This window comes from Amphiura filiformis, chromosome 6 (assembly GCF_039555335.1).
Source record: "Amphiura filiformis chromosome 6, Afil_fr2py, whole genome shotgun sequence".
Classification (NCBI taxonomy): domain Eukaryota; kingdom Metazoa; phylum Echinodermata; class Ophiuroidea; order Amphilepidida; family Amphiuridae; genus Amphiura; species Amphiura filiformis.
Window position 1 is genome coordinate 75752650 of NC_092633.1, and position 107180 is coordinate 75859829.

The window sequence follows — 107180 nt, forward strand, 5'->3', positions numbered from 1 at the left end:
TCTGCCATTATTAAGGGACATAAATTTTGATGGATCAGAGGTCTACATTACAAAAGTGGCATTTGTAATTTGTGGATTTTCTTTAAAAAAATCAGTATGAAGAGATACATCATGTTTCACCGTTACCAGGTGGGCAGGATCATGCTACTTTGTCCTGAACCACAATAAAACAATAATCTGCCATAGTAATACATTCCAGTTGTAGAGTGTCCAATAACCATGGAATTACATAATACTTTGATAGCCAGAGACTTTCATCAAGATATATAAGATTCATTTGAAATTATGCCGAGTGTCATTGATATCCACTGTCAGTGTAACAAAAACTTACGGTATAAAGAGGAATTTGTTTCCCAAATCACTGGCAATGATAAGTGTGATAGGCTTGTAGTAGCCCAAATTGCTGATATAAACAATGTAATATTTCTTTTTGTGAGATAGTGTTGCCAATTCATCAAAGAACTCATACAATCACTTGTACTCAGAAATGAATATATGGCATCCCACAGCTCAACCATGCCAACACACCCACAGGAAGTTGATGCGACTCAGCAAATGCGACTCGGCATATGTATGGAATTTTGTGTGCATCCAAACATTGTGTTCATTCAAGTTAATTTCTGAGTATAGCTGATATTGTATTTGCATATTCTACCTTATATTTTTGTAGGCATATTCAAAATAATAAATATTCAAATTAAGTGGCTGAAATTTGGATTTTGTAGGCATATTTTAAATAATGAATATTCAAATTAAGTGGCTGATGTTTGGCTTCAGTGATCAGGTTATAAACATTGTAGTCAAATAGTATAAATATTTTAATGAGTGTAGCCTCAAGTGTTTGAAATATGGTGGGCCAAAATTGATGAGTATAATAATTATATGCTATGTGAAGTGTTACCAAACATGGATTAATTAAAAAATGTGAGTTTGAGCCCGTAAATTTTCAGACCCAAGAGCTTGATTGGCCCTTGCAACTTTTGACTTATTTCTAACTGTGTCATACACGACTGACTACAAACAATTGGTACCATGTATGTGTATCAACAATTGTTATTAAAACAGACAAAGAAGTATATTGATAATATTTCTGATAAAATAGTGTCTTTATTCTCAATTCTTTGGTTAATATAATCTTTTATACTTATTTAACAAAAATACACATCACAATGAGTTATGGTTTAGTACTGTAAATCACTATGTTTATCCATTGAAAGTTTGTGTGATATGTTCAAATCATGTTGGATGTTGTGGTCAACTTGCCCAAGGTGTCGGACACTTTGGCTACATTTTCTCAATTGTGAGGAGGTAGCATTACAATTAGGCATAATAAGTACTGGCAAGAAATTTTAAAACTGTTACAGCTGTATAGAGATAAATAGCAATTTCTAAGATCAAGAGTTAACAGTTAGTATCTTGCCTTGAACGTGTTCAGTCGCAAATCAGGTTGCTGAAGATAATTGAAATTGAACTTTGGATGATCAATCCAACAAGAATAAACTTAAAAATGTGATGCCATCAATCTTAATGGTTTTTTTTCCTAAAATTAAGATTAAGTTTTGAGATGCAGCCAAATGTATACTGTTACTTTTCAGCAACATGAAACATTATTTTTAGCACAGAAAGTAACAAGAATATTAGTATTAAGATGAAATTCAATTTGCTTTAATTATTGTGTCACATTTTTGAGTTGTAAGTAAATATCTTAGCTGCTCTGAAGCACCATATACAACAATGGATTTTTGAGGTATACAATATTATTTGAGAAGGTAGATTTAATGATAACTCAATCATATAAATATATAGATTTTGTTCATTCCAACTATCAACTCGTAGATTACAATTGTTTCCAAATTTGTTTGCACAAATACCCTTTTCATCAGTATTGAAATCTTCAAAAAAGTTTGATGAGGGCAAAAATTATGGTTACAAATATAATGAATATTTGGTTCCAACCAACCAAAGCAAAAAAAAACTGTTTTATTACTTTCTTTTGTTTTAAGTATCAAGTAGCAGTATATAACACAATCTGATTCAGATGCAGCAAATGTGATGAGGTCAAAGGCAAAAATGGGCTATTCCATTTGAAATCCATACACCCCCTAAATTGCAAATCAGGTCTACTAAAAAGGTCAATAGACTCTCAACACCTACAATTCTAATGTAGCATCTGTCTAAAATGACGGGCAGGTGGCTAGCTAAGATACTGCATAAGGGGTGTATGGATTTCAACTAGAATAGCCCATTAGGAAGCAATCAACAATATTATGGGCAAGTTCCTAAATGGTAACTCAATTTTTAAAATGACCTTACCTCTGACCTGACTGGATCAGATTGTGTCATTATGTAAGCAGAAATATCATTGAGAGTGACAGAGAGCCAAATCCAGATTTGTCTTTTGTAAAAATTATTTTTGAATTAGCGAACAAGGGATCAATGCTTCAGTGCCAGAGGGCAGCATATATGATCAGCTTCTGTAACATAGCCCTCTATGCTGCGCATTTTGCTTACTTATCACGCTGATCACTGTGGAAAAAAAATGATATGCTGCCCTCTGGAGCCAAAGTGTTGATCCCCTGTTCCCTAAATTGTATGCGTCACATGAATTTAACCCAGATTTGGCTGGCTGTCGTACTCACAACAATGTGTTTCAGTTATAAAATGAATAAACCAGCAGCATCTTATGCATGCCTGGTATTTGGTTTACATGCTGCTACTTGCCATATCATACATTTGCATTAATTGTGCATTGTACTGTTTTGATACAATAAATACATTTCCTATATATGTGATAAAGTCACTTTGGTTTTATGTGTCTCTTATTTCATGTCTATTTCTTTAAGGTGTAACTTGGAAGAACATATTTTTTGTTGGCCCTGAAATATCAACAACTTGGTCACTCCTGTCCTCATCTTTGCTCTCCTTCTTGAACCCATCTTGGCAAGACATTTGGTATACCAGCTTGTGTTTGTCAATTATTGTGAACCATGCAATGCCTTCTCCTGGCCCATCAGCGTTAACAATTGAACTTTGACATGACCTAGTTGTATGTCATTTTCAGGAAGGCAAAAAATGTTTTGATCAAATGTAGATGCTGGTTGGTAGTGTTGCTGTAGAAACTTCAGGAAGTCCAAAGCACTGTAAAAAAAGAACCACAAGCGGAGAGTGAACGTCAGACGCAACATTCATGCAGAAATTGTTTATGGAGCTACTGCTTCCTGACAACTATATACTATATAAGTGTGAGAGGCAATATTGCACAGAAACAAAAAGCTATATAGATGAATCCAATTTCATGCATTCCTACATTGATGGCACCCATCCCACCTGAAATGATGTAGCCTTGATGGGATTTTAAAACTGCTGTCCATCACCAACACAATACAATCAATTTTTAAGTGGCTTTTAATCCACCCAATTGGGCAGTCACAACACTAGTTTGGTACGGATGGAATCCAGTAATGGCCAAATGAATTCTGACCATCACTTGGCTTATTGGATTTGTCTATACCATACTGTTCCTAATGAAAAAGTGACCAGAATTGTCCATGCAATCCCATTATGAGCAAGTTTAAACTGGCATTTGCTGCATGTCCGATATCACAAACTGCATGGACAAAAGCTAATGGATGGATAATTCCATCCAGTTCATTGCCAAATTATAGCAGACTTATTTCATTAAAAATTTGCTCCTAATAAACTCCTCTCTTTCTTAGCATTTCTGACCTTAATAATATAAATAAACAAGACCCAACCATAAATACCGCATATGCATTTCTAAAGCCAAAAGAACCCACCAACAAAAAAACACCACTACGTCCATCTGAATAAATTCAAAATAAAGGTATTATTTACCTCATTGAATTAGGAGTGCAGGTCCAAATTCTTGTATTGTACTGCTGGAACACTTTTCTTTCCTGAAAATAATAAAATAAAGAGAAACAAGTTTTTCATTGTGGCTAACATAAATGACAAAAACTTGAATAAAAATAACTGGAAGCGGGAAAAAGGAATAAATACTAAATTATGCAATATCACACCTTGATGATGTTCATTAGTACTTCATTCATGGCCACAAACAAAAAAACATCTCTTTAGCATATTACATTGTGAACATAGTAATGGTATGCAATTATTTTAATGTTAGGGTTAATCCTAGATTATGTTGGGAGATCAATGTAGAGTTGTTGATGTGCAAAAAAAAGAGTCCCTAGAAACACAGATTGCAGTTCCTCCTGCTAATTGGGTATCTGGAGCAGGGATTTCCAACCAGTATAGGTGGGCGCAGACATCCAGGTGCTTAGCAACAAATTGAACTAAATTCCCTTGCAACAAGTGAGTCAAAATAAAAACATTACATGCACACACTCATCGTAGGCGTCACATACACGATGCGCTGTAGGCGCAATGTCCACGCTTGGCTATATCACAATTTGGAGTTGTGAGCTAAAAACATTGTAAGGCTATCCAGGACTAGATAGGGTGGGATATGTGGTTGAAAACACATAATTTAGAGGATCAATTTAGCCCTTTCCCCATCTTAGGAAAATGACACAAATTAACTCATTTATACTTGGAGAATGCAGAAAAATTGGTATCTGGTGCCCGGGATCTGGTGATCTTGACTTCAAGCTCATGATTTAAGCTTGATGTAATTTAAAATCACATGATCTGTTCATCACAATTTCAGGTAGACATGGTGGCCAGAGTTCAAGGGCCCAAGGGTTCAGGGTCCTGAGCAAAAGCAAACATCAATGCTGAAAATGTAGCTGCTGACGTGAACAAGGTAGATAACAGTCAGGACTATCCAACAGACAAGGGACACTTTCCACATACAATAATTTTCTCTGCATTAAAGGAAGCCATCCTTATGCACAGGCCTTGTCAACCATGTGGACCTTTTGATCACAACCAAGATGATGAAAACCGTCCCATATTCAGCAATGGACATTATTATTTCAGAAGTAAAGGAATCTTAAGATTAAACCAAAATGGCTCTGTTTTTCCACCACACTGAAACAACCATATATTGAAAACAGGGATTGTGAAATGTGCTAGCTGTTTGGAGATTATATGGATAAAAACTTCAAATGGGCATGGATTAATGGTGTAAAGGGAAGTTCAAAGCATTACGCAGAGAAAATAACTAAATACAACAACTCTTTTTGTCACAATACTTACTGGCATCAGAAAAAAGAACAATGCATCAACAAAGAAGAGCAGAAACAAATTTCTGAACAAGCAAGCTTTTGGCAAAAAGTTTTGCATAGACTATTGCCATTATACTGACACTTGCAACATTGAACTTGGCTTTCAGAGGCCACATTGAAGTTGTTGCTGGTCAATGTTAAGGTGGCAACTTCCTTGCAATGGTGGCACTGATAGCTCAGTATGAGAACTAATTGATATGCCATGCAAAACCGTTAAATACCTCATTGCGAATATCCAAAATGAAATTATAAACCACTTAGTAAATACCATAAAGAAACATTTGACTTCTCAAAGGAAGAATTCTCCATTCTTTTCAGTTATATTATATAGATACAAGAAGTGACATTGCTCAAGATGACCATGCAATTAAGTGTAATTATCAGGCAGGTAAGACTATCCACTGACAAGGATACATTTGACATAGAAGAAAGCTTCTTGTGCTTCATGCATGTAACTGATACCGCAGTACTGCCTAAGGCCTTACGGAAACTGTAATTAGTTATCTCAGAAACCTTGGGCTGGATCTGTAAAAACATCTGTGGTCAAGGATACGACCGGGCATCTGTGATGAGTGGCGTCAAAAATGGAGTTCAGAAACTGATTAAAGAAATAGTCACTGAAGCCCTGTGCCATCCATTCACTGCACATCTCATAATCTTAATTTAGTAACAAATAACAGTAAAGTTCAATGCCCAGGCATCGTCATTTTTTGGAGACCTGAGTGAGCTTTTTGCATTCTTTGGTTATAGCTTAAAGTGATGGTTAGAATTGGGACTCAAAAAACGGCTAGTTTAACTTTAACGAGGAATGAATCTTGTGTGATGGTATTATTTACTTTGAAACAATATCTGTAGTAATACATGCCTTCTTTGAATGTAGAGAGAATGAGAGATGGACGTATAGGACTATATGGGTTAGGGATAGGGCTGATAAAGGAGACATTAAGAAGACCCTGTACTGCTCCTTTGTCATGGGCTCCTGAGGCTCTTGTCAGCTATGCCCATGAGCCATTCTATATACTGGCTGCTGCTGCAAGATCTTATATATCCCTTGTTGATCTGATGGACTGCATCATTCCTCCCCTCATCACTCAATCACAATTGAGATTTGGGCATCTGAAGAAAGCTTAATGCCCTCATAACCCTGGTTTATTTTAAGACCCAAGGTACATTTCCTTTGGCCCCATCCCCCATTGTAGTATATCACCCATACTGTTTTATGGGTTATTGTAATACATATTTTGCTTCTAATATCTAAACTACTTCAGCAATTAAACTTAAAACTTGGATCAGATTGTGTCTGTGATGGCTTCAATGTAAGACCTAAAAACCCCACAGTATTGCCATTAATTTTCCACCTGAAATCTAAAAAAAATAGGGTCTCATTTTTTGGGTTTATTTTTACAAAAACAACTGCCCCGTGTCACTAAACCAAGGTAGATAGATACCTGGTGCCATAACTCCATCCTCAAACATACTTTGTTGGCTCTTAAAGCGATAACTGGTCACGAAAATAACAATATCCTCATCTTCAGCAATATTTCGGGCTTCACCACAACAGGGGTACCCTACCAGTAAATGTAATTGTTTCTAAACTCAAGCCTGATATTGACATCCAAAATAAGCAGGAAAATTCCATCCATCTTGTTGACTTAACTGTGCCATTTAAAACCCAACATATCAAAAGCCCATGAGCAAAAACAAAGTACCTTGACATTGTATCCGACATTTCAGATAATGGGTTTACTTGTGATTTGACGTGTTTTGAAGTCGGATCACATGGGCTCATTACCCAGGAAAATGTTGAACACATTGGCAAGATAATCTCTTTTGTAGGCAGATCTACACCATTTAAGAAATTCATGAAAGAACTCAGCAAAATGGCCCTGTATAGTTACACGATCTGGAATGCTAGGCAGGAGCCGGCCTGAGGCTCCGAAGATCAGCCCCACATCAGTTTGTGAACGCACATACCCCCCTGCCATTTTCCTGGTGTGTTCTGCTTGTTTGTATATTCTTGTGTAGTTTTGCTAATGTATAGTATGTCACCCTGCATTAATTTGAGCATCTTGTCCAGATTTTGTCCTGGGCTTTTGTTACTCCTTGTAATCTTGCATTGTTTGTATTTTGCATTTGATGAATAAAGGTTGATACAATATATATTTTAGTATAAAATTCGTAAACAAACTGTTTTGTCTGTTTGTATATCAACCAACCTATCCTGATTTTGTAGCTATGGGGCAATATAAACTTATTTTAGACCTAAGGCTTAAGCTTGAGTACTTACCTGTATTATTGATGAAAGCAAGATATGAAATAACTGACTATGCTCCCTGCTATGGTCTGCATGGATCTTCACCAGTCTAATGGCATCATCCCACATGTGATGACTCAAGTACAATCGTAATGCTTCTTGAATGTAGTTAGTTTTACCGCTAGCAAATAAAATCAAAATGAAAAACATATATTTGATTCTCACATTATAAAAATAAATGAATAAAAAATAAATGTAGATATTTTTATAGCGCTTTATGCCGTAAACACCCTCAAAGTGCATTACATTTATTCTGCTGGCATTAGAATATGTCAAGAACCACTTTTGCAGCCTCCAAATGGTGCAGGGTTCATCAGTACAACAACTGTGACTACCCCTAACAGCTTCCCATTGAACTTGGGTGGTGTGAGGCAAGCGAGGCAAAGCGCCTTGCCCAAGGGCACAACACGGTGACTTGAGCCCACGCATGTCAAGCAAGCTCTCAGATTCTGAGTCCAAGACCGTAACCACTGTGGAAATTAATGGGACCATAACAAGATGATGTTACTGATCTAAGTTTAATTTCACTTTTTTGATATTTGTTTTTATTTGTGACTTCTCCCTGTATTCTTTTTGCACTGTAATCTCCTCCATTAATAACACAGAACATAGCTGAGATCCAACTCTGAGTCATCTGGTTTAAATCAATGCAGCCCCTCCCCATACTAAAATTGACAAAATCATGCATAACTGGGGGCTAACAACTTCTCAGCCCATCAGTAACATTGTCAATACGCCCTGTAAATAATATCAACATTCCAGTGCAACTAGAAATTGAGACACCATTAAATATTTGCTTACCTCATATTAAGAAGCTGTGCTTTCATTTTGACTCCTTCATCTGTGTCTCCTTGTAGTTTGCTTGGTAAGCTTTGAATGGCTAGGTTACACAACTGAAGCTGAAAAGTTACAGTTAAAAAATATGACTATCTGCACTTCATTACTTGGAGCCATCTAAAAAAACATTTTGTCAACTTAAAACTCTACCAATAAACTTTACTATATTATTTTGATCTGTTTGGGCCCCCCTTTGAATAGTATTGATCAGCTTTAATTATTGGAGAAGTATAATTGTCCCAATGTTTTGAGATTTGCATGAAATACTGAAGATTATAATCTGACTTTTTAATAACAATTTATGCCGTTAGGCATTAACAGCTGTTATCACTATGATAAAGCTGACGGGTTGGCGCCTAGATAGCTGTTAACCTCCTTATTGAAGCTGGTCTGTTTCACAATTCCTGGAATGCGAGGCGGGAGTGCATTCCATGTGTGGGCTGTAAATGGAACGAAGGACTGTTCATAGGGACCGAAGGACTCTAATTTTGCATCTGATGAAGCATGGAGTTCAGATGGCATCCTCCAGAAATTATCACTGTGTTGGTCTTCCTGCATTTTTCTGGGTTTTCTGACAGGAAATGTCCAATACAGTTCACCGGGTGACAAAATATAATGATTTGGCAATTTGATGACCTGAGTGCATAAAATAACCTTTAAAAAAAGTGCATGAATTAGAGTAAATCATTCTATGTTATCTGACAGAGAAATCGACCATGCCAGTCAAACACACTGTTTATCCTTCGTTCCTAAAATATGTTAAGCAAAATATTACAGAAAACACCAATATTTTATTTCTAATTCACAATACACTGTTATTGACTTATTTTTCTTAGTACAGTAACCAAGCACACAGACTTGTCAAGATACAATTCAAATTAGAATTGATCAGAATTTGCAAGAAAAATGAAGGAAAATTTCTTGTTGCTTACTCAACATTACATAGTCCTAAAGATTATGTGAAAGCTTTTTCACATCTGAATATGAAATCAATAAGTTAGATACTTACTGCATGCTTTTTTCTTGTAAAGGCCGATATATCCTTGAACTTTTCTCGCAATACTTGACAACCCTCAACAAATGCAACCTACAAATACAAAGAAAAAGTAATAATTACAACTGTAACATTTCCTTTGTGCACTCCTCAGTCAGGCCGGCAATTTTAACAATTACAGTTAAAGTATAGACAAGGTATTACTGGTCGGATGAGCAAGTACTTTTGAAATATGTCCCGCCGACAGTAAACTCACCCATTACTTGTGTGTAGTTATTAAAGTACTACCTTGATAATAATCATGTAATCAATAAAGTAGTCAAAATATTGTGTGCATTGTCTGTAGACTTTACACGTTGCTGCTGTTATTCGATGGTGTAGTGCATGTCTAGAATATGACCATTGCTCACACTTTCTTTGTTACGAACCACTGATCGAAATGATCACATCACAAAGCCTATGGCATATCATAATTTGGAACAGGTGCATGTGTATGAGCCCAGACTTGAAACAGTAACAATGTGCACTATGGCAGCGAATAATGCAAAATTTCTGAACAACAAAATATGTTAGTATTAGTGATGTGGTCGGCACCGTTTTTTATTGTCGACATGTCGATATAATTCGTATACCGACGTCGACAGTGTGTCGACATAAAAAAAAATTCTAAAAAAAAAAAAAAAATATTTTTTTTTTTTTTTTTATTCAAGTTATAGGCCCAAACTGACTTGTTATTCAAGGTTGGAAACCAGAGAAATACTGCTACTCAAAAAAAAAAAAAAATGCCAATTTTTTTTTTTTGGAAAAAGTTGTACATTTTAATTACTTTTGTTTCTATTGAACAGCTAGCAATGCATACTAATTCAATGTGTCCCTGACTGTTCAATAGAAGCAAAGGTAATCAAAATGTACAAGTTCATCAACTTTGTAAAAAATTGGCATTTTTTTTTTAGTAGCAGTATTTCTCTGGTTTCAACCTTGAATAACAAGTCAGTTTGGGCCTATAACTTGCTTTTCTGGCCAAAAAAATATTTTTTAAAAAAAAAAAAAAAAAAAAAAAAAATTTTTTTTGTCGACATGATTTTTTGATGTCGACATGTCGGCATACGTGCCGACGTCGACATTATGTCGACATAAGGCATGTCGACCACATCACTAGTTAGTATCAAGGTCCACCTTGAATGTTTAGCAAAATATTAGTGTATTTGTTTAGGTACAAAGACTTGGGTGGATTTGGGGAATGATTTCCAATTCAACTTACTAAATATCTTGGGTACTGCATGTAAAGCAGCCTACACATGATGTCAAAGAGTGGTAGACCTGCTGCAGATTCAGGGGCCTCAACAGCTAACCGTGTCAATGGATGGAAAGAATCAACATTGGGATCACTGGGCCCTGGAATGTGGATATGTATGTCACCTGAAATGAATAAGCACAAATTGTACATATTAGTTGTTGCACGTTAATAGATGGACAAACATATATTACAGTTGGACATACTCTGCACCACTTCCACTAAACAAGATATTATTTTCTAAGATCTACATTTAGTACCCGCATGACTGGATAGACTGCACATACTCCATACCCAAACCCCCACAACCACTCACCCACCCACCGATACAACCGACAACCGTGGACCCGTATTGCGTGTGTGGTTGTTAACAGTGAAACCGTGGACCCACACACACAGACATATCATAATCCAAACATGGACTTCTGTGATATTTCACTGCTAACCGTACTACACCTATGATAGAGGACCCTACCCCATATGCAAAGTTATACTGTATAGCACCCTCTGCCACTGTCTTACGACTGTGGATGTCCTCGTTTCGCAGTGTGTGGTTTTTCACTACATAAGTATGGACTCAAATTCCATGTTTGGAATTAAGAAGTTTCCAACTATGTTTACTTCCCTTAAAAGCATACAGAAATATTTCAGATCTAAAAATTGAAATTCATTATCCAATTTTATATGTATAATGATTTTTGGTATTACTGGGTTTTGTCTCAAATCAAAATGTTTAACTATGTACGTGCCAGGACAGAACAATTCATTAACTTACAATAACTTGGTTATTGTGTATCAATATACATATTAAATGTATCAAGACATGCATTCATTTGAAATGATTTAAATATTCCCATATTATTATACCTTTGCTGTTCATATCCCCTAGCTTATAATGTCGAACAAAAGTCTTCAAAGATTCTTTTGGCCACTTCGATAACAGATACGCTAACTGGGATCTTTTTAAATCTGTAAAGAAATGTGTGAAATCAAATGTTATATAATTATTATACAGTTTATACAAAATTAGAGGATACACTTTGCATACACTAATAGATCTCACACAACAAAATAGAAATCTGGTCAAGTCTTCCCTAGTCCTTGGAGACATGTTTGTTTTGTGGAAAAATAGGCCAAGCTAAGATAAAGATTAAAATGAATAGAGTTTGGCTAAACTTTGGCTCAGTATTCATCCTGCAAGTCAACCTGGATTTTGTAAGGTGGAAATGATTGCCAAGTATTGAGTGCTTACCAACTGATAAGATCGAATCCTGTGACAGGATGTCCAACAAGTCTGCCTCTATGCTAGTTATCAGCTCCGTACTTCTACCATCAATCCTCTGTGAAAATAATATATATAGTACATTACTTATTTTGAAATTCAAACTAAATACTGGTAGTTTTCCATCAGACAACTGACTGATGATGATGTACTAATAGACAAACAGTGTGATCAAACCTTCCCTAAAATTTTTCAGTTTTCTTCTAAAATTGTTCAACAGCCATAAAATACATAGGATTTCAAGTTATGCTAATCATTTCTCTGCTTTGCACACAAATTTTCTTTCCTAAATGTAGAAGCCCATCTTGTGACCATGGTGATAGCTTGCACATTTCATGATACAAATCCTCAAACAATTCTCTCAATACAAATGATAAAAATGTTAAGCTGCAGAGTGAATTAATGAAAATGTAGGCAAAATATGCAAATAAGCATATCAAACAATATGACATAAAACTATACAGCACATAAGGACATCATATACAGTCACCATCCCAAGTTTGAAGTTGATCGGTTATGCGTTAATGAATTTGCTTCCGCCCGGACAATCAGGCAGCTTGCCAAACAGACAACTATTTGGACGATAACATAAGCCACACATAATATGTGTGGGGGGGGGGGGCCAAAAAATGTTAAAATGATCTGTACCCAACTTTGTACAACATCAACATTTAATAGATTAGTGTGTGGCTATAATCATACCAGGGAAGGTACACTTAGCCCATGGGGGCGACAATAAGTGTGGTGCGCATCAGTGAACTCAAAATAGCGCAAGAATACACAATAGGAAGTTGTATGTGTGTATGCACTGAAAAGTTGCGCTTTTTGTGTATGCTTAGATGAGCAAAGTCACCAGTCTACCAATGTCAGCCAAATTTAAGCACACTCAAAGGGCACAGGCATAGGAGTTTCCCGTTTAAAGTTTAATAATCTAAGGCTAAAATAAATATTTCCTTATGTATGGCATCAGAAGACTTCTGCTTAAATAGGAAATAGGAAAGATCACCTGAACTTACCTTCCAGTACTCTAATTGACACACACAAATAAACATAAACAAGCCAACAATTAATATACATCTCTTGTAAAAATTTCATCTACCTGGAAACACTGTTTCAGTGTCTTATGAGTTTGCCAATACTGTCTGAGTAACGGCAATACTTGTTGATTGAGAGGTGTTTCTAGCAACTGTTTATCTTCTCCTTCACCAGGGATGCCATACATGTCACACAGTTTATTAACAATGCTTTGTGCTTGAGACTGCAATCCATCAGATGTTTCCTGAAAAGAAAACAAATACAGATTTACATTAACTCAGGATCTGTAGTATATGAGTAATTTTATACATACTCTTTTTGTTCAACTTAATTTTGATTACGGCAACCATTGTTAATTAATTTACATTAAACAGTTACCAAAGATAAGTTGGTAAACTCTTCAATTTATAAATCCTGCCTGTTTGTGTTGTGTGTATAATGCATTGTGACAGATAGCCCGCTAAGCACCTTTGTGTGTAAACCTTTGAAACACTCAAGCCTAAGGTTGCCAATTGCCAGTACATTTTGGGACTCTTAAAATAAATGCCAGAGGTACAGTATTTTGGTTCCTATATATGACAATCCAATATTGGCTGATTTACCACTGCATAATGCACAGGGGTGTTGGTTGTTAACTCACATGTAATGCAGCCACCACCAAGGCAGGACTTTGTAAGCCTTCCTCTCCTACTAAAGCTTCCACTTCAAGACTTTCTTCATTCTCATTGGAAAGTGGTCTGCCCTTGCTGAATTGCTGATATGTATCTTCTAACTGAGAGTGAGCTGCTACTTGTGCATGGCTGTACCTGAAGAATAGCGTCTCACTTGTTTGACGTTTGTATTGCTCTTTGGCATGGATTTTATCCACAGAACTCATCTAATAGGGTATGAAACAGACATATTAGAGACACTACATTTCATATATTATTTGTTGAATATAGATGAAAGCAGAACCCTGAGAATGTTATACCTTTAAAAACCCACCAATGGAAAGAGTGGAGTTGCAAAAAAGCATCAGGCTGCACATAAGGTAGTTTCTCCTGAGTCAATCATTTGGTCCGTCAGAAAATAGATGGGATTCTGTGTATCAAATACACAGCATCATCACATGGTGACATGATGCACAAAGCCCCCACTTTGAGTCTACATTCACTATTGTAACTATAAACACTTTCTTTTGAAAGTTTGTTACCTGAAGACAATATTTTCATTCTAAAATCAATTAAAAACTTAATTTTCTATACATACCTTAGAAAGGCATATTTTTGTGCCAAAAACTTTTGTATTTGTGAGGTGACTTCCAAAGATCCCACTTTTATACCAAAGAAATATAATTTATAAGTAATGAACCTAATTTTATTTATGAAAAGTAACATTTTGATGCCAAAAGACACAAATGTGACTAAATTATAACTTAACTGCAGTATCTTTCAATTAAATCACAATTCTCTTAATTAAAAAACACAATGTCACTCAATCTCAGGAATTATAAATGTAATGGTTCCTTTCTCACCTGTAATATCCAGATGCCGTCTTCACACCATATTCCAACTTTTGGTACACTACCTACAATGCACCAAGAATGGATATCTGGAACTGAGGTATACTGTGACAATTGTATCTGTTGTACAAGCTCACCAGTCTCGAGATTCAGTAAGCTGCATGTATAAAATAAAAATATATTTAATAGAAATGTCACAGGTTTTGAAGCAAGGTGTCGATTGGGTAACTTCCATCATGGGGAGATTTAAATTTGGAAACTTCATTACTACAGCCAAATGTCATTAGTGGTAAACAAATAAAAATATAAAGAAAAAATATGCAAATTTGATCATTATCATAATAATGAATATGTAAATTAGACCCCAACAAGGTAGCCAGAGTTTTTAACCATGGCCTACCTAGAATATCTATAGTCAATCTGCCTATCCATTCAAGAGTTACAGCATCCGAGTGGAAAGAGATGCGGGCATTGCAACAACAGTATGCCTCGCAGTGGAGGCATAAAAAAGCCATTTCTCTCACATTTTGACATTAAGTTATTATGTGTTTCACATAATGTGATTCGGTACAAACTTACAGGATGGAACAATGAGGAGCTTAAGGTTAACTCTGGCCCCTATTCCTCTCTATAATCAGATTATAATGACCCCTTGCTCTTGGACTAAGAAAGCATATTCAATTCCACCCCTTATCACCTAGCAAACAAAGATCTTCCAAAACAGTTCGTAATAATAACCAGCACTGCTAAGCTCTTTTAAGTTTCTTCAATTGTTTAGTACTAAAATTCTAATTACAACATAAAACCTTACAACATTAGTTATAGCCTACCTGAGCATTTGGTCAGCTATTATGCCCAATGTCAGTCTGTGTACAAAGCAGGCTTTAGCCTGTCTGATGTCAACTTGATTGGAAAGTCTACACACATGAAGATATTCTGTGAGAAAAAACCCACCAAAACATTTGTGTAGTTACTTGTTTTCTAATGAAAGAAACAGGAAATAATGTTTTGAGGTTAATAACAGTGCATTGGTTATTTGGAGGGCACTGTGAAAAATCTAAACATTTTGCCTTTGGATTCGAGGAATATCCCGAGGGTCTTCTTTTAACTTTCTATAAATTCACTAGCTTATGTATGATTTACCTTTTGTACCAGATATACTATGGACAGCTCCATTGCTAGATATAAGGTACACACGATTTGTTGACAAACAGCCAACATTGGTGATGATGTCATAATCAGATTGGTCTGCAACCTAAAAGAAATATCAAAATCAAACCATTCATTGAAGCAAGTACACTTATTCATTTTATAGGGTTTTATCAGTTTGGCTGTTGCCACATATTTTAAGGGAGGAAAAGTGACATGGTTTGGAGTCAAACCTGGGACCTTACATGTTTGAGACCCATTAGGCCTACAGTGTTATGCAACTTTTAGCTAGATGCAAAAACCTTATATTTTGCTAGTGACAATATGGCAAATCCGCCAAAACTTACAAATTGGTGGTAAGACAAAAACTGAACCTCAAAACAGTTATTTCTAGAAAAATTGGAGGAGAAATATGAATTATATTAAATTAGTCCTCAGAATATTAAGAAATGCCTTCCTGATTGAGCATGCCAAGTGATGGCTACATGGAATTTGATCCTATGTAGCAGACTTTCTTTTGGGAATGAGTGCAGATGAACAAATACAATTTTTTACAAGATCAAACAAACATTAACACAGACATATAAAGACACACACAAACAATATACATACCTTAACCCAGAGATATCTAAAAGCTGCAGCCACAACTTTCAAATCTAGAGCAGTTTTACAGTCTGTTTTCTGCACACACCCCTGACTTATGACACATGTATTCAGATGCTGATGTACACTGTGAGTCTTACTATGCCATATGAAGTATAGACCAGGAGGACTAGGAGATCTGGAAATTATACAAAGAAATGGACTTATGACACATGTATTCATATGCTGATGTAGGCTGTGAGTCTTACTATGCCATATGAAGTATAGACCAGGAGGACTAGGAGATCTGCACATTATACAAAGAAACGGCCAGGAAATTTACAATACAAAAATATTTATTGGTTCTGATGACACCTCTTTTTGAAAAGAATCTATTGAGCTTGTAAATCTTTTTCTCTTTCTAGAAGGTTTAGACTGAAGAAAGCAAGGCTCAAAATACTTTTTGTTTTGAAGGGCTATTTTGAATAGATTATACGAAAAGTAGCCCTTGTGTGTACATTTTGACATTGTCAAATATTCTTCGATTTTGGATCAAAGACTAATCGCCCTCATCCCCATGTATCTTGAGTCCTGCAGCGAAGTATTTATTACCATTTAGCAACTACGAACCAAAGATCATGTTTTTAGAGACTGTCCCACATGCACCTCAAATGAATCGGATTTGATTAAAACATTGTCTTCAGCCGATCAATTTTTTTCACAAAGATTGATAGTTGCAAGCTGTCCATACTTTTTGGCAAATTTCTACTTTGTTATTGCAGTTTGAAAATAAGCAAGACAATTGAACACCAATATTCTTTTAGAATTTGCAGGCTTCAGTCACTAAAGGACTACTGGTTTCCATCATGTTAATCATCCTTCATTGAAAGGCTCTTGTTTGAGATCGAGAGTGAACAACATTAACATTATTGCTGGACTGTTCAGTTATTTTGTAATTTCTCACACTTTACAAGACATTTTATACGTACCCTGGCCATATACACACAGCACCATTGGCTTGATACAGGCTACATGGTGGACAGTTTACTAGTAGTGTGGTGGCTTTACCAACATGATAAGGTTTTTCCTTAGAACTAAGATCTGAAAAAAAAATAAACAACACATTCTTTTCAAGATTAAACAGGCTGTACTTGTCAAGTTATCATGTAACTCGCAAGGTTTATTTTTAATGTTGGAATAACGTATGTGATGCACAAAGTCAATCAAATAAGCAAAAAGTATGAGCTCAAGTGTTGAACAAAATCGATTGGGACAAAATGAGTGGTTAAATTCAAATACAAATGTCACACCTCAGGAACTGTACCTCTTGATGTTGATGAAATTAGACAATTTTTCAGTCCATTTGTCATGTGTCTCAGGTATAAGTTTCTAACAAGATGAAAAATTTACAAGAATCTGATGAGATACATCATATAGAATATGCACCAGGAAACTGATAATAATTGTAAAGTGTGCTGAGGCTTGTGGATCAACGTCCAGACATTGTGCCTGTGTGTAGCGCAATATTATAAGTCACTGCACTTTTTTTTAAATTTACATTTCTGGATTTCTTATGGTTGATATTTTTGTCAATCAAACTGAACCAAAATGACATTCTACATTCTCACATATATTTTTGTGTTGGAACATATTGGCAAGATGTAATTTTGTGATTCCGCAAAGACACTGATAATATTCTTCATATTTCAGCATTTTTTGTAGCTCTGATTTTCTTGTGAATCAAACTGAACCGAAATGACATTCAACAAAAAAATTGTTCATATTGCATGATGTAATTTTATGATTCCTCAAAGACACTGGTAATTTTATTCACATTTCAACATTAATCCCCTTATTTTATCCCTGAAAATATTGTGTGTTCCTGCTTAAATTCCACTGTTATCCCCTGGTGTAAGTATTGATTGTTCCCTTACCAGGCTTTAATGATAACATTATTAATTACAGCCAGCCTCTAATGATACAAGTCCATTATAACTAATGGATTTAAAACTAATCAATCCATTAGCTTCCATTAATACACCAAATTCATAAATTAAACGTCAGGATTTACTAACCTACTGTTAATGCACGAAACCTCACAAGCAATTTGTTGCTATGTTGGCTATCAGTCAATGATCTCTCCAACCAAAACACTAAATCATGATCTTCATCCAGTAAAACTGATGATATCACTGCCCCACCTGGATCACTGAGGATAAAGAAGCCTGCTTTAGACCACTGTCCCTGGCTGCCTTGATATGAATACGACCATACTTCTACCAATCCATTTTGGTATACCTATAAGAACAAGAAAAATTTGGTACTTAGTGAGCCATTGTTCTCAATTGTGACCAAACATTGCAGGAATGTAAGTTTGTTGTCCTGTACACCTTCCTGCGCAAAACTGATATTCTTGTCTACAGCGTTGATGTGGAGACTTGTTCGCTTTTCTTTAACTTCACAAGAGTATGATCCACTTAACGAAACTAATGTGTTGGTGGTGTGCCATTGTAGGTTTGAAGGGCTAGCCGCTCAAAACGTTCCATATATATAAATTTGCGACAATCTGGGAAACCGGTGAACCCATCGCACAGCAATGTTTCTGTTGGTAAAATTTCCCATCGTACACAAAGTAGGTAGAGTTCAAACAAAGTTCTAAAAGGAAGCAAATTTGTTTGGTGCTACAGCTTAAAGGGGGTCTCCGGCAATGATAACATTATGCCTTATATGTTAGAAAAATAATTTTCAAGCACGAATCACGTGGTTTTATTTAAAACAAACTCATATTGACCATAAAAACGAATAAAAACAGTCGGCTCTCAACACGCGATATTCAAAATTCCTGCGCCGAAATTGTCTAAGCGCAATGACGTAATGGTTATTTGTGCTCAATTGTCGTCCGCCTTCATTGTATTACTGGGACGTCATTGCACTCGGTGCCCGGGAATTTTGAATATCGCGTGTTGAGAGACGGATGTTTTTATTCATTTTTATGGTTACTATGAGTTTGTTTTAAATAAAACCACGTGAATCGTTCTTGATAATTATGTTTCTTACATATAAGGCATAATGTTGTGATTGCCGGAGACTTCCTTTAATACCCCAACAACTCTCCTGTGACGTCATACCATCAACTGTGTCACAGATCAATAGTTCATCATCTGATCAGTCAGCCTGATGATGCGTCTTGGATGAGACGCGATAATGCCACTATCAAAAAAACTAAGTTCAGATGAACAGATTAAATATTCATTTTATTACGTTTATCTACCTGGATGGTTGAGAATATTCACAAAGCTCCTAATATACTCACAACAAAAGCTGGTGAATTTTCTTTTTTGAAGAAGCACACTTGGACAATTGGAGAAGGTGATAGGTCAAAGTGCAACCTGCCTTTTCTTGATGAACCCTGAAAAAAATAAATGATAATTACTGATCAGTATATATAAATTATCGTAGTGATGAAACTTATTGTAGCTAATTTTAAAATCCTATCTTAAATTCATAACATCTATGCAAATACCAAGTATTCTTTTAGCAACCTTTATCTATTGCCAAAGCTAAAATTAGAAATGAATTGTCAGCACCCAGACTTGAGATGAACTTTGAAACTTTGAGGTACAAGATCTTCTTATCATAGCAAAGATAAACGATAAGAATTCACAGTGATAGTATGTAGGGAAGCTGCAATTTATATTTTCTGTTTGAAGGAAGGGGTATGAACGTTTGGACAGTATTTATTGTGGGACATTAGAGCACATCAGACATATCGAATTGCATTCTGAATACGAAGAATGTCCTTCTGATATCAAATAATTTAGATTTTTGAAATTAGCAATGTAATACACATTTTATGGCAAATCATTAAAAAATTTTTTTTTTTTTTTTTGATATTTAACAGTACTTGAAGTAAACTTTAGAAATCTGATGATTTATACTTAAAGTGTAAGTAGGTGGGATGAAAAGCTGATGATCAATTGAAAATTTTGACCTTTCGTATTGAAGATATGGATTTTTTTCCCCAAAACACACACACAAAAAAAGGTCTTTTTGGGTAAAAATCCATATCTTCAATATAAAAGGTCAAAATTTTCAATTGATCGTCTGCTTTTCCTCCCAGCTACATACACTTTAAGAATATATCATTAGATTTATAAAATTTATTTCGAGGACTGTTATATAACAAAAATTTGAAAAATATCAAATTTTAATAATTTGTCATAAAATTTGTATTATATCGTGAATTTCAAAAATGAAAATTATTTGATATCAGAAAGACATGCTTCAGTATTCAGAATGCAATTCGATAGGTCTGAGGTGCTCTCATGTCCCACAAAACAACGCTCATTCTAGATCCCTTAAGTGACACCATTCTTTAGTGCAAAAGATGATTTGACTATAATTACCTTTGCTTGCCTTTGTTAAATTTCACAAAGGAATACATGTGCAGAGCATCCCCACACTAACATTATGTTCTGGACTGGGATTTGAACTCCACACCTCTCTTGCTCTGTTCACTCATCTGTTTTCTTGTGTCTTGGGTTGTTTGCCTTTATTGAGTGTCACAAAGAGATGACCAGGGCAACCCCACACCTAGTGACCCTGCCAACTACACCACATTCTGGGATTTAAACTCCAGACCTCTCTTGTTCTGTTTACTCACCTGTTTTCGTGGTTGTGCAACATCATATGTCTTGAGTTGCTTGCCTTTATTGAGTGTCAAAAAGAGATGACCAGGGCATCCCCACACCCTGTAGATTGCATCATGATCTGCCGAGTCAGATGGTGTAAATAACTCTTTCAACTCCTACATGGAAGAGTGGGTCAAATGCAAACATGAAGATATAACTTAATTATATGTTAATAAATGCATATATCGCTTGTTGAGATAGAAATTGGACTTAATAATGCTAAGATGCAGGGGGAGTGCATTGGATGTACCACCATTCAATGCAAGTGCTTTATTGAGTCCAGTGTCCCTCTCAAAAAGTGATATGCAAATTTATTAACAGATTTCATACATGATAAAAAGAATTTCTGCAATTTTTTATAACAAAGAAAGTACTAACAAATGTCAGAAAACCTTCAAGAAAAATAAATCAATCCTGCAAACACACAGCGCATAGTACGCAAAACAGTGCTCAAGTGCAATTTACACAATATTTATGATTTACCCAATTTCTAATTGGCTATGTGGTTCTAAGAGTGTACTACATGTAGTTGGTTATGCCTAATGCATGACTGGTACGTGCGCACTTCTATAAATTTATGAGTGCGTAACTTTTTTGACATGCAGTATACAAAACCAAATAATTTTAGTCTATTAGGAGTTCAACAAAGATTGGCCTACTCTTTTTCACCTTGGCAATGTTTAGAATTATTTTCACCCCAATTGGACAACCCCTAGATGACTTTTGCCTTCAGATGACAGTGACGTCAGTGTGTCTATCATTACGCAGAACTTCATATTGCGAGTATACCCTGAAGGTTGTAGACATGCACATGTATGTTTTTAAGACACTGCATAGATGCACATGCGATACAGCTGCCTCAACGCATTGGCAGTGTTCCACACGAGTGCTGCTTATTTTGTTTGTCTGTATACATTTATAATATGACATACAGGCTGTATAAAATGATTGGTACCCACTGGTTTTGGTATTTATTGAAAAGCCGACTTCTTCCAAATGCAACATAGCATCCTCTTGGAATGGCCAGAATTTATAGCTTATAACCTTTCATCACATTAATCTAACAAAAACTGGTGGATCCTATGTTGCATTTTAATGCAGTCATGTCCACAATCACTGAAAACAGATGGATACCAATCATTTTGATTCATCCTGTATGCAGGTCCAGGGAAATCAGTTCGGGGGCACTCTTAATTTACGGCCGTCTCTGATATCAAATACTCTTGAAACGTCATGTCACATAACAGTATCATATTTCACAGACGTCTCATAAATCACATACTCCCTTGTTTCAAAACCCAGTCGCAAACGATATTAGTAATTTTGGTGAACGTGCCAGCACACTGGGAATAATTTTGTGAGTACATTTGTAGGCCTTGTCAGGGTTGTAGCTAGCCCAAGTTGAGTGCCTGCTAATTTTACTATCCAATTCATGATTTATAGCGCAGGCTCGGGTACTCTTGGGATTTTTTTACTTCAAAATATTATTTTGCTTTTGGCCATTGAAATCTAAGTGTGTTCTGTGACCATTTGTCAGAATTTGCACTGATAGATATAATTTTGCACAGGTAGATATTTTCTAAACACAGGAAAGCTTATTCTAAAACACTCAGCTTCGTTCCAATGTGCTGCATCGAGTGCCCAGCTGTCAACAAAGCTCGACGTATGTGATATCACAGACCCCCGTATTAAATGCCCGTATATGAAATCACTGACCCGTCTTTGAAATCAGAGACGTCCGTGAATTACAAGTGCCCCCGAACTGAAATTGTTTCTTACAAGGCTTTAGCTGCAACCAGTGTGAATCTCATATTTTTTATCACACTATTAATACATGATACAAGGTGGTATCAAAATGTTTTAGAATCAAACCACCCAGAAGTGAAGGAGCTATATTGATGAAATTTAGTCAGTGTAATCACTGGTCCTTATGTACATTATGGTGCAAAAATGGTCTCGTAAGTACATGTATGTTAACTATGTTTACTTTCTTTACAGGTGGTGCTAAGTTTGTTTTGTTTATATAAGGCGGAAAAAATAAGACTCATAACACCGTGCATTGATATAGAATGGTATGCACGCAGTTGGGCAATGCTTACGCTAGTCACGCATTACGCAACACACAACTACGTGCATACCATTCTATATCAATACACGGTGTTATGAGTCTTATTTTTTCTGCTTATATATGCCGAACAAACTTTAGCACCACCTGTAAAGAAAGTAAACATACTTATGAGACCATTTTGGACCATAATGTACATAAGGACCAGTGATTACACTGACAAAATTTCATCGAAATAGCTTGACTTCTGGGTGATTTCTAAAACTTTTTGATACCCCTTTGTATGCATAGACAAACACACAAGTTCTACTCAGAGATGAAACCAGGCATTTTGAGACCAAAATACTAGATTGGTTTTGTGATCGATCAATTTTTATTCACAGATCAAATGTTTTAAAAGCAAATGACAAACATCCTTCTACAGTTTATATTATAACGAAACCCACAATTTCATAATATACATAATATTTCTCCTTTTTTGATTTGCTGATTTGTTACATCCATTTCAAAATGTATCATCCAAGTGAAAGTCGCAAATCTAGCACCTCACTCACTGAGTGTTAGCAGCCACATTGGCCTCTTTTTTTCAAATTCAATCTCACCCAATGAACCAATTTTTTAAAAATATTGATAATTTCTCAGTACACAACCCTGCTTAATGATTCTTAATCTCTACAAACCTCTTTGTTTTCATATTAAATCAATTTGGTGCACACAATTTTACACTGACTTACATGGTTGTCTAAATTTTTTGCATACAATACGGTGCTGTCTCCGTTTATCATGCTGCTCACTGCCTGATTGGGTATAAAAAGTTTCAAAAGGGGGCCATCAGGTAGAAAATTATAGTGTTTGTTCCAAATTTGCCAAATTTTCAATAAAATTTTTCTGAAATATGACAATAAAATTCTAGAAAAAAGCGGGTAGCTGCAGGGTAACCAAACCTAAAATAATGGGGAATATCGACAGGTACATCCCCGTCACCTGATAAGTAGAGTGCCCTCCAGGGGTGGGAGTACTATGGATAATGGAACTTTATTTTCAATTGTCAGAATGTGTCCGTATTTCTTTTAAATGTAATCCCTTTGATTTCCTGAAGACTAAACTTTCTGCCAAACGGTGTTAAATACAGGGTTTTCAGTCAAATCAATCAAGCTATATATAAAATGTGAAATTTGATTTGAGTTGACATCATTTTGCTTTCACAGTTCAATACCCTTATTGGGGTATTTCAGTTGTAATCCATACACCCGGCCCTTATGGAAGACATGATGTTAATCTTCCATACAGGGTGTAGAATAATTCACCCATTCAGGTAATTCCATTTGAAATTCACACTCCTTGTGTGGAAGCCTAAGGTCATGTCTTCCATAGGGGGTGAATGCATTTCAACTAGAATAGACCATTGCCCTTCACCTTTTTCAGAGAGATTTTCAAGCCCAGTCCCACAAAATATAATGTGCACATGTGACCGTCTCCCACGGAATGAGCGTAAAGATGAAAGTTCATAGTTTTGAGACCTTCTGGCTGCTGAGTTGATGTTTTTTGTTTGATACACACCTGTACAAGCCAGTACTATGTCACGGTGAATGGTGCATTCTGTAAATCAGTAGTACATCCTTTGTGAATGCACAATGGGCATTCACAAAGGACATAATACTGGCTTGCTAGGTAGGGTCACACAAAGAACATAAACTAAACTGCCAATTTCGACTTCACTCTAATTTCGTGGGAGCAGGTCATATTGCCTCTAATGAACCAGAGCCCACCCAACCATCACACATCAGCTCATCTATTGCACACCACTATGAGCAGGCCATATTATGATCTCATATCAAAGGACACAGTTCACTCATCTCCAGTTTTAAACAACTGAAGGTTAAAGAACTGTCTCCCGACAGATGAGATCCTAAAGTTTGTTCAGCTTACAATTGGTGGAAAAGATGAGACTTGTAACTTCTGTGACTAACGTGCACTTGCGTGAATTTTGGATTTATTGACTCGCACAATAACAAAAAACAAATAATTTCTACCTACATGTATTATAAGCCAAACAAACTTGTGCAGTAATAATTTGTAAAATTAGAAAATTAGAAGTTCTTGATGTTTATATTTTACTAGCGGGACACCCGCTAGGTGAGTAAATGGGAGCGTTCACTAAAACAGGAGGAATTACTGAACAGGTAGAATCATTGAAAAGGTAAATTTTATTTTTCTGAACCTGACCCTCCTTAGGGGGCTGGCATTTTCTTCGGAAGGGGGGTCCCAAATATGTCGGTGACCGGAGTCAATTTTTTTATGACCCCCCCCTATCGCGGGCAAAATTTTTTTACGACCCCCCCTATCGCGGGTTGAAAAATTTTATGACCTCCCCCCCCCCCTTCCAACTACACAGACTCAAGAAAAATTATTCATTGCGGAACTAAGGCGCGAGCGCGTCAAAACTTAAAAGTGAAGAAAGTGTGTGGAGCACGGTAAAATTTTTATTGTAAGTGTAAAGAAGGCGTGCGGAGCGTGTAAAAATTTTGCATAGATTGTACGCACATTTCGACTGCGAAGTTAAAGAAAAGTCACCAGCCCTAAATAATTCTATAAACCCCCTATTTTGGGTGTTAAAAAAATTATGACCCCCCCTATTTTTGGTCTGAAAATTCTATGACCCCCCCAGTATTTTTGGGACCCCCCTTCCGAAGAAAATGCCAGCCCCCTTAAGCCTACGTTTCTGTTTTAACTTTTTTCTTTCTTTTTAGTTTCTTCTACATGGGCCGATAACCCACATACTCGTACAGCCTGTTTGTCCTCATTTTGTTTTCTTTTTTTATTTATAGTAGGCCTACCTCTTCATGTTGTTTGTACTTTTTAACACACATCTTTTTCCCGTATTTATTACTCTACGGTCGTTCACCCGTAATATCATTCATTACGTGACTCTGCGTCATTTACGCGTGCCATGGCGTAGTGCTGCGTTACCCGCGCGGTATCGCTGCGCTACGTGAGCGGCTTGGCATTAGATACGCCCGTGCGACGCGCAGGGCTACATTTTTGTAGCTTAGTAACTGACTCCTTTTTTTGTTTACCTAGTATAGCAACGGACCACATTTTCACTGATTTTGAGGCCAATTCTTGACCGTTTTCAACCAAATTTTCAGCATTACCCTCTCGGTATATTCCTCAATCTCCCGTATGAATTTGGTGACATTTGGATCGAAACTGACGGAGCCTTTATACACATAGATAGATAGATAGATAGATAGATACAACATTCCCCTATTAGGTCGCATGTCATAAGTTGGGTATGCTAAAAGGGTGGAGGGATTACACTTTTCTGAAAATTGGGATACAAATTTGATTGGCTTTCCGTAACCCCATATCCTACAGCAGTGGTTGATACCTCATTTTAAGCCTAATATTATACTCTTTCAGTCTACTGAAGCATATAATTATACATTATAATTATTCAGTAAAAAATCACATCTGTTGAAATGAAAAATGCCAGGGGTGGAGGAGCAGGCGGATGTGGAGCAGGCGGTTACTTTTTCAAATCTAGGGAGGCTATGATGTATTGACAGCTTTGAATGTTGAATTTGTACAACTAAAACAATTACTGACTACTTAAGGTGGTACTACACCCCCTGATAAATTGTGTGAATAATTTTGCATTTTTCTCAAAAAGTAACTGCACACTGGTAACAAAAGTTATATGTATATTATAGGGCAAGGAATCCAATTACTTCACTGAAATTTCAGTGATTCAAGACAAGGGTTCATTACATATGTTAAGAAATGAGGTACATTCTAGCGGTACCTCTTTTCTTATCATAAATAATGTACCGCTTGTCTTGAGTCACTGAAATTCCAGTGTAGTAACTGGATTCCTTACCCCTTTAATATATACATAACTTTTTTTTTACCAGTGGGATATTATTTGTTGAGAAAAATGCAAAAATAGTCACAAATTTATCAAGGTGTGTAGTACCACCTTAAAGGGTTATATGTTCCATTTTTTCATTTTTAATGAAATCCTAGTTGAATTTCAGTATTTTTAGCAATATGCTAATGTACATTTCTCTTCTTGATATTCATTTCCTCAATAATAGAATAACCATCTCATTAATTACTCGTAAAAAGGTCATTGACCTTCACAATGTAATTAACATATGTACACTTATTTTAAATAGTTCATTTGAAGCATTAATGTATTGAGAACATATCCTCTAAATCTGATGACATTCTTGCATATAATACAAATTTTACAATCATTTTTGTAATTGAGGTCCGATTTGAGAAAAACACATTTGAAAATTGAGAATTGTGTATTAATTAATTGGTAATTTAGCATTATCTCAAAACTTAAGCATGTGTTAAGGTTAAAAATGGTGTTAATTAATAGAGATTGTCAATATATACAACATATCAAAAAATACATTTTTTGTCATTTTTGACCATGTAATGGAAATTGTACCCAACTTATGACATGCAACCAGTAAGATAATGGGAAATTACACTGATCATGTAATGCTTTGATAAACAAATGATTTACAGCTTTTATTTGAATAATCTGAGATGGAAATAAAAATCTGAATCATGTGAAAATCATTTATGTTCTGTTAGTGTTAGCTATTTGTTCAGTTTCTTGATTGCAAAGCACCAATACAAGTACATGTTTAGTACTCATCAAAGGAATGATTAAATAAATTTAATCTGAATCTGAATCTGAATCTGAATATATATCTGCTGGAGCTTCAAATTTCTCCAAATCTTCTCGACTTCTGTGACACACAACTCCTACCCCACCTAAACATGTCTCCCATGCTTCATATCCACATTTCCTCATCTTTGCATCTATGGCATCTATAGTTTTGATAATGGTATCTGGGCGTATAAGAGTAAATGCACAACCTCCGCCACCTGCACCTGTTAACTTGGAATGCAGACCATACTGAGATGTAGTGAGACAGATTTGTTGCAATGAAGGATGAGAGACACCAAGAATGGAGAGGAAGTGCTGATTCATGTCAACTAACTCTTCAAGTTGCATCATCAGTGTCATCTGGTCTCCAGTCTGAGCTGAAGCCATCTCCTTCAGCACCAACTCACATGTAATAGCCAGATTATCAACAGCTTCTAACACTGGGTTGATAATGGACGGATACCTGTCTAGCTTCTCACGTACACCTGCTACAAGCTCTTTGGTGCTCCTTGGAACTTTGGTATTGATGAGTAGAATACGCAACTGTGGCATCTTGTCAAGAGGAGTGATGCTAACTTGTGGTTTATTTTTGAACCTCAGTGCACCTCCAAAGACACTGACTGAATTGTCAATGCCAGACGGATTACCATGAATGAGGCGTTCTCCTTCAAAAGCCCATTTGTTAATCAATTCCAAGTCGGACGTGGTCAAACCTGAATCACCGCACACTGAAATGGCACCGACTTTGCGTAGAAGAGAAGCAGCGAGACAGACAGAGAAAGCTGCAGAGGAGCCTAATCCTGCTCCTGTTGGAAGTTGGGAAACCACAAGTGCATTGCATCCTTCTAGTTTCTTACTACCAGTGATAGAGAGGTATAGATACACAAATGCAATCAGAGCCATCCCTTTTGTACCATCCTCTTCATGGTATCCATCAACAGTCTTCAACTTTTCGATTTGTTCTTTGGTCGGTGGATTACAATCTTTTACATCTTTTCCAAGCAAATCAGAAAATGTCTCTTGCAAGCTGTTGAGTTCCCAAGTTTGATTCAAATCAATATCAGGAAGCCGCAGAGTCACTTTCCCATCAGCAGTCGGTTTCAATCGAAGAAATGTCCTGAGATTTAAGCTTGTTGCAAGCGCAGTCTTGCCATATACCACTGCATGTTCCCCATGAAGAATAACCTTGCCAGGCGCAGATACAAAGATGACCCCATTCTGACCTTGATGTGACCTTTCATCTTTGCTTGTTGCCATGATGACTAGGTGGTGGAGGTTGAGTTTCAGTAGTGGTTCTGCAGAGGATGGTACAGAAAGAGACAGAAGACAAAATAAACCTACAGACAAGAACCCAATGTTTTTTACAAGAATACAACCTAGCCATACTGAAAAAGGATGGTAAATTGTGCTAAGGATACTAAATATTGTCAAATACACCAATTCAATTAAATTCATGTTCTAATCTACTCTGTACAAATCAAGGTTTTTCTCAAACCAGAAATTTGCATCCCAACTTCTCTGACCCAACTTAAGGACATACAGGGTGTCCCAAAAAAAAGAGGCCCCACATTGCGTCCTCTTTTTCTCCTATTTCTGAAACGTTGATCAAATATATTTTGGTATGTAAAGAAACCCTAAATCGTTAGCTTTAATAAACCAAAACAATTCTTTCAATCGGCTCACAATTTTTGAAGATATGCCCTCTTTAAGAAATGTACCCGTTTTTCACTCTTTCCACGGAGTAGGTTTGGTTACTTCAAAGATTGAAAAGTGCATATACCATGCATGAATATAAAACATTCCTCGCTGATAACTTTATAAAATAACAACTTTATTTAAGGGAATGGGCTTTACCGGTGGGCTTATGGGTTATGGATTTTGTTAAGTGTCATTAATTTGGGCGAAATTGATGTGGGATGGGACTTCTTTTGCTATACTTGCAATTACTTATGTTTTTCTCGTTTCTTGCTTTCCTTTTATTGACAACATAAGTCATTTCTCTTTTTGGAATAAAAGGTAGCCCTGAAAAGGGCTGTTTAGTTTGTGTTTGGTTCTTTTGAAGTGAATTTACTGTGCTGCTCTGCCCTCTACCTGGTTGCCTCCGTGACTAATACAGGTTTCAGAACTAGTTCTCATTGCATTAATTGCGTTGCGTACCATCCTTAAGGCCTTGTGCTTGGATACTTATGAATGCAGCAGTAATACTGGGTTGCGAAGATGTTTGAAGCTAGCTGGTGATCCTCGCTTATAGTGAATGCTTTCCCAAGACTAATGCTATTATCTATCCATGTCATTAACCGTGTGTTTCGTTTAAATCTTTGATGTAGCCAAACCTCATCCGTGGACAGAGTGAAAAACGGGTACATTTCTTAAAGAGGGCATATCTTCAAAAATTGTGAGCCGATTGAAAAAATTGTTTTGGTTTATTAAAGCTAATGATTTAGGGTTTCTTTACATACCAAAATATATTTGATCAACGTTTCAGAAATAGGAGAAAAAGAGGACGCAATGTGGGGCCTCTTTTTTTTGGGACACCCTGTACCTGCCTGTGCAGGGACTTGAACTCAGATGACATTTATGTACACACACAAGCTCACAAAAATCAAGAATATGATTGTTGACAAGAGGCTTACGCATTGTACATTGGAACATCAAAACATTCAAACATGACACAATAGAGTTCACAAGATTAAGTTAATGATGCATACCCACTATTTTTTTAATCAATCACAAATGATTCTTTTTTCATATTCATATTCAAGCTGACTGGAAACCCATCAAGTCATGCAACTCTATAAGATTATCATCCAAGGCATCGACATGGACTCATCTGACCCCTTTAGACCAAAACTTCAAAGAACCAGGTGGGGAAACAACACTCAATATGCCACACTTCACATCTACTGCTTACATCAATTCATTTTTCAACGGACCACAAGGTGGCTCCTATCCACAAGACCTTCAGAGACATCTATCTGGTCTACATGGGGGACAAGTTTTAGGCAATCACTCTAGCGACCTCCTAGCCAAGCTCCCAATAGGAAGATTCAGGAGGAAACCAGCAAAGAACAAAGTAAAGAAAGTAAATTAGTAGCCCATGTTTGGAATGGACTCCCAGACTGTGTAGTTGAAGAGATCACTGATTATGGAGCTCAGTCCTTCAAGAGTCGTGCACATCAACATCTTTCTTGTCAAGCTGCTGTGAACCACTAATTGGCCCATATAACTACCGTGGGGGTGGGCTTATAGCCGAAGGTGGGCTTACACCCGGGTGGGTACAGTATATATAGTGCTATGTTGCCTATATATCTGTGATTGACATTAGTTAATGGGCGAGTATTGTAATGTTTACCTTGCATTTCATAAAAAAAAAAAAAAAAAAAAACATGTGCGGACAGTTTAGTAGCAGGGCAGCCAGGTAAGGCCCCACCCCGGGGGCCCCACCCCAAAAAAAAAATGTGGTGTGCATGAAAATACTCACATTTCACTCACTATTTTAAATGTGCACCAATTACATCCCCCGAAATGGTCTACTTTTTAGACAACTGCAACTCTAAAACATTTAGTGATACAGTACGGTACTTTAAAATGCCATCCCAACCCTTTGGTTACCTTTTGCATAATTTGTAGAAATCACCATGCAGCAAAATCCTGAACATTACAAACACAGAAATTGCCACATTAATTCAGGGCTGGAAATTATTAAAATTTCCCTGGAAGATGATCAAAATTATCCTTCCAAAAAGACAAATTTCCCTCAAAATTCTAAATGTATTTCTTTGTTTAATTAAGGACCTTAATTTCCCTCCAAACCTCCAAATTTCCTGGGAAGGAGCTTTAAAATCTTCCCACTTTCCACATTTTTTCCAGGCCTGACTGTCCAGTGTTTTAAATGAATACTGGACTGAACCAATCCAGTGTTAATGAATGAATACTGCTTACACATTGTGTGCACAATTGCACAATAATGTTGGAACGATAAAGTGGGAACCGGTAATGGTGAATCCAACGGACGAGGACACAAAACACATCAAGACAAGAATCAATAAATGATACAAGAGAATACCTTGAATATATGAAAAACTTGAAAGAAAAAGTCTAGTCTCTATTTTACTTGTTTCCAAGTTGGTGCACCTAATTGCTCTTTGGCACTTGGAACGATAGTTGGATAGGAGACTTAGGCTTAACCGTACTCTGAGATCTGAATTCATTGCATGTGGACTCGTTTTGTACTTGCTTATCACAGAAAAGTTAGTATTTATTTTGCAGTAAACCTTTGATGGCGCATATTTTAAGCGTATATTGCATATTTACTGTGTTGAAATGCACCTGTCTCTGATTGGCTGCTGAGGCGATCTGCTATTGCCATGCCGAGTGGAAATTTATGAATGAACTTTGCGCCGTATACATGTGTTAACTTGTTAACTTAAATACTGCAAAATATTATATAGCACACTAATCACCTTCCTAGCTGGCACGACATCAGAAGGACTATGCCCAGTCAGAAGGACTATGCTGAGTACAGTGCAAATAGATGTAATTTGTAAAAGGAAATCTGCAAAACATTATAGCATTGCCATAGCATGTTACAATGGTTATTGCATGGATTAAAAAGTTATGTTATGTTTTAAGCTTACTTAAAAATTTTGATTGCAAAAAGAGTTTCGCCCTGCTTTTTGTCTCACCTTCTTACTGCCAAGAAATAACGAATCTGGGGCAGACTGCAATGCAAACATGTCTCTCCATCAACTGATAAATAATTATGTAGAAACTTGATGTGTAAAACAGTGCAACAACTTCTACAGGTACGGGTGCACTTTGACCCTGGTACCACGTAAATGGAGGAGCATTTTCCTTATTTTGAGATGGGTGAAAATACTGTATTTCTCCTATGTCACTGTTATGAACAGTATTAAAATATATTAATTGTAATGTTAAATTATTTATATATATAAATTTAGCAATAATTGATTACTTTTGAAAACCAAAATTGCATTTTTATTATTTTTCACTCAGCTTTAGATATTATGTTTACATTTTTACGGGTGATTGCGTAATACACTGCCAAACCCGGAAGTAAATTGTTGCTTGTTGTGTCTTTCTTGACATGACCTGATCATTTGCAAATGACCATGACAAAGTGTCATGATTTATGCTAGAGGCTTTCAATTCTGTAGCATTTGATCACCCACACACTGAATTCCTGAAAACTGTACAGTGTACACTTGCTTCCTGCTGACAGTGTTGTGAGTTCTGTCCTACAAGAAGCTCCTAGAGTGAGGCTAGTGATCGAAGTCCTGTGTTGTGACTGAAATTTAGCTTTAAGCTTACAGAGCTGAGAGGTATGTTCTTGTTCTTGGAACTAGTGAAAAAATATATTAATATACAACTTTGCATAAGTAGTGCATACAAAAACATGTAGGCCCAAATGCAATTTCATGATTTGATTGATTTTTTATTTCCTTCAAGTATCAATTTTTCATTTCATGATCTTTGTAGTTCACTTTCATTCAAGTTAATTTTGATATGCATTTGGCCTTGATTATGTTTACTTGAGAACTCTAGCTTTGAATTTGCACACACGATCATGACGATAGTTACGCATTCGATACTAGAGTACATTACTATCGTTTTTTCGCTCGGTCAGCGTTGGCATTTTTTTGCAACAGATGTTAAATTGTTATTTATTGTGTTAATGTTAAAATTTGGATGAAAGTTATTTTGATGAGTTAACTGTGTCTTCTGAATAAAATTTGAACAGTCCAAAATGTTGTTGAAGTCCAATTTTAGGAACATTTTTGATGGGATCGCCCATCGTAATCAACTGTATTTACTTCTGAACTTCCATTGTTTTTAATACACAGTGTCATGCTCTAGCGAATCCAACTAGATTTTGAATTCAACGGTCTCAAATGTGAAGCTCATCGGTGAGAAAATTTGTGGCTAGACTTCTCAAGCAAGTGTATAGGCTACATTTATGTATATTGTATACTGTGAAGATGCTTTGATTTTACGCACTCGAGGTTCAGAGTCTATAGCTGTTGTTTTTGGTAGATCAGCAATCAATTAACATCTGATGCATGTTAAATATCCTGTTGAGTGTTGATGTATACACTAATCACTGACCTTTGTCTATTGTTATGCATATGTCACAGTCTGGTGGAGTTGATCAATACATTTTAAAATCAACAGATTTAGAAATGTACAACTTTTTATTTTAAAATTAATTTTCTCAGCCAAATGAAAAACATCATTTTTTTCAGTAATGTCAGAATCAGCTCCTAGGATAACCAGGTTAACCTGGTCAATACTGCAGTTAGTTCCCAGGGTTAGTTCCTTGTCTAGGTGAATTTCAAGTTTGCTGAATTATTCCACAAGAACGAAACTGGGACTGCACAGGGGCTGATCGCTAAAAACCAATGCACTAGAGTCTATTGGACACTAATAACAGCTAATTTGTTTGGGAGATCAACAGAGTATATGTGACCCCTAGCACCACCCACACAGTTGACTGATGATGGAATAAGCCAACACTATGACCCTAGGCATCACCCACAATACTGTGACCCTAGCTGTACCACCCACACACTTCATAGGTATATTAAAGCCCACACCTTTTGCTTCAAGCAGTAATCCTGATCCATTATACACCTACATCATAGTATTAGACCCTAAAGATGTGCCTGTGTACATATATTAGTACTCAACCATTTAATGCTTTTTAAGTGTTATGCTGCTTTCAATTTTGTGTAGCTTCATGCATGCTGGCATTATAGACCAAAGGCCCTAAAAAGAACTTGTCAGGGTATGCATCTAGACATTAGAAGGAGGGAATCTTGTTGGGAGCTTTGAAGCATGGCTAGAAAAGAAGAGTACTAAATCTTATCAGTGGTGCTTAAGTTATTTAGATCAAACATCCACAAACAGTGGCACTGCCATTTTGCCAGGCTTTTTTCCCATCCAAGTCCCAAAGTGGACTATTGAAAATTGTAATCATGTATGGGACCAAGCCTCCTGGACCCCCACTGGGCTTTGTATGTGGACTTCATACCCATGACCATATACAATGAGGTGCTTTGTAGTGCATTTTGGTTAGCATTTATTTTGAAGTGGTGCTTCAGCATGAAATCTAAAGAAAGTGCCTGCATGATAGTTGTAAACACATGATAGTTGATACTAATTATACATGTTTTTTTTTAATTTTCAGACCAGATAATCTTCTTCAGAAAGATGTCAAAGCAACCAGCATTCAACCCTAGTTATCCACAACAGGGGAATCCACAACAGCCCCCACCCCCAGGATATGCCCCACCCCCACAAGGGTATGCACCCCCACCTCAAGGATATGCACCTCCTCCTCAAGGACAGGCCCCTCCTCCTTATGCCGCTCCACCACAAGGGTATGCTCCTCCACCCCAGGGTTATGCCCCTCCTCCACAAGGTTATGCCCCTCCACCCCAGGGATATGCACCTCCACCCCAGGGTTATGCACCCCCACCCCAGGGATATGCTCCTCCACCCCAGGGATATGCACCCCCACCCCAGGGATATGCTCCACAGTCAAATGTGACACACGTGCACACAACAACAGTAAGTGTAATTGTCTAACTTGTTTTTGTTACTGCCTTGTCTTATATATCACATTTTATTTTATTTATTTATATTTATATAGAATAGCTATATATATAAAACAGCAAACATTATCACTGAACTTTCAGACGACCCTTACAGAAATTTCTTAGGGTTGCATAGTGCAATAATTTGCTTTTACAACTGATTGGGAAAGCACAAAAGTGCTTAAAATGATGTTGGGAAATAAATTAGGAATTAACAGTTACTGAAGACAGGAGCTTATATTTTTACTGAAGGGCTTTTTTCCCAACCTTGATTTTCAAGATATGTTTATACCTTTCTATGACTTGACATGTCTTTCAATGTGTCAAAGGTTTTTTTTCTTTCATGACTTCCAAAAGTACTTTTTCCAACCCAAAAAGTGCAGAATTTTCCATTTTTGTCTCGCCTGAACTTTGTTCAGGATGGGACTTAGTAATCACTATTTCTGTCTGTCCGTCGTCCGTCCGTCCGTCCGTCCGTGTGTGTGTGTGGATGTGTGTGTGTGTGGATGTATGTGCATGTGTCCGTCCGGAGCTGTATCTGGGGAACCGTAAGACTTACTGGCGACGCTACTTGGTGGGAGGAAGGGTATTCAAGTTTGCTCCGTAACCGTATGTTTTCGGTGAAAAATATGCAAATTAACATAGCTAATTTGCATAATTTATGCAAAAATCAGCGCACATTGATAGCGGAGTTTGTGGACAGACTATCTCAAGATCCGTCGGGCGCATGGTAACGAAACCTGGTGACAGGAATGATACACACCTGCTGATCACCTGATTAGTTTTTCTGCGAAAAGTATGCGCATTTAGTTGTTAATTTGCATAATTTATGCGGAACGATTCTACAAATATGGTTGGAAATCTGAAGAAATCCGCCTTATGGAGCTGTATCTGGGGATCCGTAAGATCCATAAGCCCTAGTCTTTGTCAAAGACCTCGCGATCCTAGGGGGCGAGCGGCGAAGCCGCGAGCTGAGCGCCGAAGGCGCGACAGAGCGCCGAAGGCGCGACAGCGAGCCGTGGCGCTCCCACTACGGTGGTGGTCCAGGCAAAGCCTTGTTGAAAGGCTACATAAGCCCTATGATGATGAAACGTGGTAGGGGGTAGTATGACCAGAGGATCTCAACCCGATTTGATTTTCAGCGCAAAATATGGTAATTAAGTACCTAATTTGCATAATTTATGCATAAAATGCAAAAACCTATTTTCTCGGAGACTAGGGGTCGTACGTTCTTCAAACTTGGTGGGTGGGTGCATCTTCACCTCAGACAGAACAAGTTTGTATTGGTTAGTGCGTGAAGGTCACCCGAGGTCATCCAGGGGTCATCTGAGGTCAAATGACTAAAAACTGTCGTATGGGCACGAAACTTGGTGGGTACGGTCAACATAACGTGGTAGGGGGTAGTATGACCAGAGGATCTCAACCCGATTTGATTTTCAGCGCAAAATATGGTAATTAAGTACCTCGGTTGCATAATTTATGCGTATTTGATGCGTATCAAGCAAAAACCCTTGTGAACAGCTTATCTGGAGATCCGTATGGGGTACAGTGACGTAACTTGGTGAGGAGTAGTGGGGCCAGAGGTTCTTGACCTGATTAGATTTTGAGCGTAAAATATGGTAATTAAGTACCTAATTTGCATAATATAGGGGAAGGTGGGGCATAACGGAACACTTAACTTTGAGGATGCTCTGTGACGTCACCATAAGTAATATGACTGTAAAAAGTATATGTTCAGTTGAAGTTTGTATTTACCTTTAATATACCAGTAACCAATATAACTTGAATCTTACAATTTTTATAAAAATGAAAAATAAAAAAAAAAAAAAAAAAAAATCCGTTTTGCCTCACTATCGGGCAAAACGGAACCCCTATGGGGCAAAGCGGCACCCTGGGTGCAAACTTATATCAGTTGTTCCATCGGTAGGCCCTAGGCCTAGTTATATGTAGGCCTATATTCAGTTACAATATTAAGTGGGCCTACCATCTCTGTGGAGTGAGTGGTTAACTTCTTATAGGCCTAGTAGGCCTATAATATGTATGACCAATATTTGATTAGAAAGAAATATTCAGTAGGCCTACCATCTCTGTGGAGTAAGTGGTTAACTTTTAATCATTAATTCTATCTGTAGGTCTAGTTATATGTCTATGTTTCAATGAAGTGTTTACCATGTTCGAGTAGGCCCCTAGATAACGCCTACATTTCCTTGAGTGAAGACAACTTATGTCCAATTGGGGCAAAACGGAACCCATCTGTGGGACAAAACGCCTGGGGCAAAGCGGAACCCTGTTCCGTTATGCCCCACACCTAGGGTTCCGTTTTGCCCCATACCCGATTTTTTAGAAATAGGTTGCATGCATAATACATCGTAGCATATAGGCCATGCACTTAATACAGCTCATGGCTAGTACCTTCGTGTTTACAATATACACAATTATTTGGGAATCCGATATTAATGAAGTAAAATTTCAGCGCATTAAACATCTACATATCTTACACCAGACGGGTAGTAATTTTTTGACTCGATCTTGCTCGAATGTCAGTGGATTGTTTCAGATAAAATTTTTGTTGTAAATCCTCGTAGCCATACTTGTGTTCCTCAATATAATTTGCATAGGCGGCAGTATTGCCAAGGCCTATTTTTCCAGGTGGTTCCGTTTTGCCCCGGGGGTCCGTTATGCCCCACCTTCCCCTATGCGTAATAAGCAAAATACCTTATGAACAGATTATCTGGAGATCCGTATGGGGTACAGTGACGTTACTTGGTGGGGAGTTGCGTGGCCAGTGGTACTCGACCTGATTAGATTTTCAGCGCAACATACTTTATCCAATTTCGTGAGATCAAAGGTCACATACAAGGTCAAAGGTCAACTGAGGTCACCAAATCTTTTAATAACTAATTTTCAACTGTGCATCACATATCCAACTAACAGCTTGATCGATCATGTAATTAAGGAAATATGACGACTTTAAGATAGTCGCTTTTCATGTAAAGTATAGCAAAGTAGCACTTGCAATGAGTGATAACTCGTAGAGGGAGCATCTGTCTGTTTTGATTTATTTCATGAAATAGTTCTTTGGTATTGCCAAATTTGATTTTTCAGCGCAACATACTTTATCCAATTTCGTGAGGTCAAAGGTCACATACAAGGTCAAAGGTCAACTGAGGTCACCAAATCTTTTAATAATTAACTTTCAACTGTGCATCACATATCCAAATAACAGCTTGATCGGTCATGTAATTAACGAAATATGACGACTTTAAGATAGTCGCTTTCCATGTAAAGTATAGCAAAGTAGCACTTTCAATGAGTGATACAGGCATGAGAATTTTCAGGTTTAAGCCTGAATTCAGGCTTTTTTGTTGTCCAAATTTCCGCACTTTCTTTTAATTTCAGCCCGTTTTTGGCCTTTTTAGCCCAATTTCACGCACTTTTTCAGGCTTTTTCAAACACTTCAGGTTTTTTCATGGATAATCATTCTCATGCCTGGTGATAACTCGTAAAGGAAGCATCTTTCTGTTTTGATTTATTACTTTGATGAAATAGTTGTTTGGTTTTGCCAAATTTTTGGAAGGTCATTACGGGGTCATCCGGGGTCATCTGAGGTCAAGTTATTAAAAACTGTCGTATGGGCATGAAACTTGATGGGTACAGTCAACATTTCAAGCCAAATTTTGGAAGTTCATTTTGGGGTCACCAGGGTCATCTGAGGTCAAATTATTAAAACTGTCTTCTGGGCATGAAACTTGGTGGGTACAGTCAACATTTAAAGCCAAATTTTTGGAAGGTCATTTTGGGGTCACCAGGGGTCATCTGAGGTCAAATTAGTGAAAACTGTCGTATGGGCATGAAACTTGGTGGGTACAGTCAACATTTAAAGCCAAATTTTATTGAAGGTCATTTTGAGATTACCAGGGGTCATCTGAGGTCAAATTAGTAAAAACTGTCGGCTGGGCATTAAACTTAGTGGGTACACAGTCAACATTTAAAGTCAAATTTTGGAAGGTCATTTTGGGGTCACCAGGGTCATCTGAGGTCAAATTAGTAAAACTGTCGTATGGGCATGAAACTTGGTGGGTACAGTCAATATTTAAAACCAAATATTTGGAAGGTAATTTCGGAGTCACCAGGGGTCAACTGAGGTGAAATTAGTGAAAACTGTCGTATGGGCATGAAACTTGGTGGGTACAGTCAACATTTATAGCCACATTTTTGGAAGGTCATTTCGAGGCCACCAGTGGTCATCTGAGGTCAAATTAGTAAAAACTCGTATGGGCATGAAACTTAGCACAAGGGGTACAGTCAACATTTAGAGCCAAAATTTTAGAAGGTCATTTCAGGGCCACCTGGGGTCATCTGAGGTCATATTAGTAAAAACTGTTGCATGGGCATGAAACTTGGTGGGTACAGTACAGTTACCATCAGCCAGATAATCGTGCCCAGCCAATAACCGCCAAATTCATTTACCTCTCTACCAACAGTTATCGCAAAAGCAGGCGGTCACAAAAGCAGGCAGTCACAAGAGCAGGCGAGACTCGTGGTTCGAGAACCGCCTTGTTAATATACCCCTTAATGGAGACCAATTGCAACAACATTTGCAAGTTCAAGGGCAGGATGTAAGTTTAAATCAAGCCAAATTGTGCTTTTTGAGTACACAATAGATTGCTTTTATCCTGAGTCATATTAGAAATTTGACACAACAACTAATTAGTCATGACCACAATGAACTGTCATTCATTGACTTAAGCTGAATTTATACATAGCTGAGCGACGAGCAATTGGTATCTAGCATTGCCAATGAGATGGCAAGCTTAGGAAAAGCGCACTACCTCACTTAAGTCAAATACCAATCGCTCATTGCTCAGCGATGGAGTAAAGTCAGCTTCAGTTTTACAATCATCTAACAATATCATTATATTTTAATTTTGCAGACCGTTCAAGGCCAGCAGTCATCCTCTTTTTCAGTAAGTGTATTTCAGATATTGTAAGCTTTTATTTTTTATTTCTTGCAAAATGAAGTGAATATGAAAGGTATTCTTGTCTGTCATAGTAAAAAAAGAATGTATATCATGTTCAGGCAAACATGGGACATTGGTTCAAATATCCTCTAAATTTTGAGTTGTTATCATTTTTCATAATTGTTTTGTTGTTTATTCAGTTAGGTGGTTTAATGAAGTCTGCAGGCAAACTTGCTACTGGGGCAGCCAACACTGTACAGAAAGAATTTGATTTACATGTATCAAGTCCACTGTTGGTGAGTTTATTAAATCATTAAGGCCAAAAAAGTTTGTCTTTCAAACCTTTTGCAAAATCTAGGTGCTAGCTACTGCTAGTACTAGGTACTAGTGACTGGTTTTGTTTTTAAGAAACAGAAGTGCTGTGCAGGATTTGTGTGTGTGTGTTTTTACTGTTTTATCCCACTTGTACTTGTTTTGTGCCACTATGTTGCCAATACTTTGATTGAAATCAGATTTCTTAAAAATAGTCAAAACTTTGATAAAATAAAATATCATATTGCAGGAGATGTGAGACTGAAATTGATTCTAAAGTAACACAAAATAATCTGTATTTTGCTGATTTTAATGAGGTCTGCTCTTCCCCTGGTGAATGCACAAACACCCCCACACACCAGTGGCGTAGCATCATCGATTTGAAAATTTAGAAAATCTCATAGGAAAATTGCCAAAAAGTGGCCCTCCAATCATGGTTGGTTCCCCCATATGATGACTTATGCTACGCCACTACCACCCCCCCCCCCCACACCCACACACCCACATGTATTAACAGAATCAGAATGTCAATGAACAGTGTTTTCTTCAAACCGTAATGAGTTGTCAATCAAGTACGTTGCAGTATAAAAATAATGAAACACAGGAGACACCAGAGATTGAATTGGGTTGTGAATTTGTGGCATGATGGATGGGTGGAAATGCAACACTGTACAGCTGGATCATAAAGATTTGTATTAATATTTTTGCAGGCAAAATTTGGCAGTGACAACATCTTACAGTTCACCTCATGTGCCAGTAACAGGTTCTTGAGAGTATTACCAAATGGTGGTGTGGATGCTGTTGGTGTGCCTACTGCTGTAGATAGTAAGTACTCAATTGTGCAATTTCATCCAGGGGGAAGTGGATCTTTTTTGACTGGGGTAAAAGCCCAAGATTGGGGCTAAATGCCCCATACCCTCCTGCTGGTGCCGCAACTGATTACAAACATGAGATAGACATCAATATATGTACTTTTCTCCTGGGCTGTGGGGGTTGGACATTGGTCAAGTACCTTCAATGTAGAAGCCAACATACACAATTTGTTCACATAATATGTGGTAATTATTCAATGAATGGCAATTCTTTGGTTGTGATAATGTTTTACAAAATTAATCTTGTGGTTTTTTTATACTATTTTAGCTCAATTTATGATAGTGAATCATGGTAATAACATAGTGAGCATGAGAAATTTGGCAACCCAGAACAAGTTTCTTACCATTGAAAATGGCAGACTGTTGTGCACTGTGAGTATGAACACTTCAAGGAAAAAAAGAAGAAAAAAATAGAAAGGAGAATAAATTGAGAAAGAGAGGGGAAGAGCAAGAAAAGAGATATGAAGAACAAGCAAGAGATTCAACAATAAAAAGGGAAGAGAGAGCAAGAGAATGAGCATTGGCATAGCCCTGTTCGGCCACCAGAGATATACTCTCGTATAGAGGGGGAGGAGAGAGGAAATAGAGAGGGTATATCAAAAGAGGAAGAGAGAAGAAAACATGGAAGATGGAAAAATGAGAGGGAATGGGAAGAAATAGAGAGAGACAAGCTAAATAAAGTTGAAAGTGAACATAGTATATGACAAGAATGAGAAGTAAATGAACAAGTACTTGTCATTTATTTTAAGAAAGAAGAACTATTTTTCCTTCTAGTTTACTAATGATTAATAAGGTCTTTATTTTTTTATAGGGTGCTGGTAATTACCCGTGCAAATTCCGCCTTCATGAGACTTTAAAGGGTTTCGTAACCTTTGAGTCCTTAAAAGAGGCTGGATGCCATATTTCTGTGCTCCCTACTGGTGAAATCAAGAACCCTAAGCTAGCTAAATCAAAGGATGATAGCGCACAGTTCTCTGTCACACTGCTGGTAAGTTTTAGAATTGAATTTGATTGATTTTGTTAATTTATGATTTATGTATCTATTGAAAAAGTACTCACAGCTTTCAGCGTTTGTGCTGATGGTTGACCACATCATCACAAGTGATTTGATCCACTACTTTTCCTGCAAAAGTACTTGTTAAGATTTCCCAGAGGTGACAATGTTATTAAACAGTGGAACGTATATGTGATCGAGAGAAATGAACCCGTCATCACAGTGGATTTGCTTTGGCCCACTTCTTGCGAATTTGCAAAAATGTTAACAGCAAGTTTCGGGGAAAAAGAAGTGGATCAAGCTAGTCACTTGCGATCAAGCTTCCAGCACAGATTGCAGAAGCTAAAGATGTAACTGTGCTTTTTCAATGAAATTTTCAGCAAATTGGAATCAGTTTTAATGGGTAAAAAATAAAATAAAAATTCATTTGATTTTGCTTGACAAAGGATAGATATTGCTTGATCATGTTGTGATGTATTATGTCTTAGCTAGTCACCATTCCAGCTTCTATTTTGGATTAGGAAACAGGAAAAATAAAATACCTTTGACATGCCTTTGAAATACCGAAAAGTGGAAATTCTATATCAATACACAATGTTATGAGTCTAATTTTTTTTTGCCAATTATAAGCCAAACAAACTTATAGAGCTTGATCTCATTTGGATGAGAAAGCTGGTTAATAGAATCAAAACAGTAAGAGATATACACCAAGACTAGCTATTATACAACTAAAAATGCTGCTGTGTTTTATCATTTCATTGTTTTACTTTCTATCAAAATGCTTACTAAAATGTGTAATTCTGTTTTCTTTAATATGCAGTATTCTCGTATAAATACTGGGCCAGCAGTTCAACAGACACATACAGTGTACCAAACTACTGGGCAACCAGCTCAACAGACGCACACAGTGTATAAAACTACCGTCATTCGCAAGTAAGAAATGTGACCTAATCACATTGTGAGCAGCGTGGCTGTTAAAATTTACAACTTATATTAATCAAGAAGGAAGGTGATGAATCGGTGTTATAATTATCTATTTGTTATTAGTTTGTAATCGGATTCAATATAAAATCACTGCCTATTGATATTGTAAATTGCACACACAGAGTATTGTTACACACACAGGAAATTTCTTGCAGAAAATTTGGAAATTTAAAGGAAGCATCCTATGGATGGATAAATTTGTACAAGATTTTTTGATACCACAATTGGCAAAATTACTTCTTTCCCTTCAATTATGCCCCTTTGAATGACAAAGGCAACATTTCAATTGAATTTTCCATCATACATATCAATTATTAAACATAGTGCAGTGCCACTTAAATGCTCATGCTGCAGTGAGCCCATTTGAAAAAAGTTGGGAATGAATTTTGAGGAATAATTGGCTGAATTTTTCATTTTTAAAATGTTCTATTCATTCCTATCAAGGCCCATAATTGAGTCAAATCAAGTTGTATTTAATTGAATATTAAGTGTCAATTTAAGAGAATGACTCTTATTTAAGTATGACTCTTATTTAAGTGTAAGGTGATACCTGTTGTGCTGAGTTAGTAGCCCTGTTAGTAGAGTGTAATATATGGAATCATCACCTATGACGGTAATTTGACAAAATTTGACAATTTGACGCAAGTAGTTAAATTAAAAGTGTATTTTGTGCAAAAACAGAAAGTACTATTTTTCATGTGGTTCTTGCCTCATGAGGTATGCTGCACTGTAATGTTAGGAATAGCCTCCTCTTTTCACCAAAGGAAAAGTGACCTTGTTTTCATTAAGTATTTGCTTTGAGGCAGGCAGACTGTTCGAAGTCATAATATACTATCTTTTGGAATGAATTTGGTTAATTTATTTCAATCCTGATTTGGCATATTTATAATGTTTACACATAATATCCAACTTACAAAATACTTGAAGGCAGCCAAAAGTGTTACAGAGCAAATTTTGAATTGATCAATTTTAAATAAAAAACATAAAACCCCCATAGTGTCACAGTTATGTGGCCAATATAGTAAATGTTTGCCCTCCTCCAATTTACTTCATTATTTAGGCTTTAAATGGACAAACCCCTTCTTGACAGTTGTTAATGATAATTATTTCATCAATTTTGGCAAAAAATTACCAAATTAAAATTTGACTGAAATTGTATATTATGGCTTTAATGTACGCTGAGTGCAGAAAGTTATCTTGGTCCACTAATTCATAATAATTTGGTATACATATTTTATGTGAGCTAGAACAATACATGTAGTATAAAACTTGACTGGGGCCTTATTTGAACACTGTGTGTATATAATTATTTGGTGTTTTGTTTATATCTTAAATATATGGTGTCTTATAATATTCACCTTAAAGTAGAAGGATGTTTAGAATGTATATCGTCAGCCTGCTACGCTAAATGCCTAAGAGATGTATTCCACAAGTTAATGAAGAATGCGGCTGGAAATTTGATGAATTATGGGTTTATTACTCAGAAAATCAAAATTGCAAATGAGAAACATGTAAGAATGACTTGGGCATTTAGCGTAGCATGCTGACGATATAGTACATTAGGTCAATGAAATAAGCTTTCCTATAATGGAAATATAATTATCATTGTTATATACAACTCAAAATATTATACATCTATTATAACTATATTCTTTCATATAGAATTAAAATTGCATTTTTTTACAACTATAAAGCAACTCTTTATTTTTTTAGATATAATTTATTTGAAAAGAATCACATTTCATTTTGAATATTTTGTGAATGTTATAACCTATGAGAAGAATATTCAGGAGCTTGGAACAATGTTGTTGCTTAGTATCTGGGCTTAGTATATTAATGCAACCAAAATTATCTTGTTTTTATTAGGCCAAACCATGTTTGTTTCCTGTAGCAGGTCTAATAAGTCAACGCGAAATGCATTTTTTTTTCCAGTTTTTTTTCCATGCCTTGAAACAAAAAAATAAAACTTTTTTAAAGCAAATTGGAATGGGAATTTACAGTGGGTCTCTCCTACACCCACAAAAAAAATCATATTTCTTAATATTCAAGAATATTTGTGATCCCCTTTCAACCAGCAGATTAAAAAAGGTATTTAAAAAAATGTGTGATGTTTTCTACAGTAGTTTTTCATAACGCTCGTTTCAACAAATAAGGTCTCATATCAGAGCTCAAGAATACAGGCATTGGCTGTTTGTTTTAATTTTGACATATTTTTCCTTATTTAGGATATACAGGGGTGAACACAACTGGTACCTGAATTCTTTGGCTTACTGTATGTTATGACCATACATTTACATACCTTTGTACCGCTCATATTTAAAGACATCGATTATCATTGCTTGCCAGCCTTCACCGCAGTATTATGGAGATAATACTAAATGCCTCAAAAATGCATTATGGCAGAACTCCCTAAGTGTTATGCAAATGGGTGTGATAGTCTGATGTCTATTCACTGCCATAGTGCATGTTAGTAACCATTGGTTACTGGTTCAAGGCTGGGCTCATACACCTGTTCTGAATTATGATATGCCATAGGCTTTGTGTTGTGATCATTTGGATCAGTGGTTCAAAACAAAGAAAGCGTGAGCCAGTTGACCTAGCAACGGTCATATTCTAATGTACACTACACCAGCGAATATATATCCCTATTCTAAAATAATAGTTTTATTTTTCAATAAAAAGCAGAATAATTTTGTAATTACACCAACTCAATTTGTCCTATCCATTAATTAAATTAAAATTTAGTGAATATCTGGAAAAGGGGTGACAATCCCGCTTGTTTTCTGAAACGAGAGCAATTGTAAGTATTATTAGTTTAAAGGCTGCAATATTACTTTTAGGGTGCTTTTTAAAATGTCTTTTGTGTTTGATCAAATTAGTAGCACAAATGCTTATTATATTCTTGCCAGCTGGTGTAAATATTCCTGTTATATTCTTTGACATAGATGAGGAACAATAAAATTCTACTATTAAAGTAAAAAGTAAAAAAAAAAAGTTGCATACTTTTCTGTTAAGTTATTAATGGTGTGTTTGAAGCCTGTAGTGTTGCACTGAGTTAGGGCTTTCAAAACTTACTTCCCAAGGTTTGAGGTCTTGGCATCTTTTGAATAGAGGTTATCCGTGTTCTATAAGCTGCATTTCACAACACCGGTTTATAGCACAAAATACCCCGATGATAACCACTGCTATGACGCAATCACCCCAAGTGAAGTCCTATACCGTAAACGTTCGCCTAATGGCGCACTGGGCTCCTTTACCTTGGGGGTAAATTTCATGTGCAAATAGAGAGCTCCCTCCTCTAAAAAATCCCAACAAGAATTAAGGGTACATGCCCTTATTTGCTGGTGGAATTTTTATGTCAAGGGAGCCCATAGCGCCATTAGACGAACGTTAACAGTATGTGCATCAAAGGTCAGCAAAACCACCATGGCTACCGGTCGGTGATTCTATGCTTGGCATGTGAGGGGTCTACGGTTCGAATCCCGGGGTTACTAAGTGACTTCTTTGTTCATCTTTTCACCTTTTTTGTTTCAATAGCAAAAGGCAGTGTTCAGTGTTAGGGTTAAGGAAAGAGTTGGGAAATCTTTCTTGCCACCTCTGCTATTCTTCATACCAACTTTATTCTTCATATTTAAGAAATAAAGGGTAATGCATGATCCTTTACACGAAAATAATGTGTCCGAGACAGTAAAAACGTAAATAATGGGTGAGGCGCAGCCGATCCCATTATTTAAAGGTTTTTACTGCCGAGGAAACATTATTTTCGTGTAAAGGATAATGATGCACCCTTTATTTCTATTCTATTACCACAAAATAGTGTGATTTAAAGAGAAAATATCACATTGCCCAAATATTTCAAGTTGTTTACATCAAGGTGGAGCGCCTACGCGTAGCCAAAGCATATGCACATTCCAATAACACAACCTAACATTCCATTCTCCCCTATAAGCAGGTATGCACATACAATAACACACTGGCATTCCATTCTCCCCCACATAAGCAGGTGTGCTGTGCGCTTTACTGTGCACTGTGATGATAGAAGAACATAAAGTTCGTTGCCCTGGCCACTTTATCGCTAATTAATGGTCTTTCGCGTGACGCGTTTCAACAAATCACAGTGTGCGATTTTGAATAATGGGTCGTGGGGGTAATAGAATTAAATATAAAAGAATAAAATTGGTGAGAAGACTATAGAGGAAGTATACCCCAAATATTTCTTTCTTCAATAATTACAAATGTTGAATAGATTATAAATAGCAGGAGTGCACAGTGCTTGTTGGCCATATCCCCAATCGTCCCATCTGGCCTGATTGCTTAATCACCTAAAAATTGTATATTCACACACAGAATCTTTGGCTGGGCAACATTCACATTCCTGATCTTTTGCTCTACACTCGAGGGGTTGGTGGTTCAAAACCGTTGCAGAGAAAACAACTTTTCTCTTCATCCTTTTTTTCTTCCATCTTTCTTTCCTTTCGCCAATAAGCATTAGGGAATTTGGGTTAAAAATGATTATGGAAGGGATTCCCTCTGGAACATTTACTTTCAAAAAGGAATGACACATAAAACCCAAAATAAAGACACAGACAACTCTGATTTCATAATATTTCTCTTAATTGCTATATTATTTTCTAGTACTTTGGAATAAAATCTTGCCATCTATAAAGAGAAATACATTATACTTTTTGTAAGCTTCCTTTGATCTAAAACAATGGGAAAATGTGGTCCATACTATCACATTTCTGGTTTTGTTCTCTAAATTTAGTTAGAAATTTACAATGCTCTCATTTTGTTGATATATTTATAAATATACATTTATTATAAAATTAAAAGGAATCATCTAAACATATAAATGTGATCATTGCTTACGACCTTTGAACCTTTAACTTCACTGATCAGTACCAAAGAGGCATTTGAAAATACTTCTCACTCGTCATAGGCAAACCAAACTTGATTCTCCATCACAGCTGCACCATTTGTATGTTATGTACATTGGTAGATTAGAGTTAGATCACAGTTCAGTTTGATTCATGCCAAAGACACAATTTTGGCCAGAACTTCCTGTATATCACAGATGAATAATAAATAGACCATGTTACATATCAAAACAAACCTGTTCATATTCATATGGACAGCTCAAATTTCCACATGACAATCGATACTAACACACCCAAGATTTTGGTTGCACTTTCTTGCAATGTCGTAGAGACACAAATAGCTGTGCATATATAGCCTTTTCTTCATGTTTATTTAAAACAGAAGTGAAGAGAAAAGTTACCAAATATCTTATGACGTCCCTAGAGCCAAAATCCGAGTGACTTGCCTGATTGGGACTGATCAATATGAAATCAACAAGTAATATCAATGTCAATTTATGAAAACAAGATGAAACATGTAAAAATTGCCCTGGTGGTGCTACGGTTAAAATTTGCAAGATACCATCAGACCAAACCCAACATGGACCGTAAATCATGTTTCTTGATAAAAACCACATACAATGCCCTTTTGTCATTGTTGAAAATCCAGAATACATGAAAGCTGGAATTTTCATAATTGCACTCATCCACTATTAACAATCACAACCTCCTATGAAATGTAACAAATCCTCTCTCTCTCTCTCTCATTCAATAAAATAATCTAATGTGAAATCTGTACTGTACTCTCAAAGGGTTATAGTAAAGAACTCATTTCCACCTTGGGGAAAAAATAAAGCACCAATAAAATAAGGGGAAATAGATAGTGGACATAATTGACATTGATATTATCCACTGAACTTGACCCTACTGCTTCTCATCCATCCACAATTAAAACTTATAATACCACTTGCTTCTTCCATTCCCTCAATTTCTGACATATATTAATACGCACACATTGTGTGGTAAACAGTTTTTAGTAACAGAGGTGGATTTCACTAGCATTACCAGTAATCTTGAACTATCGTAACTTGGATGTGTTTTCCGTTACTTAGGCGTATCAATAGACCTTTTCAAATACAAGTTTTCTAAAGCCAACTGCCATTTGTTTATGATGACCTAGCTGTTGGGCACAGCACTTATGCTAGTTGCACTTTGCGTAATGCGTGTCACTGGCAAGCGTTTATGTGAATTTACGCGAGCGTAAGGATGCTTGCGTATGCCTTATTATGCTGCATAAGCACATAGTGACTTTGTTTTCAGGACAGGTCTGATGTTGATTTGAAAAGGTCTATTGCATCTCTTGTGAAATAGAATTTACGATACAAACCAATTTGTAAGCAAATGTCTAAGATGTATTGTAATAATTAGTGAAATCCACTCCTATACATGCACAATTTGAATTGAAACTTTCAGTTAACAGCTTCAATTAGACTGATTTATGTTATCTCTCACAGCCTTTCATCAAAGCATTAGCCAGAGAGGTGTCTTTAGGGTGTCCAAAATGGTCAAAAATACCATATCCTACAAAATCAGGGTTTCCACTTCCTATTCACTTCCAATTTTAGGGTGTCCAAATGCCACCTGGACACCCCTCTGGCTAATGCCTTGCCTATCATACCATATTGGTAGGATGTACACCCCTCTCCTGTTCAATCTATACTATATGCACCTATACACCCCAATGAATGTCAATATTTAGTGTACACACATCTTGCTCCAATCGTGTACATAACTTGGATATCTAATCTTTTTGTACTCGTCGACACCATGCCATACATCCATGCAAATTCTGGAGTGACTTCACAAGTTCTTTTAATTTGCCTAATGTCAACAATGAACATTTTACTTCAGTATCAAAAGATGTCCATCCTAAAGATTGCAGGTATATATTTAATATGAATATTATATCAATACTGAACCCATTATTACTGTTCCAGCATCATGTCTCAATGCCAGCTATATGCTAAACACAGTCCAAATGTTGAGAAAATGCTTTTCTATTACAGTCATTTCCAAAATCCTTCAGAGTTTCTTGTGCCAATGAGAGTGATGTACCTGGGCTGTCTGTTAACCCTGATTGCTGTTCATGTACAACTGTGTTGATTGTACATACAAGTCGTTCATTACACCTTTAAGTCATTTAATCATGAGGATTATCCCAATGTTGATCTCCACAGGATTTTGAAAATGCCTGAAATAATTTTGCTTCTTTTGCAATTTCGTCAACCACTTGCCCGTTCAACCATTATTTTCTGAATATGTCATAGTATTTGACTCAAATAAACAACTTATTTGACATTAACTATGCCTACTATAGATATGTCAAATGACAAAAATTCTCACCGACCTAAGATTTTTCCTAATGGGAGCAAATGTATAAACTCTATGGTAAGTAGGGACTTGATTACGCATTGTGGCAGGCCTAGAGGTTACAATTTCAAAGACACTTCTGATTTTAAGCCCTGATTAGGAAATAATAAAGAAATATATAAAATATGATTTGAAACATTCAAATTGATGTTTATAATGACAATGGTATTGCTTCTAAAACTAAATCACCAAGAAGATTGATTAAAAGTACGTACCCACTTACTGTAATAACAAACCATACAATATGACAAATTTATACCACATATTTAACCAAATGGAGCAAAAACATTAAATTTGATATAACTTTCTATTTGATAGGGACAATAAAGCAATAACTTCAAGACTATTAAATGTTTTTTCTTCTTCAGTTGCATCATTTCATTTAAAAATTGTCATAAGATTTGCATCAAGTCTACCTTTAAGACAATACCTCTCATTCTAATACTCAAATACTTCATGAAGAGACTTATAAATTCAAATTCTTGAGCATTGAAGCTACACATGGACTAGGATTGCTACATGACTGTTTGTCATGTTGCATTTTTGCTTATGCTTCTTACCTCAAAACCACTTTAAAGATATCAAACATGACCAAAAAAGACAAAACAAACCTGAAATTTCTGTCAAAATCGGTTTTTACTTTCATACAGCTGAAAAAAATCCCCAAAATGTGAAATTTGGGTCAGGCCTGTAGAACTTATTTTCTCATTGCCTTACAGCTGTGCATATTTCCTTCCAGGACTTCCCTTAAAGATAAACTTCATACCAATATCTAACTGACACTATAGTGCATATCCATATTTAGAACTAAGAAATATACATGTACAATAAATTGAATCTGCCTAAAATATGTTCTCTCTATACAAGTATTGCTTCACATCAATATTACTACTAGACCGGTGATTTGATGAGGACAGTGTATATGGAAACACTCAATATATGGGAGTATAATAGATTACATGTCAAATGTAAAAGCACACACTCCAAGTAGCTCCCACAAATATATTCCTTCTGTGTATAGGTCAACCTAAGGAAGCTTCAAATTGCCAGTTGCAAAATGGCAAAACACACATAAGATTTGTGAGAAAATGCACGCTTATACATAATATACTATAAGTATTTTGGCTCTTGCCTGTATACCTGGTATATGATGAGTCTTCAAACCACCACTATACCTAATGTCGCTTTGAGTTTGGTGGTGACATTAAAATGTGTCTCTTTATGTAGGAGCACAGGCCCATTGTGCCGCCCTTACATGCGAGGGTATTCGCCATAGAAGTAGTGATGTAATAGCAATGGGTTTATACTATTTTTTAATGTGTTGCCCCGCACTAGACGTTACGTCCATCCTCTGCATTGTATATAGATTATCTAAGAACAGGGATAAAGACCTGATCACAATTCTATAGAATTTTTACATCATGCTGATCACTCGCACCTGTAAGATTAGTGTCTTTGAAAAGAGCGGTATCAGTCAATCTATCATTGCACACATACACAGGTGATAAGTGCATCCTGCTTATATGCTCATAGCGCGGGACAATACATTAAAAAAATAGTGTAAACCCATTGCTATGGTAATTAATCCTGTTGCATCACTACTTCTATGGAAAACTGACAGCCCTGATGTTGGTTATCTTATGAAATATTTACCAAACAAGTTTAAAATCTTTCATTTTAAAGCTTTTTCTTTGGCTTTATACAAGTGTTTCCATCCTCTTCTACACAATCTCCAACAAATCACCTTATAGTATGTCTACTCTAAGCAACTCAGTGATGTCAACATGTTGAAGCAGCCGTTTACCGCATATATCATATATCTATGCGGCGTAATGTGTATACACACATATGCGCTTTAAACAAATGCTAGTGATTTGAAGCTTCGCCCAATGACGTCCCTGACTCGCAGAGAGTGAAAATACTATAGAAAGCTGGATTTATATTTTTATTAATTTAACTGAGCTAATAATTCTCTGAGTTTCTAGTCACTATGACACCGAGAATGGGAAATTCATTTATAATATAATAATAGGTATTTTCAAAATGTTCTTTTCAAGTTCTTGTAACAGTCCGGAAAATATCTATTGCCCACCAGATTTACAATGTGTACTATTTTACACAATGTACCAAAGTCTTATTTTAAATAATATTGACTATTTCATTAATTCCCTAAAAAGCGAGTTCATTTGTATGTTGCTTAGCAGTGCTATGATATTACAACTATAATCATTTCTTATCAATGGATCTTATTGGACTTCAAAATAAACAATTTTTGCAAAATGTGGATAAATATTGTCTTTCAAGATATACCTGTGTAATACGAAGTAATTATAACTTAAAATACATTGTTTATGATTCATAAAGCATTTTTGTTGTGTATTAACACAGCAAATTTAAGCAAATTTGTACATATAAGTGCCATGTTCAAAGAGAGGGCCAGATTAGGCATGGTGTCTTACTACACTGTACTTGCAGACAAGTTGAAACAACTTGGACACTACAAGAATTTAAATAACACAAAATAAGACTGCAACATTAAGGTACGGTTGACTCCTTTTTAACAATTGTTTACATAATATGAAACTTGTATTGTTTCTTTGATGAAAACGGTGCCCAGGAGTTGTATTGTGGTACCGTACTTGAATTATGCTAAAAATGGGACATTTAATTTGGTTTAATTCTTATTTTTATTTCACAAATAACAAAAGTTATTGTGCTGTATGATGGCACACTCATGTGAGACAAGGATCACTTAGTTTGTTGAAACTGCTCTATGCAATGCAATACACTATGCACACAATAGGACTATTCCAGTTGAAATCCATACACCCGTATGGAAGACATGACCTAAAATCTACACAGGGGGCTATATTTCAAATAATAGTCACCCAATCAGATAACCCCATTTGAAATTCACACTCCGTGTGTGGGAGATCAAGGTCATGGATTTCAACTGGAATAGCACAAAGCACTCAACAGATTATGGCTAAATGCAAAATCACATTACACATGTGCAACAGATGATTTTATGCACCTAAAAAATTTGAGTGCACCTGGCTCTTGCAAAACAATCCACACAAGTAATACACAACCATTGTACAGTTTACCCCCCTATTGTCACTATTGGCTGAGTGCAACATATATATATGTGTGTATATTTGACAGCACTTCTGGGAATTACAAGGAGTGAGTTGTACCTTAAACATTATCTGTGTAGATTTCAGTAACACTGATTAAACTAAACCATCCAATTACTGTATTACTTCAACATTGGGCTATACCAGTTGAAAGCCATACACCCCATATGGAAACTGCCTTAATCTTCCACACAGGTGGTGTAGATTTCAGATGGATTCACCCATTTAGGTAACCCCAATTTGAAATTCATACTCCCTGTGTAGAAGATTAAGGTTATATCTTCCAATATTTCCATATATAGGGAGTGTATGAATTTCAACTGGAATAGCAGATTTAATTAAAATAAACACAAGTTTTAAGCTTTATTGCAATTTATATTTGCAAAGTACAAAGATAAAATACTCTTTAGTGTTCATCCTGAAATTGAACAGACAAATTGTGGCTATCATTCTGCTCAAAGTGATGAAATATTGCTCTGCATAAACAGCCAACACCGTATCTGCATACCAGATGCTGATACTAAGTGTCTGTCCAATTACTGGACATTTTAATAACCCTAGGACAACAGTATTACCAGCTACTGTTTTACAAATGAACCTACAAATAATATATAATGTGTGTATATATTTGAATATATATATGTTTTACCTCCCATGCATTCAACATTGAAACATAATAACAGGTTGACATACCTATCAATGTTGATTTCATGGTTTCATTGATAATTAGATATCAGCAATGGCACTCACCTAAAGGGTACAATAAATTAATGTATTCACGTTATTTTCTTTTGAATTCCATTGACTGTGTGTAACCAATTCTTGTGGGTTTTTTTCACTTGGAAGGATGATGAGCATTTGCTGAACTTGTTTCTACGGCGGCACCTGTTGGCCTCTGTAGCTGCAATAGATTAGGTTGGTGAATGGCTGTAATGCTTCCTTGCACAGCACTCACTACTTGGGTTGTTGCTACTGTTCCTAACTGGGGCTGTTGCGTCACTAAGTTTCCTGCTACGCTTTGTGTTGCCGGGTGTGGAGCTGCAAGTGGTGACATTGGTGTTGGGTAGACAAAATAGGCTTGTCGAGATCCCATTGCGGTCGGGGTGACCTGCACCAGTGGCGATTGCGGAGTTACCTGCTGGTTCGTAGTCGTCTGCCGTGCTAACGGTGACATCGGTTTTGTATTACTAGCTAAATGAGGGGAATACTGAAATTTAGTCATGGTCGGTGAAGCTTGAGCAGGTGACGGTGAACCCGACTTGACCATAGGAGAAGTGGGTGGTGTGGGAGTTAAAGTAAACTTAGCCGTCATACTTGATTGCGGACCAGATATAGTCATACTAGTTGTTGTAAATGTTAGTCTAGAAGTTGCAGAGGGTGATGAGGGTAGTTTGCCCAGTTTTAATGAACTCAATGTCCTTGGTGATAATGGCAGGGGGCTGCTGGGTGATGGCAGACCACCTTCAAGTCCTTCTGCCTCGTCCTCTCGGGATTGTTGCATGATCTTTTGGCGGACTTCTCGAATCTTAAGCTGGAGACATGACTTCGCTGGGAAGATGTCTTGGTGCTGCGCTTGAAATGATGCTGTTGCTGATGCTGTTGAAAGAAAAAAGATCAATATTAATGAAAAGAATATAACAATGTTATGTGATAAGCTTAAAAAGAGATTTGGACTTTGGGTTAGCCATGGGCAAATTTTGTTTAAGATTTTCAAGTGATGGATATACAAACTTCAGCTGTGACTTCATTTCCAATAGAAACAAATTTTTTAGGTTTAAGCTTTTTACTGGTCAGATGATGCTTCAAATTAAACCATGTGCTAATTATCAACCCTTTGGGATCTTTGTCAAAGACGGTTCATGCCATCCCACTAACCTGACGGGAAAAGTCCATGTGTCTTGAAGAGCTGCATCACTAAGATCCTCCTCTGATCCAAGATCTTTCTCAGAGTCGAGGAGTTCTTGTCAGGCTCCAACTCAAAATCCTCTCCATCTTCTTGGCCTGTGATAAAGAGTATCAAACAATGTAATGTTACAATAATTCTACAGCTGGTTGAAAATAATTGGGAAGAAAATGTTTCTTTATTTTATCTGGCAAAATCAATTGCATCATCCTATATTTCTGTTCAACTTTTTCAATACAAAATCAGCTTCTCTTTGTCTTGAAATGTAAAATATTTAAGAAACACTTCTTGCAATAAGTGTGCTTGCATGTATACTAATCAGAAATCTGGCAATCTATACAGCTGAGAAGGAATGAAATTAAATAGACATTGGCTCTATCCCAACAGCAGCAGGGTCTCAGTTGCTCATGTGTTAATATATTGATGAAGTCTCTTCAAAGACAAACTTGGCATGTTGGAACCACATTATCCGTCTGTTTTTAAAACCAATTTATTATCATACTATATTCATTTTTTCCGCTTCCTATTTTTTATACCTCTGTAGTAATTTCTCAATTGTGCCTTTAACCTAGTTCGATCAGATTATGTCATATTTCACTGATTTTAACAGCCAAAAAACACCCTACATACCTAATGGTCTCCCGATCAGTGTACTTGCAGATATCCCTGTCTCCATAGCCATGGCAGCCATGTTGATTTTATCTCCAAATTTGAACACTGTGTCATCATTTGATGTTCCTTTTCGAGGAGTACCTGGCTCTGAGCTGCTAGAACTACGTCTTCGAGTCGGAGACTTCAGTTTGGGGGATGTTGGGTCATTGTCTGTATCCGAGTCACCCTTACCTGTGTGGAATATATATTTGTTACATAATATAATTTGGTGGCTAAACTTGGGTGAATAAAATTCAGTTCTAATGTGTTTTGCTGAACCACACCAAAATTGAGTTTACCAAATCATATTTTTTAAGTAAATAGTCTAGCCATATCAGATTCATGGCCTTCTTTTGGTACATTTATTATACAATATTATTATTAATGTGGAAACTGATATGTTTTCATGTGTGTGCTCTTTCAATTTGATAATTAGCAGGACACATTTGTTTTATGCCTTTAATTTGAGTAAGTTATTTTTTTTCTCCATCACTCTTCTAGGTCTGGAAATTGATTTGAAATTGTAAAGCCTGTCAAGTTTCCCACAACTGCATGAACTACCACATGTACACAGAAGCTACAGCTGTCATTTGAATTATTACAATTTCAGATGACACAGTTGTTCTAATTTATTTCCCATATAAGGTGTTCTAGTACTCACACAATGATATGAAACAAATTAAACATTAGTGAAATTGTGAAAGAACCCCTGAACAATAAATACCATTTCTAAGTTGAGTTGTGATGAATATAAATAATATAAATAAGGACAAATGTAAATGAAAATCTTGGATCAATTCACTCAAGTTTAATTGTCATCTTAAACATTGGGTCATTAATGGTGTATACAATACAACATATACTTACTGAAAGATCCTTTTCGTTTGCGTCTGTAGCTGCTGACAATTGCCCTTGGAGTTAGTGGGATCGCATTGAGATCTTGCACATGCTCTTCAGGGTGATACTCTGGCAGCTCATTAAACTGGGCTGCAAAATTCACCTCTTCAAGGACTCTGGAAAGAGAAATAAAACTAGATCATCAGACAATTGACCAAAGAAAAGAACCAATGAGCATATTTAAGTTTGAGAAACACAAATAAACAATTAGGAGTAATTTTTTTATTTTGATGTGTTCAGTCAGTCAGTCAGGTACATTGTAGTATACCCATGGCTAAACTAAAGCAATACCATGTAACAACTCTTATTTGATTGCTCCTATGCAGAGTCATTTAGATTCATTATTTGCTATGTGTATAAATGCTTGCATTCAATCAACAGTACATGCACTGTACAATTACATGTGTTTATGTGCCATGCAAGAGGGAACTCCTGTATAATGACATGTATATGATAGCCTATTAGGCTATACTGGAAATCCTCTGGAACCTAGAGGGCGGGTTATAGGTATCAGAACTGGGAATGACCCCCTTCTCTTTTCCAATAATGCTGACACACTAGGTTAAATCTTCTGTACATGGGACCATCGGTTTATGCGACTTCCTAACCACAGAATGCCATTCTTATTTATATTCTACCACTGCTTCACGATCAGAGAAATTCAATCTCTCTATCTCAACTTAAACTGCAGTACATGACAATTTATGAATATATATGCATGGAATTACAATCAATAGAAAGAATATATACATACCTCTCCATGCCATCATTTATATGCCTCTTCAATATACTTGTCCTGGCTCTGTCCTGAGCAGATTCTACACTGGCAGTTGGCAAGGTCCCTGCTATAGCTGTTGATGTCCCTGTTGGCAATACCACTGCTGAGCCTGCTGCCGAGCTGTTTGGTGTCTCCCCCTCAGGTACAGGTGATAGAGTCTTGACTGGCTGCTTACTCTCAGAGGTTTCCAGTTCTTTCTGCGAGGTTTGATCGTCTTGATTAACTAATTGTTGCGTTTCTTGGATACCTGATGAAGTCTGGTTTCCATGGTCACCCAATGAAGCTTGGTTACCATGGCTACCTTGGTTTCCTGATGTACCTGAGCCCTGAGCTTTCCCTCCCTGTTGCTGTTGCTGCTGCTGTCGATGTTCGTTGGAATTTTTCATACTAGGTTGGTGACCATTGCCATCTGGGTCATGATCTTCCGTCTGGTCATTTTGGGATGGGCTGTTTCCATTTTGACACTTGCCACTCTGGATACATGAAAGGAAATAAATAGGAAGAGAATGGGTCAGAACATTTTGTATATTTCCATTTATATGATAAATCAGCAAGGTATGGTTTGCAACTCGTAATCGTGTGGTTATGAATTCCAATTTCAATACAGATATGCTGGCAAAGGTGCTCATTTTACCTAGTTCGCTGGAGACCACTGCACAATGTACCATCATCCTTCAACCCTAAAAACTTTTCTATTGATTGGTTGCAAAATTTTCTCTTATATTGAACAAGCTAAAAATGCCACCCTACCTTAATCTGCCAACTGCATTCTTTTTCCACAATAATTGGTACCCCTTGTGAGTGCGTAAGTGAATCATAAAATATTCATTTCATCAAAGTGTCACATTTGTATACCATGAAATACTATCAGAGCATGAATACATGTTTACGGAGCACACAACAGAAACCAGTCTTCCACTGACATTGAAAACTGTCTGCCACATTTACCCTTACCAAGAGTGATGCCATATACATTCTTACCTTTTTCTTTTCCTTCTGTGCCTTCTTCATCCCACTTTGTTCCAAGATCTTCTTGTACAACTTTCCTTTGCATGACCTTTGTGGCTTCTCTTCAGAAGTCTCCCCATCAACCATATTCCCTGATGATGGACTCCCAGCATGCTCCTCTACCTTATTACCAGGTTGATGATGATTCCCATCAGCCTTTTTTGCACTTTTTCCTTCAGGCACTTTAGCCAACTGGAAATGCTGCCCATTTCCAGTTGATGATATACTAGTTTTGGATGTCCTTTCTGTTCTTTTTGGTAGTGAGGTGGACTGGGTGGTCTGACTAGCACCTACTTGGCCCACACTAATCTGACCACTAGTGTCCGAAATAATCAACTTGCTTGGGGGCGCTTTACCTAAGATGCGATCGACATGTCTTTCCTCCTGTGATCTATTTGATTTACTTTCTGAATTCTTCTCAGCAGTTTCTAGTGGCCTTTTTTGCCGGACACCAACTTCTTTTGGACTGTCAATATTATGTAATTTGGACACACTTGGAGATCTAGGAGCAGATTGCAGTGATGGGGACCTAGGTTTTTCTAAGCTTCCACTGGGTTGTATTGGGGCAAGCCTAGGCATATGTTTGTACGACTGAGGTTTACTCTGTCCACCAGATGAAGAAGAGATTGATTTGTTCACAGGAGAAGATGGTACAGTCATCAAACTTGTTGCTACGGGAATGTTTGCCACAGTAGCTTTGATTCTCTTGCCACCAAGTGATGTTGAAGGCATCATTGATTCCACTTTGCCTTTCATCTGATTGCACATTGTTAAGGATGGAACAGTTACCACAGGCATGGCCTCTGTTGAGTAGAAAAACATGGCATATTAATTTAATTGACTTTGGACTTGACTTCAATTTGGTGTTTTTTTCAGGTTTAAGACTATCAGATGAGCAAAAGCTTACAGTAAATTCAACTTGTAAGTGTATAAAATCAAATGTGATTTCATACAAAAGAACTTCATTGGCTACCAGTTACATCTAGAATTGTTTTCAAAATATTACTTTACTTATTGTGCATCAATCTATAAACAATATTGCACCATTACACATTTCTGAACTTTTTGAAAATCATAATCCAACTCCTACATTACGTTCTATAATAGATTCCATAATACATTGGAGTGTTGGGAAAAGATTAAAGGGCATTGGACCTCGACTATTGTCCGAAATATGTAACGGAATTAAATATTATTGATCTCTTCCTAACTGCATAGTGTGGAGTCAGTGAGCCCGTCAAATGATAATATTAATACCTGCACAAAAATTTACTCCAAAGGTTACTCCAAACAGTTGTGGAACGTATAATAGTAATATGTTACTTCTCAAAGATTCCAAATTAAATAGAACATTGGGCAACAGCTCTTTTGTTATAGCTGCCCCACTGGAATGAGCTGCCTTGTGAATTCAAAACTGCTTAGTCTCATGCTCTACTCATGTATTAACAATAAATTACATAAACATTCCACCAGTGAAGTTTTCACACCTGCTCGCATTTTGACCACAGTACACATAGTTCATAAAATGTTCACAAGCTATATGAACTTTTTGGTATAGATTTATTTTTGTGGTTTTAGTGTAAAGCACATTGAGGGATCTGTGATGCTGGTGTATTATTATTTTTCTCCATTTTATTTTGTACTATATATACTAACCTGAAGAGAACACTGTTCTTGTCTGTGCAACTTGGACTCCTGATCCAGCAGAAGTCACGTGCCTCTCCAGGGCGCCATTATAACCTGGTTGTGAGGCAATGCCGACAGGTCTTGGAGACAAGGCAGGTTGTCCTAGTGAAGCATTTGTCATGTTGTATCCGGTTGACATTGGATTAGCTACCATAACACCAGGTCTACTTGTAGGAGCTGGTGCTATAGAAACAATGTTCTGTGGTGCAACAGTTACCGTCAACTTCTGTTTAGGGGTGATTGCTATTGGTTGGATGCTGAATGGAGCTGGAGATTTGGCAGGCTTGAGGGCGCTTGCATTGGCAACTGCGAGAGGAACAACTTTTGGAGCTGGAGAACCTTTTGAACAAAATATAAAATTGACTTTTCAAGGTCAACATTGCTTGTATGAGTTAACATAACCGAACAACAAACATTGACTTCTTTATCTATATGCTATTGTTTCATTCTTCTTTTCATACTCCTTTTTGTTTCCCACATCTGCTTGTTGGTTCACAATATAAGTCTGGTAATGATTTGTGGCTCATATCTTTATCCCCTCCCCCATAGCATATCAGGTTTAGATATATGTGAATTCATTTTTCACTTCCACTACTAAGTGAAAATAATATAAAGCTGTCTTTGATATACGAGTTCCGGCAAACCTGATCAAACTGAATACAAAACAAATTGTTGCAAAGATGCACATAACTTGGAATATGAGTTTCCAACAAACAAGATGTCTGATACCTAGTCAACAGGCAGCATAGAAACATTTTGTCCTAGCCCATACCCACTTGACTTAGTATATCCAAAGATAGTTTTGTCTTTTGTGTTTCACACATTTATTTTACAAGGAACTAAAAAGTCTTTATTCCAACATATCTTGTCACGCTTAGATAAGGGTTAGCTTTCCCTCCAAAATCTTACCTGGTGGTGCATATCCACCAGTAGTGGTCGTTTTTGAGAACGAAATAGGTACCATATTAGCTGGTTGGATAGGCATGTTCTGTTGCACCTTAGGTGGTGTTGATCTCAGACCTGTGGCAGCAGCTAACTGGTCAGCAGGAACCAAGATGGATGCTGGGGAAGATGGGTTGCCAGGATGTTGTTGTACATATGTTACTCTGTGGGATTCACAAGTTGTACATAAAAACCAAAATAGACATTGAAAAATTATCTTTGAGAAGAAAACAACCTCACACAAATTGCATCTGTTTGCAATGTTTTGCAGGCGACCCATTTTCAGTATACAACTCAAGTGCATGAATAATCTGGAGATATTGTTCATAGTTTTTTGTGGTGTCTCATTTTGGTATCATGCTCTGGCATGCATCACCAGCACGTATCATACCTCCCAACAATCATGATACTGACGTTTATAACTACCACAATGTTTATACATGTATGTATTGCGATTTTGGTACTGTGCAGGTGATCCTTTTCTGTCAATTTATGTGCCCTCTTGTGTAATTTCCCGACTAAGTTATTGCTGAAAGTTTCACACCTGTCATTCTAAGGCATTTCTGGCTGACTGGCTCCAAAAATTGAGCCCAGGGTTAAAAGTGGGAAGTCCAATTTTACAGTGTATTTTGCACCTCACACTACATTACTCATAAGACTTTTTAAAATAAATTAAAAAGTTGTTGATGGAATAAAAATATTATAGAAGTTATTGGTAGCCTATTTTGTTTTACACACGTGTAAGTTTAGAATATTCTGCATGCATTGAGAATTGAATGGACAAAAGTACAACTTAAAAAAATGCATCTTTTCTAACATAATGGGTCATTGTGGCCGAACGCAACAACATGCGACATTGCAAATAGGACCAGGTGTGTAAAACAAAATAGGCTACCAATAACTCCTGACTGACTCACCTTTGTCCACCAGGAAGTACCAGCTTCTGCTGAGGTTGTCCAGGTTGCTGCTGTAGTATGGTCCCAGTTGGCAATGACATCTGAGTGCTTGGTATCGTCATTGTAGGCAAACCAGCTGCTACAGTAACTACCGGGCTACATGGCTGTGTCATGATAGTCATAGGTTGAGTCCCCATTGCACCAGATATCGACGCTGAGATTGGTTGCATTGTCACTCTCTGTGGCGATTGCACATAAGCCTGCTGGGCATTTGAGGTTGATAAAGTCACTATTTGAGGCGTCACCCCACCAGGTTGGGATGACATCACAGGAATAACTGTTTGTACTTTGCTGCCGTTTAAGGTCAGTATTGGCGTTGTTGGCAAGTTCTGATTTGTAGGAATAGATGGTGATTGGTTACTTTGATTGGTAGGGACTAGGGCTAGCTGGTTGTTTGATGTTGCCTTAATAGTAAACTGACTGTTTTGTTGTGTTGGAGTCAACTGAATGCTTCCTAACTGAACTTGGTTTGTAGGTGCAGCAGTGAGCTGCATGCCAGCTTGCAGTTTATTGGTGCCTGCCATCTGGGCAGGTATCGATGGTAGAATATACTGCAGATGTGTGACACCTGTGGGCTGCTGCTGACCAACAGTTCCGGAAGCCAGTGTGACAGGGATTGTGGTCATGTGACTTGTTGCCGTGCCTATTTGGGTTACAGGTTGTCTAGATTGCATTGGAATGACATTATTGTTCGGTTTCAGCACTATGTTTGACAAAAGTGGTGTTCTTAAAGTCTGCTGCTGCTGTTGTTGCTGCTGCTGCTGTTGTTGTTGTTGCTGCTGCTGCTGTTGTTGTTGCTGCTGTTGTTGTTGCTGTTGAGTCTTAACTATTCCAGGACTTCCTGGCATGAGATATGGTTCAGCAACTTGTTTTCCCGTTGATATTGTCTGTAAAAGTTTTGATGCATTCATGGGGACTTGTCCTCCTGATGCTAAGGCTGACACAGACGATGGGTTTGTGCCACTTGCTGGAACAATGTTCACCACATTTCCTGACACTCTCTGCCCTGTGGAATCTGATACTACAGTTGGAGTTGACGGTTGTGTTACTTGTGGATTCTGTACAGTTAATGTTGCATAAATTGGTGCATTGGTAGCTGTTGGTGTACCAGGCGTTCCCATCCCGCAGACAAATCCACTAAGGACCTGAGGGTTGACAATAACAGTTCCAGGTTGGGCTGGATTCAACTGGACTTGCCCAGATGTAAGAAGTCCCCTTTGTGCAGCAGCATCTGCACTGACCACACCTAATATTGTCTGCTGTTGGTTGTTTGTGCCAACTTTCTCTAGTGACTGTTGCCCAGCAACTGGTGTAGAGTAAATTCCAACAGGATATGGGTTTGTCTGTACTTGTGAGCCTCCTTGCATTGTACTCACAAGTGTTCCTTGCGAGGTGCTGCTAGGGGTGCTCTCAATTTTGTGTGCAATTGGCATTTGATTCATCTGGGTAGTCACTGCAATAGTAGAGTCTGTTTTCCTATATTTTGGATGTGCAGCTGCTTTGCTTCGATCTGTAAATTCAATGTCTGTTTTCTTCAACTGCACGTCCTGTCCACCCATTTTGTCATCCTTACTTCTCCATGGTTGATACTCATGAAATGCTTTGGCCTTACTCCCACTACTCTGTTCACTTTTAACTCTTCCAGGATGAGCCTTAAACACAGCACCTTTGGGCTGGAATGTACTCCCACCAGCAACTGGTCTTGTGATTGGTTGTCCATCCTGGCCCAAAATGATACCGCCATCTGGTTGGTCGCTTCCCCTGCATAGCTCACTCCTGATTGGTACATTTGAATCAATCTTGGCTTTGATTGGTTTAGGTCTGTGAGGTTTCTTGGAGGATGACGGAGGTTTCATCACCGGTGAAAATCTCTGTTGTGGGAAAGCTTTGTTTTCAATCATGGTCTCATCTTCCGATTCCGTTTCACTGTTGCTATCAGCGACATTTTCGGTGCATTGCAAGTCAATATGTGGGACTTTGCTAACTTCCTCATCAGCTGAAAATTAAAAGAAAAGAACAAATATTGACATTACTTTCTTAGGTGATGAGAGATGTAGAAGTGACGGGAAAAGTCACAACAGGTCCATGTCTTATGCAATAATTACATATTTAAGTACACTATACTGTGCCTCACATCAAGTTTGGTATGGGGACAAACTGCCCTTGTATGCGTGTGCGTACACTCTGCACAATTAAATTATGTGCACGGTTCGATACTGCACACAGGGAAATACACACCTACTTCACTTCATGTACCAAACTTGAGGCGAACCACAGTTTATGTGTTTATTCCTTTTGTTGGGAACTTCAATTTTGCTGACAAATCATTGCATAACATTTCATTCCAAACAGCACCTATGCTTGGACTAATTTTATATTCATAACTCCCCACTATAAACCAGCTACACTAAAATTAATGAATACAGGCTGCATCAAAATGATTGGTACCAATCATTTTTGATGATTATTGAAGCCGGCTTCTTCAAATTGCAACAGGGTCTTCTTCAAATGATCATAGTTTATTGTAATATGACTGTTTATGACATTTGAATCAACAAATCATGCGAATTGAATCAACAAATCATGCAAATCCTATATTGTATTTTGATGTAGTACTCATTCATTACATATAAATACATCTGGAGCATGACCTGGAGCATATCCTCAAGAAGACTAAGTATCCATGCCCCAAGATGTCTGTATATAAAACTAAGTATCTATATGCAATGTGACTAAGTATCAATGCCCCAAGAAGTCTGTATATAAAACTAAGTATCTATGCAATGTGACTAAGTATCCATGCCCCAAGATGTCTGTATATAAAACTAAGTATCTATGCAATGTGACTAAGTATCAATGCCCCAAGAAGTCTGTATATAAAACTAAGTATCTATGCAATGTGACTAAGTATCAATGCCCCAAGAAGTCTGTATATAAAACTAAGTATCTATGCAATGTGACTAAGTATCCATGCCCCAAGAAGTCTGTATATAAAACTAAGTATCTATGCAATGTGACTAAGTATCCATGCCCCAAGATGTCTGTATATAAAACTAAGTATCTATGCAATGTGACTAAGTATCCATGCCCCAAGATGTCTGTATATAAAACTAAGTATCTATGCAATGTGACTAAGTATCCATGCCCCAAGAAGTCTGTATATAAAACTAAGTATCTATGCAATGTGACTAAGTATCAATGCCCCAAGAAGTCTGTATATAAAACTAAGTATCTATGCAATGTGACTAAGTATCCATGCCCCAAGATGTCTGTATATAAAACTAAGTATCTATGCAATGTGACTAAGTATCTATGCCCCAAGAAGTCTGTATATAAAACTAAGTATCTATGCAATGTGACTAAGTATCCATGCCCCAAGATGTCTGTATATAAAACTAAGTATCTATGCAATGTGACTAAGTATCCATGCCCCAAGAAGTCTGTATATAAAACTAAGTATCTATGCAATGTGACTAAGTATCCATGCCCCAAGAAGTCTGTATATAAAACTAAGTATCTATGCAATGTGACTAAGTATCAATGCCCCAAGAAGTCTGTATATAAAACTAAGTATCTATGCAATGTGACTAAGTATCCATGCCCCAAGAAGTCTGTATATAAAACTAAGTATCTATGCAATGTGACTAAGTATCTATGCCCCAAGATGTCTGTATATAAAACTAAGTATCTATGCAATGTGACTAAGTATCCATGCCCCAAGATGTCTGTATATAAAACTAAGTATCTATGCAATGTGACTAAGTATCCATGCCCCAAGATGTCTGTATATAAAACTAAGTATCTATGCAATGTGACTAAGTATCCATGCCCCAAGAAGTCTGTATATAAAACTAAGTATCTATGCAATGTGACTAAGTATCTATGCCCCAAGAAGTCTGTATATAAAACTAAGTATCTATGCAATGTGACTAAGTATCCATGCCCCAAGATGTCTGTATATAAAACTAAGTATCTATGCAATGTGACTAAGTATCCATACCCCAAGATGTCTGTATATAAAACTAAGTATCTATGCAATGTGACTAAGTATCCATGCCCCAAGATGTCTGTATATAAACTTAAGTATCTATGCAATGTGACTAAGTATCCATGCCCCAAGATGTCTGTATATAAAACTAAGTATCTATGCAATGTGACTAAGTATCTATGCCCCAAGAAGTCTGTATATAAAACTAAGTATCTATGCAATGTGACTAAGTATCCATGCCCCAAGATGTCTGTATATAAAACTAAGTATCTATGCAATGTGACTAAGTATCCATGCCCCAAGATGTCTGTATATAAAACTAAGTATCTATGCAATGTGACTAAGTATCCATGCCCCAAGATGTCTGTATATAAAACTAAGTATCTATGCAATGTGACTAAGTATCCATGCCCCAAGAAGTCTGTATATAAAACTAAGTATCTATGCAATGTGACTAAGTATCCATGCCCCAAGAAGTCTGTATATAAAACTAAGTATCTATGCAATGTGACTAAGTATCCATGCCCCAAGAAGTCTGTATATAAAACTAAGTATCTATGCAATGTGACTAAGTATCAATGCCCCAAGAAGTCTGTATATAAAACTAAGTATCTATGCAATGTGACTAAGTATCAATGCCCCAAGATGTCTGTATATAAAACTAAGTATCTATGCAATGTGACTAAGTATCCATGCCCCAAGAAGTCTGTATATAAAACTAAGTATCTATGCAATGTGACTAAGTATCCATGCCCCAAGATGTCTGTATATAAAACTAAGTATCTATGCAATGTGACTAAGTATCCATGCCCCAAGATGTCTGTATATAAAACTAAGTATCTATGCAATGTGACTAAGTATCCATGCCCCAAGATGTCTGTATATAAAACTAAGTATCTATGCAATGTGACTAAGTATCCATGCCCCAAGAAGTCTGTATATAAAACTAAGTATCTATGCAATGTGACTAAGTATCCATGCCCCAAGAAGTCTGTATATAAAACTAAGTATCTATGCAATGTGACTAAGTATCCATGCCCCAAGAAGTCTGTATATAAAACTAAGTATCTATGCAATGTGACTAAGTATCAATGCCCCAAGAAGTCTGTATATAAAACTAAGTATCTATGCAATGTGACTAAGTATCAATGCCCCAAGATGTCTGTATATAAAACTAAGTATCTATGCAATGTGACTAAGTATCCATGCCCCAAGAAGTCTGTATATAAAACTAAGTATCTATGCAATGTGACTAAGTATCCATGCCCCAAGATGTCTGTATATAAAACTAAGTATCTATGCAATGTGACTAAGTATCCATGCCCCAAGATGTCTGTATATAAAACTAAGTATCTATGCAATGTGACTAAGTATCCATGCCCCAAGAAGTCTGTATATAAAACTAAGTATCTATGCAATGTGACTAAGTATCCATGCCCCAAGAATTCTCCATATGAAACTAAGTATCTATGCAATGTGACTAAGTATCCATGCCCCAAGATGTCTGTATATAAAACTAAGTATCTATGCAATGTGACTAAGTATCCATGCCCCAAGAAGTCTGTATATAAAACTAAGTATCTATGCAATGTGACTAAGTATCCATGCCCCAAGATGTCTGTATATAAAACTAAGTATCTATGCAATGTGACTAAGTATCCATGCCCCAAGATGTCTGTATATAAAACTAAGTATCTATGCAATGTGACTAAGTATCCATGCCCCAAGATGTCTGTATATAAAACTAAGTATCTATGCAATGTGACTAAGTATCCATGCCCCAAGATGTCTGTATATAAAACTAAGTATCTATGCAATGTGACTAAGTATCCATGCCCCAAGATGTCTGTATATAAAACTAAGTATCTATGCAATGTGACTAAGTATCCATGCCCCAAGATGTCTGTATATAAAACTAAGTATCTATGCAATGTGACTAAGTATCCATGCCCCAAGATGTCTGTATATAAAACTAAGTATCTATGCAATGTGACTAAGTATCCATGCCCCAAGATGTCTGTATATAAAACTAAGTATCTATGCAATGTGACTAAGTATCCATGCCCCAAGATGTCTGTATATAAAACTAAGTATCTATGCAATGTGACTAAGTATCCATGCCCCAAGATGTCTGTATATAAAACTAAGTATCTATGCAATGTGACTAAGTATCCATGCCCCAAGATGTCTGTATATAAAACTAAGTATCTATGCAATGTGACTAAGTATCCATGCCCCAAGATGTCTGTATATAAAACTAAGTATCTATGCAATGTGACTAAGTATCCATGCCCCAAGAAGTCTGTATATAAAACTAAGTATCTATGCAATGTGACTAAGTATCTATGCCCCAAGAAGTCTGTATATAAAACTAAGTATCTATGCAATGTGACTAAGTATCCATGCCCCAAGATGTCTGTATATAAAACTAAGTATCTATGCAATGTGACTAAGTATCCATGCCCCAAGAAGTCTGTATATAAAACTAAGTATCTATGCAATGTGACTAAGTATCCATGCCCCAAGAAGTCTGTATATAAAACTAAGTATCTATGCAATGTGACTAAGTATCCATGCCCCAAGATGTCTGTATATAAAACTAAGTATCTATGCAATGTGACTAAGTATCAATGCCCCAAGAAGTCTGTATATAAAACTAAGTATCTATGCAATGTGACTAAGTATCCATGCCCCAAGATGTCTGTATATAAAACTAAGTATCTATGCAATGTGACTAAGTATCCATGCCCCAAGATGTCTGTATATAAAACTAAGTATCTATGCAATGTGACTAAGTATCCATGCCCCAAGAAGTCTGTATATAAAACTAAGTATCTATGCAATGTGACTAAGTATCCATGCCCCAAGAAGTCTGTATATAAAACTAAGTATCTATGCAATGTGACTAAGTATCCATGCCCCAAGAAGTCTGTATATAAAACTAAGTATCTATGCAATGTGACTAAGTATCAATGCCCCAAGAAGTCTGTATATAAAACTAAGTATCTATGCAATGTGACTAAGTATCAATGCCCCAAGATGTCTGTATATAAAACTAAGTATCTATGCAATGTGACTAAGTATCCATGCCCCAAGAAGTCTGTATATAAAACTAAGTATCTATGCAATGTGACTAAGTATCCATGCCCCAAGATGTCTGTATATAAAACTAAGTATCTATGCAATGTGACTAAGTATCCATGCCCCAAGATGTCTGTATATAAAACTAAGTATCTATGCAATGTGACTAAGTATCCATGCCCCAAGAAGTCTGTATATAAAACTAAGTATCTATGCAATGTGACTAAGTATCCATGCCCCAAGAAGTCTGTATATAAAACTAAGTATCTATGCAATGTGACTAAGTATCCATGCCCCAAGATGTCTGTATATAAAACTAAGTATCTATGCAATGTGACTAAGTATCCATGCCCCAAGAAGTCTGTATATAAAACTAAGTATCTATGCAATGTGACTAAGTATCCATGCCCCAAGATGTCTGTATATAAAACTAAGTATCTATGCAATGTGACTAAGTATCCATGCCCCAAGAAGTCTGTATATAAAACTAAGTATCTATGCAATGTGACTAAGTATCCATGCCCCAAGATGTCTGTATATAAAACTAAGTATCTATGCAATGTGACTAAGTATCCATGCCCCAAGATGTCTGTATATAAAACTAAGTATCTATGCAATGTGACTAAGTATCCATGCCCCAAGATGTCTGTATATAAAACTAAGTATCTATGCAATGTGACTAAGTATCCATGCCCCAAGATGTCTGTATATAAAACTAAGTATCTATGCAATGTGACTAAGTATCAATGCCCCAAGAAGTCTGTATATAAAACTAAGTATCTATGCAATGTGACTAAGTATCCATGCCCCAAGATGTCTGTATATAAAACTAAGTATCTATGCAATGTGACTAAGTATCCATGCCCCAAGATGTCTGTATATAAAACTAAGTATCTATGCAATGTGACTAAGTATCCATGCCCCAAGATGTCTGTATATAAAACTAAGTATCTATGCAATGTGACTAAGTATCCATGCCCCAAGATGTCTGTATATAAAACTAAGTATCTATGCAATGTGACTAAGTATCCATGCCCCAAGATGTCTGTATATAAAACTAAGTATCTATGCAATGTGACTAAGTATCAATGCCCCAAGAAGTCTGTATATAAAACTAAGTATCTATGCAATGTGACTAAGTATCCATGCCCCAAGATGTCTGTATATAAAACTAAGTATCTATGCAATGTGACTAAGTATCCATGCCCCAAGAAGTCTGTATATAAAACTAAGTATCTATGCAATGTGACTAAGTATCTATGCCCCAAGAAGTCTGACTAAGTATCTATGCAATGTGACTAAGTATCCATGCCCCAAGATGTCTGTATATAAAACTAAGTATCTATGCAATGTGACTAAGTATCCATGCCCCAAGAAGTCTGTATATAAAACTAAGTATCTATGCAATGTGACTAAGTATCCATGCCCCAAGAAGTCTGTATATAAAACTAAGTATCTATGCAATGTGACTAAGTATCCATGCCCCAAGATGTCTGTATATAAAACTAAGTATCTATGCAATGTGACTAAGTATCAATGCCCCAAGAAGTCTGTATATAAAACTAAGTATCTATGCAATGTGACTAAGTATCCATGCCCCAAGATGTCTGTATATAAAACTAAGTATCTATGCAATGTGACTAAGTATCCATGCCCCAAGATGTCTGTATATAAAACTAAGTATCTATGCAATGTGACTAAGTATCCATGCCCCAAGAAGTCTGTATATAAAACTAAGTATCTATGCAATGTGACTAAGTATCCATGCCCCAAAAGTCTGTATATAAAACTAAGTATCTATGCAATGTGACTAAGTATCCATGCCCCAAGATGTCTGTATATAAAACTAAGTATCTATGCAATGTGACTAAGTATCCATGCCCCAAGAAGTCTGTATATAAAACTAAGTATCTATGCAATGTGACTAAGTATCAATGCCCCAAGAAGTCTGTATATAAAACTAAGTATCTATGCAATGTGACTAAGTATCAATGCCCCAAGATGTCTGTATATAAAACTAAGTATCTATGCAATGTGACTAAGTATCCATGCCCCAAGAAGTCTGTATATAAAACTAAGTATCTATGCAATGTGACTAAGTATCCATGCCCCAAGATGTCTGTATATAAAACTAAGTATCTATGCAATGTGACTAAGTATCCATGCCCCAAGATGTCTGTATATAAAACTAAGTATCTATGCAATGTGACTAAGTATCCATGCCCCAAGAAGTCTGTATATAAAACTAAGTATCTATGCAATGTGACTAAGTATCCATGCCCCAAGAAGTCTGTATATAAAACTAAGTATCTATGCAATGTGACTAAGTATCCATGCCCCAAGATGTCTGTATATAAAACTAAGTATCTATGCAATGTGACTAAGTATCCATGCCCCAAGAAGTCTGTATATAAAACTAAGTATCTATGCAATGTGACTAAGTATCCATGCCCCAAGATGTCTGTATATAAAACTAAGTATCTATGCAATGTGACTAAGTATCCATGCCCCAAGAAGTCTGTATATAAAACTAAGTATCTATGCAATGTGACTAAGTATCCATGCCCCAAGATGTCTGTATATAAAACTAAGTATCTATGCAATGTGACTAAGTATCCATGCCCCAAGATGTCTGTATATAAAACTAAGTATCTATGCAATGTGACTAAGTATCCATGCCCCAAGATGTCTGTATATAAAACTAAGTATCTATGCAATGTGACTAAGTATCCATGCCCCAAGAAGTCTGTATATAAAACTAAGTATCTATGCAATGTGACTAAGTATCCATGCCCCAAGAAGTCTGTATATAAAACTTAAGTATCTATGCAATGTGACTAAGTATCCATGCCCCAAGAAGTCTGTATATAAAACTAAGTATCTATGCAATGTGACTAAGTATCCATGCCCCAAGATGTCTGTATATAAAACTAAGTATCTATGCAATGTGACTAAGTATCAATGCCCCAAGATGTCTGTATATAAAACTAAGTATCTATGCAATGTGACTAAGTATCCATGCCCCAAGAAGTCTGTATATAAAACTAAGTATCTATGCAATGTGACTAAGTATCCATGCCCCAAGATGTCTGTATATAAAACTAAGTATCTATGCAATGTGACTAAGTATCAATGCCCCAAGATGTCTGTATATAAAACTAAGTATCTATGCAATGTGACTAAGTATCCATGCCCCAAGAAGTCTGTATATAAAACTAAGTATCTATGCAATGTGACTAAGTATCCATGCCCCAAGAAGTCTGTATATAAAACTAAGTATCTATGCAATGTGACTAAGTATCCATGCCCCAAGAAGTCTGTATATAAAACTTAAGTATCTATGCAATGTGACTAAGTATCCATGCCCCAAGAAGTCTGTATATAAAACTAAGTATCTATGCAATGTGACTAAGTATCCATGCCCCAAGAAGTCTGTATATAAAACTAAGTATCTATGCAATGTGACTAAGTATCAATGCCCCAAGAAGTCTGTATATAAAACTAAGTATCTATGCAATGTGACTAAGTATCAATGCCCCAAGATGTCTGTATATAAAACTAAGTATCTATGCAATGTGACTAAGTATCAATGCCCCAAGAAGTCTGTATATAAAACTAAGTATCTATGCAATGTGACTAAGTATCAATGCCCCAAGATGTCTGTATATAAAACTAAGTATCTATGCAATGTGACTAAGTATCAATGCCCCAAGAAGTCTGTATATAAAACTAAGTATCTATGCAATGTGACTAAGTATCTATGCCCCAAGAAGTATCCATGGCCCAAGAAGACTCAACTAAGTAGTGAGACTAAGTTGAGTCTCACTTCTACTTTGAATTCCACCTATCCATGTAACACACACAAGTCAGGCTTTATTCAAAAACTCACCAATAACATCATCATCGCCTTCCTCATCAATGACCATATGCTCCTCATCGCTTAAGGTTTCTTCTGACTCCAATCGAGGGCGCTGTGCTTGCTTCAGTTTTGGGAGAGACTTTTCTGGTGTCCCTTTGGAATCAGGGCTGGATTCAATTGGTTTTGTACACATCTGGTAAAAAAACAAGTGAATTTGATTAAACTTCATTATTGCATATCAACAACATACAAAAATATACAATATTTATTTATTTATACTTTCTTTAAGCAGGGTAATCCCATCAATGAAAACACTGATCTTCCTGGGGGCCCTGCAAGAGCTGTACATTTACAAATTAAAATACAACTTAAATAGTATTCATACTGAGCACATGAGGAAAAATATACATACTTGAACATGAAATAATTATGATTACATTATGAACTTATGCTGATGAATTAAATTATCTTGGTTGAGGTGCACAATGTAGCATTCTTAAGCATGGAGAGACTCATTGTATTGAAGTTACTACGAATGTTAGATGGAAGATCATTCCATATTTTAACAACTCTAACATTAAAAGTACGTTTATTGGCCTCTGGTTGCAATATTATGTACAGATTAAGGTTAGATGATAAGTATGACGGCGCTTGATCTTTAATACATTTTAAAACAATAACTAACAAATGATTGTACCACCTTTTGTCAAGCTTAATCCAATTTAACTTATCCATCATTTCATCTGTTGGTGTTCTAATGTCAGCTGACAAAATAATTGACAAAATAATTCTTGCAAGTCTGTTCTGGAGGATTTGGAGAGAGTTTGCACGTACTCCAGAACAATTTGACCATACAGGGCTGCAATAATCAAAATGGGGTAATGCGAGAGCATTTGCCAGCATGGTCAGAGTTGACTATGGAAGATAATGCTTAATACCATTTATGACACCACATCTTTTAGAAATATTTTTAGAAACATAGTTGATATGGTTAGACCATGTTAAGTTTGAATCAAATATAACACCAAGGTATTTAAACTGGTCAACTTTTTCAATGATTTAATCACAATAACTTAATATCATTTAGAAATTTAGATAAAACATGCCATGTACCAAATATCATAAATTTAGTCTTTTTGATATATGGATATAAATATTTACATAGTGAAACATTATGTAAATACATTTAAAGGGATATGAACAAGCTGCGTAGTATCGTGTGATCCAGGCATGACCTATTTACGTGATAAAGAATTAACAGAACATTTTGCACAAGGGCTGGTCAACGAACTAATCAATATTTTTAGATACCATTACATCACATGATTGCACCTACCTCAGTTAAAACAGCTAGAGCTGAGCTATCAACTTGTGTGTACTCATGCGGCGTAACTGGGATGTGAGAGGCGCTCAGAGATCGTTTCTTGGGTGGAATAGATGACATTGGCATCTGTCGATGATGTAACGGTTGAGGCTGTAAAATATTCAAATAAAAGTGATTGAAATTTTATAATTTACCATGAAAGGCAGTTCACCAGCAAAACTTCCATGCCTGTACATTTTCTTTATGAGCTAAAAGTGGAAATTTTTACTTCCTTTTTAGTTAGTATGAAATCAATGTGAAACTTCTGGTCAGTAAATCATACATTTTCAATTCAATTCAACATAATTTTATTCACACATGTTTTTATCTCACATAAAATCCACAAAGAAGCCAAATTTGATATGTTTTAGACTGTTTGTTCGCTCCCACACCCCAATCTAATTAGAGGCACTAAATTATTGTCATATTTTATGTGATACTGATGAATCGATGATAACTATGTACCATCCCTTTGTATCATACTAACTACTCAAATCTGAAAAACAAAATCATCACATACGTACCTGTGGTGTTGGCCTGGCCATTGGAGGAAACAGCTCTTTGATTGGACTTGGACTGGGCATAGGAGCCGATACCGGCATCACCTCACTGGCAGCTGTCACAAGCATGCTCAGATCACTAGGCAGCTCTGTAGGTGGCGAGAGCACTATGAGAAAACATGAAAAGTGTGTAGAAGCAATTAATTATCAAATACTGGTTGGGAGGTAGGTTGCACCATACAGAGACAATAGGGGGTCACCTGCGCATGTTCAGGGGGACTCACATGGGAGGATTGCTGGTTGTCGGCTATGTCATAGGTGGGAACTACAGGCATCATGTTGGTCTCTCTTTATGAATATACCTCCGGGCTAATCAGAGACATGAATTCTATGATGTTTTGGCAACTTCTGATGGTTATTTTTTGACCATATGGGGCACTATTAACCCAGAGCGGAGTTTGGTTGGAAGTGCTCTGTGTGTTGCCCACCCCTACCAGCTGAAGGGGAGGCACCCAGCCTGTAGGCTTTGGTAGCATGCAGGGCATTAAATCAAAATTATCCCACACAGCAGTATCTGGGGAGCATGTGTGGCCGAGTGGATAAGGCGCCCGACTCATAATACATAGGTTGTGAGTTCGAGCCCCGCTTGTGCCAACGTGTTGTGTCCTTGGGCAAGGCACTTTATCCTCATTGCCTACTGGGGGATGGGGTTGGGTTGGATTGGATGTTTGTATAGTTGTTTGTTTCAATGTTGCAATATTGGCGCTGATTAAGCTGCTGCCTGCAAATTGCATTGCGTCTGTTTAGTTGTGTTTAATGTACAATTCTAGCAATTTGACCTGCGGGTCACCATTAGAGTTTGAAATAAAAACCTTCCTTTTTTTATCTCTTAGCACTGCTGTATTACAGCAACTCACACTGTTTGGGCAGAACACACCAGTATTGAGAAATATTATGTGAGCAAATCTGATGCAATTAGTCAATCTAATTTTACCAATACTATTATATACATATGCCAAAATTAAAGTCGGAAAACAACAGTAAAAAGCAGACAATTGATTGTCGTAACAAGATCATTTCTTACTGGTTGGTGTTGTTGGAATCTCCTCCCCTTCTGATGCCCTGCGTGTTCTCTCCTCCTTTATCACAATGTCTGAGGTTGAGCTAGAAGACTTCTTCCTTTCTTTATTGCACCATTTCCAATCAGGGTGGGCCTTGAAGTGGGCCTCTTTGACCTGTAATGAGAGTATTTACGTAATTATGTTATTTTGTTTCACAATGTAATATGGGTTGAAATGCAATGATAAGTACACATAAACCCTTTTGATCTAGGTAAAGAACATGGTACATAACTGATCAAGGTTTCTTTCTTTTTCTTTTCGTCCTGTAATTCTTGTATTTAATACTAATAATCTCTCGATTTTTTTTCTTGGTGTGTAGAGCATATCCAAGTGTGTAGCACATATCACACTATGCTACCACACTTGGTTTCTATGTAATCGGCCATTGATAAATCATTGATGTCCACCTTGCTCTACACATATTGGCAAGGTTTGAACATATATACAGCACCCCAGAGACAGCACACATGTCCAAATGAAGACCACAAAGAACATGGGCCTTAACAAATATTACAAACTGACTTGGTAAACTAGTGGAATGCTCACAAAAAGCAAATTCAAAACACACTATAAAAGTGCTTGCTTTATTTAGACCAGCAAACATTTTTTATGTTACTCTGTGACCTCATAACATTTAAAGACTTACAGGTTTGTTAACACTACCCTTGTACACACAACATAAACGGTAAATTGCCAATAAAATTCACCCTTTGCACAGATCCACCATCTTGCTACCAAAACGAGGTTCTCCAAAAATGTGCACTTTTGTTTCTTTTCTAGCAACACACCAGGCGGCTTTTGCAAAGCGTACGCAGTAATTAAAGCATGTATTTGACAGGCGTATGCACACACAGTATGCACTTTGCGGGTAGAACCTCGTTTTGAGATGGCCATGCGATCGGCGAATAGATGTAAATATACCATGTAAACAATCAAACATGGCAAGTAAAAATAAAATAAAAATAAAAATAGATTTTCAAAACTGGCACAAACATAATATGTTAGGCTATGGCTTTTGAGAAATTCTGATTGAGTTTTATCTGCCATTACATGTTCAGGAAAAAAATATGACATACCGCCCATCTTCTACAGGGCATTCGAGGACAACCAAACAAATATTTTATGTTGGCCTTTCAAGATATCCTACCTGGAATGCCAAGTCATGGTATTTCTGCTTTTCTTTTGGCTTCAACGCATACCACCATTCCCCAAGAATTTTGCTGACAGTTCTGTTGTCTTGATTAGGGTGTCGCTGATGTACCAGAGCACGGTGGCGCTTGCTGAATATCATGAAAGCATTCATTGGACGACGAACATGGTCTTTGTCCTTCAGCTTGGTGAAAAAATAATAACAGGTACAATAAAAAAATACATTTTAGTACAAGAAAAAGGCAAGCTACAGGTTAAATTAATTAAAGTAATTATTGGCCAAGTTCGAACTTCAAACACTCGGAATGCTAGTGGCTCTGCGATAACAGGTACAATATTTATACATTTTAGTACATCGGCTTCAGAAAAAGGCAAGCTACAGGTAAATTAAATAATTCTTGGCCAAGTTCGAAACACTCAGAACGCTAGTGACTCCGCGATAAACACACACGCACATAGCGTGGTACTAAAGAAAGCATACACATGCCTTACATTGCATACACGCTTAGTACGCTACATGGACGCAACAGGTACATTCGAGTTTGGCCAAGAATTACTTAATTTACGTATACATGTAGGTATTACAAGGTATTACAAGGTATGGGTTCAGTACAAATGAATACACCAAATACAAGGTAAATGGTTGGCCTTCACATCCATGGTTGGCCAGATTTTGTTGCTGAATGCATCAACTTCTCTACATAGACACTGGCTTACTGGAGATGCAGATGGGTTCAATCAACATTGGTTTATTCTAATTGAAATTCATACACCTTTTATCCCACACAGGGAGTTTAGATCTCAAATGGAGTCACCCATACAGGTAATACCATTGGAAATATAATAGGTCAAGATTTCCATATTAGGGGTATGGGTTTCAACTGGAATAGCCCAATTTGTATGCAATATCAAGCTATTTATCACAAACCATGCCTTGGCCTACAAATGTACTCCTTCATGAATGCATGTAAAATTGCCATCAACAAAATACTGGCATACCGCTCATCAAGCATGCATAGAGGGTGCAGTAATGGAAGCTTCCTGCAAGCACAAGTGACATGACTCAGTTGCAGAATCATCCGAGCACACATAAAAACATAAAAACAGCAGCCAGGCAGTGTACACTCGTGGCTTGCTATTCCTGGTCTTGTCCTCTTGCACCCAATGGATCCATGGCTCAAAACTGGGCCATAGAAAACAACCTTTCTCTTCATCTTTTCTCCTCCAAAACGCATCCATGGCATTAGGGTTAGCAGCATCTAAAGCAGCAATCATCTAAATGAAATCAACTAACCTTTCTAGGACTACGAGGTTCTTTCTCGGCCAAATCCTTCGGCAGAGCTCCTAGTGATTGCGTTCTTCTTTTGTTTGGCGATGGATAACTAGCACTTGCAACCCTGATAACAGGAAAATTAATTAATGTTGTTACATTTCTTTGTTTGTTTTTCAGGTAAAATATAAAACACTTCATCAGGATTACATAAATTTTGGCAAGAAAATCTTAATCAGTTCTTATAGGTCTGTAAAATATTGGCATGAATGGAATTTGATTCCTGTTAAAGTCTACGCAGTTGATAGTATGCAAGAAGTAAATGATTCAGATTCTCTCAAAACCATCAATCAATTGCAGCATTTGGATGGTATAGAAAGCCTTATACTTTGATCAGCTCTTAATCGGCGGATTAATATTGATATTTCTCGAGTTGTCTTGTGACATTTCGTCAGGAGCATTACAAATTATTAATGAAAGCCCTATACATTCTACTTTCTTAACCATGCACAATATAGATCAGATTGGTCAATTATGTCACTCTTAGCATGGGTCTACATTTTGGCCTAGTGGTGAAAGCCTAACAATTCCTGACGATTACAAACTATAACTCACAATGTGACACATTGTGAGTTGAGGCTTTTGGGCTCTCAACCCTCCAATTGTGGATAACGTTTATACTATGGCTTGCCTCAATTTTTGGAAGTGACATCAATGCTTTTTGCATTACAGGCGTGGCAACAAACTGCCCTCATGTGGTTGTGTACGCCTTGCGTGATTAACATTACACACAATTCGATACTGCAACCAGTGAAATATGCACTTATGACACTACCAAACTTGAGGTGAACCAAAGCTGAACCACACAAATATTATGATGGCTCTTTCAGCATCCTGTCCGGTCATTAGATTTCTTTTAACAGTACCCAGACTTTTCTTTTTCTTTCCAGATCAATCATCACTGATAAACACAGTAGGAAAAGAACAGGGAAAAATTGTAGGAAAAGTGAAAAGGTTGTCTGTGGTTACAAATCTTAGCAAGTCCCTTTAAGTATTATGCCATGCATGATATTCAATCCTCTCTGGCATGAAGAAAATGCAAATATTTTCCCCACTAAGCCTGAAACCACAGTGGCCTAATTTTTAACCCAGTTTTGTTGATAGAGTGATTCAGTACTTACATTTCTTCCCTTCTTGGCTGTGTCTGTACCACATTAGCTGTTTCAGGAGGCACTGATGCCTGGGCTGGCTGTATGGCTACTCCACTGGGGCCTGGAACACCACCTGTAAATACAGAAATAAATGCACATGAAACTTAGGTCTTCTACAGGCCTTCATATTTGGGCTTGTGTGAAAAACTTGAGGAAGGAAAGGTGAAATTATAGAAAGGTGAAATTATTGAAAGGTCAAATTATAACTTCCAAGAAGCTTAAGACATGTAAGATCAGGCCAACATTAAAGCAACTTTGTCTTAACTTAGGTAAACATAACATACCGTAAAGATCCACCTAATGGCATACTTGGGTTCCTTTACCTCGGGGTGCATGTGCAAGTAGAGAGCTCCCTCCTCTGAAATCCCAACAAGAATTAAGGATCTGTGCCCGTATTTGCTGGTGGGAATTATACGGGAGGATACTTTTAAGGTTGTGCCTAAAATTCCACTTTTGTCAAGTGACCCCAAAGCATCAATAGGGGAATCTTTACGGTAGGTGCTTTTAAAGATTTTGTCACCAATTTGAATTTTCAACATTTTAGTTGTATTAAAGCTTTGATTGTGATTGGTTCTTTCCAATTGATTGACATTAATTGGCTGATTATACGTTGTCAAATTGGGTTTAGTTGAGCAAAGATAAATGCACATGGGCTTACCTTGATTTTGATTGGCTGTTGCTGGTTGATTGACAGCTACTTGCTGTGTGGTATTGGCTGCTTGTCCATTGGCAGGCTGGGTAATGTTGAAGATTGGGACGAGGGAATGCCAATAGAACACCGGCACATGACCAGGAGGAACCATGGATGGCCAAGCTGCAATGATCAAAGAACACATTCATTAAGTATCAAAATGGACCAGTCACACCATTTTGAGTAATTACTTGAATTTAATAGACCAGTCAAATCTTTTTCACATCCTGCACATTTAAAACTACCATAGTTACACATTGAATCAATCCAATACATTTTACCTTACAGGGAACAAGTGCAACATTTTGGCGAGTATGAATTAAATATAGTTGCTGGAAATGTCAGTGTATTAATGTTTGAAGATCAGTTCAACAGCTAGGATCTATGGTTTTCTTAGCAGCAAGCAGGTGTCCTACATGTGAAGGTTAAGTATGTAAGTAAATACATTTACCTTCAACTACTTGCATGAAGTTGCATCAAACATGAATAAACACTTAATACCATTGTCCTTTCGTTAGCCTAGCTGAATAAGTGATGTGATGTGAACAAGCAAATAAATCCTACGTCTGGGCTAACTGATTTTTCAATTGAAGATAAATTCGAGACAAATCATAAATGTTTGCTTCTGGTGTTGGGTCAAAAGTGTGGTACGATTGGTTATTGACCTGCGCAGTACGACATTTTTGGTCTGGTTGACAGGACATCATGTATACGCGAAGTCGCAAACTAGTCTTTTTAATTCTGTCTTTAATAATAGTGATATTAATTTAAAAATAATGAGTAAATATAAAAATTACAAATTGTAAAATGGCCATCATCAAACAAGACATGACCGTAATCTCCTCCATAGGGTGTGTAGATTTCAAATGGAGTTACCTAAATGTGTGATTCCATTTGAAATCTACACCCCTTGTGTGGGATATTTAAGTCATGTCTGGAAGAATCCAATGTATGAAGAATCTTGTTTTGCAACTTACTTGCAGGTCTCTGGTCCCTGTTCTCTTCTTTATCCCCACCCCCTGCTGGCATCACAGGTAGCAAAGATGTTGGAGTAGGGTGTGAGGCTGCAGCCTGGAATGGCGTAGTTTGAACCTGTCCAGTCCCTCCAGCCTGTGGGTTCACCTCCTGTGTCCCTGCAGCTGCAATTGGTTTAGTTTCATTCATAATCTGTCCTCTTTCATGCTGTTGCTGCAACGTTGTCATGGTTACAGCTGCTGGTGTTGGTTTGGGTGATATTTCTCTACGGACAACACCTTCCATTCTCAGTTTAGCTTGGTCCTTCTCAAACTCTTTGGTCAGATTTGTTCTGGGAATTTTATCTGCATAAGTTGTGTGCTGAGACACAGGTTTTGTATCGATTATGGGGCTTGTTTGTGTTTCTTGCGCAGTCTGAAATTGGTGCATGCTGCGTGGTGCAAGAAGCGCTGCACGTAGTTTGGTGTCCGATGGTGGGGAGGGAATTCAAAATGGCTTTTCTCCGGCGATTGAAAGTACTGCGTGACCTGCTGTCGGGGTGCTGGGGGTGACATGATATTAGGTGGTGACATGACATGATGGGAGGGGCCAACAGGTGAAGGGGTAACACTATGTTGATTAGGTGTTGGCGATCTATTTACAGAATCCACACCAGAGTCATTACTATCACTCGACTCACATCTCTACTTTGATTTCTTGCATGTTCCATCTTGAGTTTCAGTTTATTTGGACTAACTGGTGTTGCAAAATTATGTGACTGCGGCTGGAATTGCACTACTGGCGAAGAAATCTCCGCTGAGGACCTCCCCGATAAAGGTGTTGCAGAGCCCCATCTATTAGGAGTACCGACTGCAGACCCACTAGCCTGGTGCGAGTTTGGATATTGTGAAATCGGGGTAAATGTAGCGCCGATGGCTGAAAGGAGCTGGGGACGAGGTCAGTGAGTGGGACATGGGCGAGTGAGGAACCGAATGCTGGATTGGTGTGAAGCATGCTGGAGTTCCAGAGCGGGAATTTCCCAGAGAAATGAGAATGTTAGCTGTTTCTGCCTCATCACTGTCAAATCTGGATGGGTCAATCTGTGGTCTGGAATCTGTAGGTGAGAAATTACAGAGAGAAATATTTAGACAAACATTTATTGCAAAAAAGAATTTAAATTTTTAATCTGATTTTAGTCATGAAAAGAAATAGTCAGTTTAAATATCAGGGGCATACCCAGAAACCTTACAACCAGGGGGTGCTCAGCAAGGATAGGCTGATTTTGCTTGTCAACAATCAAGCATGTACATGCTGCATGGTTTTTTTGTTTAAAAATCTGCCATGAGCAGGGACAAGTGATTTGCGCGGAACTTTTTTCCACGAAATCTCCGTGCAATTGGCTATTTTTTTCCTATGGGCAGGGATACATGATTTGCACTGAAAAAAGTTCCGCGCAATCTCTGCGCAATTAGCTATTTTTTCCCGTGCAAATCACTTGTCCCTGGCCATGAGGTTTCATGAACCATGTAAACTAGATTTATAATATTAGAATCATTATGATGGGAAGGAGCTTCCCAAATACCCCACTTTTTCGAGCCATGATTTTTATATTATTGGCAGTTTCCAAAATTGCTATCACATTCACATGCAATATTTTGTATACTGGTACTATTTTTAATATCATATATTATGATGTTTAAATGCATTAATTTGGTGGTCTTGTAGCACATCGTTTGATTTGAATTCATTTATCAGACAATTTTATCACAACGTTGAATTAGAATCTGATGGCAATTTTGAAATCATAAAATTTCTTCACTTTATCACCAAGACTATTTATTACCACCAACAGACTATTATTACCACAATTTATATCTTGTAATGTGTACAATATATTGTTCAGACTGAAAATGATTCAAATCTATACATGCATATCTTGCATAAATCTATTTCAATCTTCTATAATAACCCACTATGCCAATTACAAATTATTTTCATTAGAAATTTATGCTGTGACATATGCTGTTATGTTACTTCTGTATGAAAGTGAGTGTACAATAATGTTGAATTGGAAAGTGTAAGCACTATGTTTTTAATGTATTTTGGTGTTTAAAATGGGAACTTGGCTTCAACTTTGTCTTACCAAATTTAACAAATATGTCAAAGTAAGTGTTTTTCTAATCAAAATTAATATGGAATTTCTTCAGTATTATTTGCACAATTCTAGAGCAGAATAAATACTAGGGTAACAAGGCTTTAAGCATGTCCTGTACAGTACATGTATATTGAATGTGACTCAATTGAGTAACAAGTCTGAAAATAGATGCAACTTCCTATGGCTGTACTGGTCATGAACTGCCTGCTTGAAATCCCTGATTTTGTTCTGTTATTTGTGGTTTCACTTGTATTGTAATGTAATGTAATGGAATTAAATTATCCATCAACAAATTCAAAGCAAACAAGGCATATAGACTCTTCACAGTAAACATTCAAATTAAAAAATAATTGTGTAATTTGCCCAATTATTCTAGAAATTTTTGGATGACCAAGTTTTCTGAAAAATGTGACCCAAATAATCTGTACAACAGAGCCTCAAAATGCACCTCAAATCTGCTAAACATATAGGGCCTACCCTACCCCCCTTCCTTCACCACAAGTGGCCATAATCTGATATTACATTAAATAATTGTTATCCTCATCCTCACCATTTAATTACTTCATCACCACCCTTGTGCCTTTGTGTTGATCTTTGAATATAGGCCTATAATATGTAACTTTTTGTTTGTTTGTTTGTTTGTAAATTTAGCTAAACTCCAGGATTGTTGCCCTCATGATTGCTATCATTACCATTGAAAAACAAAATTTATTAAATTTTCATGCCTCATGATATAGGCCTACTTATTTTTCCCCACAACCCCTCATAATCATTTCCAAGAAGTGGTATTAAATTGATCTTACAATGTACATTGCACACCTACATGTAAAGGAATATTTACCATGACTTTTTTGCACTCAGGTTTTGTTGCAACCATTCAACCTTTAGCAAATTAGTATGCAGGTTTGTTACCTTTCAAATTGTTGATGTAGGCAACTGAATTTGACTTTTATTTGGCACTTATAAGTTCATACATGCTTGTACATACATGTACACAAAATGTTCTTCCTATTTGAATATTTTGAGGGGAGGAGTGCAACTTGCATGGAAGCATTAATTCATGAACATAATATCAATGCATAATTTCTACATCAAGTAAAAGGTTTGAGGTTTTAATACAACAAACATGTGAACTTTATACACTAATATTGCAGACATTATTCTGGACAGACAATATTCTGGACAAACAAATATCACTGTCTGGGAATGCACCTGTACATCATAATATCAATTTCACTACAGACCTGTGTAATCTTTTGCCAAATTTAAATAGCGCTAATATTGTTTAAATTGCTTCAGTGTACAACTAAAGAGCTTCACAAAAGATTCCTACACTCAGTCCTATCAATGCAAAGTATCAGTGTTTAAACATGAAGCAATAAACGCAATAACAATTAATAATAATCTAAATAATAATAAAAATAATAATACCGTAAAATGGGGTGACTTTGGACACTGGGGTGACTTTGGACACACATGGGAAAAACTATTATTTCATGTAGGCTGTTTTACCTTTTAATATTTCTAAGAATATTTTTGTATTTTCTATGTGGTAATGTATGGACATTACAAATGACTAAAGTTTCCCAGTATAATGTGTTATCTAAATATGTTTTTCAGAACTTTTTAGCGGGGTCCATAAAATACAGAATTTTTGTGGTGGTCAAACTTTCGGTACTCCACCGGAACATAAAAGTGGAAACTCGAGCCTGTTGGTTGGATAGTAAACACAGATGAATCAAGAACCTACCTGGATAGTCATGATATCTAGCCACTCTTAAGAATTTAAAAGCAGGCTGTGTCCAATGTCACCCCAGGGTTTGGCTTCCTTTCGGGGTGACTTTGGACATAACAAATGAATACAAAAAATTTGACACTTTGTTAAAATACACCACAGTGACCATGCCCTACCACAACAGTGTCCTCTGTGCTCCTACCCACCTCACAACTACTTCCACCCTCTCCATTGCTCTACTCTTCAGGTCGGGGTGACTTTGGACATGCACTTGATTACATGGTGTCTAAAGTCACCCCAAACCAAAGGGGTGACTTTGGACAAACTTTGCCCCCCAAAAAATTATCGTAAAATAAAATAAACTCGAGTTGACCTTATGGGCATGAACTGTTCTCTATTGGTACTTGCCAAACCCAACATGAAACTCAGAATTCTACTGATCATTATAAAAATATTTACGACAATACATCAAAATTGTCCAAAGCCACCCCATGTTACGGTAATAATAATTAATAATAATAATAATAATAATAACAATAATAATAATTCAAACAAAATATTAATGCAGTAGATGATAAAGAATCAAATAATTATCAAGAATCATAATTATTTTAACATTTTGCTATTATTTCATTTTTTAGTTTTGGGCATCCCTTTTAATTTTCTCTTAATCATTTTATCATTATTTGTATACAATGTTATGGCCCATTTGTCTTTTGTTCATGATTTCATTAATACATGAGAGCAACAGTTTATAATCATGTGGGCACATGAAAATAAAAACACCTCAAATATTGCAACAATATAATGGGTGACTGACCCATTCAATGTATTAACCATGTCAATGGTTTGCTTTCATTGTGTTCACAACCTCCCTATATCAGGTAAACAACTATGACATAGCAGATTAAAAAACAACACCATCCTTATGTCAAAGTTTAGTTACACCAGCCATGCAATGCATAAATGAATACTCTGCACTCTGGGATCACACAGCTTGTAATATTCACCTTAAACTGAGGTCAAATTACTAAAGGGTTACATATGTGGTTGTATGAACTTTTGTAATAATATTAATAAATGAGGTTGGGTTTATATTAAAGAAGGTTCTCTCAAAACATGATGCACAAGGCCAGACCTTACACTGGCAAAAGCATGTGTATGTGAATGATGGAATCTCACATTTTTGTAAAACTAGAGTACCTGCGGCTGTGAGGGCACTGTAGCTGTACGTGAGAGCACCACCAGCATCAGATAGTGATGCTGTTTGACCCCCCACTGAACCCATATGACCTCTGACCCTAAATGACCTTGACTTGATCCCCTTTGACCTTTGATGACCTCAGTTTTATTTGATACATCCATTTGAAATTTAGAAATCATTTTCAGCTATGAATGCTGGGAAGACATTGCAGTCCTCACAGGGAGTGGTGAAATCTTCCTGTTCCTGTCATATTGAGAATTCGTTATACCATGTTTAAGCCCTCGTAGCAAGGACTCCACCCACCAAGTCTGTGCCCGATCGGACAAAGTTTGAAATTTGACCCCCTCCGTAATGACCTTTGACCTCGGTTGACCTCAATGGTATTTTGCGCATATATTACCCTCGTAGCAAGGATTCCACCCACCAACTTTGAGCCCCATCGGACAAAGTTTGAAATTTAACCCCTCCATAATGACCTTTGACCTCGGTTGACCTCAATTTCATTTCGGGCATATATTCCCCTCGCATCAAGGATTCCACCCACCAAGTTTGAGCCCGATCGGACAAAGTTTGAAATATGACCCCCCGTAATGACCTTTGACCTCGGTTGACCTCAATTTTATTTCGGGCATATATTCCCCTCGTATCAAGGATTCCACCCACCAAGTTTGAGCCCGATCGGACAAAGTTTGACATTTGACCCCTCCGTAATGACCTTTGACCTCGGTTGACCTCAATTTTATTTCGGGCATATACTCGCCTCGTATCAAGGATTCCACCTACCAAGTTTGGGCCCGATCGGACAAAGTTGAAATTTTGACCTTTGACCTTGACCTCCGATGACCTTTCAAACTACCCCATAAGCGTGGAATGCCCGATACCTATCTATATCCGAAATATCGGAGTGATGCGTCGAAGCGCGGCGAAACGCATTGCCGGACAGACGGACAGACAGAGCTTACGATTTTATTAGTACTAGTGCACCTGCAGCTGTGAGAGCCCTGATGCTGTGAGAGCACTGGCATGATAGCGATACTGTTTGATGACCTAAGACCTCGGTGTAATTTTTTTCTTGCTTCCCTCATACGAAGGATTCCACCTATCAAGTTGAAGCCCAATAGGGCAAAGTTTAAATTTAGGCCCTACATGACCTTTGACCTCAATTTTGTTTTGTGCATATATTCCCCTCGTATCAAGGATTCCACCCACCAAGTTTGAGCCCGATAGGACAAAGTTTGAAATCCATGACCTTTGACCTTAAACTTGGATGACCTCCATATAATGTTTTTCATGCTCCCCTCATACGAAGGTTTCGACCCACCAAGTTTGAGCCCGATCTGACCAAGTTTGAAATTTGACCCCTCCGCAATGACCTTTGACCTCGATTTCATTTCTGGCATATATTCGCCTCGTATCAAGGATGCCACCCACCAAGTTTGGGCCCCATCGGACAAAATTTCAAATTTTGACCTTTGACCTTGACCTCCGATGACCTTGAAAACTACCCGGTAAACAGCGCACGCCCGGTACCCATATATGTCTGAAATATCGGAACCATGCGTCGAAGCGCGGCGAAACGCATAGCCGGACAGACACACAGACGGACAGACAGAGCTTATGATTATTATAGTACTAGTGCACCTGCGGCTATGAGAGCCCAGATGCTGTGAGTGCACTGGCATGATAGTGATACTGTTTGACCCCAGATGACCTTTGAACTTGGATGACCGTGGTGCAATTTTTTCATGCTCCCCTCAGTCCTACGAAGGATTCCACCTATCAAGTTTAAGCCCAATAGGGCAAAGTTTAAATTTAGCCCCTACATGACCTTTGACCTCGGTTGACCTCAATTTTGTTTTTGCATATATTCCCCTCGTAGCAAGGATTGCACCCACCAAGTTTGAACCCGATAGGACAAAGTTTGAAATCCATGACCTTTGACCTTTGACCTCGGATGACCTCCATATAATGTTTTTCATGCTCCCCTCATATGAAGGTTTCGACCCACCAAGTTTGAACCCGATCGGACAAAGTTTGCAATTTGACCCCTCCGTAATGACCTTTGACCTCGGTTGACCTCGCTTATTTTGGACATATATTTCCCTCCTATCAAGGATCCCACCCACCAAGTTTGGGCCCGATCGGACAAAGTTTGAAATCTGTGACCTTTGACCTTGACCTCCGATGACCTTCAAAACTACCCGGTAAACAGCGCACGCCCGGTACCCATCTATGTCCGAAATATCGGAATGATGCGTCGAAGCGCGGAGAAGCGCATTGCCATCGAACACACAGAGCTCATTATTTTCTTAATGCTAGTGCACCTGTAGCTTTGCAGCAATGCATTCTGGGTAGACATTACAGTGCATTTCAAATTGGGCAAACAGCCAAAAGCTGAATGAAACTTGTCCAGAGTTGCCCATTACACATCTTTGTATCCACTTGCTGCTGCTTTTGCTATCCAGTTGGGGTATTTTCCCCCTAGATGACCTTTGACCTCGAGGGGCCCTTCAAAACCACCCGGTTAACTTGCTTTTCCGTCACCTATCCATATCCGAAATTTCGGCTCGATGCGTCGAAGCGCAGCGGAACGCATAGCCGGACAGACAGACAGATAGATAGATAGATAGATACACAGATACACAGATAGACAGATAGACAGATAGAGACCGCTTATTATTTTATTAGTATAGATAGACTAGTTCACCCGTTGCTGTGAGAGTAACTGATGGCAATGCTATTTGACCCCTGATGACTTTTTGACACGTTCTCCTCATATCGAGGATTCTTTCTACCACTTTTAAGCCCAGTTGGGCATACTGACCCCATATGACCTTTGCCCTCGAGTGACCTAGGTTTTGATTTTGTTCATGCTCCCATGATATGGAGAATTACTTTCACCAAGTTTTACCCGAAATTAGGCGAAGTTTAAAATGCAGCCCCTGGATGACCTTTGACCTCGATTATATTTTTACGTGTTCCCCTCATATCAAGGTTTGAGCCCAATCGGACAAAGTTTGAAATTTGAACCCTCCGTAATGACCTTTGACCTCGGTTGACCTCGCATTTTATTTCGCGCATATATTCCCATGGTATCAAGGATTCCACCTACCAAGTTTGAGCCCGATCAGACAAAGTTTGAAATTTGAACCCTCCGTGATGACCTTTGACCTCGGTTAACCTCTGATTTTATTTTGCGCATATATTCCCCTGGTATCAAGGATTCCACCCACCAAGTTTGAGCCCGATCAGACAAAGTTTGAAATTTGAACCCTCCGTAATGACCTTTGACCTCGGTTGACCTCGCATTTTATTTCGCGCATATATTCCCCTGGTATCAAGGATTCCACCCACCAAGTTTGAGCCCGATCAGACAAAGTTTGAAATTTGAACCCTCCGTAATGACCTTTGACCTCGGTTGACCTCGCATTTTATTTCGCGCATATATTCCCCTGGTATCAAGGATTCCACCCACCAAGTTTGAGCCCGATCAGACAAAGTTTGAAATTTGAACCCTCCGTAATGACCTTTGACCTCGGTTGACCTCGCATTTTATTTCGCGCATATATTCCCCTGGTATCAAGGATTCCTCCCACCAAGTTTGAGCCCGATCGGACAAAGTTTGAAATTTGAACCCTCCGTAATGACCTTTGACCTCGGATTTTATTTCGCGCATACATTCCCCTCGTATCCCCCCTAACCCTAATCCCCCCTAACCCTAATCCATATCCGAAATATCGGATCGATGCGTCGAAGCGCGGCGAAACGCATAGCCGGACACACAGACACACACACACACAGACTTCGCTGGTTATTTTAGTATAGTAGACTAGTGCACCTGCAGCTGTGAGAGCCCTGATGCTGTGAGAGCACTGGCCCACCTCAATTTTGGCTGCGCATATATATTCCCCTCGTATGGAGGATGCCACCCACCAAGTTTGAGCCCGATAGGACAAAGTTTGAAATCCATGACCTTTGACCTTTGACCTCGGATGACCTCCATATAATGGTTTTCATGCTCCCCTCATACAAAGGATTACACCTACCAAGTTTGAGCCCGATTGGACAAAGTTTGAAATTTGACCCCTCCGTAATGACCTTTGACCTCGGTTGACCTCAATTTTATTTCGCCCCTATATTCCCCTTGTATCAAGGGTCCCACCCACCAAATTTGGGCCCGATCGGACAAAGTTTGAAAATTTGACTTCAAGGATTCCACCCACCAAATTTCGGCCCGATCGGACAAAGTTTGAAATTTTGACCTTTGACCTTGACCTCCGGTGACCTTCCAAACCACCCGGTCAACATGCTTTTCCCGATACCTATCCATATCCGAAATATCGGATCAATGCGTCAAAGCGCGGCGAAACGCATAGCCGGACACACAGACACACACACACACAGACTTCGCTGGTTATTTTAGTATAGTAGACTAGTGCACCTGCAGCTGTGAGAGCCCTGATGCTGTGAGAGCACTGGCCCACCTCAATTTTGTTTTGCATATATATTCCCCTCGTATGGAGGATGCCACCCACCAAGTTTGAGCCCGATAGGACAAAGTTTGAAATCCATGACCTTTGACCTTTGACCTCGGATGACCTCCATATAATGGTTTTCATGCTCCCCTCATACAAAGGATTACACCTACCAAGTTTGAGCCCGATCGGACAAAGTTTGAAATTTGACCCCTCCGTAATGACCTTTGACCTCGGTTGACCTCAATTTTATTTCGCCCCTATATTCCCCTCGTATCAAGGGTCCCACCCACCAAATTTGGGCCCGATCGGACAAAGTTTGAAAATTTGACCTTTGACCTTGACCTCCGATGACCTTCAAAACCACACGGTCAACATGCTTTTCCCGGCACCTACCCATGTCCCACCTTTGACCTCGGTTGACCTCGCATTTTATTTCGCGCATATATTCCCCTGGTATCAAGGATTCCTCCCACCAAGTTTGAGCCCGATCGGACAAAGTTTGAAATTTGAACCCTCCGTAATGACCTTTGACCTCGGATTTTATTTCGCGCATACATTCCCCTCGTATCCCCCCTAACCCTAATCCCCCCTAACCCTAATCCATATCCGAAATATCGGATCGATGCGTCGAAGCGCGGCGAAACGCATAGCCGGACACACAGACACACACACACACAGACTTCGCTGGTTATTTTAGTATAGTAGACTAGTGCACCTGCAGCTGTGAGAGCCCTGATGCTGTGAGAGCACTGGCCCACCTCAATTTTGTTTGCGCATATATATTCCCCTCGTATGGAGGATGCCACCCACCAAGTTTGAGCCCGATAGGACAAAGTTTGAAATCCATGACCTTTGACCTTTGACCTCGGATGACCTCCATATAATGGTTTTCATGCTCCCCTCATACAAAGGATTACACCTACCAAGTTTGAGCCCGATTGGACAAAGTTTGAAATTTGACCCCTCCGTAATGACCTTTGACCTCGGTTGACCTCAATTTTATTTCGCTTAATATATTCCCCTTGTATCAAGGATGACACCCACCAAATTTGGGCCCGATCGGACAAAGTTTGAAAATTTGACTTCAAGGATTCCACCCACCAAATTTCGGCCCGATCGGACAAAGTTTGAAATTTTGACCTTTGACCTTGACCTCCGGTGACCTTCCAGACCACCCGGTCAACATGCTTTTCCCGATACCTATCCATATCCGAAATATCGGATCGATGCGTCGAAGCGCGGCGAAACGCATAGCCGGACACACAGACACACACACACACAGACTTCGCTGGTTATTTTAGTATAGTAGACTAGTGCACCTGCAGCTGTGAGAGCCCTGATGCTGTGAGAGCACTGGCCCACCTCAATTTTGTTTGCGCATATATATTCCCCTCGTATGGAGGATGCCACCCACCAAGTTTGAGCCCGATAGGACAAAGTTTGAAATCCATGACCTTTGACCTTTGACCTCGGATGACCTCCATATAATGGTTTTCATGCTCCCCTCATACAAAGGATTACACCTACCAAGTTTGAGCCCGATCGGACAAAGTTTGAAATTTGACCCCTCCGTAATGACCTTTGACCTCGGTTGACCTCAATTTTATTTCGCCCCTATATTCCCCTCGTATCAAGGGTCCCACCCACCAAATTTGGGCCCGATCGGACAAAGTTTGAAAATTTGACCTTTGACCTTGACCTCCGATGACCTTCAAAACCACACGGTCAACATGCTTTTCCCGGCACCTACCCATGTCCCAAATATCGGATCGATGCGTCGCAGCACGGCGGAACGCATAGCCGGACAGACAGAGAACGCTTATTATTTTATTAGTATAGATAGATAATTTATTGAATACCATATTAATGAATAATGAATTTATGATATTTTTTTTTTTTCAATGGATATTTAAGCCTGAATCTTGCATGTATGTAAAGCCCTAGCCAAAACACTTGCACAAGTACTATTGCTACCGAAAGGGAAAAGTGGGACTTTTTTGGCCCTTTTCTCAACATGTTGCTATGGCGCTGGACCCATGTTCAATGCTAAACAACACAGAAAGTATGTACATGTAGGATTGGAGAGATGAGGCCCACCAGAACCCATAGAAGAAGCCAAAATGGATATTGTATAATTGTAGTGGCTTTCAAATTCCCTCATAGGCTGTGATTCCCTCCACTGGCGGCAAGCACTATGTTCCCCCTTTTTCACACAGCCATTGAAAGACTTGATCAATCTAAAATTGCCTAAGTAAATATGTAGGCCTAGGCTATTGGGCTATTGATAGATCTCTTTCTATCCAACTGTCTAGATGATTTTACATTTAACATTGTTGCCCATGCCCACCTGTGTCTGTCAATATCTTTTCTCAAATGTTATTCCCACTTTTTATTTTTACCAAGAACAAAGTTCAACAAGGTTACAATTTTACACTAGATAAACAATTTGCATGACTTGTCTAGCTATAGCTGTGTATGTTAAGTCTACTATGAATGAATAGAACTCACTCAACTGCTTTGTGTTCACCTGATCTTGTTTCTCTGGCAACAAAAGGTTGTGAGTCTTGCGCAATATCTCTCCGCAACTTGTCCTTGTCCTAAACTTTGACAGCTGACAGGGCCGGTATAAAGGAAACTTGATTTTTTGACTAGAGCGTTTACAGGAAAAGTAAATATATATGTAAAACGGAACAACCTCTGTAGCAACTCATATTATATACTAGTATTTGGAAGTGTGCTGGGTCCATGTTTTCAAAATAAAAATAAAAATAATTGATGGGGCACATAGCCACATACACGTAGATTTCAAACCCAATGCATGGCCCTTAAAAGTTAAAAAACAAAATTCATAATTGCAAAACCTCTCCAATTGACAAATTTGTGATGTTGAAATATAATATAGACAATTATGGTGCATACAAGTAGGAATACTACAACATTATGTATTCAAAAACCCATTTTGCCAATGAACAGATGAGGTATGCTCTATAAATAGATTCATATTTTTGTACAATACAACCATGTATTGCTTCATCACAAACCAAGCTATGTGTGTGTAGAATCCCTGGTTAATATGAAACAAGTACCACATTGCTGCAACAATATCAACATTGATTGCACATTGTATATGGATAATTCAATCAAGGATGTTAACTGTTCGTTCAAATTTTATTTTCAAAGAAGGAAATGGAACATACACCTTCCAACCACATATTTCAGGTTGAAGGTACATACTCCAACCTGTAGTTCACCATCTGGGGTCCCAAGCTCAAACCTGGGGTCCAATGGGGGAATTATATGGATCTATTTATAGAGCATAACTAATCAGTTCAATGGAAAAATGGGCGTTGAATATCTGGCATTATAGTATTCCTGCCTGTTGCTAAGGTATTAACTGTACAGACAGTGAACATGTAAAAGCTTGTAAATCATGCAACAACAACTTTGCAACTGAACTCTACAAATCCACAATAATTTACCAGTCCTTGTTTTTGTCAATGTCACACAATTCTTATGTAATGAGTCTTACAATATAATCTGGCTTCTTGAAATCGAGTATTTGAATTGTTAAGGGGTACTACACCCCTGGCCAATTTTGTGCCTATTTTTTGCATTTTTCTCAAAAAATTATAGCGCATAGGTGACAAATAAGATATGTATATTATAGGGGCAAAGACTACAACTACTGCACTGAAATTTCAGCAACTCAAGGCAAGTAGTTATTGATTTATTGATCAAATATTGGTTTTCCCTCATTTTTGACTGTAACTCCACAACTGTTGTCTGTACTGAAATAAAATTTCCAGTGCAGTAGTTGTAGTCATATCTGACTTGCCACCAATGCACTATAATTTTTGAGAAAATGCAAAAATAGGCACAAAATTGGGCAGGGTGTAGTACCCCTTATACATTTAATCCTATAAATAATGTTAGTATATGGAATAGAATTTAATATTGAATAACCCCTCACCTGTTCTAGCCACACTTGAGCATCTTGAATCACTGTCCCAGTCCACATCACTTCCTTGAGACATATTCTTAACCATGGACAGATGCCGTGAGCAGTAGCCACGTCGTTGCGACTCTTTATTGCATCCCTCCTTGGAGCACAGACGCCTCCACTGCTTTCCATTGAACTTTTTACGCACACCGTTCGGATTGCACACAACGTCCCCTTTCTTGTATTTTGCCGAAGAGATGACGGGTGACACCGAATGGGAGCTTATGGACGACGCAGTGCTGGCACTGCTTATGTGGCGCTTGCGATCTCTCTGGTCTAGTTTCTTTAAGGCGTTACTGTCAAATGGGGAGTAGATAGAAGAGGTTGGGGTGGAGGCAGGTCGCATTTGAGGAGGGGTATCAAAGTGGATATCTTCCCTCTGTAACTCATCGTCTGATCCATCATCTCTTGCATTCTGTCTCGCCATCAACCTCGATACCTCTCTGCTAGTTTTAGCTTCAACTGCTGGACTATAAGTTAATTGCCTTACGGTCGCTAAATGTGAATGTGGGGACATGTTCAATTCTTGCGACCATGGGTACTGCAAAAGTCGCAACTTCCATAGAGGCGCCGTTATGAATTCTGTTTCTTTATTAGCTCCTTCGCTCACATTTGGACCGAGTTCAACTTGATAATGCTGATGAGGTGCCACTTTAGCTTCTCTGACCACTCCTTCAAAGTACATGTTTCTATCTGGCCCCTTTGGTACACAGACAATAGAGCCAACCATAACCTTGTCTAGTGACGGCACAATGTCGCTAATAATCCGAATGTCTCCAGTTGATAAAACGTCAAAAAATACCACCTCTTTGGAACCAGCAAAGAGGACACCAACCTCATTCTTTCGGAACTGACTAATCGTTCCTGGTTGAAAAACGTTACCATTCCTAGCTAATACTCTATGACCTTTGAAATCTTTGAAATCCATGGCGACTTTTTTGGACGGCGTGGCTGTGTCAGGGTATGAAACTTTGCGCTTTTCTCCTATTTGAGGGGACGAATTATTATTATTAACAGTTCTTGGTGAATGAGTTCTTGGCGATGATGAGGAATATCTGATAAAAGCCTTGGCAAGATTATTGGTCGAGAACTTGAAGCATTAATATTGGCTGCTGTTGTTGTTGTTGCTAAAGTCTGAACAGAATTGTGAATTATGCCGGTTTCTTGCCATCTAATTTTATTCTCGTGTGATGATTCAGGGCTGACCTGAACAGATGGGTTAGGATGTACATTGCCTATTGGCAATTGGTTCCTTGTCGATGCTTGTACCCCATCTGCAAGGTTGTTCTGCTTCAGTTCACCAGTTCTATCATGTCGTGTACAAGAAGTTGCTTCTTGATTCGGGTTAGAATTATTTGTAAGTTGCCCAACATTAGCATTAGTTGGAACATTGTTACTGACTGCAATTTTGTTGTTAAGAACAGCTTGCTCTTGACTTTTGGCCTTTTCAGAATTTTCAAGTTTTCGTAAGTGCTCGCTGACTGTTCTTGGTTTACTTTCTTCTTGCTTTGCAGAGTCCTTTAACTTTGCTGTTCTTGATGATGTTCTCCTGGTGGTGCTTGGTGCCGACTCTGTAGATTCCCCTGTTTCTGGTTGCGTCTTAAGGGATCCACGTTTAGATCGTGTATTGCTAGTGGTGGTGGTTTCTTGAGCTGATTCTGGTGTAGAAGCCAATTTCTTCCCCCGTTTACCCCTTTCACTCTTTCGATTCATGGTGGCAGGTCATTGCACTTTCTGATCGGTCACTGCACTTTTCCTGAAGCAACAAATATAAAGAATGATACAAATTATTGTTGGCATTTTAGGAACATATATGTTGCAAGTAGGCTGTAGGTACACCACTTGTCAAATTGGTGCTATGCTATGCTATGTTGAAGGTTCGTAATGTTGAAAGTAGGATGCGCTATGTCAAATATGAAATAAAGTTTGCCATGTCAATATGAAAAAGTAAGGTTAGCTAGGGTTTGCCATAGGACTAGGGTTAGGGAAGACTCAATATAGTGAACCGTATGTCATATTCGACATTGTCAACCTTAATTTTGACATAACAAACCTTCAACATAGTGAACTTTTGACTCTGAAACCAATCAATTTGCTTCCCAGTTTTCATTTGAAAAACATTTACCCAGTTTTGACGCAGAAGCATGCTCAGGGCTTCCTTATTATTTTAGAGAGTTGACCGAAAGATGGGTAATTTTCAGTCTACTGACCATATAGAAAGCATTGTCATTTTAAAGTACATTTTCTGCCTTTATTGGACTTTTATGTAAGCATGACAGGTTATGTGTGACCTTTGAAACAACCAGTTTGCTAGTGATTCAACTACCCTGTAGCTGTAGTATAAAATTAAAAGACAAAATTTATTTTTATCTTGCCATTTTCAGTCCATCTTATTGCATGGTTACAGGTGCATTCTGGGTATTCAATGTATATTGCATGCATACTGACCAGGTCAATGCCATGTTATAACACATATGGTATGCATGCATCCATGGATCAAACATTCAATAATATTTCTTGATATTGAATTTTTGATGTGACAATTGAATTTGTTAAATATCACCTGTACGCTGTCACTGCCAATTAGTGGCTTTGATAATAATGTTTATTAGTGTTTACAATACAAAAGATTGAACAAAATACAATGTATGTACATGCCCTGGATAACAAGGACACTCCAACAGGAATAAAAACGCATGATGATAAGGATTTCAAAATGAACATGCTATTGTTTTTATATTAAAATCATGGAAACATAGTCTGCACTTTATGTTTTTCTTTTTCACTAGTAAAGCCAAGGGTCTAAATATCATGGCAGTTTGCATGTTGTCAACGATGCTCCACAGTAATCCAATTTTATAACTGACATAGTTAGTTTGGCAATTATGATAAAGAATTGCATGGTTAAAGAATTCACAAGCTGGCTGGCTGGCAGGCAAGGCTGACCAATGCCTACATGTACAGACTTGACTTGGAACTGTGTAGCCTTACTACAAGCCACCTTTTATGAGAAGCGATTTTGAGTTCCAAGTTATGTGTGATAGCTTGTTGTACAGCAATCTTTTCCAGGTGTGAAGTCAAATTCCAAAAGTCATCAAAACTCATATTTTAAAAAAATTATGATTCTTTTTTGAGGTTTTATTTTATGATTTTTACCGTTATCTGATGTTTTGGTGTCCTAAGGTATTTCCCTTCATTCTGGGTGTCATTTGGGCATTTCCCTTCAAAAGAGATTTCAAGGTCAGAGGCCTAAGATCTTTTTCCTGGCTCCTGGCATTAAACCTAAAAAGCCCATTATATGTACATGCAAAATGATCTAAGTAATTTGGCTATATAACTTTATAGGGGCACTTTATGATCCACTAACTCACAAATTCAATGTCCCAAATATGTACCTTTTTCGTGGATAATATCTAGGCCTAATCTATTGAACCATACTTTAAAAAGAGGATGTTAAATCACAAAATACCCCTTTAATTTGACCTTTATAACTTGAGCAAATTTGAATCTTAGAAAATAAATATCTTTGACAAAATAAATAAAATAGATTTAGACTGAAATGATATGTTTTTAACTGGAAAATGTGAGTTACAATTAGTACTGTATATCATGTATGCCTGCTGCATGGGGGTGTTAATGCTCAAGGAAATAGACAGAAGCCTGGTTACTGGCATAGGGTGGGTGTGGTCTCCAAAAATAGCCAGCAGAATGCAATTTTTTTGTCAATAGGCTTCTGCCTTTCTGCATCAGCTGGTTATAAAAGTGCTAATCAAATTTGAGCATTTATTTTAATTTATTTGTATTTTGAAATGGCTTCACTATCTAGGCACATATGATATGACTACGAAACAGGAAAAATGTACAATTTTTATTCAGCACAACAAAACTGGAATAGTTCCCATACACATGGATATCAAACTTCCTATTGACAAAATTACCTTCAAATTAACCTTTACATGGCAACAGCTACAATTATAGCAAAATTCACTGTAAAATCAGCATACATTGAGGCATGATGTAGGCGTATTTTCATACGGTGTTGCGTGATTCATATGGTAACCCTGACCCAACATTCTAACTCTATATGAGGATTCATGGGGTGATGGAATGGGAAGGGGGAGGGGATGATGCAAGGTAACTGCGATGCAAGGTAACTAAGGCGAGGTATCGCTATTGCTTGAATTCTGGGTGATGGGTGCAGTAGATTACATAATATCAATATCAGGTTAGGGTATCCACTCCAGAACAGTCTTGTTGGAGCTGGACAACGGGTTCTGTGTCCCTAGAAGACTGGATGTTAGATCACAGATATCTGTGGTTAGATTCAGCAACTAACGACAAGTAGTTATTGATTTATTGATCAAATATTGGTTTTCCCTCATTTTTGACTGTAACTCCACAACTGTTGTCTGTGTTGAAACAAAATTTCCAGTGCAGTAGTTGTAGTCCTTGCCCCTATAATATGCATATATCTTTTCACCAATACACTATATTTTTTGAAAAAAAATGCAAAAATAGGCACAAAATTGGGCAGGGGTGGAGTACCCCCTTAAAGATGCCCCTGAAGATACCATATGAGACTCACTTCTGGTAACAAAATGGTGGATTTCCTGTTGGATGTGAAATCATTTCAATACTAAAACAGCGGATCTACTCACAGCTCAGCGGTTCACACTTCAATTTCGACCTTAAATTAACCTACGGACTACTCTTTCTAAGAATAATTATGGGGGTGTATTGGCGTTTACAAATTTCTGAAGGTGAAAAAAGTATATTGTTTGAAATGGCCTGATCAGCAGCCTCATCCCCCCACATTTTACCTCATTGTTGATGAGATTTTAGTATCGTAATAGATCCTATTTTTCTCATATTTTTTCCTGAAATTTGACTTTAAAATTTTGGCATTAGTCAAAATTGCACATTTGGAGAGTCCTTTGACCTAGAGCGAAGTACTGCAATCATTTGTGGTTGATTTTTAAAAATTTGAAAATAAAGTTACCAAAAAATTACTTGTTTGTATCCAAATGGGACCGATTTGTAACTTGTGTTCACTGCATAATCTATTGAAGATATAAAAATGCATTGGTTTTGTACACAAGTCTATATCTTAAATAGATTTTGAAGTGAACACAAGTTACAAATCGGTCCCATTTGGATTTTTTCCAAATTTTTTTTAATCAACCATGAATGATTGCAGTACTTCGCGCTAGGTCAAGGGACTCTCCAAATCCACCAAAAAAATGCAAAAATGCAAAAATTGTTGTTTTTTTATAGATTTTTTCCCAAAAATGTCAACAACAAAAATGCATTTGGAAGCAAAATACGCAAATTGTGCCGCAAATAACGCAATTGCGCATTCTTAGCAGCCCTACACTTATTAGATCCCTACAGGGACAATTTTCTTCCCTTGCACAAGATTGAAAGTGTTATGTATTTGGGGAGTCCCATAGAATTTCATTGGGGAAATTTATACGATAATTTAACACATGAATATTTTCATTCAATCGTCTACTCATCAGTCTTCATCTCCCAACTAAAGCCTGCATATCTACAGGGGCTGTATCTGTATCATGCATTTTTCACCAAAAGACCCATAGGTTGGCTTCTAACTCTGTAAACACCTGCAAATAATTAGTATGTTGCAGAATATCTTATAATTCTTATTTACAGCAACATTTTTATTTTGACTATTTACAATGTAGTCCTACTTTTGACATTATGGGAAATGTAGTAAGGCAATCTGACAGACCACATCCAGACTGATGGTGTTAACAGTTGGCATTATTCCTGGAAATTTACTCATACATGAACCTTTGAAATGACATTATACATAAATGCCAAATGTTTGGCACCACCAAAGGTTTTTATGAAAAATACAGGTTGGCAGTGTGGGAGTGTGTGTGTAAACACTAAGAAATTTCTCTGACATTACAAATACATGTATAACACGCAGGAAATTCCAAATCTAAACCAAGAATGCATTATAGCGGAATATAGCCATTGACCGCAGACTTTGCCTTGTGTAGGGCACGTCTGCACTTGGAAGTTGGAACTAGTCAAACTTGACCACGTCAGTGGTAAGGCAAAAAATGTTTTTAATGTGTTGGATAAACTCAATGAGGGATTATGTCCGTGGTTGCCTGCGCTTAGTTACAGGTGCGCATCTAGTGTTTAAAGACAGGCAAACAAGATATACACAAAATCTTAACAGCAGACGAACAGAACTGTGGACAACCACTATTCGTGGACGGGGGTTCGTGGTCAGTGTCAATATAGGCCTATACACATCATGTGTTAGTAACACATAAAACACAAGTTCTGCAGTTGGATAAGTAGAGTCAGTCCGCATTTGAATAGTGAAAACTTTAAGGCCAGTATGTGGGTGTAGGAAGCAATGGAAATGATACACGTGGCACATAGTCCAACTGTACATGTATGCCAAGTTTCATGGATTCTTCAATGTTAAAGGGATCATCAACGATTTGCAACTAACTGTGACTAATAATTTGCCTTTTGCCACTCATATCAAGGTACTTCCATGGTTTCAACTATATAGCAGTCTGTAAAATTCATGTTGTTTCATGTGCAAGTTATTATTAAATTTCGCTAAAATTATACAATATTAAACACCTAAAGACCAAAATAATTACTTTGTGGTCCTTGACCCGGTTGACAGTCCAATCCCCCCACAGTACCTCATCATTGATATTTTGGTATAATCATATAGGCCTAAAGTAGGCCTATTATCCTATTTTGCTCAATACCATCCTCAAATTTGGCATTCCAAATCAACCGAAGAAATCATGAAAAATATGTAACTATTAGCTTGCAACTTGATATTTTTGTGCTTTACAATTACCGTATTGTTTGTATTAAACGCCCCAGGCCAAACCAAATTGCCTAATGCCTATGCAATTAAAAGAGCATCACTGCCAGGTTACGGTAGGGTGAATTCGGCATCGCCCGTACAGGTAATTAGATGTTATTTTAAGGTTGTAGAATTCGGCATCAACGGCCGTCATGGATGCATGAATAATGCATTGACTGCTGAATTCGGAAGCTTTATCAACACAATGTTCATAATAAATGACACAGACACCGTCACACTCACAGACTCAAGTCATATGGTCATTGGTCATAGTATTTTGGGTACTTTTATTAAGAATCTTTTAATATACCGGTACCGTAAAACCTTGTCTACAAGCATATATATGCCTCTAAACTGTTTTTTTTAATGCAAGAGACGAGAGGCAGAAACTCTCCACAAAAACATTATTTGGAGTTTGAACAACTATATTACCGATATAGGCGACTGTACAAACATGTATTATTGTAAGACCAATCTATTGTAATGTGTTTGTGGAGGGTATTTGCCTTTTGTCTCTTTCGTCAAAAAATACCTCGTCTAGAGGCATATATGCTTGTAGACGGAATTCTACGGTAATCAACATACAATCCAAAATTTAATTTTATTGCATAAAAAAACAGCTATGCCAATTTTTAAATTGCTACACAAAATATATAGCACATAGCAATAGCAATACTGAAAGAAGAACCTATTACCTTGGAGGGGGCGTTTATTAGAGGGGGGGGGGGCATTGAATACAAACAATATGGTACACTGAAAATGTTGTTTTTGGATAGATAAAAGGAACAATATTATTCACTGTTAGGTAGTTTGAACTTGAAGAAAATCTGTGTCCTAAACCAATAGGGTCACCCCCTCCCTCCCCCCTAATCATCTGCCGCAATCAGATTTGAGGTCAAAATCATGACTTGATGGGTAAGTGGGGTCAAATACAAATTTCAAACCAAATTTGATCAGAGTACCCACCCATACTGCGTTGGTTTGTCATCATCTGCCATAGGCCTACTAGAAATAAAGTACCACAGCAACAAGCAGCTTGGTGACTAATAATTTGCTTAGTGCCTTATTTTATCAAGGCCTGTAGTTTTAAGAGATACGTACACATGTATGTATATATAGCTACATCAAAAAGACTTGTAAACTTTCTTTGGCAGCTATAAAACTGATCACGAGCTATTTCTCATTGAACACAAGGGAGTGCACTTAAATATTTAAGGCAACTTTTATTTTGTGCTGTGACCTGAACTAACTACAGACAAACTCTTAACTCATTTCCTGGTGCTGCAGAAAGCCTATGCAGAGCTGATCATATTCCTGCTCGTTCATGATACCGCACTAGAATTCAAAGTGATCTTGGCGGCTTTCAAATACAGGAACGAAACATGTTGAGAGTAACTTTTAAAGTGCGGGTCATTATCTTCATAATATCAATAATATGCACCTTCTGTATACATGGCAATGTGAAATAAACAATTAATAATTGTTAATAATGATAATCTATATAATAATTCAGTTAAGTTCACTACAACAAATATGCGTAATGAAATATTTCCTTTTTTGGGATAACACTTTCACAAGGCAATTTTTAACAAACATATTCTGCAGCTTCTCCAGAATAAATTTTAAGGAATTAAAAACAATCAAATAATACTAATTAATAATAATAGCAATTCCATCCTCATTATTTCATTCCATCAGCCATGTACCATGTTAATATATCCACATAATGCCTATCCAGCTGGCAACTGAACTTTCAAGGTAACATACAATCCCTAACAATACACAAACGAGTCTGAATGCACAGACTTTGCTCAAGACTAGTCACCAACCAATCCAGGGATGTGTTTGTCTGGCCATTCAATACATTTTCACTTCATCACTGAGCCCTCATGAATAATTCATCATGGCAGCAGCTATTGGGATGATTTTGATTGGCTGAAAGGGTTTGACCAACTGATTAAGTATTCATGAGCTTTAAGGAAAAGGACATAAAACCCCATAATAATCAACATTGCCAGGTTCCAGAAAAAGCATTACAGGGACCAAACACAAAATACAATGCAGTAAATTTGTGGATTCCATTGCATGCAGAATTGAACTGTATGTGTCAGCTGCATTTTGTGGACAATTTTAATCAAGAGAAAAGAGCAGCAGAGATCTTTATAACTCTCTGCACAAACAAAACAGTACAAATAGCCCTAGTCTTGTTCTGCAGTTCTTGACACATATTGCCATTTTGAGGTGCCTTGTCGTGGCTTTACACAGTTGAATTTCCAAGGGAAGCATACACTTCAAGCACACTATGCTATGCTGGTAATTCATTTCCTGAAAATTTAGCTCTTTGCAGCAAAGCATCAACAATTTAATGAATTTGTCTACTCAAATTTGTTCTCACAGTTTTGGTTTGTTAGAACTACATTGAATTCAGTATTTTACTAGCACAAACAAAATCAATTTGTTTTTGCAGTTTTGGTTTGTTACAATTATTCATTCTCTTAAGCACAACCAATATCAATAAATCAATTGGATATTTAGCTGAAAAACACACACAAACATGACAATTGTTTCTGCCATTATTATCATATAATTAAGGTTCCTCCTGGCCTACTACACTGAGTACGGGGTCCTTCATTTTGAGAGAATAAATGGCACTGGTGTGATTCCCAGGGGCTTATTTTTGTATATTGCAGATAATGGGGTCTACACTACAATTTGCACCTGGACCCCAAGATATTTGTCCTAAAATTTGATATTAAATCATGTCAGAATCGGTGCTCACAGACCCAAAACAATTGGGACCCAGCCATATTTTTCAATTTATCTCTAGTAAAGAGCCTCTGCTCTGCACTATCCACTAGCAATCTACTGTCCATACTGAGGTGGTGGGCAGAGAGGTGGCCTTGATGTCTGCGCTATCATATGCGCCTCTGCTTGCTCGAACACGCTTGCTGTTTGGCCATCGTGATCTGAGATAACTGATCAAGTTCTACTTTATATGGGGTCTATGTGGAACCATAGTCTATGGTGGAACCCACTTCAGGAAAGCTAGCAGGAACCCTGATGGGTGTAGCTGCATTTGCTCAAGTGTAGCTCAATATTTACAACAAATAACTATTGACTATTCAATCACAGAACACTGCACACACACATGATTTTCTATTAAAATATTTTGCCTTAGTTCTAAAGGAATTGATCAATTACCAAAAATTGATTTATTTGTAGGGATGCAAGTAGCTGTTGAAAAAACCAAAAAAAAAACCTGAAATGGTGTGAGCGAAGCAAGCAATCCGAATGCTTGATCAGAGCACTATCATTTTAGCGAACAGTAGGATCAGGGAATAATTTTTCCAGATCGGAAAAAACGGTAATCCGTAAAAAAAGATTCACATCCCTGTATTAGAAAACATTGCAAATGATTTTTTTTAAAGATGCAGTTTTCAAATTTTGAACAATTGGGACACAGGCATAGCATAGCATACATGTAGCAATGTAGGCCTACATTTTTAACTTGTGATGGCTCCATCCACGTCAAATTTCAACAAAGACTTTCTCTATTACCGTATGAACAAGAATCTCTGAGCATGCACAATTGCACATGCAGCTTGAACTGTTGATAAATCAATAATAATCAAGAAAGTGATCGAATGATATCGCCAATATAATTTTCTGAGTGTAGGCCACATGCATCTGGTGCATACGTCATAATACGCTTTGGTAAATTCACAGTAACACGCATAACAGTTTAAAGCGCAATCATGACAACTTTCGTAAGAATTGCACCCAACAGCTGCGTGATGATGATGACCCAGAATTTATAAAGTGGGTCATCATCAACAAAGGATTGTCTTCGGAAAAGGTCTTTTTTCCAGTACCATCATCACATATTCCGTCAATCTGACAATACATGTATACTGACAAGATCCTGAGGCATACTCATTGATCAATTGATATCTTATCGAAATTTGTGATTGAAACATGCAAATTATGGGGGAACACGAACGACCTTGGATAATTAAAGCAAGAAACTACGGCAACTCGGTGAGCGTATAGTTATTCAGTTACTGTTCTTCCATTTTATGATTTATGGATTTAAATCCCTTGGACATATTTTCATAACTCATTTGACACCCGACAAGCCCAACAGAAATGCAATTCACCAGTATTCTAAATTTTGAAGCTTTTAGTAGCTTGAACTTTCATGTCACAAAAATCAATTTTTCGATATTGAGTGGCCGCTGGCCAATATATTGATTTCTGACATTGACTGTGCTTCAGCATGCACACAACATATGATTATAACTTTCTCTGCAACACCAGTGCACTGTATTCGCATAGTAATCATCAAAAGGCCGCCACACACCCACACATGACGAGCACAATAACAGTGAGCCCATGGTCTTTTGTAAATCTGTACCCTTCAGCAGATTGACTTCACCAGAAATTTGTTTGGGCCCTCAAAAACACCATGAGGGCCTAAATGGTCCCCAGAAATGTTGGCGCATTTCGAGGTCTGTTGAAGGGCAACATTTGAAAGATTTTCCATTCTGAGTGTCATTGTTATCCATGCCAAATACCAGTTAAATGTGTGCTGAACATTGGGAGTAACAATTTCTGCCACTTCTGCGATCTTAACACTGTGTGGTCTAGCAAGTAAACCACACCTACAACATTACATACGATATGTACAATGTAGACTGTAGAGTGTGGTCTAGCAAAACCACTCCTAGAGCGTGGTCAACAAAAAAACCACAAGCCAGGTTTGGCTATTTTGGGAAAACCCCTTGCTCACATTATTATAGTTGCTGTTGTATTATAATTTCAAGGATTGAGTTTTAAACAGGTGTGCTACAAATTGCACTTCTGGAAATATTAAGGCGGGCTGTCAGGTGTGCTATTAAACTGGACTCGGTAAGAAGTTGAGGAATT

The 107180-nt window shown here is 37.5% G+C and overlaps 3 protein-coding genes and 1 long non-coding RNA gene across 4 annotated transcripts; 1 reads left to right on the plus strand and 3 right to left on the minus strand.

The window, feature by feature from the left end:
• Positions 1 to 7512: 7512 nt before the first annotated feature.
• On the minus strand, positions 7513 to 9464 carry LOC140154341 (uncharacterized). Its single transcript, XR_011859308.1, has 3 exons — positions 9371 to 9464; positions 8326 to 8423; positions 7513 to 7645 (listed from the first exon to the last, which is right to left on the minus strand). It is a non-coding gene; the product is annotated as an uncharacterized lncRNA (long non-coding RNA).
• A 17978-nt stretch (positions 9465 to 27442) lies between these two features.
• Positions 27443 to 32446, minus strand: LOC140156051 (mevalonate kinase-like). Its single transcript, XM_072179163.1, has 2 exons — positions 32330 to 32446; positions 27443 to 28939 (listed from the first exon to the last, which is right to left on the minus strand). Exon 2 carries the CDS (start codon positions 28899 to 28901, stop codon positions 27651 to 27653), a length of 1251 nt encoding a protein of 416 aa, XP_072035264.1. The 5' UTR covers positions 28902 to 28939; positions 32330 to 32446; the 3' UTR covers positions 27443 to 27650.
• A 2409-nt stretch (positions 32447 to 34855) lies between these two features.
• Positions 34856 to 43465, plus strand: LOC140156052 (uncharacterized). The gene is made up of 7 exons (XM_072179164.1): positions 34856 to 35234; positions 40195 to 40227; positions 40422 to 40517; positions 41244 to 41358; positions 41674 to 41777; positions 42217 to 42393; positions 43220 to 43465. Exons 1-7 carry the CDS (start codon positions 34875 to 34877, stop codon positions 43334 to 43336), a joined length of 1002 nt encoding a protein of 333 aa, XP_072035265.1. The 5' UTR covers positions 34856 to 34874; the 3' UTR covers positions 43337 to 43465.
• A 4511-nt stretch (positions 43466 to 47976) lies between these two features.
• LOC140156053 (protein capicua homolog) lies at positions 47977 to 96432 on the minus strand. The gene is given in 22 exon segments (XM_072179165.1): positions 47977 to 55402; positions 55682 to 55807; positions 56340 to 56552; positions 57228 to 57373; positions 58012 to 58508; positions 59017 to 59846; positions 60700 to 61068; positions 61639 to 61835; positions 62589 to 64623; positions 73586 to 73748; positions 74892 to 75029; positions 75443 to 75585; positions 76503 to 76653; positions 77687 to 77872; positions 78983 to 79085; positions 80140 to 80242; positions 80828 to 80983; positions 81838 to 82314; positions 82317 to 82505; positions 82508 to 82743; positions 82745 to 82928; positions 95357 to 96432. Coding segments are annotated over 22 exon segments (8361 nt in total). The 5' UTR covers positions 96315 to 96432; the 3' UTR covers positions 47977 to 54641.
• Between the last annotated feature and the right edge of the window lie 10748 nt (positions 96433 to 107180).

Excerpts from the sequence above, each read along its gene's own strand:
- LOC140156051 (XM_072179163.1), bottom strand. The coding sequence starts at position 28,901 with ATGGCAACAAGCAAAGATGAAAGGTCACATCAAGGTCAGAATGGGGTC.
- LOC140156052 (XM_072179164.1), top strand. The coding sequence starts at position 34,875 with ATGTCAAAGCAACCAGCATTCAACCCTAGTTATCCACAACAGGGGAAT. Across the intron at positions 41,359-41,673 it reads TGTGCCTACTGCTGTAGATA|CTCAATTTATGATAGTGAAT; the intron begins GTAAGTACTCAA and ends ATACTATTTTAG. Across the intron at positions 42,394-43,219 it reads AGTTCTCTGTCACACTGCTG|TATTCTCGTATAAATACTGG; the intron begins GTAAGTTTTAGA and ends TTTAATATGCAG.